This window comes from Pinus tabuliformis, chromosome 4_1 (assembly GCF_031772625.1).
Source record: "Pinus tabuliformis cultivar Carrire ecotype Pingquan chromosome 4_1, CPIR1, whole genome shotgun sequence".
In the NCBI taxonomy this organism is placed as follows: domain Eukaryota; kingdom Viridiplantae; phylum Streptophyta; class Pinopsida; order Pinales; family Pinaceae; genus Pinus; species Pinus tabuliformis.
In genome coordinates this window covers 992,611,738-992,755,916 of record NC_142303.1, presented here as the reverse complement: position 1 = coordinate 992,755,916, position 144,179 = coordinate 992,611,738, and the positions used below count along the sequence as shown (strand labels likewise).

Below are 144,179 nucleotides of genomic sequence, written 5' to 3'. Positions count from 1 at the left end.
CGAGATGGGGCTCCTACTCCAAACAGTGTGAGGTCTAATTGGGACTTCACATCGATGAGACCCCCTATATGTTGGCGGTTTCTAGAACCGTTAACATTTTGGCGCTAAAAGGAGGGAAAATGACAAGTTGTACCCTTTGAGTCTATGTTGAATCTCTTATCTTTAACGAATCTTTCCCAAATCATAATACCAGAGTATTTCTCTAACCTACCTCTTGGTAAACTTTCAATCTCCACGAAAATTATCCATATCTTGTCTAAATTCAAGTTTGATGGCAAGGGTGGTACCTTTTTGTCCAAACGCATAAATTATTTTCTTCGGTTTTGTAAATCTCTTGAAGTCGATGATGAAGATGTTTTGTGTATTCTATTCACCCTCACTCTTAAATGTCATGTTAATCAATGGTGTTATACCTTACCCTCTGCTTCCATTCATTATTTTCGCCAGTTTCTTAAGTAGCATCATCAAGCTTTTGATAGGTATAATTATTGAGATGTTATAAAAGAATTAATCAACTTAGAATGGATCCTAATGAATCAGTTGATGATTTTGCTAATACATTCCTTCACTTATGTTAGGAGTTTCCTTAAGATATGGATGGGATTTATTTAAGCAAAAGTTTGAACATTTGGTTCCGGTCTCTTTGAATTGGTGTGAATCTAATACACAAAATGTTAATGTTCTCCTAACTTTCAGAAATTGTGAGACACCCCCAATCTTAGAGGAAGAGCATATTGTTCCTTTTTTTCCTTGTCCTCCTCCTTTTCCAGTACCAATTTGGGTGCCTCCTTGTGATAATGTTGAAAATTTTAAATCTGCAAATCAAATTCCTAATCCATCTTCTCAACCATCATCCATTTCCCATGGTCCCGATCTTACTAAGGAAAATTTGGAATGGTTCATGAAGCCTGTGGTGAAGAGTAATCCCTCCATTCCACCATATGGCATTAACACTCATAACTTAGTCTTGAATCTGATTTTGATTCTTGTCCTGCTCTATCATATCTTTCTCATGATCCCTTTCCCCTTGATCCACTTGATCAACTCTTCCAATTCTAAGAATCAATAAGGAGCAAGGTAGTCACATTTCACAGGTAGAGGAGAAACAAGGTGTGGATTCTTTTTCTCTTTCTTCCCTTTTTCAGAATCCTCCATGTCAAGATAATGTTGTCTCTTATCTTGTGTCATGTAAATTTTCAATTCTAATTGTATTTGTTAGTCTTCTAGATAGCTAATACCAAGAATGTGCACAAATTGTTGAATAAATTGATGTGTATGTGAATAGGATACGAAAATTATGATGTTGTCTCTTATCTTGTTTTGTGTAATTCTCAATTCCTCACTATATTTATTAGTCTTTAAATGTGGCTAAAGCTAGCATAGAAGTAGTTGTGTGCTTTGTGGACAGAGATCAAGTTCATATAGTTGGTTGTGTACAATATTATAATATGGTCACCTTCATCAAGTGGTACCATAGCTAGTTTAAGCTCTTGATATTGGTCTCTTATTAGTGCTTTTGTGGTGCATGCTTATGGAAGGACTTGAGAGGTGATGTTTAGTGCAATTACCTCATGGAAGAGGCAATTGCATTGAACTAAGACTGAACAAGGCATGCGAATGTTAGTTAGGTTGAGGGTCTTTAGAAAACTCGTAGGAATTCCACCACATAGAGGAGAAACACAACAAGGTGTGAGGAATCAAGAATTAGAGGAATTGATAAAGAAAATATAAGCTTTGGAAAATAGGAGACTTGGGGATGTTCAATCAAACTCAAAGTTGGAAGATGAGATTTGGAAGCATCTTTGGCCTAAAGAGGGATTGTCACAAGAGGACCCCCCATAAAGCAAGTACCTTTGCACGTCTAATTGTGTCAATACCATTGTTCTAGGAACCATGGTTCCTCATATGGGAACCATGGGTTGGATTGTCACAGGAGGACCCCCCATAAAGCAAGTACCTTTGCACGTCTAATTGTGTCAATACCATTGTTCTAGGAAAAATTATAGATGTTTCCTGGTTGTAAGAATATAAGTGCCACTTTCCTAAATTGCGATCGATCTGCTGCGCGCGAGCCTGAGAACGAGACCTGAGAGCCTGCGGCCGCGCCTCAGCATGGATCCTCCGGATCCGCCCCGTGGGGATCCGGATCTGCAAAGAGCCTTCTCTAACCTGGTTAAATCTCTCCCCCCGCAGCGACCCCGACCAGCAGCATCAAAGTTTGTGAAGAAGCTCGATGTATTACAGGAAGTCCAACTACCACCTGTTACTCCACGCATGGCAGCCCTTTCACTAGCAGAGAAAGGATTGATCGGACAGTTCACAGGGCTTTGGCCGTCGCCCAGAACAGTTCAGAGATGGGTCGAAAGGAACTGGTCGGACAAGATTCAAGGCAAGATAGCTATCAGATTCTGTGGCAGAGGATACTTTACATTTCATTTTGAGACCAAGGAGGATAAAGATTTAATATTCAGGAACGGACCATATTTTATGGACTCCAGGGGCCTCTACCTCAATAAATGGACTCCGGATTTCGACCCAGAACTTGATATCCCGAACGCTGTTCCAGTATGGGTAAGGCTGCCTCATCTTCCTCTTCACTGCTGGGGGGACGAATCAGTCAAAGCTATAGGAAATGCGGTGGGAAAATACATAGATCGCAGCGAACCCAAAGACAACATGCAGGCATGTGCACGGATATGTGTTGAAGTCGACCTAGGTCGAGGACTGCCGGAGGCGATCAAGCTGAAAGTGGATGATTGGAGCCACATTCAGCAACTGGACTACGAGCAGATACCATTTAAATGCAAGGTATGTCACGAGTACGGACACTTTGCAAATAGATGCACAAAAATTGTGAATGTTGATAATGATGAGCAAGAAGGTCAATGGGAAACTGTAAAAAAGAAAAAAACATCTCCCTCCTCTAAACCTCCTTCGGATTCTGATGCCCCTGGAACCTCTAACCAGCAACCTCCTTCATCTCCCTCCCTGATACCCAATCCATCTCTTCCTCCCTCTTCCAATCCCTTCTCAATTCTTTCTGAGGCTGAATCGGGACCTGACATTCCCTCCATTGAGCCCCCGCCCCACCAATCGACCCCTTCCTCCATGCAGCCCCCTCCCCAGCAGTCGACTTCTCCCTCCATGCAGCCCCCTCCTGAACCTCCCATTTCGAGAATTACCAGGAGCTCTTCAAAGGACCATGGAGCGCCCAGTGATGTTCCAAAAAAGACAGGCCCCGGAAGAAAAACAGCAAAACAACAAAGGGATGAAAGTGCACAAAAAGATATAGCACTGGGTACTCAAACGCCAATAGAATCCTTTATACTTGGGCATCTGGAAAAAGAGAACAGTAGCAAAGGGCATGAGAGGCGAGCACCTCTCCACACATCAAGTATCTTATGATGAAAATACTATCTTGGAATAGCAGGGGATTAGGGCACCCCTCCAAGTTAGTTGCCCTCAAGGATCTGATGCACAGTGAGAAACCTGAAATCATTCTTATACAAGAAACAAAGCAAGAACAATGTGAAATGAACAGAGTCATTAGTCAGCAAAAACACTTTTGTGGAATCATAAGTGAGGCAAGAGGAGCCTCAGGTGGGATAGCAACTCTATGGGATAGCAACAAATGGTTGTGCAGCTCTTCTAATGTCCATCAAAATTGGATCCGAACCGCTCTGGACAGCAGAACCGGAGGTCAATCAGTGACAGTGTACAATGTGTATGCACCAAATCAGTATAGAGAAAAGGAGATATGCTGGGACACTCTGAAAGCAAACATAGATCTGGACCAGAATACCAATCTCATTGTAGCAGGAGACTTCAATCTAGTGCTGCATGCCAACGAAAAAAGAGGAGGTAACTTTACTCAGGACCCTTCCAGAAATCGGTTAGAGGCTATAATCCAGGATCATGATCTAGTTGATGTCAGACCCAAAAACCGTAAGTATACCTGGAGTAACAGAAGACTTGGAGCCAGCAACATCATGGAACGGCTGGATAGATTCCTTATTAGTATAACATTCCTCTCCTTTTTTTCAACAGGCTATTCAAATATTCTCAATGGATCGGCCTCTGACCACTATCCGATAACTCTAACTCTCCAAAGCCATTGCCCACTGGGGCCAATACCCTTCAAATATAGCTCAATATGGAATCGGATACCAGCTGCAAAAGAAGTGGTGCAGGCAACATGGCTCCATCATGTAGAGGGATCACCAAGTTATATCTGGGAGACAAAACTTAAACGAGTAAGGCAGGCTTTAAAGAGCTGGGCAAAGAACAGTTATCAAGAGCCCGAGTTAAATAAACAGAAAATCAAACAAGAGCTAGAGGAGATACAACAGAGCATCGAAAGGCAGGGGCTATCTCAGCAGAATAAAGATCAGGAAGGAAAACTATACTCACAGCTGAGCCAAATCCTAAGGGATGAAGAAATAAAGTGGAGATTGAAATCAAGGCAACTTTGGTTGCAGGAAGGGGATAAAAACACAGCTTATTTTCATAAGCAAGCCACTGTGCGAAAACTTAGGAACACAGTGAGCACAATAATGGACAATGAGGGAAACAGATATAGCACACAGGATTCAATAAAGGAAGCAGCCACCAGGCATTTTTGTCAACTCCTGACTGAAGAAAAAGGCTCAGAAGACTACTCAGACATGCTCCAGTACTTACCGAAAGGGGTCACTCAAGAAATGAACAATAAGCTTACAAAAGAAGTGGAAGAAGAGGAAATAAAAGCAGCTATTTGGAGTTTACATCCGGATAAGGCCCCAGGACCGGATGGATTCCCTATTTGCTTCTATAGGGAATACTGGTCAATTATCAAAAAAGACCTCTTAAAGATGATTCGATGGGTGATGAGAAAAGGTAAAATGGGGGGTTACACTAATTCCACTTACCTTGCCTTAATACCAAAAGAAAACCGCCCTTCATCATTCTCGAGATTCCGGCCAATCTCATTATGCAACTCAGCCTACAAAATAATTTCGAAAATCTTGGTAACCAGACTAAAACCTCTCCTTCCCTCTTTGATTTCTAAAAATCAAGGGGGCTTTCTCCCCAACAGGCACATAACAGATTCTATACTCCTTGTCCAAGAGGCCATCCACTCAAGTTTAACCAGGAAAGAAAAAGGTTTTGTACTAAAGCTAGATCTTGCAAATGCATTTGACAGGGTACGGCATTCCTATCTGTATGTTGTTCTTCATAAAATGGGGTTCGATTCTTCCTTCACCACTATGATTGCAACATGTATATCTGGACCTTGGATCTCCCCCTTAATAAATGGAAGGCCATCTGCGGCCTTCCAATCATCCCGTGGCCTCAGACAAGGCTGCCCGCTGTCTCCCTATTTGTTCATCCTTATGGCTGAGTCATTCAGCCAAGCCTTGGACTATAACAGGAGAGTAGGATTAATCACTGGCATCAAGATCGAACATGGAGCAAAGAATATAAATCATTCTCAATTTGCGGATGATACTCTGCTGATAGGAGGAGCATCCACAACAATAGCAAGGATATTTAAAAAGCTCTTGGACCAATTCATGGATTACTCAGGAGGAAAAGTCAACCAGACAAAAAGCTGCATTTACGGATGGAATACCGCAAATCACACCATCCACAGCATAGCAAGTATATTTGGTGTTACTTGCAATCTAAACTGGAATCACTTCTCCTACTTAGGGATGCCAGTGAGTTTGGGCCCTCTGAAAGCCGACACCTGGAATGAGATACTGGATAAAATAAAGAGGAAAGTACAGCAATGGGGCACAATGTGGCTAAACCCAGCAGGAAGGTTAATCCTTCTAAAATCAGGTATTGCTTCTCTCCCTATATATCGTTTCTCTTTATACCATGCTCCATCTGTTTTCCATCAGAAAATGGAAAAATTACTCAGGCACTTCCTTTGGCAAGGAGGGAAGACAGATAAAAGCAAATTTAATCTAGTCAGCTGGAAGAACATCATCCAATCTCAGGAGAAAGGAGGATTGGGCATCAGGTCCCCAAAGCTTCTCAATCTGGCCCTAGGAGCAAAAATTGTATGGAGACTGATCACAGGGCCTTCAGTGTGGTGGAAGAAGGTTTTGGAGGCTAAATATCTAAATTGTACAAGGCAGCAGCTGCTGGAGTCTAATATCCCTAATAGAGACTGTACAAAGATCTGGCATCTTTGCAAGAAGGCAATACCTTTCATGAATCAAAACATATCTAAGGTACCAGGTGGGGGAAATAGTATCAATTTCTCCTTAGACAAAATCCTTGGGCAGCAGCCTATTGGCGCAAACGCAGAGGCAATACCAATCATAGACTGGCTCAATGATAAAGGACTCCATCATCTGTCTCAAATATCATAATGGGATACCCAAACTCATGCCTGGATAGGCTGGAGCTTTCCGGATCCTCCCAATGTTTTGGATAACAATCTCATTGCCTTAAAAACGCTCCTCCACAGCAAAGCTCCGGTTCAAGAAGATGCACTGGATGGGTACAGATGGGACCCATCTAGAACACAATACACGGTTAAAGCAGGACATCAATATCTTTTTGTGACAGCACCTATCAACAAGAATCCTGGAACCACTGGAAAATAGTATGGAGAGCGGAGGCTCCCCCCAAGGTCAAATTCTTCTTTTGGCTTCTTCTTAAAGGGAAAACACTAACAGCGGAGAATCTAAGAAAGAGAGGCATAATGGGTCCATCCAGGTGCCCAAATTGCTGTAGATCAGAGGAAACAATGCAACACTTATTTATTGATTGCCCGGTTGCCGGAGAATGCTGGAAGGAAATGGCCTCAATTGGAGAATCACCATGGGAACCCCAGAACACAATTGCAGAAACAATCTACAAATGGAGGAAGAACTACCCTTGGAAGGAGAAAAGAAGCCAACTTGCTCAAAGAGTATGGAACACCATACCTCTCACTCTTCTATGGCGCATCTGGCTAGCGTGAAATGGCAAGGTCTTCCAAGAAAAAGGATTCAGCACCAGGAAAATTTGTCATAAGGCCAAAATGTTGGCTCTAGAATCAATAACAAACCACACCAATGGCAACGTTAATGCAACAAACTACAGCGCAGAGGAGAGAAATTTCCTCAACTACGTTCTGGAGAACATATCCAGTGCTCAGGGAACCAGAAGGAAGGGGACCAAGGGGAAGGAAGTAAACAGTGGATGGAAACTGCGATTGAAAGAAGAGGAACTCTCAAAGTGGATGAGCAACTGCAACAAATTCTGCCTATTCTTCGACGGCGCATCAAAGTCGAACCCAGGATTAGCAGGTGCAGGGGGCCTTATTTGTAATGCAAATGGGGACTGTATCTTTCATTATGAATGGGGGCTAGGGGAGAACTCCAACAATAGAGCCGAAGGACTTGCCCTGTACCAGGGGCTCACCCAATTAATCAAACTCGGGATAAAGAAGGCAGCGGTGTTCGGAGATTCCTCGATAATCATCAGACTTATGGCACACCGGCAGAGCACTCCAAACATACTCCTCCAGCAGATAAATCAGCGAAATCAACTCCTACATGAAACAATGGAAGAAGTAAGCTATTATCACATTCTTCGCAGTCTGAACAAGGAGGCGGATAAGTATGCCAACAGGGCATGTGAAAGGCCCGTTGGCAGTCTGTGCTGTAACTCCAGCGTGTCGCTCCAACCACTACCATGACCGTTTCAAAACAAGTCAACAGCACGCGGTTCCCAGCTGACAGAAATAGTGTGATCGATCAGGTAATCCGTGTCGGCGACAGAATCAGGCATGTGAGGAGGATTTTGCCCGGATATGTATACAGGAATCCGTCTAGAAATGCGAAATGGCACAGGCTCTCAAGAGAGGATCGTCCTTTCAGATCGAACCTCCATACCAAGCAAGATATGCAACTGATCACACAGCGGATCAGCAACAATCCCAAGACATCCAGGTCGACAGCTTCCCGCCTTCGAAGCAATCAGACCGATTCTATAAATGCAATAGAAGACAAAGCTCAACATTTCATTAAGCATAGTGGTTTGGGTGATTGGCAAAGTGCTCAATTCATCACTGCTCGAACCACAGTAGCAGCCTCGCTCAGCTACGTTTGTGCTTCAGAGCCTCGAATTTTAGTGGCTAGTATATCAAACAGGACGTTGCCGGAGATAAATATGAATCGAACAGAGGACTGTCTTCATTGCGCAGACCTCCAAGCGGAATTCGAGGAGCTGAGAGCGCAGCAGCGTATCATGGAAGATCAGGTCAAGAGTCTGGAAACAAGAATGGAGGACCAGTATAGAATACTGAATGAAAAATACAGAGCAGAAATCAATCTCTTTCTGCATAGAGTATCTTCTCTCTACGAACAGTTCAGAAATTTGGCAAATCGTTGTAGCCATGCAGAAGAGTCAATCTCAATCCTCCAGTACATGATGGATAAGAAGAACAAGGCTGCCCCCAGCTCCTCCAGTGAAAAACAGGCTGATCCAGACCCAAATCCAGAGGAGTCCATGGCCAGGCAGATCAGTCACATTGAAATAGACTAATTATGATGTGTAGTTGTAAGTTTTGGTCTCTGCAGTTTGTTAGGATTTATAGTAGTTTAAGAAATTTTAGAGGAAGAACTACTAGGACAAGGATCAAGGAAGGGAACCTTTTTGTAATTCCTCTGATCCATGATAACAAGAAAGTATTGTATTTATGGAGAACTGACTCCTTTTTTCAGTCCATAATATAGCATCCGAAATTTGTCTAAAAAAAAAAGAATATAAGTGCCACTTCCACACAGTCGATTGCATGTTTCCCCATCAAAAAAACTAATAAGGAATCTGTCCCAAATTTGTCTAAACTATAATTGACTATCAGTCCTCCTAACCTCCAATAGACTTATTTCACCATAAGAAGAAGAAATTTGTATGCAAGTCCTGTGAATATCCATTAGGGATGACTCAAATATACACTCGTTCCTACTATGCCAGATACCCAAAAAGATATAGAAACAAAGGGTTTGTCATCCCTTGTATTTCGTGAACCATTCTCAAAGGCATTCATCCACCAATGGAAAATTCCAATTGGCACATAATTATAAAATATCCAGTACACCCTTCCATATGGAAGTAGCAAAGGGACATTTTAAAAATAATTGATCCACGTCCTCATAGGTTGATGCACACATGGTGCATCTACTCGCTCCATAGAACCCCCCGCCTACACAAGTTGTTATCCCAAGTGAGTATCTGAATGTATCTAGTCAACCAAAAAAATACTTTTATTTTAAGTGGAATTTTCCCTTGCTAAATATGAGAAAACCACCTTGGAACCTCATTTACAGGTCGAAAAGAAGAGATATAGAAATATGCCTCCTTGACAGTGATTTGTGCATTACATGTTTTACCATCCCATAAGAAACCATCCTCTCTTTCATACAAAGAGATACCCGCCATAAATAATAGATGAAAATATCTATCCCATTGTATGGCCAATTCACCATATCATCTAAGGTCCACAGAGCTACATCAAGGCGAGCACAAAGTGTTTGGGATTGATCCATATGGATTTGATTTAAATAATAAATTCCTAGATTGTGTAAATTTCTAATGAGAATCTCCGATAATGTATGATACCCCACCACACTCTTGATCGAATCCAATCCTATCTCCACCATATTGCCCAAACCAACCTCCCAATTCAACTTTCCAATTGTCCAATGTTTTACTTTTAGTAGGCTATTCCATATGTAGGAAATCTAGTGAGGAATCATATCCCCCTCCTTTATCCATGGCCTCAAGGATTTTGATTTCATATGCTTATCTTTAATAATTGATTTCCAAATGCCTTTACCAATGAGTGAGCACCACAAACTCCTCATTAATAACGCCCAAGTGAAACGTTAAATAATCAATAAGCCTTGGCCCTCACCTTCTTGTATCAAAGTTACTACATCCAAATGAACCAGATGTATCTTGTGAGGCCCCCTAGATCCCTCCCATAAGAATATTGTATGAAAGTATTTATCATATTAATGATATATTTAGGAAGCATATAGAGATGCATCCAGTAGATAGTAATACTTTTCATAACTGACTGAACAAGAATCAACATACTCCCAACAACGAGCCATCTATGTGACCATGTGGATACTTTTCTCTCAGATTTATCCAACAACCAGCACCAATCATGAACACAATAACATTTGGGCTTCATAATGAATCCCAAATATTTGAAACCACCCTCTAGTGGTACCGATTCGATCCCCAAAATTCTAGCAATATCCACCACAGTAGACTCCTCAAGGGATGTCGGAATCAATAAGGTATTTGTTTTATTTAAGAAGAGCCTTGATGCATCCCTAAAGAAGTAGATAATTTGATGCATGCATTTTCATTCAGCAACCAAGATCACCCCTATTATAAGAAAATCATCCACAAAGATGAAATTTGTAACAGTAACATTACAAGTGATCTTAAAACCTATAAATAAACCACAATATTGTGTCAATGTAATTTTCCTACTTAAACCATCAATCACCAATAAGAATAAGAGAGGGAAAAGAGAACATTCTTGTCGAAGACCACGTGTTTTAGAAAAGTATCAAAAAGGGATACCATTGATGAGGACTGCATAATTGACTAATGTTATCCAAGTCATGATCCAATCGACATTTCCCACAGAGAGGCCTGTGTTATGAATGACCATATGCAAGAAAACCCATTCCATGCAATCGAAATCCTTTATCAAGTATCGTTTCATCCATATACCATTGGTAGCCTAAGAAAGGGCGTTTATTTTTGGGTGCGTGTTGTACAAGACAACTAATAAACCACCCATAACATTGGGAAAACATTGGGCTTAGTGGGATTCTAAGAGAACGTGTTGAAATTGCATTAATGAAGGAGAGTGCCTTCATGACTCCACCTTCAAATACTAAGTGAGAGACTTCCCTCGGCTTCATGATCTAGCTCGAGGGTGGTCAACTACAAAGGATAGACTAGACAATTGAGCCTATATTTGGGTGGAAAGTGGCTCACCTTTCATCAATTATAGGAAGTTATTGATCTTGATTAGATGAGTGTCATTGTTTAAAAAATGAAATTTAATTCATTTCATATAATTAAAAAACATGTTCATGATTATGCACATGCAATGTCTACTTATTGATTTTACATATAGGTTTATGTGATGCATGTTCATGGCATAAATTGGTGAATTTGGTTGTGATGACCATGTAATATTCATATGCTTTCTAGTTCATTTTTATTATGTTCTTATGATGTTATTTTCATGATTATTGGCATAGATGAAATGACTCACATGAGAATGGCATTGATAGACTCATAGTCTTGGTTATGTTTAATGTTAATGTTTGTAATAGGTTTTTTACAAAGAAAGATATTATGGTTGAGAAAATAGGGGATGTTAACCCCTTTTCCCCTTGGACAACCATGATGGTTGATTGCTTGTGGAAGACTCCTAGTGAATCAAAACTATGGGAGTCAGGTTTGCTCGAGCTACACAAGAGAAACCTTGAATCTTTTTTTTATGAGTAGGGTATCCTTTTGATGATGTGGATATACATGCAAGAGTAAAATCCTTTATTTCAGGATTCTTCACAGAAAATCTAAGGAAAAGTATTAAAGATTTCACTAATCAACTAGTGAATTGGTGGAAATATGATGAAAATATTTATTAAGCCATGATGAACTTTAGAATGACTATGAACGCTACGAAATATTGTTGGGATAGTTGTGTGATTAAATAATTGATATGTACCCCTGTTTTGGGATAAGAAGACTCAGAAGGATTGTGCTTCTTGTGTCTATGCCTTAGAAAGGATGTGCTCCTTGTGAAAGTGGGGCTTGATAACTATCCCCTTTAGCTAATTTTATAGCAAGAGGTTTCACTCATATGGTAAAACAGTGAACATTTGTCTCATTATGATTCCTTGGAGAAAAATCCTAGTTAGCGGTTGTAGACTAGGAGTTATAGATGCTTCTATCAATCTTGAATGTCCTTAAAGGGAGTTGTAGATGCTTCTACAATCCTGAATGCCCTTAAAGTGGTATGGGAAAACTAATTTCCCCTTTTCTAAATTGGATTGGTCAAGAGGAGGCATCATTTTTGTAACCTAGGAGGCTTACAAAACTATCAAAATTGTGGATTGGAGATTTATCCCTAGCCCCTAATCACATGAGCTAGCAAGGATCATGATTGAGGGCTAGTATAAAAAGTGGATAAAAGGGAATATGTCTAGAGGAGTTGGGATGTTTAAGATATCTGATTGTTTTGATATCTAGGCATCTAAAGTTCTTACGAGCATGGAGAACTAACGAAGACAAAATGCCTAAGATATTTGAATATTTAGATATATGAACCTCCAAAACTTTAAATAAATGGAGTTTGATTAAACTTATGGATGTTAGAGACTCACATAGGAAAAACCTCACACTAATGAAACTCGATGTTAGCGGAACCGTTATGATAGGGTTACATAGAGGTCAATCTAGGACTTTTAAAAATGTAGTGTTTGGCTAAAAAATATATGTCAGATCTAAATTATAGTAATGCAAGGACACATGGGGGACATGTCGATACCATGCTAGCCAACCCCAGACTGTATAAGGAACCACATGTGATATAGCGCATTGATGTGTCATATTAACATGGTAATGTGTGAAGTTAAGATGATGTGGCATGTTGATGTGTCATAATGGCCAAAGGTAATTCATGTGGTAGGTTGATGTGCTACAATGGCCAAAGGGAATTCATGTGGCAGTTAATGTGGTTGTCAATGTAATAAATAATGTAGAGGCTAGGATATCCAAGATTTGGAACTTTTGGAAAATGGACTTTTTAGGATTTTCCAGATATTGACATATGCTAACAAGGATGATGATGTAGCCGTGGAGGCATCTTGGCATTGACATGGAAGGTCGGGTGGCACCCATCATGCAAGCTGATGTGGACTCTCCAAAACTGGGTGGTCCGAAAATCAGGAGATTCAACATTTTACTAAAATTGTTTGGATTTTTCGAATGAGTGCATTTTAGATATCAAGATTCGACGCTTTTATTTAAAAGTATTTATCGATTCTTCTAAATAAGTAGATTTTGTATAACCATGGATTTGGATATCTAGATATTTCTCTTCTATTTAGGTGGATTAATGGGATCATTCAAATATCTAGAGGTTTAGATATCTGGAGATTTGACTCTTTTTATAAAAGGAGTTATTGAATTTACTTCGATCCAAATATGATTTGGTGAGCTGACATGTCTGCTTATAGATTTGGTTTTATGTAATGGCAACAGATGGATAGAGGTCAGCTGCGTGCTAGGTGACTAACATGACATAGTATATTGGTGACATGTGAACCAGGAATCCCACTTGTTAGCCATGTGTTAGTAGCATGGATGCTAACATGACAATAAGAGGGGTAAAATCTTATGAAAGTCAGAACTTTGAGTCCATAGCTCAAAATTTGATGAAATTTATATCATTGGAAAGCTCCTAATGAGTAGAATACAATGGTGACCTTGTAAAAGAGGTTTGATTTTATTAGAAGAAGATGAAAATTGGATACCCCACCTACATAAAGTGACCTTGGAGGTTAGGCATGTACACTCCATACCCCAAGAAAGGTTTCGTGGGGATTGGGTGTGTTACAATATAGTTGATATGGATTGGAACAATATATAATTTGTCATATATGTTGGTATGTTTTGGATGGAAAAAATGAAGTAAATGTTTTGCATGCTTTAGTTTGGTAATTTGGAGTCTGGAACGTTATTGAACCATTTTGAGGCATCAAACAACACTTTCTAGGTTTAAAACTTTGCAAGCATAGCTCCTATCCCTTAATGTTATTCTATCCAGTAATACCTTCCCAATCATGCAAAAATACCTCAATAGGAGCTTATATGCAGAAGTTATGCCTCTTTCAAGTTAACCTACCTTGTTGACCACCATGGTATGAATGGATGCCATGTTAGCCCACATTACTCACACATGTGAGACTAGCTACATGTGTACTTTCAAGGAGATTCTAGAAGGTCCAAAACATTATCACTAATTGAGGGTTGAGGATGCAAAAACCCTAACCTTAGATAACTATTTAGCTATGTGAAATAGTGGGTCTGAAGGAAAAGAAGGGTTTTCATTATTTAGCATTGTACTTATTTAATAATTGAGCTAAAGATACATGAGTGGGATTTCAGAGCATAATAGAGGAGCAAAATACTATGCAGTAGCCATTCAATCCAAAGGGAAATTACATATTGAGTGTCTTTGTATTTTGCATTTCCATAACTAAATAAAAGAGAGTAAAGCTTAAGCCTTTTAGCTAGGTTTTGTCTTGTATTGGGTTTTCCATAAATATCATGTGTTCATTTGTATGGATGGTGTGTTTGTTTGCTCATTTATTTCATTTTCAGTTTGAGTTTCATAAATTCAAGCAATAAGCTAGTAGTTGGTGATTTAGGAATTGAGGAAATAAATTGCATAATCTAATATTTATAAATTTTGTAATATTCACTATGGCGAAGCATTTCAATAGAATATCCATAATAATTTACAAATCAATAGTAAAAAAAGATGCAAATATTGAGGTATTTATGATGTTGTCCAAACATTATACGTTTTGGAGTTTTTGGTCAAAATCCTATCGTTTTTTTAGGGTCAAATCTTGACCTTTGTTGTTTAAAATTGGTTTTTGACTGCATATATGGATTCAACACCCCGAAAAACCCCTAGGGCGCTCAAATTGTGGAGATTTTACAACTCAAACTTGTGATTCCAATAAATCCCTGTCAGAATTTGGACAAATTAGACTGGAAAATATGTGAGAAAACCTTCCAAAATGTATAAAAGATAGACTAAGACTTAATGAATAAGAATACAACCATTTGTTTTTACTCTATGATAATATAGAATTAGTTGAATAAAAACATTTTAGATTAAATGAAGAATAATTAGAGATGTTTCATATGTATGAAAATTTATAATTGAATTACTTACTTATATTATGCCTTTTAAGGTGAGGGATATTAATGTGAAAGTATTCAATTTAAAAAACATGTATTTAGGTGGTTGGCGTGAGTAAATATTTAGTAACAACTTTGTTTTTTTTAGCTCTCTTAACTATACAATAATTCCATTCTCATGGATAACTCATTTTTAATTTCCATAACTGTGACATCTAGTGATGCGGAAGCATCTTTTGCCTAAAGCAATCCACATCAATCGATTTTTGTTAGTAGTTTAGAGGATCAAATAAGAGTGTCATGACTCTACTTTACTGTTACAATATTGCAACTCTATCTTGCTATGATAGTGTCGTGACTCTACCTTGGTGCAACAATGTTGTGAATTTTCTATTGATGTTACAGTGTTGCAACTCCACAATTATTGTTACAGTGCTAGAACGTTTCTACAACATTATGGATCATGCCTTGTTGTGATTCCACATGTCTTTTATAACTTCATGGTATACTAGTGGGCCACCCATGTGACAAAATAATGATTGGACTGGGAAACATATGAGGAAGTTGAACCTAGTGACTATTTGGTATGCAAGGGAATAATGATTGGATTGTGAAATGGATGAGGAAGTTGAATCACAATGACTCTTTAGTATGCAAGGGAATAATGATTTATTGGGAAATGGATGAGGAAGTTGAATCACAATGACTATTTATTATGGAAGGGAATAATGATTGGATTGGGAAACATATGAGGAAATTGAACCAAAGTGATTTTTTTATTTCTCAATTTTCATTTAAGAGCAAGGAGCAAATAGAGGAGGGGGGGCTAGAAAAGAAAGGGATAAGATCTTGTGGATCTATAAAAGAATGGAGGAATATAGGGAATATGAAAAAGTGAGTGCATCTGGTGGAGAAACAGATGGTGTGTATTTAGTCATAGGGTAGAGTAGGAATGTACATGGACTCTTGAATAAATTAACATGTATGTCAATAAAAAATAAAAATTATGATGTTGTCTCTTATCTTGTCTCTTGTCACTTTCAATTCTCATTGTATTTGTTAGTCTTCTACATAGGGAAGACCAAGATATTTGCACAAATTGTTGAATAAATTGATGTGTATGTGAATAAGATATGTAAATTATGATGTTGTCTCTTATTTTGTTTCATGTAATTCTCATTTCCTCACTATATTTATTAGTCTTTAAATTTGATTAATGCTAGCATAGAGGTAGTTGTGCGCTTTGTGGACAGAGATTGAGTTCATATAGTTGGTTGTGTACAATATTATAATATGGTCACCTGCATCAAGTGGTACCAGAGCTAGTTTAATCTCTTGATATTGGTCTCTTATTAGTGCTTTTGTGGTGCATGGTTGTGGAAGGACTTTAGAGGGGATGTTTAGTGAAATTACCTCATGGAAGAGGCAATTAAGTTGAACCAAGCCTGAACAAGGCAAGTGAATTTTAGTTAGGTTGAGGGTCTTTAGAAAACTCGTAGGAATTCCACCACATAGAGGAGAAACACAACGAGGTGTGAGGAATAAATAATTAGAGGAATTGAGAAATAAAATAGAAGCTTTGGAAAATAGGAGACTTAGGGATGTTGAAGCAAACAGAAGGTTGGAAGATGAGATTGAAGAAGACATAAATGTTGAGGAAGTGGACCTGAAACTATGTTTGATATCTTTTTTTCAAGGACATAAGTAGTGGAAAGGTGGAAGTTTCATGCTATGATGGCAATTTGAATGTTAATACTCTAATTTATTGGATAGGGGAACTCGAAAGGTACTTTGAGTATGGGAACTATGTAGCTATGATTTGTCCATGCATTCATCACCATTAGTTTATCACCTCAGACTTATGATCTATGAATAATATACCTCTAATTTGTTTATTGCATACAACCTATGAAGACAATATACCTCATATATGTTCATTCCATACAACCATTGAAAACAAAAAATTTCTTACTCAACAAGACATACTAGAATAATGCACTTCAGTAGGTTGTGTGTTCAAGACATTCGTTATAATGCACTTCCCAAAGAGGAGACGTGTGGTACTTCCTGTAAGAGCAGAAAAGAAAAACTTGGGGCTAAAACCCTGGTTTTTGCCCAAGGTAATGTTTCGAAAAGGTCCATTTAATCCTGTTAAAGTTTCCTTTCAAAAAATACATGAGATTTTCTCTTGGTATTGACAAGGGACAAAGGTTATAAAGGGATAAGAAGATTGAGCAACCAGTGTGTGAATTCATTTAGTTTCCTATGATTTGTCTCGTATTTGTATGCAATAGGGCGCTAGAAGGAGGTCTAGCATTGAGATATTTGAGGGTAAATAGATCCATGTCACTCTAATTTGTGTGATGCAGGTTTAATGGAGAGCAAATAGAACATATCTATAATATGTTATTCTTAGTATAGGATGCAGGAAGGAATGAATGATATGTGGTTCTAATAGTGTGCATTTTTCTCTAAATTATTTCACATCACATGTTTAGATCTGCCCTATATGTATCTTATTCATTGACTACATAAATCAATTTTCATTATATTATATTATACAGAGACTATGCAGTTGTTTCGCTGCGACCAACACCCTCCAAAAGTTTTCTCAAACTTTAATTTTGGAGCCTACTAAGGATCTTATGATATATCCCTCTACTGTTACTCCATGGATGTTTGGTTTTTTCAAAAGTGTTTAAGTCCTCTTCCTCGTTTCAAACTATCAAGTTACTTGCACACACATGCTCAATATACGATGGGTTCATGAACACACCTCCTTTATGCAAGCTTGGATAGGCATAGCACCATCGATCAGGATAGTGACTGTGTGAAGTTCATTTCATATTAATAGTCAGTGCATACTTTTATTGATAGTTCCCCTCACTCTGATGCATTTATACTTCTATTTTGGTGAGTTTTCTCAATTGTCATCGTTTGCGCATTTTCGCTTTCATAAATGTCGCTTTCACATTCTCGACTATCATTTTGACTCACTTTTACTTTAATAAGTGTCATTTTCATGTTATCTTCTCTCTGGCATGAGTATCTGTTAAGGTCGATTTTGTTGTTTTCACTCCTGCATGAGTCACACCCTTACGTATTATTGAAGTTAGTTTTGACGTAATCTTCTGCATCAAACAGTCTCACACATCATTAGAATATGTGCTAGACACATTCCTACATCTCAACGTGCCTTTTTGGTCACAACCATCACATTTTTCCTAGCTCGTGTTCTAAGTGTTGCAATGTGTTGTTTCAACTGTCGCACTTAGAAATAGGTGTCGCTTTGCTATTGTTTTAAGGTTTGACTATTATTCATGAGTCTTGTGCATTTCATTGGCTTGTATTGATGGAATTATGTCTATGACCTATGTTTTCGTCTTGTTAGTATGCATTTCCTTCTCCTACTCTATTGGTCCTACACTTAGCCATTGTGAGGGTACTTCTTGGTCCTTTAGCCCAAGGCAAGTTCTAAAGGAATAAATCCTCTTACTAGGTGATAAGCACAACTTATTCATGAGCCTCATTGATGTATCTTTCCTCCCTTACTTGTTCAATAATTCTTTTATAAGGTCTCCTCCCTGACACAGTGCATTATTACTTCCTAAGGATAAGTCACCTAGCCTTGTGCTGCCTCCCTTGGTGAAAAGTGAATTCCAGATGAACAAGTAGCTACTGTTGAGACAATTATGTCCTTCTAATCCTGAGAACACTTGAAAACAATGAAGTGCACTTTGAGACAATGAATCACACTTCAAAACAATAAAGCGCACTTCAAATGCTCAATGAAAAAGCGCACTTATGAAGAACAAGGACCTTCTCTCCACTAAAAAGCGCACTCTAGACAAACAAGGACCTTCTTTCCTTCAAAAGCACACTATGAGAGCCTGAGCACACTTCAAAACAATGAGCGCACTTCAGGACTATGAGCACACTCCTTCAGCTCAAAGAACTATTCCCTCCTTGAGTGCATGGCACACTCATGAAACATGAAACTTCATTCTTCTCTTAGAGCACATGGCGAACTCATGAAGCACGAATCCTTAGAGTGCATGGCGCAATCACGAAGCATGAAGCCTTAGAGTGCATGGCACACTCATGAAGCTTAATTCCTCTCTTAGAGAACATGGCACACTCATGAAGCCTGAAGCTTAATCGCACTCCTTTGGAACAAAGAAATGTGCCCTCTTTGAGTGCATGAACGCATCTTCAAGGCTTGAGTGTTTCTCCTTGATCTCTTCCGAGATCACCCTTGCGCCCTCTTATTCTCTTTGAGAGCATGAGAACACCTTGAAGGCCTAAAGCCTCATTCATTTATCTCTTCAGAGTGAGCCCTTGCGCCCTTGAGCTCTATCTCTCTCTCTCTCTTGCTTGAGCGCATAAGCTCACCTTGAAGGCCTCTTGTGAGACTTGATGAGTTTGACTATGCCCTACTAATCAAAGCTTCTTATTTTAATCCTATCATAGGCCTATCATGAGTTGATCATTCCACGAGATAAGTAATGATAGAATAGATGTTTTAATATTGATTTTTCCTTGCCATGAATAATCTTCATTTGCGGGAGTATTATCTCAGCATGACAAGGAGATGCTGGAGGAGATAGCAAAGAGAACGCCTAAAGAAATCCCCGCGGAGAAGAAGAAAAAAAGAATAATCATGAAGACATGAAGCAGATTATGGACCGAGAAATAAAGAAGACATTACATGATGACTCAGGAGGTTCCGATAGTGATCAAAGACCCTTTGGAGGGTGAAGATAATAAAGAAATCAAATCTTCCATGAAGATGAAGAATAAATGATATTTATCATCAAGAATGCAAGATGAAGTAGCAAGCAAGATAGCTTGGCATCGCCACCTCATCATGAAGTCCATGTCACTAATGTCAAGTTGTAATTTGTACAAGTGTCATCATAATGGTCAAAGTGTGTCCATGTGTCAAGCCACATCATCATGTGGATTGTAATGATTTATATTCAAAGAAAATGACAAAATGTAATGTGTGGAAGTCCAAGAGTCATATGTGGAATATGAAAATTCACTTAGCCATATGTGGAAAAAATATCATTCTGAGAAGTCCAAAATTCATATAGAGAAGTCCAAAGGTCATTTATAAGTCCAAGAGTTGTTCATAAGTCCAAAGGACATAATGGAATTACAAGATTCATGAGGATAGTACAAGAATCATGAGGATATGAAAGGTCATTCCTCTTATTATAAAAGGATCCTCGTATCTCAAGGAGGGGGATTTTGGAGGCTTAAGCTTTGAAGAGCTAGTCTTGGCTTCTCTACTTGGCATAGGAGAAAAAACTATTCTTTGGGGAAGCAAGAAGTGACTTAATGCTCCACTATTGGAACTATTGTCTCATCATTGTAATTGTGTACTTGAATCTTTCACCTTATAATTGAAGTTCAATGAGCTAGCACATTTTCATGCATGTATCGCAAATGTTTTAGGACTATTCTTGGGATGTTTACGGTACATGTTGTGTTCATATGTACTAGAGAAATTGAACTATTTTGGTGGATTTGGTACTTGCCGTGTTGAATATGTGTTGCATTCACTTACAATCGTTATGTGACCTATTTCGCTAACAAATTTTTTTATGCTCCCATGTGTCTCTCTTAGGTTAGTAATATTACTTCCTTCTAGAGACTGACTTTTTGTCTCCCTCTCGTGAAGGTATCCTTTTACACATTGCAATTGGTGTTTCACAATGTCAACTTGCTTATTCAAGGTTTATGTATATAATATCTTATGTTATTTGTTGAAACCAAGACGAACCTTTGTGTTATGGTGGTCGGGCAGATTGTCTAGATGGGGCTCCTACTCCAAATAGTGTGAGGTCTAATTGGGACTTCACATCGAGGAGACCCCCTGTATGTTGGCAGTTTCTAGAACCGTTAACACTTTGGTGCTAAAAGGAGGGCAAATGACAAGTTGTACCCTTTGATTCTATGTTGAATCTCTTATCTTTAACAGATCTTTCCCAAATCATAATACTAGAGTGTTTCTCTAACCTACCTCTTGGTAAGCTTTCAATCTCCATGAAAATTAGTCATATCTTGTCTAAATTCAAGTTTGATTGTGAGGGTGGTACCCTTTTGTCCAAACGCATGAATTATTTTCTTGGGTTTTGTAAATCTCTTGAAGTCGATGATGAAGATGTTTTGTGTATTCTATTCACCCTCACTCTTAAAGGTCATGTTAGTCAATGGTGTCATACCTTACCATTTGCTTCCATTCATTATTTTCCCCAGTTTCTTAAGGAGCATCATCAAGCTTTTGATAGGTATAATTATCGAGATGTTATAAAAGAATTAATTGACTTAGAATGGATCCTAACAAATCAATTGATGATTTTTCTAATACATTCCTTCACTTATGTGAGGAGTTTCCTTAAGAAGATATGGATTGGGATTTATTTAAGCAAAAGTTTGAACATTTGGTTCAGGTCTCTTTGAATCTGTGTGAATCTAATACACCAAACGTTCATGTTCTCCTAAAAGGGAGAGCAAGTGACCATGACAAATCAGTGCTTGTTAAATTTTCAAATTGGAAGCTTCAGTGAATACATCTTATGCGATGTAAAAAATATGGATGCATGCCACATACTAATTAGAATACCATGGTTATTTTATAAAAAAAAATTCCACAATTAATGGAAAAATACTTACGAATTCACCAAGGTCAGACAATGATAAAAGTTGGAACCAATGTTGGAAAATGCAAAGATAACAACAAGAAGCAGAACCAACCAAGATGTGCGCAATAGTAGCAGTCAAATTATGCCATGTTTTGCTAAGGAATTCTTAAGGGAACATAAGAAGGTTAATTTTAGTTTGGCCATAATGTTGAAATAAGTCCAATAAGGTGGGAAAATAAAGTCTATACCATCATTAAATGAACTGTTATACAGCAAAATGACCTCCTCATCAGCTCAGAGGGGAAAGACATGATGATTGAAGCAATGACCATGTTCACAAGCCTTGTTTCGAAGCTAACGTTGCCTATACACTGACAACCTGCTTTATAAAGCTTCTTTACAAGCCTAAGGGAGTATTAGTGACCCTAGTAACTCTACTTGTTACTTCATGGATAGTGTTAGTGAACCCCAATAAGGATCTAAAGGTCAAAGGAGTAAATTGACTCAGAAATATCTCTATATTCTCTCCTAAATCTACTCATAAAAGCAAGGAAACATCAAAGTTCAACCTATTTGTGGGATTTCTGATCCTAATGAAGGAGGCAAATGGGAAAGAGCTCAAAAGCATGGAAACATCATTGCTTTTACCTAAGGAAACTCATGGAGAAACTTGGAAACCCTAAACTTGAATGCTACATAAGCAGAGCTAGGGCTATTGTGATAGAGGTTAGATCACTTGAAAGGATAGCTTACTTCATTGTCGAGCATGGTCTCAAATCTAAGCATAAGAAGTTGGTAAGAAGGGAGAGAGAGAGAGAGAGGAGCTGCAGGGGTAAGGGAAGGCTGATGCAACCAATGATTGTAATCACTCTCTCGACATAAATATAGAACCGCAGTTGTACTGTCTACTCCGTGGTGTTGGTACTATCATTCATTTATTTGTTTGTCCAATACCTTTTAGCATGAGCAGCTTAGTTATGTGTAACTAGATGTATTTTATATATTCATGTATTAATTATCAAGGTTTTATACAGTGATTATGCTTGCCTCTTCTATGTGAAGGTCTTGATCTGGAGCCGGCTCAGGGGACTTCCACCTAGCTGCATTGTGCTCTCCAGCAAATCTACACGGAGGCTCGAGGTAATGAATCTATTTTGCTCTGATAGTTAGTTATTTAGTATGGACATGCAAGTAGCTTTGTGACAGCTGCAGATAATCTTACAGTCGGCCAAGGGTCCCGGGAAGACCCTTGAGGGTTTCTTCATTCTCCATACACTGCGCATTTAATCCTATAGCAGAATTGGAAACTCCACTGCGGACTGCACATTAGTTCCCGATTTACCCAGAAATTTCCTAGTTTCCTCATCCTTCTAGACCTTCTCGTACTTCTACATTCCTTTTCTAACCCATCAGGATCTTGCAGCACTCTTCTTTCATTTACTCGGCCCTGGATCTGATCCCTAAAGCCCTGTTTTGAAGTGTTTTCCCACACTAATGCAGGTTAGCAGTGTAAACAGAGCTTTATAAAGCTCTGTGTCTGCACAAATAGAGTGTTAGTGCCTCCAGTAACTCTTTGTGGCCTCTAGCACAGAGCGTTAGTCACCAAAATTTTGATATGCAGTTGTGTCTATGACCTCAAAGGGTTGGGAAACTTGCTTCTGGACTGATAAGGGATCTATAGCTATGTTTTGTTTGCAAGATCTGTGTCCTAAAAGAATTTTTTTTTAGAAAATAGCTTTTCTTCTTAAAAGTTTTTATTTTCATAAAAGAAAAAATCAAAATTTTTTTATACATTATTCTGCTTAGCTGGTTAAGTTCTACATTATTTGGTTTTAGTAGTTGTTAGAGAGCATTGAAATTTTTTGTCGGTTATGCTAGTGTTGTAATGAATAGGATGCATGGAACGAGTATTGATGTATGAAAGACTCTCCGTTTGTAGAATATAGCTTATTCATCGAAATTGAAAAGTTACAAGCATTGTCTTTTGCATGATTTTGAGTCAAAGTCCCACCAAATATCATACATCAACACCCCTACCAAAGACACTAACAAAGTACACTTAAAATCTACCTAAAATCAATCAGTAACTCTTTCTAGAGCAAACAAACATTACTTCAGGCTAGGATCTTGGGATAAGCAGTGTGAGTAAACTGCCCAAGATCAGAAACCAAAACTAGTGTCATTAAAAGAGAGAAATACCTCTGCACTCATACTACCAGGACCACTCCAGTAAAAGCGGATCTAAATATGAGACAACATCTAACTGTAAGTGAAGGTAGCCCGCCTTCGCTTGCAACTCCTTTGGTTATTCTTTGTATCAGGGATCCCTTCGGGGATGTCGGGGACTCAAGTATGCTGCCCACATAGCGTATTGTTTGCGACTATGTCCCCCCCGGTAGTGTCTGTGATCTGAGGTATCCTTAGTGGCCATACTTTTAGGGACTTACACAAGGTGACTGGGGCGGGCTGCCCTGGTACCTAACACAGACGGACCTACTCTGTCTTCAGTTTTTGGGAGGGTGCTCGTCTTCACAAGAGTAATTGGCCCCTCAATCTGAGGTTCGGGCGAAGTGCTAGACTAACTGTAATTGTACATTTGGCCAGCCCTCTCTATTATTCATTGTGATACTGGGTTTCATCTCTAGTGATCGGTGCTTATCAGACAGGGTCATTTCCCTCTATTTGCTGATTGATTCACTTAGTGTATTTTTTATTTTTTAGGTGCCAGAGTGTTATCATTGAGACTTTAATAAACATCACAATAAAATTTATTGATAAAAATTATCGGCCACCGTGGCTACATCCAGCCCTCGTCATCAATCTAGATGATTGTTAGGACTTCCCCCACTCATTGTGGAGGATCCACCGAGTTCCAGTGAACTGGATTCCTTGTCTTCGGGAAATCAGTCTTCGAGATCTCACACAGAATCAGTTTAGACGACCGACGATACAAGCTTACCGGAGGATTTCTATATTGCAGGATTTCTTCCTCCATACAATCCTCCGATCACGAATCAGTTAGGCCCACTCTTGGTTCCCATTGCATCTATACCCCCTTTGTCTTCAGTTGGAACACTTCCACCCATCCTGTCGACGACTGATGGGTCGTGGGACTTTTTGGACACTTTTGGTCCCCTACCACTTCCCCAGTCGACAGTCACTACCACACCTTTGATGGCGAACCTTGCTATCCCATTTGTCCCAGATACAACCCTTAACATGACACCCTCCATGAGTGGAACCCAAACTATGCAGGGTTCTACCCCTTTTGTTTCAAACTCTATACCTTCGACAAGTGCTACATACAACGCTCCTTATAACACTGAATATAGCATCGTTAGCACGGGTCCCTTCAACCAAAAATATGGTTGGAATCCATTGTATAGTTCTAACTCCCAGATTCAAGTATTTTGGGGCACTCCCAATATGCATATACCGGCCGAGAACATAACAGTTCCCCCCCCCCTCCCCGTTTTCAGGCATGCATGGTCAATCACTGATTGACATGAACACTCCTTATGCCAGTCAAGGACATATGGTTAGTTCTGTGGTGGGCGGGAATCCTTAAGGAGGTCCCAACCAATCCATGGGGGCACCTTACTCACAACCTCAAATGAGTCAGGGGGGCACTGCTTATCTCGGGGGTAATTCTATACTCTTGCCTAACAATCCCTATGGAAATCCACATTACAATTCCATACCCCACGGCAACTACTATACTACGCAACCTGTGTATAATATTGGGAATCAAACGATGGGAGGATCGCAAGGATCCTCAAGTCATATGTCATCGCCTTGGTTCGATTCGGGGCCATTACACACTCTGCCTTTCTTGGCAACGCTTGATATCCCAAACTTGTACAAACCTACAAATGACCCCATCTATCATAACTTACTCTGGCTGCCAATCCCGTATAAAATACTGACAGACATCCCTAAGTTCGAAGGGAAACAAGGGGAGGATCCGGGTACCCATATCACCACCTATCATATTTGGTGTGTTTCTAACTCCATGGTGGATGATAGTATCTAGTTACGTCTTTTTCCCTACACCCTTACTGGCAACACAGCCAAGTGGTACATCGAGTTACCACGTGCGTCAGTCAATACCTTTGATGCTCTAGCGATGGAATTCTTAAAGCACTTCCAGCTACCCATCTGCTATGAAACTGGGATGGAACTCCTCACTTCATTACATCAAGATACCGCCACCCACATCTCTAATCATATACATGAATGGAGACGTAGGCGGAGGTTAGTCAAAGCTCCCCTCCCAGACTATCTATTAGCGGATTGGTTTTGCAAGTCTCTACTCCCCCAAATTGCTAAGGATGTTGCCTTAGGTGGTGCGGTCACAAAAGACCAATCCATACGTCGTGCCTAGCACTTAGATATGATATATTTGCAGTCTGGCACTCTTTACGACGTAATCCCCAATGCCCCTCGCAACTCCAATGCTCCCGCTACTCAGCAACCTGGAGCGCACGCCGATGGGATTATCGGTGCAACCTCTAGGGCTGCTATAAAACAACTCAGCGGTCGCATTTCCCAGATGTCAGTGGACACCTCTAACAAATTGACTGCTCTTCCTAGCACCGTGATAAACTCTATGTAGTCTACGCAAAAACCCGGTGGTAAGAACAAGAAGAACAAGAAAAATATTGCTCCTTCTAAGGAGCAGTCAACAAAGTAGCGAAACCCAAAGCGGAAGGTTGTTGCGCCTCTTGATGATGGAAAGGATAAACCTACCAGATTCCCTTGCAAAATCTGTGTTGAATACCACATGACCTATCGTTGCCCGCGTCTTCAGGAATGCACAGATTTCATTGCTAAAAAGGATACTGGTAGGACCCCCACTGTCCTGAATAATACTTTCCCCGCTCAGCAACAGTAACAACTTATTGAAAACCAACCCCAACCCCGACAAGGAGGCAATGGTGGTTCACAACATCCTTCAGCTGGTGAAGGACCCTCTACCATTTACACCTTTGAAATGGTAGATCTACAAACCAGAGCCAAATATTATGGAGCTCCTGTCACTCATGCAGAGGAACCTTCCTCAAGTCAAAACCCATCACCGCCTAACGATCTTCATATCGAAGGGCCGGTTGTTGACCTTGTGATTCGCCCCCCTAAAGGGGCACTTCAACACACAACGCACAATACATCTACACGTGTCGCCCAAAACTACAGCATTATAGAAGACTTAGCGCAAGCATCGTCGACTATGTCGGCGCTCGAAGTATTACAAACATGTCCAGCAAAAATGAAAGCTTTTCTTTTGGCCATTGGTGGTATCGACCCACAGGATTCCATGCTTGCAATTTTCAACATGGAAAAGTGTAAACCTCCTCTTTCTCACTAGCATGCATTCCAGGTGAAAATCTTTTCGAAAGGTAACGGCATACATAGAATTGTCATCGATGAAGGTGCTTCTACCTGCGTCATGTCGGCTTCATGTCGGCTCACTTTGGGTTCTCCATCCCTATCCCCGCCGTCAAATTCCCTTAAAGCTTTCTACGACCACACTTTCATCCCAACAGGTTACCTAGTTAGCTACCCCATCACCTTGTATGAGAAAACAGTAACAATGGACATCGAAGTCGTAGATAAAAAGCTCGACTATAATCTCTTGCTAAGTCGTAGTTGGACTTATGCCATGACGGCCATTGTGTCTACTATCTTTCGCATCATCCTATTTCCATTGGATGGAAAGGTAGTCATAGTGGACCAGCTGTCCTTTTGCACCCATGATTATTCCATGTTACCAAGCGACTCTATACCCCTAGTAGGTGGTGTACCTTACTCTTATGTCAGTATCGGTATCGGTCTACTGAAGGCTTCTTCGCTGATGGGTTGTTTCCATCTTCAGCCACCAAAGTTTCCGCAAACGATCAATATGCTTTCATCCATTCCTCATGAACCGACTGATCCATGGATCCTACCGGCTCCTTCAGACATTGACACTTACGGAGAACAAATGTTGTTGTCACCAGCTGAATTAGCCTACCAAGCCATTCAATCTGCATCTAAATCTCCGGTCACTTTGGTTATGGCCAACAATACCACTGTCCCTTCCATAACTGCTCCTTCTTTCGATCCACTCAATCAATTCCTACCTACGGATGAATTTATTAGAGAAATCATGAGTTTAGAAGAGCGACCTTGGGAGGACTTGCACCATCATGTTTCGATATCTGATTCAGACATGATGCCTCTTCAAATCCTATCACCTGACATACCAGAAATCGTTTCCTCACCATATACAACTATCCAAACTTTGGACACGGAAGGAAACATGGGAAATATTTCAAAGACATTGCTCATTGATATTTCTGTCATGACAAGCATCGTGGAAAACATCCAAATTGGAGCAGATTGCAATCTTGAGGAAATTTCAAGCTTCACCTGCCTTTTTCAATAATTCCAAGATGTATTCGCTTGGTCTTACGAGGAAATGCTAGGCATATATCCGTATATTGTCGAGCATGAGATCAAGATTTACAATAATGCTAAACCTGTCTGCCAAAGGCTTCGACCGGTCCATCCCCGCAAAATGGTATCCATCAAAAACAAAGTGGAAAAGTTGTTACATGTTGGTTTCGTATATCGTGTTCCTTTAACAGAATGGGTCCCAATCTAGTTCCTATCGATAAGAAACAAGGAACCATCCGCGTATGTGTCGACTATCGAGACTTGAATTTCATGTGTCCCAAGGATAATTATCTGACACCGTTCATCAACCAGATCATCGACGACTGCACCGGTTGTGAATTATTTTCATTCATGTATGGATTCTCAAGTTACAACCAGATTGCTATAAAACCCAAAGACCAGCACAAAACCACCTTTGTTTGCCCATGGGGAATATTTGCCTATCGAAAACTCCCATTCAGTTTAAATAATGCTAGAGAAACTTTTCAAAGAACCATGGACTACGCATTTCACAATATCAGGCATATCATTCAATCTTACTTGAATGACCTTCCAGCCCATTCCAAGCAGCGAACACAACACCTAAACCATTTAAGATCCATCTTTCTTAGGTGTCGGTTTTATAACATATGTCTGAATCTGCATAAATGTGTTTTCTTTGTCGAGTCTGGCCACTTACTTGGATTCATTGTCTCCAAGTACGGGATTAGGGATGATCCCGATAAGGTAAAGGCATTTGTCAATTGCCCGAACAACAAACCGTTCTTCAGCTCCAACATTTGCAAGGGAAAGCAAAAATTTTACGACGGTTCATTGTAAACTATTTTGAGTTTACGAAAGGCTTTATGTGCCTTCTTAAGAAAGGAGTGTCGTATTTGTGGGATGATCAAGCTCAATGATCATTTGTTCCTTGAAAAATGCACTTATATCAGCCCCACTCCTTAGTGCTCCCAACTATAGCCGCGACTTTCTTCTATACCTGGCAGCCTCGCCATCCTCTCTCGGAATAGTCTTGGTTCAAACTCATGATGACTGGAGTGAACATGTGATCTATTATTGGCCAAAAGGCCTCGCTGGGCCCGAACTCAGATATTGACATGTGGAAAAGCTGTTATTGGCAGTCGTCTTTGTTGTCAACCAATTCCGATGCTACATACTTTTGCGACAGACTACTGTCATCGCCTTGGAGAATCCCATGAGACACATTTTGTCTCGTCAAGTAATTGGAGGAAAATATTCAAAATGGATCGTGATCCTCCAATAATTTGATTTGGTTTTCACTGTTGCCAAGGCGAAGAACTCCTTAGTCTTCACCGAACTTTTGTCAGATCTTCCCATTGTCGATCCTAACAAGATAGCCCATGATCCTCTTCCGGATGAAGCTGTCTATCTTATCGACACTACTGACCCTTGGTATGGTGACATTCTTGTCTACCTCCAAGCACAATGGTTCCGCCCCGAACTATCGTCAGGTGACCATCGTCGCATCCACCACCAAGCGCAACACTATCTAGTGATTAACGATACGTTATATCGTCGTGGTGCAGATACAGTTCTTCGGCATTGCCTCACTCATGAAGAGGCGGAACACATTTTAAATGACTGCCAAGCTAGGGCATGTGGCAGTCATCTTTCTGGCATATCTACTGCACAAAAAAATTTGCGTGCAAGCTATTACTAGCCAACCTTGTTCAAAGATTATGTCAAGGCCATCCGGCAATGCCATCCTTGTCAAGTGTTCACAAAGAAAATGCGTGCTCCTCCGGCCCTACTGCACCCGGTTATCTCCGTTGGCCCCTTTGCCAAATGGGGGATAGACTTCGTAACTTGCAATCTCGTTTCCTCTGCTGGACACAACTATATCATTGTAGCTGTGGACTATTTCATGAAATGGGTCAAAGCCCTTCCCACCTACCGAGCTGATGGGGAAACCGCAACGCTATTCCTGTTTAATCAGGTCATCTGTCACTTTGGTGTACCCCGCACAATCGTTATAGACCATGGGTCTCATTTTCAGAATCACATGATGTCTGACTTAACATCGCTGCTAGGTTTTCGCCAGGATCAATCATCCTCCTACTACCCCTAAGCTAATGGTCAAGTAGAGACTGTCAATGGCATCTTAAAGACCATGATCCATAGGTTAGTAGGGAATCATAAAACTCACTGACATCGAATGTTATATTCGGCACTATGGGCATACCGAACTTCAATTATGACTGCTACGGGCTTTACACCTTTTCAACTAGCTTACGACCTGGAAGCAGTTTTACCAATTTAGTGTGAGATTCCTTCCCTACAAATCGTCGTTGAACTCCTGCCTGGCACTACTGCCAAAGGAGAGCGCCTGCTATACCTCAATCAACTCGATGATACCCGTGAAGATGCCGAATTGGCACTCTAGGCCCACAAGCACCAATTAAAAGCCCAGTACGACAAAAAGGTCAAGCCTTGTTCTTACCAAGAGGGAGATCTTGTTTTGCTCTATGATAAAAAAACATGACCTCTTGGGGGCAGGTACACTTCAACCCTTATGGCTAGGTCCATATGTAGTCAAGAAAGCCCTCTCAAAAGGGGCAGATGCATTTTAGGACTAGGAAGGAGTCCTGCGCGATGAGCCCCGAAATGGGCTCTATCTGAAAAAGTATGCCTAGTATTGCACTGGGCATGTGCTTTGTAATTTTATGTATTTATTAGTTTTTCTTCCCTTTTTGATGTGATTGGATTGTTTTGGTATTTATTGGAGTATTTGTCTCATACATCTTTCTCGTAATGCAGATGTCTTCATTACCCTTAAAATACGTAGGATACGCGGATGGTGTCAGTCGTCACACGCGGCACATTGCATCAGCTGCTTGGGTCATCTACACACCTGAGTCAAAACTATTTTGTTCCGGTGGAGTCTTTCTTGGTACTACCACCAACAATATTGTTGAGTACATGTTTGTAATTTCACTTTTCACTGAAGCGTCATCAAGGGAGATCTCCAATCTGGTGGTCAGGTTAGACTCTCAACTTTTTGTTATGCAATTGACAAATCGTTATACCATTTGTAATCCAACCTTGTTATGTCATTATTTAAGGTTACGACTCTTGGAACGTCAATTTGAAGTTATCACATATGAAAAAATTCCTAGAGAATTTAATACAGTTGTTGATTCATTGGCAAACTGTGTGTTAGATTGGCATCTGTCTCATTCACTATAGAAGCATGCATTAAAAGTAAAAATTTACCGAGTTAAATTTTTTTACAAAAACACTTAAAAAACATTTACACCATACAAATACCAAAATGTCTGTATATATATATAGATAGAATCTAGTCATTTACATCAAAATATTCCAAAACTTGGATATTTTAAGTACAAAATGGCTACTAAGCCTAGCTATAAACACCCATTGGCTATGCCAAAGCACCTGCCAGAAAGAGCCTACTTCTCCTAAAATGCTAAAACTGCTCTAGCTATCCTCCAAAGAGGAAGCAGAAACCACTCAGGTACACCGATAGTGTGCCACTGCATATGAGCGGGGATCTTCCTCATAGGAAGGGGGGCACACCCATGCTCAAGCCCTCCAGGTTCCTCAGAACCTCACGAAGGTTGTCGACATCACCCCTCCCAACAGGTAGTTTGCCTCCTCATTTCATGTGGAGGGGTTTGCCTGCCGGTCGTAATGGCGCCACATCTGTGTTAAGCATAAAGCTTCATGTCAGTACTTGTTCACCCATAAAAACATCACATAAACATTCAAAAGCTAAAAAATACTTGAAGTACTCTCAAAAATCATTCTCACCTTGAGGACCCCAGTTGGTCCCGGGCAGCAGCATCAAGTCAGGGTCGTCGGTGAAGTCCATGCCCTCATAGGCATAGTCGTCAATCATCACGATCTGGCCACGAAGCCACTGGAAGAAATTTTCCTTAAAGAAATGTCGGATAGGTCCTCCTGCTATGCAAGGATCAAGTAATGACCATCACCCCTGTCTCGGCTCCCTCAGATAAAAGGGACCTAAGCTCATCCTTGGGTGCATAATAGGTACCCTCTCAAGAATGAATGAGACTATGAGAGTACCATACCCAAAACTTTGTTGGGTTCGAGTCTTGCATGCAGTTAATTATACCTTCAATTGGCAAAGCACTGCTTCACACCAATTGAACATTTGTGGCTGGACACAGTGAACTGCAAGCAACAGTTGGGCCTTTGTTGCAACGTGGGGACTCTTTGACCCCACCAAACACACAATCAACCATAAAATGGCCCTCATAGACCTGGACCTAATCCTCTCTATGGGGACTCTGTTGCTAACAAGTCCACTCTCAGGGATGCAGTAGGATTGCACCAGCTCTAGGGTGGATCGAGGATCAGGCCTACCCCCAGTGAGGTTTGCTTGTGCTCCACGGTACGACAAACCAGTTAAAAAGTAAATGTCATCACGGTCAATGGCCAACTCATGGTCTACAATCCTAAACACATGCTCATGTTCATCCCATCGCTGGATAATCCATCTCAATAAATCCTCCTGCCCTTTCATCAGCTCCAACTTTGCATACTTCAGCAAACCGCAGTGGCGCAAAGAAACTATGCATGCTAGATCATTTTTGTGGTCCTATTCAGACTCTTAAAAAATGAAAAGATCTATGAGTTTACCTGTTTGGACTCACCAAACTAATCAGACGGGGAAAATGGGCAATACAACTGTGTTTAATATTTGAAAGCATGGTTTGGCAGCAGTCGTTCCCTTGAACATGACACTCCCTCAAATAAACCTTCATTGTGACAGCCTCTCAATATGAATCTTACCATCCTATGAGTTTAGCCTAAATACCCTGATGTTATTGCATCTTTGTATCCTAACACTCTTTGGTGTTCATGAGTCTAGTGTTGCATGGTTAAAACCGTTGTCGTGCCTTCTATTATTCAAGGGCTAACCTTTGGTTTCCTCCATCAACCCATCAAGCATATTCTTTCATCATGCCCTCTATTGTTTTGACCCAATGCTCAAAGATTCCTCAAAAAACAAATCATTCTTGTATCGTTTCGTGTCGATTGATGTAGGACACATTATGGCCTACCTTTCGACAGGTCTCCTCCTATCCACTTCAACACTCTATCTAGGAATACAACCCAGAAACACATTCAGTGCCTTAGTACTTGCAAACATTATTTGCAGGTCACCTTGTGTTTGATCAAGGGTTCTCATTATTGGCTCTTGGTTAAGCAATTCTACGAGTGTTCGACGACAAAAACATTTTTCACACTCACTAGATTTTACTGTGCATCTTGGAGACCATCACCATTATTGGTGGCCTTCTTCACGTTTGTTAACGGTATCCATTATTGACTCGTAATTAGACGATTTCCTGCATGTTCGACATCAACGCATATATTCACATGCATCGATCTATGTTGTTCGGTGAAGCGGAAATCAAGACCTTGGGTGGAGGCTTGCATCACTCAGCCTTGTTTCCTTTCCCAAGTTGCGTATATTATTTTTTGGAGATATCTCATCAGAATGATCCTATTATGACACCAGTTCCGTATTGTGTTTATCAGCGGCCAACATCGTCATATCTCTTTTATGAGAAAATCACTCTGACATAGCTACTGAGCGTGGGAATTTCCAACTCAGGACATGATTTTAGTTGTTATATGTGTGTGTGTGTGTGTGTGTGTGTTGTATCAGGTTTCCCATACTGCCTAAAGCTCCGATCCTCTCTCTATTTTTGTCAAAGAAGAAACATAAAAGTTAAGTAAAGTATTTCGGCCATCGTCGCAGCCTCTTATCTCACACTTTAGGGGGCATCTGTTATACAACAAAATGACCTCCTCATCAGCTCAGAGGGGAAAGACATGATGGCTGAAGCAATGACCAAGTTCACACGCCTTGTTTCCAAGCTAACGTTGCCTATACACTGACAAGCTTCTTTATAAAGCTTCTATGCAAGCCTAAGGGAGCGTTATTGACCCTAGTAACTCTACTTTTTACTTCGGGGACAGCGTTAGTGAACCCCAATGAGGATCTAAAGGTCAAAGGAGCGAATTGACTCAAAAATATCTCCATATTCTCTCCTAAATCTACTCAGAAAAGCAAGGAAACATCAAAGTTCGACCTATTTGTGGGATTTCTAATCCTAATGAAGGAGGAAAATGGGAAAGTGCTCAAAAGCACAGAAACATCATTGCTTCTACCTAAGGAAACTCATGGAGAAACTTGGCAAGCCTAAACTTGAATGCTACATAAGCAGAGCTAGGGCTATTTTGATAGAGGTCAGATCATTTGAAAGGATAGCTTACTTGATTATCGAGCATAGTCTCAAATCTAAGCATAAGAAGTTGGTAAGAAGGGAGAGAGAGAGAGGAGCTGCAGGGGTAAGGGAAGGCTGATGCAACTTATGGTTGTAATCACTCTTTTGACATAAATATAGAACTGCAGTTGTACTATCTACTCCGTGGTGTTGGTACTATCATTCGTTTATTTGTTTGTCCAATACCTTTTAGCATGAGCAGCTTAGTTATGTATAACTAGATGTCTTTTATATATTCATGTATTAATTATCAAGGTTTTATGTTGTGATTATGCTTGCCTCTTCTATGTGCAGGACTTGATCTGGAGCCAGCTCAGGGGACTTCCATGTAGCTGCATTGTGCTCTCCAGCAAATCTACATGGAAGCTTGAGGTAATGAATATGTTTTTCTTTGATAGTTAGTTATTGAGTATGGACATGCATGTAGCTTTGTGACAGCTGCAGATAATCTTACAGTCTACCAAGGGTCCTGGGAAGACCCTTGAGGGTTTCTTCATTCTCCATACACCGCGCATTTAGTCCTATAGCATCAACTTTTTTTGAAATAATTTGAGGAGATTGTTGTGACTAATTTTCCAATAGGATTACCTCCCACGAAAAGTATATCAAGTTAGATTGAATTAATTTTAGGGTCAAGTATACCTAATAAATCTCCTTACTGGATGACTCCAGTAGAAAGTGAATAATTGAATACAAAAGTACAAGAGTTGCTTGACATAGGACTAATTAGAGAAATTTTAAGTCCCTGTGTTGTACCAGTTGTGTTGGCACCCAAGAAAGGAGGTGAATGAAAATGTGTACAACTTTGCAGGATATTAATAAGATCACTATCATATATAAATTCCCCTTAACAAGGATGGATGACCTTATGGATTGTTTGAGTGGAGCCAAGTATGTTTCAAAGATCAATTTAAAGAGTGGATATCACTAGATTCTAATAAAAGGAGGTGATGAATGGAAGACATAATTTAAGACAAAGGATGGATTGTTTGAATGACTAGTCACGATGTTTGGGTTAACCAATTATCATAGCGCATTCACGAGATTTATGAATGAAGTCTTGAAACCATTTCTGGGAAATTTTGTTGTCGTATACTTGGATGACGTTTTGATCTTTAGTATGACCAAGGAAGAACACCTAGAGCATGTCAGAAATGTGTTACAGTGGTTGAGGGAAGAGAAATTGTTGAAAATTTTGAAAAAATGTATGTTTTTTAACAATCAGTTAATGTAATTTGGATTTGCAATTTCCAAAGAGGTTTGAAGATGACTCTTGAAAAGGCATAAGCCATTTTGAATTGGCCAACACCTAAGTGTACCTTTAGTATGCGATTTTTCATTATTTAGAGATCTCCTCTTGGATATTTAGCCTAAATTTCTGTAAGATTTGTGCACCACTTATAAAATGTATGAAGAAAGGGATTTTCCAATGGAAAACAATAGCGATGAAAACAAAATTGGAAAAAAAAGAAGGTAATCAAACAATGAGTTTTGGCACTTATAGATTTTAATAAGGTGTTTCAAGTAGATTGTGTTGCTAGTGGTTCAATGATTGGAGAAATTTTGAGTCAAGAACAAAATCCAAATGCATTATTTAATGAGAAGTTGAATGATTCTAAGAAGAAGTACTGCCTATGATCAAGAGTTCTTTGCTATTATACAAGGTTTGAATAAATGTTAATATTACTTGCTACCAAAGTAGTTTCTCTTAATATTTACTAATCACAAGGCGCTGCAATGAATCAACAATCAAGATAAGCTTAATAAAAAATCAATTTTTTGCAAACTTACATGTTTGTTTTGAGGCATAGGTATGGAAAATTAAATAAGGCTATATATGCATTAATTTGGAGGATAACGTTGAATATTTTTTTAATTGAAGTTATGAGATTGAAATGTTTAAAGGAGTTATTTGAACACGACGTGATTTTGTGGAAGCTTAGAAGGCGTGCAAGGGACCTTGGAGTATTGATTGAACTCCATATTTGGATTTAAGCATCCAAGAGGAATTTTTGTTTAAGAACACGATTTTGCACATTCAATGGAGCTTAGTGTGGTTGAATTTTTTTAAAGGGTTACATGGTGGAGGTTTGGGTGGACATTTTGGTGTTGACAAGACCAAAAAATTAGTGAAGGAAAGATACTTTTAGCCCAACATAAACAATGATGTCAATAAATTTGGTGATTGTTGTTGGATTTTTTAGTTAGTAAAAGGAAGGAGTCAGAACATTGGGTTCTATACAACACTACCAATACCTTAGAGGCTTTGGGAAGATGTAAGGATGGAATTCATTTTGGGATTTCCTAGAACATAGAGCTTGATTGTTAGAAATAGAGGGTGGGGGGGGGGGTGAATCAATATTTCGTTCCAGATCGCACTTTACTTAACTGATGCTTTTACTTTCAAATTCTTCTTGAGTCATTAGCAACACATTATGTTTTAGATCTATTCATATTAGAAAAATTAACATCATTCAACATAAGAGTAGATAAAACATGCAAAGTAAAACACACCATCAACACATAGAGACAGCAGATTTTTAGGTGGAAACCCAAACTGGGAGAAAACCATTGCTTGTTTTTGTCTAATTTGTCTTCTTCTTATTAAATAAATTCTTTACATCTTACACTAGTGCAGGGTTTTTCCAATGTGTAGGTTCCCACCTTCAGTGAATTTTCCAGCCGCTACAAGAAGGAAGAAACCACTCCCTCTAATTTCTTGTGATCTGTGTTTCATAATTTTTCAGACTCGAAACACCTGTAGAAATATTCATTTGGTAGGTCACTGAACCCACAATACATCTAATAAATCTCTTCTCTCAAGCTTGTTCAAACATACTATTAAATTTCATCAAACTGAATCAATACATCATTACAGTGGTTCATGAATCACTTTTACTCGTCAATATGATGCATTCATATTTGAAAATATACATTGGCAAGCTTCAAAAACAATCGATAATTAAACTTATAAGAAAGACAGCAACAACATATCATGAAAAATACATAACTTTGGCAAACATAGGATTTGTCCCTACAACCATCACCATTAGTTTATCACCTCTGACTTCTTATATATGAAGAACATACCTCTAATTTGTTCACTGCATACAGCCTCTGAAGATAATATACCTCTAATATGTTCATTACATGCATCCTATTAAAAACAAAATATTTCTTACTCAACAAGACATACTAGAGTAATGCACTTCAATAGGTTGTGTGTTCAAGACATTTGTTATAATGCACTTCCCGAAGGGGAGACGTGTGTTACGACTTGTAAGCGCAGAAAAGGAAAAACGTGGGGCTTAAACCCTGGTTTTTTCACAATGTAATGTTCCAGAAAGGTCCATTTGATCCTATCAAAGTTTCCTTTCAACAAATCCATGGGATTTTCTCTTGGTATTGGCAAGGGATTGAGGTAAGGGAGAAGAAGATTGAACGACCAGTGTGTGCATTAATTGGGTTTCTTGTGATTTGTCTCATACTTGTGTGCACTAGGGCACTAAAAGGAGGTCTATAATTGAGAGACTTGAGGGTAAATAGATCCATAACACTCTAATTTATGTGATTCAGGTTTAATGGAGAGAAAATAGAATAGATCTATAATGTGTTATGCTTAGTATTCGATACAAGAAGGAATGAATGAGATGCGGTTCTAATAGTGTGAATTTGTCTCTAAATATCTCACATCACATGTTTAGATTTTCCTTGTATGTATCTTATTCATTAACTACAAATATCAATGTTCATTATATTACATTATACTAAGACTAGACATTTGTTTTAACTACAATCAACGCCCTCCAAAATTTTTCTCACATTTGAATTTTGGACCCTATTGAGGATCTTATGATCTATCGCTCTATGGTTACTCCATTGACACTTGATGTTTTGAAAAGTGTTTAAGTCTTCTTCCTTGTTCCAAACTATCAAGTCACTTGAACACACATGCTCAGTCTTCAATGGGTTCATGAAAGCACTTCCTTTATGCAAGCTTGGACAAGCATAGCACCATCCATCAAGATAGTGATTTTTGGATGTTCAACTCATATTGGTAGTCAATGCACACTTCTATTGATAGTTCCCCTCACTCTGATGTGTTTATACTTTTGCTTTGGTGAGTTTTCTCAATTGTTGTCTTTTGCGCATTTTCACTTTCACAAGTGTCACTTTCACCTTTGTGACTATCATTTTGAATAAATTTTAATTTAATAAGTGTCACTTTCATGATATCTTCACTCTGGAATGTGTCTCTTTTAACTTCGATCACATTTTGCAAGTGTCATCTTCATGTTTTCCTCCTTTTGTGGGTTTCAATTTTGTTGTTTTCACTCCTGCATGGCTCACACCCTTGCGTATTATCGAAGTTAGTTATGGTGCACTCTTATGATCAAATGGTCTCACACATCATTAGAATGTGTGCTAGACACATTCCTACAACTCAGTGCACCTTTTGGTCATATTCGTCACATTTGTCGTCTTTTTTGTTCTAAGTGTTTTAATGTGTTGTTTCAACTGTCGCACTTAGAAATAGGTGTCGCTTTGCTATTGTTTTAAGGTGTGATTATTGTTCATGAGTCCTGTGCATTTAATTGGCTTTCATTGATGGAATTTATGTGTGTGACCTATGATTGGGTCATGTTAGGATGCATTTCCTTCTCCTACTCTGCCAGTCCCACATTTAGCCATTGTGAGAGTACTTCTTGGTCCTTCATCCCAATGCAAGTTCTAAATGAATTAATCCTCAAACTAGGTGGTAAGTGCAACTTATTCATGAGCCTCATTGATGTATCTTTTCTTCCATACTTGTGCACTAATTATTTTCTAAGGTATCCTCCCTGTCTCAGTGCATTACTACTTCCTAAAGATAATTCACCTAGACTTGTTTTGCCTCCCTCAATGAAAAGTGCATTCCAGATGAAAAAATATCCACTATTGGAGAGAACTACGCCCTTCCAAGCTTGAGCACAATTCAAAACAATTAAGTGCACTTCTGGACAATGAATCACACTTCAAAACAATGAAGCGCACTTCGAGACAACGAAGCACACTTCAAAACAATGAAGCACACTTCAAACGCTCAATGAAAAAGTGCACTTGTGAAGAACAAGGACCTTCTCTCCCCTAAAAAGTGCACTCTAGCCAAACAAGGACCTTATTTCCTTCAAAACAACACTCTGAGAGATTGAGCGCACTTCAGGACTATGAGCGCACTCCTTTGGCTCGAAGAACTGTGCCCTCGTTTAGTGCATGTCGCACTCATGAAGCATGAAACATCAATCTTCTCTTAGAGCACATGGCACACTCATAAAGCACGAAGCTTCATTATTATCTTAGAGAACATGGTGCACTCACGAAGCCTAAAGCTTGAGCACACTCCTTTATCACACAGAACTGTACCCTCTTTGACCGCATGAGTGCATCCTGAAGGCTTGAATGTTTCTCCTTCATATCTACGAAGTGCACCCTTGCACCCTCTTGTTCTCTTGGAAAGAATGAGCGCACCTTGAAGGCTTGAAGCCTAACTCCTTTGACTCTTCAGAGTGAGCCCCTATGCCCTTGATCTCTCTCTCTCTCTCTCTCTTGCTTGAGCACACAAGCACAGCTTGAAGGCCTCTTGCGAGCCTTGATGAGTTTAACTGTGACCTCATAATCAATCATTCTTCTTTTAATCCTGACAATGGTTTATCATGAGTTGGTCGTTTCATGAGATATATAATGATAGAATATATGTTTTTAAGACTTATTTTTCCTTTCCATGAATTATCTTCATAAGTAGGATTACTATGTTAGCATGACAAGGAGATGCTCAAGCAGATAGCAAGAAGAAAGCCTAAAGAAACACCTACAGAGAAGAAGAAAAAAAAGAAAAATCATGAAGACATGAAGCAAATCATGGACCAAGATAGAAAGAAAACATTGCATGATGACTCAGGAGTTTTTGATAGTGATCAAAGACCCTTAGGAGGGAGAAGTAAGAAACAAAGCAGATCTTCCATGAAGATGAAGCATAGATCATATTTATCATCAAGAATGCAAGATGAAGCAGCAAGCAAGATATCTTGGCATCTCCACTTCATCATGAAGTCCATGTCACTAATGTCAAGTTGTTATTTGTACAAGTGTCATCATAATGGTCAAAGTGTGTCCATGTGTCAAGCCACATCATCATGTGGAATGTAATGATGTATATTCAAAGAAGAGGACAAAATGTAATGTGTGGAAGTCCAAGAGTCATATGTGGAATATGAAAAGTCTCCACAGAAATTATTCATGTCTTGTCTCAATTCAAGTTTGATGGCAAGGGTGGTACCCTTTTTTCCAAACACATAAATGAATTTCTTGGGTTTTGTATATCTCTTGAAGTCGGTGATGAAGATGTTATTTGTACAAGTGTCATCATAATGGTCAAAGTGTGTCCATGTGTCAAGCCACATCATCATGTGGAATGTAATGATGTATATTCAAAGAAGAGGACAAAATGTAATGTGTGGAAGTCCAAGAGTCATATGTGGAATATGAAAAGTCACTTAGTCATATGTGGAATATGGAAAGTCACTTAGTCATATGTGGAATATGAAAAGTCTCCACGGAAATTATTCATGTCTTGTCTCAATTCAAGTTTGATGGCAAGGGTGGTACCCTTTTTTCCAAACACATAAATGAATTTCTTGGGTTTTGTATATCTCTTGAAGTCGGTGATGAAGATGTTATGTGTATTATATTCACCCTCACTCTTGAAGGTCATGTTAATCAATGATGTCATACCTTACCATCTGCTTCCATTCATTCTTTTCGTCAATTTCTTATGGAGCTTCATCAAGATTTTGGTAGGTGTATTTACCAAGATATTTATAAAAGAACTAATCGACTTAGAATGGATCCTAATGAATCAGTTGATGATTTTTCTAATATATTTCTTCACTTATTTTATGAGTTTCCTTAAGAAGATATGGATTGGGATTTCTTTAAGGAAAATTTTGAATATTTGGTTCGGATCTCTTTGAATTAGTGTGAATCTAAAAACCCAAATGTTCCTGTTCTCTCAACTTTCAGAAATTGTCAGACACCCCGAATCTTAGAGGAGGAGCCTATTTTTCTTTTTGTTTCTTATCCTCCTCCTTTTCCAGTAACAATTTCGGTGCCTCCTTGTGATAATGTTGAAGTTGGGAAATCTGCAAATCAAATTCCTAATCCATCTTCTCAACCATCATCCATTTCACATGATCTCGGTCTAACTGAAAATAATTTGGAATGGTTCATGAAGCCTATGGTGAATATTAATCCCTCCATTCCACCATATGGTATTAACACTCATAGCTTTAGTATTGAATTTGATTTTGATTATTTTCTACCTCTGTCATCTCTTTCTCATGATCCCTTGCCCCTTGATTTGCTTGATCATTCTCTTCCAAATCTAAGCATCGATTAGGATCAAGGTAGTCATATTTCACAGGTATATGAGAAACAAGGTGTGGATCCTTTCGATCTTTCTTCTCTTTTTCAGAATCCTCCATGTCAATATAATGTTCTACCGTTCTTGATTGATTTTGAATCTAGCAAGCTCGGTGATCTATTAAAAGAAATTAATTTTCTTAAACAGTTTGAAGTCTTAAACAACCTTCATTCTCCTAATTTTGGCTCTGTTATTGTATATAATGTTAGTTGTCGAAAATCACCTTTTGATCCTTCACTTCCTTAGAGGAACTTTGTTTTGAAAGATTTAGACCTTGAATATGATTCGGTTAAAGAAGATGTTCTTATTAGAACTCCCCCTTCACCTCACTTTCCCTTGTGTTCCACCTTTTGTAAGGGATTAACTCGTGATGGAGATACTCCATCTAATGAATTGGATTTTGAATTGACACATGGTATTGATATCATTCATAATGAAGAGGAAAGTAAAGAAATCATTAAGTATCCTTTCCATCCTTTATCATTTTTAATTTTGCATGAACAAAATTTTGCTATTCAAGTTACTCATGATATTTGTTCAATCTATCCATATTTGGATATGCAACTGGAATAACCTTATGACTTGGGTAATCTATTTGTTGAAGATGTAGGTTTTGACCAAATCAGTGACGTAGATGGATTATATTTGGATAATAGTGATCGTGTTGAAACTACTAATGGTAGTTATCCATACACCGTGCATGATCTGATTTAATCTTGAGGATGCAATTCTATAATCCTTGAAAGTTCTAGGACTCATCAGGGAGTTGAGGAATTTCAACTTCCATTGATGGTTATGTCAGGTTCTCGTGAATTTGGTAAGGGCCCCAAACCAAATCAGATTTGGATATTCTCACAAAATTATTTTCCTTGCACATTTTCGCTGAATGTAAATTCCTTATTGAAAGATGTTTGGTACTTCAGACATAGTTTTTCTAACTCTAAAGATTTGGTCACCGATCATATTGAAGCTCTTATTTCATTTTATCTATCTTCCTGAAAATCTCTTATATCAAACTCAAGTTTGGAATGTACACCTTTGGTGGATGAGTGAAGTTGTGAAGTTTATCACTGTAAAAATTATCTTTGGTTGAAGGATTCATACCTGTCAAACTATTTTGAAAGTAATCAGCTCCTAATCCTTCTTGTGAATATTTCGATAATGATTATTTTATTCATTCCATCAGATATCTTCTTCAGTTTCAATAAATGCTGACGTTATTTGCTTAATGGAGTTCGAGCTGATTTATCTCCATCCTCCATTGACAGTTAATCTTCTACCTTAATTAATTTGTCTGATCATGACAATTGTCATTCAATTGATCATTTTCCCACTAATATATCATATGAAGGTTGTTGTACATTAGCTTATCTTTATGGTTTATCATCTCAAAATTTAGGCACTTGTCAAGTAGTTGAGGCACTTCAGCCTCCACTGATGGTTATGTCAGGTCCTCATTATCTTGGCAAGCTTTCTAAATATGATCATATTTATTTTCCCTCTCAAGATTCTCATCTTGATTCCACACCAATAATTGAAAAATATTTGTCTCAAGGATTTCAAGACCATCAAGAGTAATGTTTTGAATTTCATGATCCAATCTATCATCAATTGGAAACATCTTACTTAGCAAGCCAATTTTCTAAAGGCAAGTTCTAATCTCTCTTGATGATTGCTAAGCAAGACAATACAAGTGCAGGTATTTTCACAAGGAGCCATCAAGGTTTGTTTGCTTATGTTATTCATCGAAAAATTAAGGTGGAAAGTTGGGTAAATTGAGGTGATATGACACATATTTCTTCCTTTAAGAGAGACCTTCAATTTTTTGTGAAAAAAATTCAAACTTCTATCTTTATTATTGCACATTATTATATATCAGTTGTAATTGCTCTTATCTTTGTGTTTGCAGGTCGGGAACAACATTGTTCACTTCATTGGAAAGGTCATTACACTTAGCCCTGACCTTCTAGATGATTAGGTTAGGATTATGCTTAGTTGTATTTAGTTTCCCTTGCATTGCATCCACCCTATATCCTGATCTCCATCAAGTCTCTATGATTTATTTGTTTTCTTGTCGTATACTTTGCATGTTGTTTCATGTTCTGCCTCCATTTGCCTGGTTCTTTTGGTTTTATTTTGATGTTTTGTCATATATTTCCTTTGTTCAATAATAATTTGCATGAAAGGTGCTCCTGTTTGGCTCATAAGACAATGTGGAAAAACTTGAAAATGGAAATTGTGATGAAGAACAATGTTTGGCTAATATGTTACCTCCTCTCTACCTTGGGTTTGTACATCTTTAAAGTCAATGATTTATGAATGGAAAATATGATCCACTCGAACAAAAATCCTTTGTTCAAACTATAAAACTCGTATCTATCCTGGGATCTTCATGCCTCAACTTGGTATTGTAAGTAAATAATGTGTTTCTTGTCGATCTAATCAATTAGAGAAAGGATAAGGGGGGAATAAATTAGGAAGCAAACCAATATTAAAGGTCTGCAAACACATATCTAAAGGGGAAACCTCCTCTACTTTCAATAAGTTGAGATCCCTCTTCTGCCTGTTGAAAACAAGTGTCCAAGCACAGTCCTATTAAAGAAATAAATAAAGGGTGAAAGAATAGAAAGGCTTCCTACGTAGAGAGGCGAAGCAAGTGACTTCGTCGAGGTACTATCTATGCTTGTTGGCAACAAAGCAACACTTTTTTCTCTTGTAGTGACTCTATCGGGGTACATTCTAAGCTTGCTGACAACAAAGTAACACCAAAGATGAAACTAATACTCTAAATATCTTAAACTTGTCGTGCATATTACCCTTTCCTATATCGAAACAATTGTGATTTGACACACCTTGATATGTGTTTAACCAAGTAAGGGAATGAAGGGGACTATATCTCTAACTAGGTTAAGTATGGATGCCAAGGTAATCTACAAAATGAATCAATACATCCTGAAAGTCTGATACCTTACACTTAGAGAATTAAACTTAAATAGAGAAGTTCGAGTTCTACCAGTGTGTCGCCAATTGTTGTTGTTGCAATCAACACCCTCCAAAATTTTTCTCACACTTGAATTTTGGAACCAAATGAGGATTACTCTATGGTTACTCCATGGACATTTGATTTTTTGAAAAGTGTTTAAGTATTATTCCTCATTTCAAACTGTCATGTCCCTCGCAGACACATGTTATGTCCCTAATGGGTTCTTGACCACACTTCCTTTATGCAAGCTTGGACAGACATAACACTGTCCATCAATATAGTGCCTATGTGATGTTCAACCCATGTTGATGGTCAACACACACTTTCATTGACAGTTCCCCACACTTTGATGTGTTATTACATCTATTTTGGTGAGTTTTATCAAATGTTATTTTTTGCACATTTTCGCTTTCACATTCATGATTGCCCTTTTGACTCGTTTTTACTTTAATAAGTGTAGTTTTAATGTTATATTCCCTCTGGCATGTGTCTATTTTAAGCTCATTCGCATTTTGAAAGTGTTGTCTTCATGTTTTCCTCCTTTTGTAGGTGTTGATTTTGTTGTTTTCACCCTTGCATTATTCACACCCTTGCGTATTATTGAAGTTAATTTTGTGCACTATTCTACATTAAATGGCCTCACATATCATTAGAATATGTGCTAGACACATTCCTATAGCTCAACGCACCTTTTGGTCACAATCGTCACATCTATCGCATCTTGTGTTCTAAGTGTTGTAATGTGTCATTTCAACTGTCGCACTTAGAAATAGGTGTTGCTTTGTTGTTGTTTTAGGGTGTGACTATGTTGACAAGTCCTGTACATTTCATTACCTTGTATTGATGGAATTTATGTGTGTGACCTATGTTTGGGTTGTGTTAGGATGCATTTCTTTCTCCTACTATTTTGGTACCACACTTAGCCATTATGAGAGCTCTTCTTAGTCCTTCAACCCAACGCAAGTTTCGAAGGCATTAATCGTCTTACTAGGTGATAAGTGCAACTTATTCAGGAGCCTCATTGACGTATCCTTCCTCCCATGCTTGTGCACTAAGTCTTTTCTAAGGTATCCTCCCTCTGATAGTGCATTAATACTTCCTAAGGATAATTCACCTAGCCTTGTGTTGCCTCCCTTAATGAAAAGTGCATTCTAGATAAACAAGTATCCATTGTTGGAGAGAACTACGCCCTTCCAAATCTGAACGCGTTTCAAAGCAATGAAGCGCACTTCGAGGCAATGACAAAACAACGAAGTGCACTTTAAACACTCTATGAAAAAGTGCACTTATGAAGAACAAGGATCTTCTCTCCCCTAAAAACTGCATTCTGGACAAAAGGGAACCTTCTTGCCTTCAAAAGAGCACTCTGAGAGCCTAAGCACACTCCAAAACAATGATCAGAATTTAGTACTATGAGCACACTCCTTCGACTTGAAGAAGTGTGCCCTCATTGAGCACATGGCACGCTCATGAAGCATGAAGCTTCATTCTTCTCTTAGAGCACATTGCACACTCATGAAGCACGAAGCCTTAGAGTGCATGGTGAAATCACAAAGCATGAAGCCTTAGATCCCATGGCGCAATCATGAAGCACGAAACCTTAGAATGGGCATGGTGCACTCATGAAGCATGAAGCTTCATTCTTCTCTTAGAGCGCATGGTGCATTCATGAAGCCTGGAGCTTGAGCACACTCCTTTGGAACTCAAAAGTTATGCATTTCTCATGATATGTTGTTTTTGTCTTACTTATACGTATAACTGTTGATGTTTTTTCAACTTTCCAATGTATATTTTCAGATTTGAATGCATCATATTGATGAGTTAAAGTGATTTATGAGTTACCGTAATGATGTATTGATTTAGTTTGAAGGCAGATATTTCTTGGATGTATAGTGGGTCTAGTGACCTACTAGAACAATGTTTCTACAGGTGGTCCCAGTTTGAAACATTGTGAAACATGGATCACAAGAAGTTAAGGGAAGTGGTTGGTTCCTTCTAGTAGCAGCTGTAAAATTCATTGAAGGTAGGAGCATGCGCACTGACTACTGCAAGATGTAAAGAATTTATTTAATAATAAGAAGATAAAGCAGACAATAGCAATGGTGGTTTTCTCCCATTTTGGGTTTCCGCCTAAAAATCTGGTGTCTTTGTGTGTTGATGGTATGTTGTACTTTTTATGGTTTATCTTCTCTTATGTTAAATGATGCTCATGTTTTCTAATATGCATAGATCTACAACATAATGTGTTGTTAATTATTCAACAAGACTTTGAAAATAAAAGCATAAGTTAAGTAAAGCTTGATTGGGAATGAAATACTAATTCACACCCCACTCCTCTCAGTATTTCTAACAATGATTATGTGATGGTTGTAGTAGATAGGTTTTAGAAGATTATAGATGGCACATTTCATACTATACAAGAAAAGTGATGATGATACTATAGTGGATGCTTCGATCTTCCGAGAAATTATGAGATTACATGGACTACCAAGGACTATCACTTCTTATAGAGATACCATATTCCTTGGAAATTTTTGGAAGAAAATGGACTTCAAGTTGTTGTACAATTCTAAGTGACATCCACAAATTTATAGACAAGTCAAAGTGGTTAACCAGAGACTTAGGAATTTGTTAAGGAGTTTTAGAAGAAAAAAACCATGACATCGGGATTTGGTTTTGGCTCGAGTTGAATTTAATTACAATTATTCAATTAATAGGTCTATTCAAAAGAGTTCGTTTCAATTTTTTATGGAAATTCACCAAGGGAAGTTGTGGATGCATTAAGTTTCCAAATTTGGAGGATAGAAGGAGTGTTGATGTAAGTGATTTTGAAGAGGAGATGCAAGAAATGCATGGGAAGCTCAAACTAAGGCTACAATAAAGTAGTGTTAGATATAATTAAGGGGAAGATTTGTGAAGAAGACAAAAGGATTTTAAAGAAGGAGACCTAGTGATGGCACATTTAAAGAAAGAAAGATTTCAAAGAGGTACATATACTAAACTCAAGTATAAGAAAATCAAGCCATTTTGAATCCTAAACAATATCTATAATAATACATATAAGTTGGAGTTACCAAAGAATTTTAGCATTTCCTTGATATTCAATGTTGCTAACTTGTACATGTTTCATGAAGGAGAAGGGGGCGATGAATAAGGTACCTTGGATGAGTGGTAGAAACAATTTCTCATCAAACCAACTGAAGAATTAGAATAAGTCTTAATGAAGAGAGTTAGCAAAAGGACTTAGAATAATGAGTATTATGGATATTTGGTTGAGTGGAAAAACATAGGTTCTAAGGATGCAATGTGAGTTTCTGAAGAAGAATTGGAATACCTATGAGGGCCTTATCCTCAAAAACATCTACAGTTCACCCACATGAGTTGGAAGCTCATGTTTTTTCTTTCTGTTAACCCCCTAAATTTACCCCTTTGAAAATTTCGAGGGTTGGATTGGCACATTTCATTGGGTTGGAGGTTCAAAGACATATATAAATATAGGTTGAGGGTTGGTTCCTAGGGAGAGTTGTACGATTCATGAAGTGATGATTTAGACGATTTTTTCATAGATCGAAGAGAGTTGTTATTTTTAACAAATTCCCTACTTTGTAGCAGACAAAGCTATAAGGATTGTACAACAATGTGGATCACATAATCAAATTCCTAATGAACTTAGGATTCTAGTGAGGCTTCTTTGGATGACATGCATGGAACTTACTATTTTTAGTAGGTTTTACAACATGCATGGCACTTACTACTTTTAGTAGGTTTTGCATGTCAAATATAATGGTATATTTAAAATCTGTGCGAGATTTTGAGTTTGATGAGTTATTTAAAAGTGATTGTTGGGTGTGGAGCTTGATTATATTCTTGATTCAAAGGTCTTCTTTCAGCCATGTTTGGATCCCAGTCCTTAACGGGGGTGTGGTTGGGCTCCCCCCTCCCCCCTAACTATTGCTGCCAAGGGGGTGGGGGTTTGAGGGCAAGGCTCCGAAAGAAAAATTTAGAGAAAAATTGCCTTGTAAAATATTATAATTTCATAGTAAATTTCGACCACTTATTAGGTAGAATGTATGAAGGTAGAAGTTATGTTAATTTAGTATTTTTTACCCTAGAAGGCAACCTTCAATTTATATGAGGGAATTGTATTGCGGCTGTACATTATTCAATGTGAAAAAAAGAGAGGAGACTATGTTATGATATTTCGACACATAGGAAATAGTTAAGTATAACTTGGTCTAGTGTAGAGTTAGGTAAAGTGTGTTTCTTTACTATGTACTTTTGTAACTTACAATCTGATGGTCACGATATGTTCTAGACATGAAGTGATCCGACAATTCATTCTCTCCTCAGTATTACCGACACTTGATCCATGGCTTAACACCCGAGTTGTCCATGATCTCTATTTAAAGAGCATGGAGGGTCATTTGAAGGGTAACCATTCATGATATTATGTAAATTTTCATTCTTTTATTAATAAATTGCTTGAAGTGGCCGCGTTGGCTCAAGTCGTGGACTGTTCCCCTCTTTGAAGGTTTTAACCACATCAAGAATATTGGTGTATTGATCTATGATCTGTTTGTGAGTGGTTTCCTTTGGTGTTCTGTCTGAGGAACTTACCCTGTAAATTCCTACATGGTATCAGAGCAATTTGAGGGCCGCATCTATTGGTGATCCAAATCTGAAGCTAGTATAACTGCATCTAACTTTAGTTTCCTAGATATACTATTTATGACTGCTTTCAGGCTGAGAGGACTGCTCTATTATGTTAGGATCATCTGTTGCAATGAGGAACCCCTTTCGTTTCATGAGAAAAGGTTTCTGGTAGCCCTAGCTACGTCATTTTTATGATCTGGAGGTATACAGCCTTTATTTGCAGTTCTAGCTATTCATCTCTCTGTTTATTTCAGTTTATTTAGTTCTCTATTTTTTATTACCGGATCTATACCTTTCATTTCTACGTATGCTCTTTCTCCTATGAATTTGTGTGATCTAGGCAAATCAGATACAGAAAGGAAGGATTTTTCTCATGCGTATGCTCTTTTCTGCCACGCCTCTCATAGAGGTCTCAAGTTCAAGTCTTTCTTTTTGTTGAGTTACTTTTTCAAAAAACACATGTATCTTATATTTTAAAGTTACTTTATGTAAAAGTGTTCTCACCCATTATAAAAAGTGAGTCACTTATAATTCTAAAGTCTCTTTATCTTTTGTTTAAGTTACAATTTAGTGGGTAGCTCATAAAGTACCATTGTAAAAGTGACTTACTTGTTTATAAAAGTGAGTCACCTAATTTTATTTTAAAGTGAGCTAATTAGATTAAGTTTGGAAAGGGGGTGGATATTTTTTTAAATATAACATTATCATTCATTTCCGCACATTCACCCATTTCTTCGGCATCTTCACCAACTTTTCTGCAAAAAGCCATAACTTCTTCATCCGGAAGTCGTTTTCAGAGCCGTTTTTTTTAATCAGCCTAATTTTTCGAGATCTTTCCATTGGAACACTTAGTTTAAGTATCTACAACTTCAGTTTCTGTTAAAATGGAAAGTTCATACCAATTTATACTTGACAACACCAACTACTTCCAATGGTGGTCCTACATTGTGCATTTACTTAAAAGTAAAGGTCTTTACATAATAGCCTCAGGCCAAGAAACCAAACCTCAACATGAAGATAAGGCAATCAAATGGGAAAATAGGCAAGATCAAGCACGTGGGTTGATAGGGATGTCTATTTCTCCAGACCTTAGATTCCATATCGCAGAACTTAATACTCCTAATGAAGCAATGAAACAACTCACTAAAGTTTTTGGAATTAAAAATGAAATTAGAGCCCATCAACTCAAAAAATGAGTTGCTTATATTGGACCCCAATAATTTTTCTTCCATTGAAGTTTTTTTGTCCAAGTTCAAGACCCTTAGACTTCTCTCGGAAGATGTTAAGGTTAAGAAAGAAGATGGTAGCCTTATCTATTCCATTCTTACTAAGTTGGGACCAGCCTACTTTACGTTTGTTTCCACCTTCCATTCTACTGGAGAAGCCTTTACTTCTCAAGGACAAGACTAAAAGTCCCCCTCTTTTGATGCCTTTTGTAATTCTTTAATAAGAGAACAAGAAAAGCTCTTATGTCTTGGTCTTCTTAATCTTGGAAACTCTTCTAAGAAAGCCTTAGCCGCCGAGCTGCAACTAAATTTAAAAAATCCTAAGAAGCAGTATCCTAAAAAGAATGTTCCTAAACCAAACAAGTGTCCTAAGCAATTTCAATCTCAAAATGAAAAATCATTTCAACAAAATAATAAGGCAAATAAAAACAAAGGGAAGAAGACTGAAAGACATTTCCATTTTTGTAATCGAGATGGCCACTTAGAATCCAAATGCTTTAAGAAGATGGAAGCCTTGGAAGCAGCAATGAAGAAGCATAACATCCATTTGGAGCACTCTTCAACTTCAACTTCATCTTCAGGAATATCACTTTCTGCAAGTGGTTGTCAAGCATCTTGGTCTGGTTATGCACTAAATGTATCTTCTTCTTCTCATTCTCATGAGTGGCTCATTGATTCTAGAGCTTCTTATCACATGGCCAAAAACAAAGCCACGTTTTCTTCTTTAAATGATTGTAACACCAAAAATATATATGTTGGTGATGATAGATCTCTTAGTGTTGTAGGGACTGGAACTGTTCATCTAGACAATGGTAAATTTAATGATGTATTATGTGTTCCAACCTTATCCTGCAACCTTCTATCTGTATATCAGATAACTCATTCAGGTGAAGGTAAAATCGTTGAATTTTCACCTCACGATGTTGTAATTAAGGACCTAAGAGATCCTAGACAGATTTTAGATACTGGCATTGTTGATGATTCTACAAGGTTGTATAAGTTTAACAAATTTGGGTTATCAAATCTTCCCTCGGTATTTGTTGCTCATAATGATGAAGTGAGCAAACTTTGGCATGAGCGATTTGGTCACTTAAACTATCACTCCCTTCAAAATCTATGCAAAGAAAATATGGTGACAGGTCTTCCAATGGTATCTTGTAGAGATGGTGTTTGTTCCGGATGTGTACTCAGAAAACATCATTGGGGTAGTTTTTAAAAACATGCCTCTTGGCATGCCTCAGCCCCTTTACAGCTTGTGCATAGTGATTTATGTGGTCCACTTCCAATTGTTTCATTCTCTGGCTACAAGTATTTCTTAACTTTCATTGATGATTTCTCTAGACGCACTTGGGTATACTTCTTAAAACTCAAGAGTGAAGTATTTAACCTGTTCTTGGCCTTTAAGGCCTTTGTTGAAAAACAATCTGGACATCAAATTCTTAAGCTAAGATTTGATAATGGCGGAGAATATGTTAACAACAAATTCATCAAATTTTGCACTGAGAATGGAATTCAAATGCAACATACTGTTCCATATACTCCACAACAAAATGGTGTAGCTGAAAGGAAGAATCGCACCTTAAAGGAAATGGCTAATTGTATGCTTCAATCTAAAGGACTTAGTCTTAATTTTTGGGCAAAAGCAATTAACTGTGCAAATTACATAATAAATCGCACTCCTACTAAGGTTTTAAAGAATATCACTCCAGAAGAAGCATGGAGCTCAATTAAACCAGATGTAAATCACTTTCGTGTTTTTGGAAGTGAAGCATGGGCCCATATTCCAGATGAGAAACATAAAGCTTTAGAACCTAAGGGTGAAAAATGTATTTTTGTTGGATATTCTGAAGATGTCAAAGGATATAGACTTATTGCACTTAAGTCCAAAAATGTTATCATTAGAAGGGATGTCAAGTTTGTTGAAAATATATCGGCCTAAAAGCCTAGTTCGGCAGATGTGCCACCTCTATCTATCCTTTTTACTTCTGAAAATATTTCTTCTTCAGATGATGACAGCAAGGATGAAAATCCTCCCCCACCTTCTCAGGATCCTCCTTCAGCTCCTTAGCTTCCAAAATGGGCCTGTGCTACTCGGGATGTAGTAGGTGCTCTTGCTAGTGATCCTACAGATCAACGACGTACACGTTCTCAGTTCGATAGAGCCTCTTCTTTATTGGCTCAAGCTTCAGCAAGTTATGATCATGACACCTTTGCAGAAGCTTCAGGCCATCCAGATTGGGATGTAGCTACGAATGAATAATATCGTTCATTAATGGCAAATGATACATGGGATCTTGTTCCTCTTCCAAAGGGACAAAAACTTGTATATGCAAATGGGTTTACAAAACTAAGTATGGACCAAATGGAAAAGTTGATAAACATAAATCTCGTCTTGTTGCTAAGGGTTTTTCACAAGTTGAAGGCATTGACTATACTGAAACCTTCTCCCCTGTTGCCAAAATGAACTCTATCTGCCTTGTTCTTTCCCTTGTTGCCTCTTTCAAATGGGAAGTCCATAAAATGAATGTTAAATCTGCCTTCTTGCATGAAGAAATATATATGGAACAACCTACTGGATTTATACAAACAGACTCTAGCCTTGTATGTCAGCTTAAGAAATCCCTCTATGGTCTCAAGTAAGCCCCTCAAGCTTGGTATGCCAAAATGCATAACTTTCTTATAGAAATTGGCTTTTATAGGTGTCATTCTGACAATATTGTCTACACCAAGAAAGTGGGCAAGTCTCTTATCATTCTTGTTCTTTATGTTGATGATATTATCCTTACTGGTAATGATCCCAACCTTATAAACCATGTGAAGTCCAGCCTTAAACAGAAGTTTGAAATGATAGACTTAGGACACTTGCATTATTTTCTTGGTCTTCAAGTCTTGCAATCCAAGGAAGGTATTTCCCTTTCCCAGTCCAAGTATGCATGTGATCTTATACACCATTTTCATATGGAAGACTGTAAGCCAGCCCCTTCTCCCTTTCAGTTTGGAGCCAAACTTTCAGTCACTTGTATTTCCCCTAAATTTGATGCTACCTTATACCGCCAACTTGTAGGAATACTTTTGTATCTGACCCATACTCGTCCTGACCTTTCCTTTGTTGTTGGCCTTATTGCTCGGTTTATGCAAAACCCAGATGAAATTCATTGGAAAGCAACTAAAAGAATACTTTGTTATGTTCGAGGTACAGTTCAGTTTGGGATTCATTACAGTGCAGAAGCATCTCCTCTATTGGTTGGTTTCACTTGATTCTGATTAGGCTTGTGACCCTGATGATCGGAAGTCTACTGCAGGTTATGTGTTCACTCTTGGTTCAGGACATATTACATGGGCTTGCAAGAAACAAAGTGCCATTGCTCTTTCTTCAACAAAAGCAGAGTATCGTGGTGCCGTAGAAGCTAGTAAGGAAGCCTTGTGGCTTCGTCAGATCCTGTCAGATTTTGGCTTTCAGCAGCAGCATCCGACTACACTTTGGTGTGATAATCAAAGTGTCATTCAATTATGCAAAGATCCAGGCCAACATCAACGTAGAAAACACATTGAACTGCACATGCACTTCATCAGAAAGCTCATTCATGACCATGTTCATGAAGTGCAATATTGTTCAACAGATGATCAAGTTGCAGACATCTTTAAAAAGGCTCTCACAGAGGTGAAGTTTACTAAACTTCGATTTATGGTTGGAGTTCATGAAGTTGGCACTAAGGGGGGATAGGCTCTAATGCCTCCTTCCTTCTCCTATTGTGTCATATTTGTACATCCTTCAATCCTATCCCAAGTTGTTCTTAAGGGGGGATGTTAGGATATTTCGACACATAGGAAATAGTTAAGTATAACTTGGTCTAGTGTAGATTTAGGTAAAGTGTGTTTCTTTACTATGTACTTTTGTAACTTACAATCCGATGGTCATGATATGTTCTAGACATGAAGTGATCCGATGGTTCATTCTCTCCTCGGTATTATTGACACTTGTTCCGTGGCTTAACACCCGATTGGTCCATGATCTTTATTTAAAGAGCATGGAGGGCCATTTGTAGGGTAACTGTTCATGAGAGAAGCTTATGTAAATTTTCATTCTTTTATTAATAAATTTCCTGAAGTGGCCGCGTTGGCTCAGGCCGTGGACTATTTCCCTCTTTGAGGGTTTTAACCACGTCAAGAATACTGGTGTATTGATCTGTGATTTGTTTGTGAGCAGTGTCCTTTGGTGTTATGTCTAAGGAACTTACCCTGTAAATTCTTATAGACTATGTGAGAGCGAAGAGGAAGTTACAATGGATTTGGTTTTATCCATTCAGTTTGATGGATAATATAAAACGAAGGACTGGTTGTTTCTTCGTGGATGTAGCACAAATTGGGTGAACCATGTATATCTGTGTCTCTCTTATTTTATGATTTTCTGTGTTTGTGTTTCCACAATATTTTATGTGTTTCATTGCTCTATTATTTAATTTCTAACATGTGGCATGTGAGAACTTTCTATTTTTAGTAGTAATTGGATGAGTTGAAAAACATAAGTTCTAAGGATGCATCACAAAATTCTAAAGAAGAATTGGTGCACTGATGAGGGAATTCTCCTCTAAAACATTTACAGTTCACCCACATGGGTTGGAATCTCATGATTTTCTTTAAGTTAACCCCTAAATTTGCCACTTGTAAATTTGGAGTGTTTAGGATTGGCACCTTTCATTATTTTGGAGGTTCATAGACATATATGGATACAGGATGAGGGTTGGTTCCTAGGGAGACTATTTGTAGGATTGATGAAGTGATGATCATACACTTGTTTTGCACAAATTAAAGAAATTTTGTATTTTTAACAAGTCCCCTAATTTGTAGGAGACAAATTTCCAGGGATTGTACATTAGTGTGGATCATGTATTCGAAGTCCTAATGAACTTAGGTTTCCAGTGAGGCTTCTTTGGGTGACATGCATAGCACTTATTGTTTTTAGTAGGTTTTGCGACATGCATGGAACTTACTATTTTCAGTATGTTTTTCTTTGGGACTTGTATGTCAGAGATAATGGTATATTTAAAATACTTATGATATTTTGAGTTCGATGACCTACTTACAGGTGACATGTGAGAACCTTCTATTTTTGGTAGTACTTGCATGTCAATTCAAATTGAAAATTTGGATAACTTATTGAAATATGAATCTGTTGACAGTGATGGACCTGCCAACATCAGGGGATCTCCCTGATATGAAGTCCCAATTAGACCTCACACCGTTTGGTGTAGGAGTCCCATCTGAAATACGACCTGGTTGTCGATGCAGTGGGTTTGAATGATGTGCCTTGGCTGCAATAATGTATAGAGTGATGTATGGTGACTTTGGTGGGAACAAGTGTGTGACTCTCCATAAATTCAAGTGCCATGCATGAAGTTTCTAACACATGAAGGGAAAATGAGTGAGTCCCTTAGAAGTCTATAATGGTATGCAACTTGAAAGGAACACATGAACATAATGACCTCACAAGCTAATTTGTAAAATAATTCACAAGTAAACAATGATGGAATTAAACAACAACACACATTCAACAAGATTCGTACCAATGTAAACGAAATAGTTCATAAGCATAAGTGCAAGTTAAATAACATACATTGCAAACATAACAAGAATAGTCCTACTATATTTACAACATATGAATGAAAATGGGTCGGCTCTAAGATTTTATTAAGTGAAAGATCCAATCATACATATTCGTTGATAGACCACTAGCCCCAATAGTGGAATGTGAAGTCAACACCTATTCCTCCGAAGAAAGATACTCCCTTTATGCTACGGAGAAGCGAAGGCTCTCACAAACTCCCAAGCTCCTGATTCTAAGCCTAAGCCTAGCCAAAAGCTTGGCTCCCCAAAATCCCTTTACATGAGTTATGAGGGTATATTTATAACAAGAGGGGGTGACTGTTCAACTCCCCTTTGTGACTCTTAGAATTCCCGGTTGACTCTTCAACTTCTTTACAGAATGACTCTTCAGTTACATTACATCATTGTGACTCTTCACATTCCAATATTGACACTTGGAATTCCACTTATAAATTAATTACAAAAGAATATCATAATACAATTGTACCCATATAAGACAAAATAGTTTAGATCCAACTAAACAACCTAATTAGACAAAACGGTTAAGCTTGAGTTTGGGGAAACTCTAGCTCAACAACTTCCACTTGATGTTTCTCGGTTAGATAGCGGTGCCAAAATTTGTATTGCGCGATGACATCCCCAAACTATGCAATGGTGTCAGGATGGAGGCAGACTCTAGCCTCCATTACATCCGGGTACAATGACTTGGAACCAGTTTGTGTTTCCTTCCCAAACAGGAGCAACATTGTGTTGATTTGGATTGGGCCACCAATGTACTTGTGCATATTCTATCTTTTTACTTCAAGATATTCCTTAATGATTACCAATCTCAACTATTCCAAGTACTCTTCAATCTCCTACCTGAACTGATTCCTACACTAGATCTTCACGAGTGAAACGACTGATAGGATCCCATATGATTTCACCAAGAAGTCTAGGTTGTTGTACAAATGTGCATATGAGGCCCAAGTATTGGAAATGAACAAGCCAAGTTGTTTGTTCTTCTGGCTGAGCATCTGAACCTTTGCATTCTCTAACTCTGCCTCTTCGCTTGTTTTCTTTCCCAATTCAAGTGGTGCCCCTTGGTATTGCATTGACCATTCATGCACAACAATGATGGCAGCTTGTACATTCCTTAGAGTTTTGACAAAATCTTTACACTTCTGCTACAAGCCATTTAAGTGGATAATTGCATTATGCATAGTGACAAGCTCCTCATAAAGACTGCATGGTCTCTTCGAGTGTTGATACTTCACCGAGTATTGCTACCTTCAGTTCTTCCATATGGACCTATGCGGAAGATGTGTTTTGTACCTCTGCTCAGAATTTTTCAACCTCTTTAATAGCAGCATGCAAGTTCTTTGCCAGTTGTTTGTTCTCAACCATCAAATACTCCATATTTGACTTTGAAACACCTGCAAAGGCCAAGTTGGTTGCGGAAATGGAAACTAGATTTCTTCTGGTGTTTGTCATGATCACCCTTTCTCTGGTGAATGTAGGATATGTGAGGTCATACAGAGAATGTTTCTTCCTTGCTTGTACAATATTTTTTTGAAGCCCATCATAAGTTAGATTTTATGTGTCCATAATCAGACCATCATCGAGAGAAACAATTTCCTCTTCCTCACTCAGAGCTTGCTCTGCTGGATGATAGGGAGACTGATTGGTGACATGTTGTGTACTAGGCATCAAGTCGACATCTTGATTTTGTGGCTATGGTTCCTCCTCCATGTCTTTAATTTCAATCAACTCCTCAATATCTTGAGCAAACTCTTTATCTTGCATCTATTTTCTCTCCTCCTCTAGTTGTTGGTTCTGTTCTTATTCTTCATCTTGTCTCTACGTTGTTACTTCTGTTATTACTTTTTTCCTTTCCTCTTCTTCCTAATGCTTCCTTTCTTCATCCAATCTCTTATGCTCTCATTCCTCCCTCTATTTTCATTCTGCTTCCTGAACCCTCTATTTCCTCTTCTTCTCCACTATTATAACCGCTCTCATAATGATTGGATCTACTTTAATCTTGCAGCTTCACTCTCCCCCTAGACTGTGCACAAACTTAATATTTCCCTTCTCGTGCACTGGGTTGCACTCTTTTGTTGGTGTTTCCTCTGGAGTAGTCTGTGATGTTCCTACAAAACTGATCAACTCACTAGATTTGGAGGCATTGTAACAATTCTTCCATGGTTCCTCCTCCGACTAGTGAAAGGTATTGCTTAGCCACTGATAATGAATCCTCACATAGTGGTCTCTACAAACATTCAGGGGACCATACGGATTTAAATCCAAAGTACCGAATGGAAATTTCTCTATTACCTTCCCTTTGGTATCTGTAACTTTCAAGTTCTTGACCTCTTACAAAACGATTTACATAGGAAGAGCAAACCAAGGTGATTCTTCTTCCTCTGCAAAGCTACTGACAACCTTGTGGAGAGATGATACACAAATTCTTGCATGACTAGCTTATCAATGGCATACTTCGGTAAAATATGCAGACAATTCTGTCCATCAAACATTCTAAGGAAAGTGCCATCTGGTGAGGCAAACCAATCTGCAATCTTTGATACTGCTTCCATTTCCCCACACAACATGCAAGGTGGCTCTTCCTCAAAGATCATCTTATACCATGGAATGAGGAAGTGATCAGTTAGTTTCTCCATTACTCCTTTGTGGCTACACTTTGAAAGCAACTTACAATAAACATACACAGTAGGCCCCCATGGTGTCCAAGTCCATTTCATGCCAAGGAATGCATTATGTGTGCAGATTGCATCAAGTAGATATGAATACATGTAAAATATATATTTCCCTCCTTTGAGAGGACTAAGGGCATTAGATACATGGACCTGCAATTTTTGAGCCAACAAATATGACCTGTTGAATGCTTTACCTTCGTTCACAACTTGGTCCAGTAAGAAAGCCAACCCTTTAGGAAAGGTTGCGGTGCTTTGCTGACCATAGATTCTGCAACATAGGATTATCAACAACTGATAGGCCCTCCTAAGAGATCTTGTATTGTAGGTGATGGTGGTTGTCTGATGAAACTTTTTTTTCTCTTTCGCCCAACCCTTAACGATCTCCTTGGTGCTCAAGTAGTTGGTTTTCACATAGAAGTATGAATCCATGAGTGATTCTGGCTCAGGTAAATGGTACATGAGATGATAGTCTACTACCAGAAAAGAAGCAAGCCTTCGTCCGTTGGTACTACTAAGGGTCATAGTCTTTGGATCCATGTAAAAAAATATCCAGCTAATAACATCTGCACATGGGAATGTTGGGTACCTGCATGAAACCCTGTGTAACCTCGACTTCTGGACATTGGCATACACAAGTCGGTCTTCCATATATGCTCTGAAGATTCTTGCTGAGAAAATTTCATTCACCTTCTACCATGTGATATTTGACTCCTTTTCTATAAACAATTGAGTGTTTGAGTATACTGGAATGTAAACTCACGTACTCTCAACTGCCTCCTCAGTGCTACTCTCTGTGGTATACTTTGAAGCAGTTCTCTTGGATGCCATGATAACAGTGACTGATGAAGAGAAGTGCCTCGTGGGAGGAAAAAGAACTCATGGCAGGCATAAGTTAGCTTCAACAAATCAACTTTCAAAGCAAGATCAAGCAACAAACTAGTGAACTGATGAGGAGGATTGTGTAATTCCTAAGGTCAAGGAAGAGATATTGGTTAAGGGAACTGTGCATTACGCAGTCTCAAAAGAAATTGATGCAGCCTGAGGTGTAACAACCCTGGTTAAAAATCTATGTAAAATTAATAAAGGTAAAATAATACCTTTGTCATGGGACACATATTCCAAGCTAAATGTTGGGGAAAAACATAATGATGGCGATCACTTGTGGTTAATTAATGGCTAAGGAAATTGACAAAGGTAATGGAAAAGGCTTTGGAAAGGCATGAGGCATTTATTGGCATTTTATTTATGAAAATAATGGAAATTAGGAGAAAAGGGAGGTGAAAGGTCACATGTTACATGTGAGGAGGAAAATGAAGGAAAATAATGGAAAATTGAAGAAAACAAAGGCCTCATTAATAAAAAGGCTTATTAGGATCAGTTCATGGCTTTTGTCAGTTCAGTTTTGGAGTTCTCTCTCTCTATTCTCTCTCATACTCTTGGACGCAGAGTTTTCTTGGAGCACTCTTGGAGGAGAGTGTCATACTTGGAGTTTTGGAGCAAGAAGGCAAAGGAAGAGTAGGAAATCATAAGAGGACATCAGGATCAACAACTACAACGGGTTTTTCTTGCAGGTATCGAGTTGCGTATATGTTTCCTCACTAGTTTGGCATGCATGGCTTATGCATGTGGTTATGATATGTCATTCCCATGGAGGATTGCCTAGATTGACAGTGGATTTGCCTAGCCTTGCCATTTCCTCGATAGCCATGGTGTTCTATGTTTTACTTTTGTTTTCTGGTTCATTTTATTGTGCCTTTGATTGTGGGTTGAGTTATTAGTTCCTAGAAGCCTTAGTTGGACAAACACTCTCGAAGCCTTGTAACAACTTGGGTTGAGTTACTAGTCCCCGAAGCCTTGGTTGGAAAAACACTCTAGAAGCCCTGTAACAACTTGGGTTGAGTTACTAGTCCTGGAAGCCTTGGTTGGAAAAACACTCTAGAAGCCCTTGGTGGGTTGAGTTACTAGTCCTGGAATCCCTAGTTGGAAAAACACTTTGGAATTGCAACAACATATGTGGGTTGAGTTACTAGTCCTGGAAGCCTTGGTTGGAAAAAATGCTCTGGAGCCCTGGACAACTTGGGTAGAGACCAATCTAGTGATGTTTAATGGTGTCCAACTATGAGGTGGAATCACTGGTTGAGGGTTGAGGTGGTTTGGCCTCTTGAATCCCTGGATGGTTTTGATTGATTTGTTTTATGAGATCCCACATTCATGCTTGGAATATGGTGCGTGGGTGACTGGTTGAAAGAAAGATTTGGTTCAGCCTAGTCTATGGTCGAGTGGTTCATGGAAGTCCCATACTTGGTCCGCTTAAGTAATCATCAATAAGAGCTCTCTTTCTCCTTGGTATTTTATGGGTAAATACACTTGTTTATATATGGCTTATATGGTTGTTATATCCTTGATATTCTATTAGTTATATGTTGGTTATGAATGAGTTTTATGACAGCAAAAATGTATGACTCTCATCATGTCTTGGTTAATCATTGAATGTAAAATGAATATATGGCTTAATATAAGGTAATGCAGTTATTGTGATGAGGCATTAATTCTCCTTAGTGATTCTCAGATAAGTATGAGACCCTTATGCTCATATTTGTTGTTTAAACTTGTAGAATGCATATTTGTGACATGTTTGACGAAATGTTTGTCATGGCTAGTAGGGGTCTAGTCAAGTCCTTGTTCAAGTAATTACATTTGTATCATTATTCCGTTGTTATCTTTAATTTTATGGAAGTGTCATGTGGTTATGGGCAGTGAGTTGAGCCCTGGGCCTGAGAAAGTGGCATAAAATTCAGATTCGCAGGCACAAAACTACTTGGGAAAGTCCCCAATCGCAAGCATACCCATGCTATGGGAGCGAATGGAGGGTCCCAGTTGTACTCATGCCCATGTCATGGGAGTGACTAGGGGATTAATCCAATAAAAACTTAGTTTGTCTCAGGGGCTAGTCACATGGAAGGTTTGGATGGCTCCTGGGGGTTTTGCAATAGGTCTAGAAGGTTTTTGTTTTTGTGTTTCGTCGGTTCCACTTCCTTAACTAACACATAGAGAGTTGAATCATATCATAGTAACTCTTTGTCACATGTTTACCCCGGTTGGTTGGTTACTTGGGTAGATGTGGGAGTAGGGTGTTACATGAGGCTAGATATTGCGCAATGCGCAGATATGCCTAGGCAAACTAGGATGGAGACTGCGCATTGTGTAGTCTCAGTGGCCAAGGGTGAGGGCTTGAGCCCTGGAACTACACAATGCATAGTTGGGTCAGCCTGGCACTCTGCATTGCACAATCTCAGAGGCTAAGCTGAGAGCTTGAGCCTCAAACTTGCGCAATGCCCAACTAGACAAAGTGATGCATGACCAAGGGATGAGCAAATCTGCCTAGTAAGAGTGTGGGAAACAAGCAGATATGAGTGATAGTGCATGTTAAAGTGTAGTCCTGACTAAGTATTGATAGATCGGTGCAAAACATGTGTGGAAGATCAACATGCAAAAGGAAAAACAAACATTCAATAAGAGTCGTAGCAATGATGACCACTAATGGGCGAAAACAAGAAAACTAATGTGAAACTTGTGAAAGGTGAAAAACGGATTGAAGAAACACTTGTACAAGCTAATATACATTAAAACACGAACAACCATGAAAAGAAACAAGCAAAAAAACACTCACATAAGCCAAACGACAAAAATCGGTAGAAAAAGCAACAAAAGATGACAAATCTCACCTGGAAAAGCGCCACAAACTCCACCGAAGGTTCCTTGATCTCCTTGGGAATGATAGATCTCATAGACTGAATGTACAAATAAGCTATAGGGACATTCATTCTATAGATCTAGGGTTTATGACGTGCATGCCTAAAATCAAGGAAAAAGCGACACTTAGCGAAAAGTTCCAAAAAAGTAAGTGTGCCACCTTCGGGAAACTAATTAATGAATCCCTATTTTCTAGGGATGTTTTTTGCTTTTTTTTCTTTCTTTTTTGGGAAACTTGAATGCACATTGCCAAAAAACGATTGTGCAATTACCGAGGACTAGTCAACTTCTTGCCTCAGTGCATTGCGCAGTTTCTGAGCTCAAGGATGCTTTGCGCAATTTCCATCATCAAGGTTGGGTTGCCATCCATAATTGCACAGTTTCTGGAGGCAAGGCTAGCTTGCCTTCCAAGATTTTGTTGTTTATGGAGGCAAGCCCAACAATGCTACAAGGTCAAGTCAGAAGTTAACTTGTGTTTGAAAGATGTCAAGCCGAGATTAGTACATCACAAGCAAAGCATGAAAAGATGAGTATTTATCATAGCATGAATACTTGACGAGAGTGAAAGATAAGCTCATGTGGATAGAAGCAAGGCTCCAAAATCAAATCATGGGAAAAATTTTGGAGTGTGGTTGTAGCAGCTACAACAAAATCCAATGAACATAATTTCATGAGCTTCAAAGAACTTGTTATTTTTAGCATTGGTCACGTATCAGGCCTAATTACATATTTGGACTCCCCACTGATTTATGAGTTTGATAGTGGAAGTTACGCTTGATGCTGAGGATTTCCTAATTTTAGTAGCCTTGGCATGGCAATGCCAAAAATGTATTTGGGTTCATCATTAGATTCCAATACTAATGAGCATAATATTGTGGGTGTGTAGTGAGATTTCCATTTTTAGGCATGTCATGCATAACAAGCCCCCCCATTTATTTCATCCATTTGATACTTGTTCCTTTCCTTAGGGGGATTGCTTATTTTGGCATGTCTATTTATAGCAAGGTGATGTGGAAACCTATGGCATGTTTATTTATAATATGATGACGTGGTGCCAATTGCGAGTGGACAAGTGGTAAGAGTTTGGATGAGTCATCAATGAGGTGGTGGAGGATCAGTTGACACGTCAAGTAAAACTAGGCAAATTGAATTACTAAAAGCCTTGGGATTATTTTCATGAGAAAAGTTGCCAATAATAAGGAGAAATAACTCAAGTTGAATTAGCATGTTTATGCTCGTAGATATTTTTATTACATGACAACTTGGAGATATAAGTGATTAATATGATGACGTGGTGCCAATTGCGAGTGGACAAGTGGTAAGAGGTTGGATGAGTCATCAATGAGGTGGTGGAGGATCAGTTGACACGTCAAGTAAAACTAGGCAAATTGAATTACTAAAAGCCTTGGGATTATTTTCATGAGAAAAGTTACCAATAATAAGGAGAAATAACTCAAGTTCAATTAGCATGTTTATGCTCGTAGATATTTTTATTACATGACAACTTGGAGATATAAGTGATCAGAGGCTTCCACAGTTATTCATCTTGATGGAGATTTCCAGAAGAGAACTATGTAATTGATTTAGTTTGTCCAACGTTTTGGATGGTTACTCCATCCATCATCAGGGACCAAAGAGCTAGTGAGTGAATGAGTGTTGAAGATCCATTTGAATCGGACCATGTTTATTCTCTAATGAATACTTGGTTTTATATCTCATATAAAAAGTTTCTTCAACACTCATTCACTCATTGACTCTTTGGTCCATGATGATGGATGGAGTAACCATCCGAAATCTTGGACGAACTAAATAAATTACACAATTCTCTTCCGAAAATCTCCATCAACTTGGAGATACTTTAGTCTAACTAAATCAAAGGCCACTTAGTTTCTTTTACACTCAAAGTTAAATTCTACCAACTATGTGGATCGATGAACAACAATAGGTAATTCAACCTCCTCCTCATCTTAGTATGAAATGAAGGGGGAAATTACAATAAATTTAGGGAAAGACTAACCCTCTAATTTGATTTATATTGAGCAAAGAAAGTAGCCTATTATCTTCTCTCTCTCTCTCCCTCTCTTATTATTTTGTGTTGGGATATCAATATCTTCAAGTTTTATGATAGTCATCTTGGTGTAGCTAACCTATTGGCTGTTGTGAAATAAAATAAGCTTTGATCCACTAACTTTGGTTTGTTTAATTCAATGGTATTTTGTGCAATTAATTTAGATTTATTTCAACTATTTATTTGGGAAACTAGCCACTTAAATATGTTTTCTTCTTGCTCTATTTTTCCATACAAAAGGTTGATTTGCAAAGGACTATTCCACACACTGAATTTATGAATTTATATATATTTGTTTGGCCATTAACTTGTTGGTCAAACAACCACTCCCTTGATGTCTTTTGCATGTTATATTTCAGATCTACATGTTAGAACATTGGGACCAAATACTATGGACAACCCCCTAAGGTTGGCAAGCACCAAGCCAAACATAGAGGGAGATTTGCTAGTGACACTTAAGGCATACTTTCCTATATGTTTGTTGATTTCCACTATTGATTTTTAAAGTTTACATCAATTTACAAGGTGTATAAATCAATGCTAACACTTACCAAAGATGTTTGATGGAGGGGCAACTTTGACCTAAATCAATCCACATAAATCAATTTTAGTTAGTAGTTTTGGGCACAAAATAATAGTTTTATGACTTTGATTTACTCTTACAATGTTGTACTTTTGCCTTATTTTGACAATGCTGTGACTTCAACATTGTTGCGATAATTTTGGGACTCCACCTTATTACCATAATGTCGTGAAACTTCCATTGTTGTTATAATTCTACAACTCCGCCATCGCTATTACAATGTTGCAACTTTGTTACAAAACTATGAATCCTGCCTTGTTATGATTCCATGTGTCTTTCTGTAACAACCTTGGTGAAAATTCCAAGTAATAAAAGTTAATAAAGGCAAAAATAATAACCATGGTTGATGGGACAGTTATTCCAAGTTGAATGTTGGGAAAAACATCCTAGTGTGGGTGTTCATCGGTTTAGTATGCCTAAAGGAAATTGTCAAAGACAATGGCTAAGGCTTTGGAAAGGCAAAATGGCCTTTTTGGATCATTTATTTATGAAAATAATGGAAATTAGGAGAAAAGGAAGGTGAAAGGTCACAAGTTGCATGTGAGGAGGAAAATGAAGGAAAATAATGGAAAATGAAGAAAATAGAGGCCTAATTGATAAAAAGGCTTCTAAGGATCAATTTGTAACCTTTTGTCAATTCAGTTTTGGTCCTCTCTCATTATTCTCTCTATTTCTCTCACTCTTGGACACTTAGAGCCTTCTTGGAGCATTTTGGCATTGGATCAAGAAAGGCAAAGAAGGCAAGAGGAAACAAAGATCAAGTAAGGAAGAGTAGGATCAAGCAACTACAACAATATTCTTTGTAGGTATCAATTTGCATGTGTATTTTCCTTGTTAGATTTCCCACACATGGTATTGTGTGTGGTTATTTTGCTGTTATGGCATGGGTTTTTCTAGGTGTGACTGTGTTTTTAGCCTAGCCTTACCAATTCTGAATAGCCATGGTGTGATGGGGTTCTCATGTTTTGGTTGAACTAGATTTCCAGATGGATTTGAAGTTGAGTGAGGTGGATCTGTGAATGATAGAGCACATGGCCTAGTGGTCACTAAACGAGACTGTGGATCACGGTAAAGCAGCTAGCCTAGTAACCCCTGAGCCAGATTGTGAGTTGGGGTAAAGCCAGGATTGTGTTGCCTCGGCGGGCCTAGGAATCCTTTCCGGTGAATGTCAGGATATACGGTAAAGCCAAAAGGTGGATTGCTTTCCATTGGGCCTAGTAATCCCGAGTTGGGATATGCGGTAAAGCCTGGAGAGTGGGTCTCAGTTTAGAGCCTAATGATCCGGTGTGGATTGCGAGAAAGCTTGAGAGACTAGGAGATAGGAAAATTCCTCATGGTGTAGGTGGAGAAATCCGGTGGAATCCATGCTTGTTTGGCCTAGTGATCGGGTGGAGATCATGGTAAATCCTATTATTACATGTTCATTGTGTTGGCCTAGTAATCAAGGATGGATTAAGGTAAATCATGGTTTTTATTGATGAGGGTGAGCTGGTTTAGCCTCGGGATGCCCTGGTTGGTTCTTTTCATTTGAGTCCCACATTCATGCTTGGAATATGGCACGAGGGTGAATGATTGAAGAGATATGTGGCTCAGCCATTCTATGGTGAGGTGGAACGTGGTAGTCCCATCCCAGGTTTGGATTTTGCATCATCAATATGAGGCCATTTCTCCTTGTATTTCTATGAGTATTATACCTGTTTATATGTGGATCATTTGGCTGTGATTTCCTTGGTATTGCGGTTGTTATTATGTTGGTTATGTATGTGTTTTATGGCAGTGGCTATGTATGGCTATCATAATGTTTTTACTTGTAAATGAATGAACAATATATCTATGACCTAATAGATGATAATGCAACAAATGATATAAGGCAACAATGCTTCATAGCGATTCTTAGATAAGTATGAGACCCCTATGCTTAAATCTATTATTTACACATGTAGATTACATATTCGTGATATGTTTGACAAAATGTTTATCATGGCTAGTAGGGGTCCGGTTAAGGGCTTGTTGAAGTATTTACATTTGCGTCATTGTTTCCTTGTTATCTCTTTGTTCTAAAGGTGTCACTTAATTCTAGGCAGTGACTTGGGCTTTGGGCTTGAAAAAGTGGCTTAAATCCTAGGGACGCTAGCACAGCACTGGGAAAAATAGTTCCTGGACGTTGTCAGGTCTTTATCATGGGAGCGTACGGGGGTCAAGTGGTCTAAAACCTCAGTGGAACGCAAGGGCTAGCTACCTGAGTGGTTGGGATGGTTCCTGGGAGTCCTGTAGTTGATGCGGAAGGTTTGTATGTTGTGTTTCTGTCAATTCCACTCCCTTAAGGCCGCATAGGAGGTTGAATCTAATCATAGTAGCCTCTCGCCACATGTTTACCCCGGTTGTTCGGTTACTTGGGTAGATGTGGGAGGAGGGTGTTTCAGAGTGGTATCAGAGCATGGTTCATGCCTCGTACTGGATGGGCTGTGTGTTGGTCATGCATTCATGTCGTTTGCACATGTGTTAATCATTCTTGTGGTATATGTGTTTGTTGCATATGCATGGTGTCAATCATGGTTGTAGTGATGTCATCATGTGAAAGAGGATGTTGTTATGAAGTATGTTTTCATGAGTGTATGATTGGTTACATGTTGTTTATGCTTGTGTATTGTCGGTATACGTTGGTATGGTTGTTGTTTTCATGCATAATGTCATGGTATGTGTAGTTGATATGGTCATGCATTGATGCCTGGACTCTAGCTAGACTAATGGTTACATGGTTATATGCCTATGTATTATATGTTTATACGTTGTTATGGTTATGTTATGCATGTATCACACTGATTCGATGATCTTGCAGATGAGATATCCTCCCTGAATTATGCTAAGGTACGTTGGTTTTTTTAATTTGGTTTAGATGACATAGTATGCCTTGTGGGAAAGAGATCAAAATGACTAATAAGATGGTAGACTATAAAGACTCTCCCTATGAATTAGATGAGTAGCGTGGTGTTGGGCACTCTTTTGATTTGGCAGACACATTGAGAAGCTTGAAGGAAGAAATAAGGAGTTGTTGTGAAAGTTTGGATGCCCAAATTCCTATTGCAGCAACTAATTACGTTTCTCCTATTTGTTAATTACTGATCCAAATTATTTATTGTTTCCTACAGTAAACACTGAAACAAATACACTACAACCTTCACCATTTAATTAAAATATGGAAACAAGAAACTGAACAAGAAAGAAAATACAACATAGTGACACCATTATTTTTGGACAAATGTCCCCGGAAAAACCCAATGTGGGAAAACCGGTGCAATAGTTCTGAGGGTTTTATTATTATGCAATAGTAATTTATGAATAAAATCTATAGATGCCTTCCCGAAAATCCAGTTACAAATAATATCACTAATAGGGAGATAAGTGAGGTTACCTCACACTATCACTGGAAATCCCTGCTGATCTAGCCATTGAATGAACTACCCCTGGCTACTTCTGCGCTGCCTCTACGCAATCACTGCATCAACCCAGCGTCACATCCTCTGGGGACTACATCACTCCTCCTAACTGATCGATTTTCCTCTGATATTCTAACTTCTGCTCTCTCTGTCTCACACCCTAGCTTCCAGCTATAGAAATCGATATCCTCAACAAATTTTTGTATTTCCTCAAGGCTCTGCACTACCTCTATGTGGCTTTGCGTCAACCTCTCTGGCTTTCCGATGCCTCTGTTGGATATCTCTCTCTTCTCTGCTGAGTATTCTCTGACCGGGAATGATTTCCCTTCGAATACTATTGTTGCCCCTCACTGTAAAATATCACTATTGAAAATATCTCTGATAGCTGCTTTGCTTCAGAAAATCAAACCTCTGATCTCCCCTCTATGTGTTCTCCAAGTGCCCCTTAAGCCTCTTCTTATATCTTTCTATTGGACAACCAACGGCCCAGATTAACTTCTAATAAATGACTTAGATCATTTTGGCTTGATCCTCGTCTTCTTATAGAAGTTACACCCAAATTTTAGACTAATACCCATTAATTATTTTAATTTCCTAAGTTTAGACTTAGGCTTCCTTTAAAAATAATTAATTATTTTGATAAAATTGTCTCTGGGTGGAATTTCCCAAAAATATTTCTAGGTATTGGAGAATGCATGTGTCTAAGCCTCCCTGCAAATTTTGAGACTTAGAGCACATCCGATGCTATAAGAAATCAACACTCCCTCTTAGCGAGGAATGTGCTTTAGCAATGCAACCTGCTTAAGCATCACTATGTTCTGTAACATCTCCTTCTGCGCTGCTGATGTCTGACATGTTGTCCACCAACTAATGTGCAAATGTTGCATTTGTACTACTTCTAACCCTGCCACTGTCAACACTACATTTGTACTACAACTCCCTCTCAATTCTGCATCCATGTTGTTGCTGGCACTGCCAGTGCCAACTGCATCTGCTCTACAACCTTCTCCAACTATTGCTGCTATTGCATCAACAACAAAAAGGCATCCCAAATTACTGAAATGGTGTTCAATATGATGCATCTCGTCACTGAAGTTCTGACTGTTGTTAGTCTCTACGCTGACCCTCTTAAGCCTTTGCATTGTTGCTGACCTCTACTTTGTGCCAACTGCATTGTTGTCAACTCTGCTTTATGCTGCTCAGTATTTGGTGCTCCTAGCCACTACAACTGTCAGTCTAGCACTACTCTGCACCAACTAACATTGGTCCATCCTACTACTTCTGATCTAGGATCCCATAGCAAGGAATTGATCTGAGAGGTTGGCTCCTCAAGGATCCTGCCCATCTACAGTCCTTTCGAACTACAACTCTAAATCACCCCGCCTCCCTCCTGGAGTTGCCTAGGCTGTCATGGAAAACTCATCCTCCTCGATCTTCATGGCTACAACTTTCGGATCATGCTTCTCATATTTCTCCTTCTTCCTAAGAGGACACTGTGTTGCGCAATGACTGAATTCACCACACCTGAAGCATTTGATCTTCAAAACATCTTTCCTCTTCTCCTATTTCTCCTATTGCCCCTTGGATGTGAGGGCTGCATTCTTTTCCTCCTCCTTGGGCTTCGACCCACTGTTTCCGTTTCTGTCAAGTTTACACTTGACTAAGTCTCTCCTCAATTCATCTTGCTTAAGTGCTACCCACATTTCATCCCAGTTTGGCAAAGTTGCCCTGCCCAGGAAGCTATGGAAAAAGACTTGCCACTCCTCAGATACTGAATTTAGGGCCAATACTACCATCTTGGAACCTTGAGGTGTTGACCCCATAACATTCAAATCATCTCGGGTCTCTTGAAGCTTTGCAATGAATGAATCAATGTGTTCCCCCTTCTACATCTGCATAGACCTCATCTTTTGCTCCAAGTACATCTTCCGTTGCTCGGAAGATTCTCGATATAACGTCGACAATGCATCCCACATCTCCTTGGTAGTGTTTCTTCCAACAATGTGACAGACTATATGATCCTTCACTCCGTCGAGGATCATTCTCTTTATCTTCTCCATTTCTCCCTTGTACTTGTTGAGCGGATTTGGATCTGTGGGCTCAGCTACCACATTGTCGATGTAGACTTTGATAAAATGCTTATCCAGAAGGAATGACATCCTTACCTTCCAGATCACATAGTTGGATGCACCATCCAAACTATCCCGATATATCAGTCCACTCGCTTCCATATCTACCAATCAAAAAAGTCAAATGACCTCCTCTCTCCTGTTGTTTTTCAGCAAATGAGAATTTGAATTCCCTAGCTAGGAATTCTCTAAGGAAGAAATTCCATCAAGTGTCTCTCTTCTTCCTTTTGACGTTTTTCTACCCAGCAAATGCCTGTAGAAAACTGCATCCCACTAGAAACCCCTCTTCATTGAGGATTTTGCTGTGCTTCTCCCTCTATCGCTGACATATTTTGATCTAGAAATCCTACCTCTCTATCGACTCACTCAGAGAGAGATTTACCACAAAAATATAGTCTTCCTAACCTGAACTACACAATCCCTTTGGGGATTTGAATTGCTGCCTCTGTAGAAATTTTGAACTCCCTCCCTCCTTCAGCGTTGGCCTCTTCTGACATTGTTCTCTCGTTTCACCCGCAACATTGATACCATGTGAAAATTTGGATGCCCAAATTCCTACTGCAACAACTAATTACGTTTCTCCCATTTGTTAATTATTGATCCAAATTATTTATTGTTTCCTACAATAAACACTGAAATGAATACAATGCAACCTTCACCATTGAATTAAAAAACGAAAACAAGAAATAAAATACAACACAATGACACTGTTATTTTTGGACAAATATCCCCGGAAAAACCTAATGCGGGAAAATTGGTGCAACAATTATGAGGGTTTTATTTTATGCAGTAGTATTTTTTTAATATAATCTCTGTATGCCTTCTTGGCAATCCATTTACATAGAATATCATTGACAGAGAGATAAGTGAGGTTACCTCACACTATCACTGGAAATCTTGGTTGATCCATCCACTGAATGAACTGCCCCTGGCTGCCTTTGCGCAATCACTACGTCAACCCAGCGTCACACCCTCTGGGGACTGCGTCACTCCTCCCGGCTGATCGATTTTCCTTTGAGATTCTGACTTCTACTCTCCCTGTCTCACACCCTAGCTTCCAACTACATAAATCGATCTCCTCAACAAATTTTCAGACTTCCTCAAGGCTCTGCGATGCCTCTGCATGGATCTCGGTCAGCCTCTCTGGCTCTGCGTTGCCTCTGTTGGATCTCTCTCTCTCTCTTGTCTGTTGAGTATTCTCCAACAGGGAGAGATTTCCCTTTGGATACTATCTTATCCCCTCACTGCAAAAGATCAGTATCGAAAATCTCTCCAACAGTTGCTCTGCTTCAAAAATTGAACTTCTGATCTCCCATCTATGTGTTCTCCAAGTGCCCCTCAAGCCTCTTCTTATATCTTTCTATTGGACAACCAACGGCCCAGATTAACTTCTAATCAATGGATTATATAATTTTGGCTTTCTCCTCATCTTCTTTTAGAAGTTACACCCACGATTTAGATTAATACCCATGAATTATTTTAATTTCCTAAGTTTAGACTTAGGGTCGCATTAAAAATAATTAATTATTTTAATAAAACTGTCTCCGGGTGGAATTTCCCAAAATATTTATGGGTATTGGAGAATGCATGTGTCTAAGCCTCCTTGCAAATTTTGAGACTTAGAGCACATCCGATACTACCAGAAATCAACTGTTGTGAGGCAAACAATGACAAAATCATACAGACACAAGAGAAACAAGCAGAGGTTAATGCTATACTTCTTCAAAGTTTGTCAGAATTGCAGCGACAAGGGCCACTTTAGATCAACTATGGACATGAGGACAAAACTAATGGGGCATATGGAAATAGGTCTCATGGTGGTTACAGGTCGGATAGAGATGACACGGTTAGAGATGGCAGATTGTTAGATACTCCAGATAGGAGAGGTGATGGATACAAGTATTATTCTAGTTCTGGTTCTGATAGGCATCATGATCGTCATCGTTATCATGCTACAGGAGGAGTGATAGAGGATACATTCTAAATGAGTTTAAGCAATAAAAGCCACATACTTTTGATGGAGATGTGAAGAAGTTGGAAGATGTAGAGGCTTGGATACTTGGGATGAAGAAATTCTTTGAGTTGCATGAGTACACAGATAATATGAAGGCCAAAATAACTATCTTCAGCCTGAGAGGTAAAGCAGACATCTGGTGGGAAGATGTGAAGTGGGTTAGAGACATCAGGACAGATGACTTGACTTGGCACGAGTTCCAGAGGCTTTTCAGGAAGAAGTACTTGTCAGAAAGGTACTACGATAGTAAGGCCAAAGAATTATATGAGCTAAAGATGGGATCAATGACAGATGAAGAGTACACGACTAAGTTCATGGATCTATTGAGGCATGTAACATATCTTAAAGATGAGAAGGCTAAATTTCAACGATTTTTTAGTGGATTTCCATTAACATTTAGAGATCGGATTGAGTTTGATGAGCCTCGGTCACTTGAGGAAATTATTGGGAAATTGAAGCATTGTTATGAATAGTCAAAGCATAAGAATAAATCCCAGAGAGGATGGAAAGGAAAAGACAAAGGCAAAGGTAAATGCTAGCCAAAAAGAGCAAGGCCTCATAATGCATATGAGAAAGAGAATGTGGCACCACAAAAGAGGTTCAATACAACTAGATAGGGACATGGGTCACAACAAGAACGTAGAGGTGATAGTACTGGTCGGTTGGAGTGTTGGACATGCGAAAAGGAGCACCTTAAGAGAGATTTTCCATAGAATCAAGGTGGTAGGACTCAAATATATAGTGCATAGGAGGCATAGACTATTGGGTATGTTGGTTAGAGTGTTCCTCGTATTTATGCAGCGTTGGATAAAAAACATGCAGACCATCAAGCATATATAATTGAGATGGACGGTAAGCTTTGTGATCAAGTTATTTCTCTTTTGATCGACCTTGGATCTAATTATAGCTATGTTAGTCTTGACTTGGTGGATAAGTATGGTTTGAGTAAGGAATTTCATGCAGAATATTGATTAATGAAGTTGGCTACAGGTACAAAGAAGCGAGTTCATCATTGGGTAAAAGCTTGTGCATTTGATTTGAATGGTATGCCTACCTCAACACATTTGAATGTATTACCGTTGGGATCATAAAATATGTTGTTGGGAATGGATTGGTTGTATCTTCATAAACCAAGGTGGATTGTTATGACAAAGCAATTGAGTGTGTGGATGACAATGGATAACCAAGAGTCTTGCAGGGAAAGAAGAAAGCCACATTAGTTAAGATGGCGACAACTATGCAGGAAAAGCGCAGTCACAGGAAAGGGTGTGTTTTATTTGCCGTACATATTTCTAGTGACAAAGGTAAGGAAGTTGAGGATGTAGATGTTTTGAGCAGGTACCCAATTCTACATCAATTTCAGGATGTGTTTCCCGATGAGATTTTAGAGTTGCCACCTCACAAGGAAGTAGACTTTTCTATTAAGTTAGTGCTAGGGACAACTCCAACATCAAAAGCACATTACGGGATGAGCACACTTGAGTTGGTAGAGTTGAAGTTACAGTTGAAGGAAATGTTGGACAAGGGATACATTAGGCCAAGTGTATCACCTTGGGGTGCACCAATATTGTTTGTGAAGAAGAAATATGGTACTCTCAGATTGTGCATTGATTATAGGCAGTTGAATAACGTGACCATCAAGAACAGGTACCCGTTATCGAGGATTGATGATTTTTTTGATCAGCTGAAGGGAGAAGTAGTGTTCTCTAAGATCGGCTTGAGATCCAGATACCATCAGGTACACATCAAAGAAGAGGACATCTACAAGACCACATTTAGAACTAGGTATGGGCATTATGAGTTTGTCATAGTTCCATTTGGTTTGACTATTGCTCCAGCTACATTTATGTGCTTGATGAATGGTGTGTTACATCCGTATTTGGATAAGTTTGTTGTTGTGTTCATTGATGACATATTGGTATATTATAAAAATGAGGAAGAGCATGCCGAGAATTTAGCAGCAGTGTTGAGGTTGTTGAGAGAGAATCAGTTGTATGCTAAGTTCAACAAGTGCAGTTTCTTTCAGATTGAGGTACATTACTTGGGACATGTTGACTCTAAGGAGGGCATTACAGTAGGTCCAGAAAAGATAAAGGCCATCATGGAGTGGGTAGCTCCTAGAAATATGGATGAAGTGAGATCGTTCATGGGGTTGGAACGCTATTACAGGAGGTTCATCAGGAACTTCTCGTAGATTTCTTGTCCTATTACATCATTGCAGAGGAAAGGTGAGAAGTTTGACTAGACCAAGGAGTGTGAGGCTAGTTTTGAGCAGCTTAAGCAGTTGTTGACACATGCTCCAATGTTAAGGATTGTAGATCCGAATAAGGAGTTTTTAGTATGTACAAATGCTTGCAAGAGAGGACTTGGTGGAGTCCTTATACAGGATGGACAGGTGGTATTCTATGAGTCACGGAAACGAAATGAGCATGAGAACTACCCAACACATGATCTTGAGTTAGCAGTGATCATACATGCATTGAAGATGTGGAGGCACTATCTTCTTGGCAGGAGGTTTGTGATGATGAATGATCACATTGGGTTAAGGAATTTGTTTGACCAACAAAATCTGAACGCCCAACAGGCTAGATGGTTGGCCACAATCAGTGAGTTTGACTTCTAGATCATGTACATCAAAGGAAAGGAGAACATGCTAGCAAATGCTCTTAGAAGTCGGGTACAAGTAAATCACTTAGTAGCTATGAGCTCCTATGGGACAGACTTAGAGGATATGATCTTACAGGCAGGTTAGAAGGATGTAAAGTATATGGAGATTATGCATAGGTTGTAGTAGAGTACAGGTACATTTACATGTATAGGTACAAGTAGTAGTACATGTAGTGGTACAGGTGTAGGTGCACAGGATGTGGACTATTGTCTTATAACAGACAAATTGGTTAGATTCAGAGATAGGATATATGTGCCAAATAGTAGTGAGCTCAAGAAGGTGATCTTGAGGGAGTTTCATGTGAAACCATATTCAAGTCACCCAGGCTACCAGAAGACGTTGATTGCAGTGAAGAAATTTTATTACTGGCCGAATCTGAAGAAGGACGTAGAAAAGTTTGTGGCTAGGTGTATTGATTGTCAGCGTGTGAAGGTAGAGTGTAAGAATCCAACCGATTACAACTCCAGAGTGGAAATGGGAGGTAATTCCCATGGACTTTATCACAGGTTTGCCGAGGACAGTGAGACAACATGATTCCATCATGGTTGTTGTGGACAAGTTGACAAAGGTTTCACACTTCGTTCTAGTGAAATCTACATTCTCAGTAGCGATGTAGAATAGGTATTCATCAGAGATGTGGTCAGATTGAATGGTTTCCAAAGAAGATTGTGTTAGACAGGGATGCAAAGTTCACTTCTAAGTTTTGGAAGGAGTTGTTTGTAGGTTTGGGCACAAAGTTGCCCTTCAGTACAACTTATCATCCGCAAACAGATGGACAGACTGAGAGGGTCAACAGGATATTGGAGGACATGTTTGAGGATGTCCGTGATGCATTGAGAGCGAAAGTGAGAAGAGTATCTTCCACTAGTAGATTTCACTTACAACAATGGGTATCGAGAATCTTTGAGGATGAGTCCATTTGAGGCATTGTATGGGCAGAGTTGCAATACTCCCATCAATTTGAGCGATCAAGTTAACAGGGTGTTGACTGGACCGGACATGTTGGCGGACATGAAACAAAAAATGCAGATTATAAAGAAGAATATAGAGGCAACACAAGATAGGCAGAAGAGCTATGCAGATCAGAAAAAAATGTTCAAGGAGTTACAGGTTGGGGAACATGTGTACTTGTGCATTAAACCAAAGAAGAGCTCCTTATGGATTGGATCATGTGCCAATATGGCACCACTGTTTTGTGGACCCTTTAGTATTGTTGAGAGGATTGGCCCAGTAGCCTATCAACTTGCACTGCCTCCAACAGTGAAAGTCCATGATGTTTTTCATGTCATTGGTTAAGAAGTATGTTAAATATGTTGATCATGTGATTGATTGGTTTGTATTGCATGTGGAACCAAATAGAAAATTCCAGCTGGAGCCTCAGTGTATATTGTAGAAAAAGGTGTTCATGCTCTAGAACCGAGCAATCGAATAGGTTAAAGTGCAGTGGAAGCACTTTGGGCCCGATGAAGCTACATGGAATATGGTGGATCAGATGCAGGCTATGTATCCTTCATTGTTTGTCTGTTGAGGAAAAGTAGTTTTGGTATGGTGTTTTGGTATCTGTTTGGTGATGCTTTGGTATATGTACATATGTATATGGATGTAAATACCGCAATGAGCTAGGTTATAAAGATCTAATAAGCAGTATGGGTGTCATGTCATTATGATGTTATGCTTGTTATGTTGTCATGTTGGTTTGCTTCTCAATAGGGTGATCATTATAAACACTGCATCGAGCTACGTTATAAAGCTCCATGGGCAATATGTTTGTTTTCTAGCGGTTTTACTAAGGTATGGATGTGGTTGAACACCGAGGACAGTGTACTCCAAGGGGGAGGGTTCTATAACAACCCTGGTGAAAATTCCATATAATAAAAGTTAATAAAGGAAAAAATAATAACCACAGTTGATGGGACACTTATTCCAAGCTGAATGTTGGACAAAACATCCTAGTGTGGGTGTTCATCGGTTTAGTATGGCTAAAGGAAATTGGTAATGGCTAAGGCTTTAGAAAGGTAAAATGGAATTTTTGGCACATTTATTTATGGAAATAATAGAAATTAGGAGAAAAGGAAGGCGAAAGGTCACAGGTTGCATGTGAGGAGGAAAATGAAGGAAAATAATTGAAAATGAAGAAAATAGAGGCCTAATTGATAAAAAGGCTTATGAGGATTAGTCTCTAACCTTTTGTCAGTTCAGTTTTGGAGCTCTCTCATTATTCTCTCTCTTTCTCTCACTCTTGGTCACTTAGAATTTTCTTGGAGCATTTTGGCATTGGATCAAGAAAGGCAAAGAATGGAAGAGGAAGAAGAGATCAGGCAAGGAAGAGCAGGATCAAGCAACTACAACAATATTCTTTGCAGGTATCAATTTGCATGTGTATTTTCCTTTCTAGATTTGACATGCATGGTATTGCATGTGGTTATTTTGCTGTTATGGCATGGGTTTTCCCAGGTGTGATAATGTTTTCAGCCTAGCCTTTCCATTTCCGGATAGCCATGGTGTGATGGGGTTCTCATGTTTTGGTTGAGCTGGATTGCCAAATGGATTTGAAGCTGAGTGAGGTGGATCTGAGAACAATAGATCACATGGCCTAGTGGTCCTTGAACCGGGCTGTGGATCACAGTAAAGCCATTGGCTTAGTAACCCCTGAGCTCGATTGTGGGTTGCGATAAAGCCAAGATTGTGTTGCCTCGGTGGGCCTAGGAATCCTTGCCGATGAATGGCAGGATATACGGTAAGGCCAAGAGGTGGATTGCTCTTTGTTGGGCCTAGTAATCCTGGGTTTGGATATGCAGTAGAGCTTGGAGAGTGGGTCTCGGTTTGGGGCCTAGTGATCTGGTGTGGATTGCGGTAAAACCTGAGAGACTAGGAGACAAGAAAATTCCTCACGGTGTAGGTGGATAAATCCGATGGCATCCATGCTTGTTTGGCTTAGTGATCGGGCGTAGATCATGGTAAAGCCTGTTATTACATGTTCATTGTGTTGGCCTAGTGATCCGAGATGGATTACGGTAAAGCCTGGTTTCTATTAATGAGGGTGAGGTGGTTTAGCCTCGGGATGCCATGGTTGGTTATTTTGGTTTGAGTCCCACATTCATGCTTATAATATGGAACGGGGGTGAATAGATGAAGAGAGGTTTGGCTCAACCATTCTATGGTCGGGTGGAAGGTGGTAGTCCCATCCCAGGTTTGGATTTTGCATCATCAATATGAGGTCATTTCTCCTTGTATTTCTATGAGTATTATACTGGTTTATATGTGGATCATATGGTTGTGATTTCCTTGGTATTTCTGTTGCTATTATGCTGGTTATGTATGCGTTTTATGACAATGGCTATGTATGGCTATCATCACGTTTTTACTTGTAAATGAATGAACAATGTATCTATGACCTAATAGACGATATTGCAACAAATGATATAAGGGAACAATGTTTCATAGCGATTCTCAGATAAGTATGAGACCCCTATGCTTAAATCTATTTTTTACACCTATAGATTACATATTCGTGATATGTTTGATGAAATGCCTGTCATGGCTAGTAGGGGTCCGGTTAAGGGCTTGTTCAAGTATTTAAATTTGCATCATTGTTTCCTTGTTATCTCTTTGTTTTGAAGGTGTCATTCAATTTTGGGCAGTGACTTGGGCTTTGGGCCTGAAAAAGTGGCTCAAATCCTAGGGACATTGACACAACACTAGGCAAAATAGTCCCTGAACACTGGCATGCCTTGGCATGAGAGCGTTCAAAGCCTCCTGGATGTTGTCAGGTCCTTATCATGGGAGCGTCCAAGGGTCAAGTTGTCTAAAACGTCAGTGGGACCCAAGGGCTAGCTTCCTGAGTGGTTGGGATGGTTCCTGGGGGTCCTGTAGCTGATGTGGAAGGTTTGTATCTTGTGTTTCTGTCGATTCCACTTCCTTAAGGTCACATAGGAGGTTGAATCGAATCATAGTAGCCTCTCGTCACATGTTTACCTCGGTTGGTCGGTTACTTGGGTAGATGTGGGAGGACGGTGTTACACTTTCACAATTTCATGGTAAATTGGTGGCTCACCTATGTGAGGAAATAATGACTAGAATGGGAAACAAATCAAGAAGTTGAACTATGGTGACTTTTTCAGTAAGGAAATAATGACTATATTGACAAACATATGAGGGAGTTGAATCATTGTCACTGTTCAATTTCCCAACCATTGTTTAACAAAAAGGAATAGATAAAGGAAGGGGGAGTTGGAATAGAAAGGGAGAAGATCTCATGAAGTTGAAAAGGAATGAAGGAATAGAGGGAAGATGGATAGTTGGGTGCGTCTAGTGGTGAAACAAACGAAACATATGCAAAATCATCGTGCAAAGTAGGAATTTACACATATTGTTGAATAAATTGTTGTGTATGTGAATAAGAAATGAAAATTATGATGATTTCATTTATCTTGTTTTTTTGTAATTTCTTAATTTCTCACCGTATTTGTTAATATTTAAATTATTTAACACTAATGTCTAAGTAGTTTTGCATTTTATGGGCAGAGTTCGAGTTCCTATAATTGATTGTGTACATGATTGTAATATAGCTATCCACTTAATATGATTGTAATATTATTTTTTCTTAGAAGAATAATAATTATATTACTTTCAACAATCAAGGCTCAAGTTACACCCATAGGCTAACAATTACAAAGTCAAAGTTATTGTGATGCTTTACCAATTGTATCTTCTTCAAGTATTGGACACTTAATTTTTTTTTTGTTTTTTTTTTGTTTTTTTTTTTTTTCCAGTTAGCGATACTAATATTTAAATGGAAACTTTGTACAAAATCATAATTATTATTATTATTTTTAATTGGAACAAGAACTTCTGGAGAATTGGTAATTCAAAAGATTGGCTGTCACAATTACACCATATATAACTATTTCATAAAGCCACAAGCAAGCTAGTTACAACATGTTTCTAGAGACTTGAGCCCACACAATTGAGGAAATGAATTATTCACCAAACCACTTGAGCTAAGATCTTTTAACTACAAAATCAAAATTATTACAATGCTTTATAAATTGTATTTTCTTCAAATCTTAAACCTTTTAAATAAATATTTATATTAATTATATTTCACAATTATAAATTTTCATATTAACATTATTACAATTTGAATTTTTATATTAGTTAATATTGAATAAATAATTGATAAATGAAAAGTAAAATTGAATTTTAACAGTTTTAGGCTATAAACTAGCTAAATTGCTTGATTATTAAAATAATGGACATTGCTTGATTATTGAAATAATGGACATGGTGGTTGGAAATTTTTTTTATTGTTTTTGTCGAATTTCTCTTCTTTATTATTAGTTTGTAATTCTCTCAACAGTTGAAGAAATAATCTTAATATTCTTTATCTTCAATGCCGCGGGTCTTTCATCAAGGTGCTCATTCTTTCTTCTATCTCCTTGATTTAATTTGTTGTACTTTTTGAGCATCTTTAAGATTATTTCGACCATGTACTTTACAAAAACCCTTTCCTTTCCATTGACCTCCTGTTCAAAGTGAGTGATTTTCTTCTACTTGTTTATAAGGCTCTCCACATTGATGAGTGTTTTAAGTTTGGTAGGAATATTTTTTAGTTAGATTTTTTTGTTTTTGTTTTTGTTTTTGTTTGTTTGTTTTTTATTATATGAATTTGGAAGTATGCTTAAATTTTTTAATGAGAATTTTCTTTTTTGGTTTAAAGTCATGATATAAACTTCGTATTTTCAAAATCATTTTTTAAAGTGGAAAAATGTTAGGATTGCCATAGCGATTGAGATGATTATGAGTTTTATCACTCATTATGTTTATGATTATATAATGAAGTTCTCCATTCCTAAAAATATAAATACTTTAAACAATTATTTGATTTCATGGAAACACTCACTCAAATGTGAGATCCCTTATGCATAAAATAATTTTAACCATTACATCAAACTACTTTTATGAAAGCATAAACACCGAAAAGAATGAACTTTTGAAATAATGTAGTAACTTTGTTGTGATGGTAAAGTTAGGGTGGAGTGAAATTGTATCATCATAAGAGTAGAGGTAAGAGGTGAAGTTTTATAATTTACTTTGTGAGGTGAGATGAGAAGTAATCTTAGAATTTGATTCACTTTCATATATTAAACAAAAAATTTACTATGGCCAGTTTTTTTCACTACCATTTGATTTACATTTATGCAAATTTATAATAAGTCGTTTTTTCTTCAAGAGACTAATGTCTTGGTGGGTGTACTATTCTTATGTGCGTCTTCGTGAGGGAAGGTATTTGACCTCTTGATGATGGTTTTCCTCCATTGTCAAAGAGACCTAACACATGTCCAACAATGTAAATTAGTTCTAATTGTATGTTGACATGATATTTTATCATTTTAAAGTAACATATTGAAGTGACTTTACCATAGAAAGATAATAAACTTTCACAAAAATAAATAAATCATATTATTATAATGATGTTCTATGCAAAAATGAGGAGCATAAAATAATGCAATACATAACTATGTTAAAGGGACTTATACATGTTTTAAAGTCCAAGGTACAAACCTTATTGTTTTATGACATGCACAATGACTACAATGTGGAATCAGGTGTATGAAAAAATTCACCTAGATTCCACAAGGGACACCATGTCCTCTTACATGTGATGCACTCAAGATGATGATACCCATGCATATATGATGTGCAATAGATGATTACCCTCTAGGCATATCCGATTATACAAATAAGAATGTTGATCCTTATTTATACAAAAATATTACATAGTTACACAAAAAGTATCACATAATTGCATAACTTGTATGAAATTCTATTGCCAAATTATATATTATTTCCTTTTTAGACGCATATATACATTACAATCACAACACAACACAAAGATGTTTTAGGGCATAAACTACAAATCAAGCATGGTTGAAATCCTAAGTAACCCTTATGTACCTACCCAATATTATATCCACTACTATGAAGTTCCATTACCTTCAGTCTCCTACTCTATCCTCATTGAAGATCATACAATGATGTTCTTAATCTTGACATTTTTGGGTTTGAAATGACTAATATTGGTCACAACCATTGACATTATGCCATTATGCCGTTATGTAAACTAGTTGTGATTGCATCCATATGCACAATCTTAGATAACTTGAATGGACTCCAAAATTTGCTACTAGAACACTCCAATGTGTGCCATTTATTTCTCTCTTTATCTTCCTCCTGATGTTACTTAAAGACAATTCTTATAATCTTGTTGTCATCCACATCGTTCTTGATCTTCTCTTTCATCCTTATTCCACATAAAACAATCATTCAAATTAGTACCACAACCACCTTGAAAAAAGGCAAAGAAGACAACTCAATGAGATTTTTCCACAAGTAGCCACCTACTTGATACATTAATGATGAAGAAATAAACATTAAAGACTTTTTTTTTCTAATTAATTTGGATCAACCTATATCCATTTTAAATCCAAATCTACTAAGTGTCGAAAGGGTTTACTAAGTGTCGAAAGGGTTTAAGTTCGAAGTTAATATGGATCTAAGCTGATACTCTTGCATTCCATAATGGATTTTCTTAAGTCTTTAAATAAGCTTCATCACAACAAATACCATGGACCATGTAATACCAAGGCTTGTAAACCACCATGGTAAACCCATCAAATGACTAACTCAAAGCGATCTTAACTAGTCTATGTCCTAATTTACTTTAATTTAATTTTTCTTTAATTTTATTTTAAATAATTCGAGTGAGTCAACATAACATTACATTACATTACGTTACGTTTTACAATATTTATATTATACTGGGTTGTAGAACGCCTCCTGGTGCAATGATGACCTTTATGTTTTTGAGAATAAAGAAAGTGAAAATTTGGTTCATATCTTTCTAAAATAAATTGAAAATTTGATTCCAAATTTCTTTTTAAAATAAATTAAATCATTTATTAGATAGAGTAAACCTATCATTTTTCTTTCCTATTGGAATAAGAACAAATTTGATTTTTCATTATGGAAAATAAATAAATAAATAAACACATATGTTTATATAAAAGCTCTTCCAACTAGTTCAGACCATACATATATTCATTTTGGAATGTGATGCTTTCACAGATATCATAGACAGTTATGACATAGACAGTTATGACAGTATGTTAGGTTCAATTCCTTAGCATTGTCTGATGCTTTTAGCTTCAATTCCTTAGCATTGTCTGATGCTTTTAGAGACATCATAGACAATTATGACAATATGCTAGTTTCAGTTCTTTGACATTGTCTTTTCAGTAAGAGAACTGTTAAATTGAATTGCAAAAAAAAAAAAAAAGAAAAAAAAAGATTGATAATTTCATGGACTATTTTTAATCCCGTAAATATTAAAATATCATTTTAAGTATGGGAGACCCATTACAAATTAAGCCAACTCGGAGAAACGAGGGAGCCGATATGTGGTTGTATTACTTGGACTGTGAAATCTAGTGAAACGCTGCAATCAATTGGCAAGGAATCGACTTTGGCTTAGAATCCACGGATTCTATTTATTATATATATTGTTATCAATCAACAGCAAAGGAGAAACTTAAAATTGATCTCACAAAATATAATTTTGCTGAAACAAATCTTGAGAAAAGAAAATTTTATAGGACACGATGGCGGAGCCTCCACCATTTCAAGAGGCTGCGCGCTGTGATGTATGCAAGTGTAGTTTCAACGCATTCAGGCGTCGGGTATAGCTCTTTTCCCTTTTTTTTTCGTATTGGAGAATTGGCATTTTTAATGTTCTTTTCCAAGGTTTTTGATGAATGGTTGCTTAATCTTTTGGATATAGGCTTATTGAGTGTTTTTTAATTATCAAATTGGGTACTTGTTATGTAAATGGGCTTCAGAACGGCGCTGCTTCCATTGGTGGACAGTGCTTCAGGGACCGGCTTCAAAAGTTTAATTTTTTGGGTATTTGTCTTGGGGTTGTTCTCAGCACTGGGTTTGTCTTGAATTTCGTGAGGAAATCATTGTAGACCATGGATTTGGTTCTGAAGTAATATCCAGTAATCCCAAAATGGCGATTTGTTGCCATATTTGTATACATGCCAAGTAAGTTGGGAACAGATCTGTTTTGACATGACTTGATTTCTGAAGTTACCCACATGTCTAGTTACATTACGCAACATTACCTTGGCCGGTGCTCATTAATCTTTAGAATGATGCAGAGATGGATGGTCATTGGCATCCATGCAATCAATTATCGGAGCCTTTGTCAAGACTGTGGCGGTAGAGTGGGCCTCAATACTTGTGTTTTAGGTGCTTGATCTGATACGATACATGCTTTATTTTGAATTGGTAAAGGTCCGGGATCAAACTTAGCTCCATGCTTAGTAGGTATAAGCACGTTCTCAATGCTGCTTGTGAACATTCAATCATTATGAGTTTGCTTTACTCCTCTGGATGATCTGGCACACTCCCTTCCAGAGATTATAGTGGTCTGGGTGACTAAGTCGCTCGAAAGATGGAGGGTTGAATGGTAAAAGCACGATAGTGTGCGTCTGTTTGCCCTGAAGACACTAGAGGCCCTATCCATATGGTACACTATTAATAACATTTTCGTTATTAGATTATTATGTAGAACCAATATTTTTCCAATTGTAACACTGACTCCACAAAAATGTTTCAAGAAGGTATGACATCATGAACAATAAAATTGTTTCATTTCTTTTCCTGTGGTTTCTCCTCTCTCAGTGTCTGATCCTGAATGACTTTCTTAAGTTAAGGGAAGCTGACATAGAGCCAGCGTTTGTTGTATTCAACAATTGCGAAGTTACCAAACTTGCAAAAGCATCAGCCTGCATGTAAAATTGAACAGTTGATCTAGACAATACATTAATTTTTGCCAATGCTGCAGCATTGTCTACTTGAACCCTTCACAAAAAGATACAAGCCATAGGCAACTGAAAGATATATATTTTAAACTGCTTAGGAATTGGGATCATCTCTAGTGAGATTTGCGAAGGCAGTGCATTCATTCTCTCCGTGATATATGACAGCATATTGGGTATATTTGGTACTAGTCAAATATATGTCTAATTTTGCTGCTTGTAGCACTAATGACAAATGATTTCCCTTCTTTGATGAGGTGGTACTGGTTGGCTCTCCAGAGGAAGAGTGCATGTGTAAATGAGATAACAAACAGTTTTCCTAGTCTCTTCCCCACCGAAAAAGTATGGCATCTGCCTCCAACGAGTACTCACTCTACATACTTTTGACCTAAAAAAATTGAAAATACTAGATCGATTAACATGGTTCTACAACTGTCTGCAATACCTTAATTGAAATTTTATAGAATAGCAGATTTTTTTTGTTGTTTCCTTTTTAAACTGTCATAGTGTTATCCTTCTAGAGATGAGCGTTTAGAGCCAATATTAAATTAATATTACTATGCAAAAAATCATCATTATTGAATTACAATGGAATCGTCTATCTGTAGTATCCCGGACTATTTTATTGTAAAGGAAGCCTCGATCTTTTCAATATGGGTAAACAAGCAGTTGGGTTCCTCGCGAATGGAGCCAGGGGTCTCATGGTTTTTAAGTTATAACCAACATGCTATCTCTATTTTAGATCCTCCTATTATCAATTTATTGCAAATAAAAAGTGGAAGAATGTGGAAGCATGTTGAAAGTTTGAGTGAGTTTGACAATCCCTGACATAGTTTGTATTTCAGGTGCAATGAATGTCTAATAAAAATTTTCTGAAGCTTTGACAATGTTTGGATAATGGTTGGTTATGGACAGTTTTCTTACATTTGGCACTCGTCTCTCCTTGTTGGAGTGGATCACACAGCCTACTTGTAGATTTTCCTTTTCTACTATATGTGTGTTAGAAATTCCAGGCTAGATAATATCTTGACTGTGAAATTACTACCACATTCAATAAGTTATTCTTCTTGTTATTAATTAGCAGAGTATTCTATTACAGTCACTGAATTGGGAATATTGAAGTTAGGGAACTGCCATCGACCCCATGATATGAAAGAACGGGAAATTAAATCTGGTGATCAGGGATGACTAATCTGCTTGAGCAAGTATTTTTCTGTAAAGATCATGTTTCATGTTTGAAATTTGAATGCAAATGGACAGACCTCACAGATGTTGATTTCTGGTAGCATCGGATGTGCTCTAAGCCTCAAAATTTGCAGGGAGAGTAGGACACATGTATTCCAGAATACTGAGAAATTGTTTTGGAAAATTCCACCCGGAGAAGGTTTTATTAGAATAATTAATTATTTTTAATGGAGGCCTAAGTCTAAACTTAGGAAATTAAAATAATTAAAGGGTATTAATCAAACTGGGGTGAATCTTCTAGAAGAAGACGAGGATCAAACCAAAATGATCTAAGCCATTGATTAGAATCTAATCTGGGCCGTTGGTTCTCAATGAGAAGATTATAAGAGGAGGCTTGATGGACATTTGGAAAATATATCGGAGAGAGATTGAGAGATCGAATTTCTCAGAGAGGGCAGTGCAACAGTTGTTAGAGAAGATATTGAAGTGATTTCTTGCAGTGAGGGGCAGGGATAGTTTCCGGAGGAAGAATCCCTGATCCGGGAATACATCGCAGAGGAGACAGAGAGACATCCAGAAGAGGTAATGCAGAGGCCACATTGGGCAGCGTAGGGCCACGCTGAGGCAGCGCAGAGCCTGAGAGGAGATCCGAATTTGCTGGAGAAGTCGAGTTTCACAGCCAGAAGTTGGGGTGTGAGACCGGGAGGGCCGAAAATCGAAGTTCTAGAGGCAAATCGATCAGCTGAAGGAAAGATGTAGTTCCCAGAAGCTGTGACGCAGTGATTGCGCAGAGGTAGCTAAAGGCTAGTCATTCAGTGGCTGGATCAGTACTGGATCGCTAGTGATAGTGTGAGGTATATCTCACTCATCTATCTATCAGTCAGATTCTCTGTATTGGATAGCCAACAAGGCATCCAAAGATTGTATTCAGAAATTACTGCTTAATAATACAAACCCTCAGCTACTGCACCGATTTTCCCACATTGGTTTTTCCCTGGACATTTGTCCAAAAACAACGGTGTCATTTGTGTTGTGTATTTCTTTCTTGCTCAGTTCTTGTTTCCGCATATAATTTTAATTGGTGAAGACTGCAGAGTATTAGTGTCGGTATTTGCTGTAGGATGCAGTAAATAATTTGTTCAATAATTCGACAAATAAAAGAAAGTTAATCAGTTGCTGCAGTGGTGATTTGGGGTTTCTCGAATTTTCACAACAGAAGTGTAAACGCCTCAATATGGGACTGTATCAATTATTGATCACTATGTTAATTGCAGTAGGAATATTTATTGATTCCTTTAACCGCGTAGATGTTTTCTACACAGCCGTGAATGAACGTAATATATTAAATTATGGATATCATTATGGTAACATAACTCTGGCAATTTCATCATGTATTTTACATCTGGACCTTCTACTAGAACTTATTTATAAGTGAACAAAAGCTAAAAAGGAAAAAAATTATAACCGAAGACAAGTATTTGTGGACATTTGTAAATAGCACTTAGTAGGATTTTTGAAACCTAGAGCTGTGAATGTATATTAAATATTAAAGAGCATGATTTTTATCCAAAAAGAATACTGGGTTGTTAACTTGAAACTCTTCTCCAAGTATTTATAATAAGATTTTTTTTTTTGGAATGTAATCTATCTTTAAAGTTTAACTGTATATGTGTGAAATTGTGAATCAAAAGGAATTTGGAAAATAGACGGGCAAGATTCCCTCACAGAAACATTTTGTCTGTCAGAGAATGAAGAATGGAATATACAAAATCTGTTAGAGAGTTTCTCTCAGATATTTTATGTAGTTGTTGTGTTTCTGCTAATTCGTAGCAGAATATGAATTTACAGTATAGAAGAGGTTTTGAAACTTAGAGGTTGAATATAACAAAGTAGTATATTGTGTAGGTTAGGCTCTGTTTATACTTGAGTTTCTGATAGTTCTTCTGGTAAGAAAATTCCTTATTAAACATTTATCTGGATTATAATCTCATCCTCATGCTATAGTATATTTTCTGAAGGTATATGCAAATTGAATATAATAATATAGTACTGAATGTGCATTTTTTCTGGGCTCGGGAAGATGAATCACTGATAAGAAGTTGACTCTTGTTGATGCAGCACCATTGTCGTTGCTGTGGTAGGACTTTATGCTTTGAGCATTCATCAAAGCAAATTGTAAGTTAGTCTTTTAGCCTCTATATCTTTGTTATATACTGTTTCATTTGATCGCTTTACTTTTAATATTAAACTTGTATTTGTGCTGAGCTGTGCAGCCGTTGCCACAGTTTGGAATACAGTCTGCTGTTAGAGTATGCCATGACTGCTTCAACAATTCTACACAGTGAGTCTTTTCTTGTCCCTTTCTAGGACAGTATTGACTTTGAAGTTTGAACACAAAAAATAGGTGGTCATTCGCGTTGTTTTAGGTGTTTTGTTCTTAAAGGAACAGTGTAAAAGTTATTCTTTTGATCTTCCTTTATTTTTCAACATCTCATTTTTCGGTATCATTTTTCTTTGCTCCACTTTGTATAATGTTGCACTATTTGTTATCCTATGGTTCTATCAAATTTTCCGTGTATCCAAGCACCTTTAGTTGCATGTTGGTCTCCCACAAACTCTTAAGTTAAAACCTTGTCGAAGATGTACAATAGGGTCAAGTGGATACATGTTTATGACGATATGTCCCTAATTTTCATGCACATTGCCAATTGCATATAAAATGAGGCTTTTGTCTTGTTTTGACAAGGTTGTCACATTCAAAATACATAAGCTGAATTCTCATTGATAAGGTCAATCATTGATGTGGAAAACTTTTAGGGAAAGTAGTGGTTCAGCTATTGGATCGTTCAGTTTTCAGTCCATATTCTTTGGTAATTGTATAATAGTATGTAAGCCCTCAAGCTTGAATCATTCTTGATTTTCTGATGAAGGAAATAATCAACAGATTTGCTCAATGATATGCTTGAAATTGGTTTGTAAAATCTTGAAGTATACTCTGTACAGTGTAATCTAGATTCTGAAAAATTTAATTAAACCTGCTGCCTTCCTCTATGCTTTTGACTAACGTCAGTAATTTGGTTCTTATAAGACTAGTCTCTCTAATAGATTAACCATTTGTAAATGAATGATTCCAAGAGATCTTGTAGATGATGTTCAGTAAAAGATTAAAGGTGGGATCATCAGAGTGAATGATCTTCTCAGGGAGTTTGGTACATCAAGCTTTGCTTCCCACTTTAGTTTTCTTTGGTCCGTAAGTGATTAGGATTTGGTTGGTTAGAAGGGTTTCTCTGTCTTCACTTATTTTATTGAGTTTGGTTAGATTTTGGTATATAGTATATACCCATTGCTCAGTAGGCATTCTCCTTCAGGATGAGCAGATCCATTTCCAGCACATAATTCCTATGCAGCAGTGATTGCTGTGGATGAGGGAGGGCAACTTGTGTGACTCAAGGTTTTAGAAGTTGGAATTGGCTGAGGTTCAGACCGGACTCACGTTGAAATCAGCCATGACTCAATTTATGGATTGGTTTACTAAAAAATACATGAAAGGGATATATTCTTGTACGGCAATGTAAATCCAAATCATTAAAGATCATTTATGTTTAGCCTGCTCATGTATGTAGTCTATATAAGATATATACTTATTACCATGTAAAGGTGTATATAGCATGTTACACCTTATTTTGTATAAGGTACCACTTTGTGAATTCATGACATTGGTGGGATTTGTTGCTGGTACCTTTTGAGCATTGGACCTACTTGGGGAGATACATTTTCGTGGGACTCTTTCTCTTCATGGCATTGGACCATTTGATGGAGGTCTTTGGTATGGGGGGAATCTCATCTCTCCTTAGTTGGATGATTGTGCTTTCTGGTTTGGTGGTGTTCTCACATGTGCTTGCCTTGTTGGCCACCCCTTGGTTTCTTATTTGATTGTTAAAGAGCATGCTATCTCATTATGGCGTGGTTTCGATATACTTGTTTCTTTTGGATATGCTACATTTTGTTCATGGATGATGGGTCTAGCCCCCTCAAGGGGTTAGATGATGACGATGTTGCGAGTTAGATGTTTCATGATATTGTTGGAGTTTCCTAGTGCCTTTTGCATGTTGATGTTGTATTATTGGTGTCATTAGGTGGTGGTGTTTGATGCAGATCTCTTGTGTTGATATGTGGTGGGGACATACTTGATGTTTGGATGGGTTAAGACATCTATTGTCCCCTTCTATTATGACGTCAATGTGGTTATATGATGCGTGTTGTGCTAGTACACTTTGCCTTGGTGGAATTTCCCTAGGTGATATGATGTGATATTGTAACATTTGTTCGATATTACCTCGGTGGAATTTGTTGATGATGTTAGTATCCTCGTGGATGTACTTTTTCCTAAGTTTGAGTTAGATGAAGGGGTGGGGGTAATTACATACATCTTTGGTGATCAAGCCTTCTCATAAGGTTTGACGAGGTTTTATCATGTTATAGTCCTTTGGTGATGCACCTTTGGTTCAAACATATGTTGAGCTTCTATTTTATCATTATATTGTCATTTGTTGAGAAACCAAGTGTAATGAAGTTTCACACCTAATTTCTCTTCTTGATAATTACTTGTGGATATTAGATATCTTCTTATCACTTCTTATGTATTCTTCATCAAGCAATTATACAAATGTTCAAATTTTCAGGAAAATGTAGAGATCACAAAGATACAAGAGACACCAAAATTAGGCTTGTAGCCATGACAAAACCCAACAATCCTTCTCTTATAGAATCAGATCAAAATGAGAGAAATCCAAGACCAAGATCAAACTTCCACCAAGATACCAAGTCCAACCCTCCTCCAAGTCACCTCCAAAGTCAAAGTCAATGCTGGTCAAACTGCTCCAAATCTGGTCAAATTTCTGAAATTCGGACCTACAACAAGGGGCTGAAATTTGGCTTGTAACTACCTCGGAATTTTCGGTCTCTACCACAGAAAATTTGTCCTTCCACACGTGCGAGCTGGTACTTAGTCAAAGATTCGGTCAAAAGGGAATATTCTTCTTTGTTTTGACTTCATCTTCTCTCTCCTTTGACTCAACTTTCTCTTCTTCTTTGTTTGGTTCATATGTGCTTCTTGTTGTGTTGTGAATGTGTGCTCCAAGTAGGTCGAACTGCCTCTTATATAATACTATCCATGGGGTTCAAATAGGTGTGACTCTGTTGGGCCAGACCGACTTGGTCATCTTGTGGACTAATGACTCAATCTAAAATTCAAATATCTTTTTCTTACAAATGTCCAAATGAGACATGACTCAAACACATTTTCTTTTGACTCATAATAAATTCTTTTTGACTCTTTTTGACTCTCTAAGCATGAAGAACATGATTTGATAAAAATATAATAAATATAATAAATACATCAACGATACATTTACATTATGAAGATCGAACCTAGTTACAACTTCAACATCATCATGGTGGGATTATTGCTATGAGATACAACTTATTTCCACGGTACAACACTTTTTGGAATTCAGCCCCCCTTATTAGCACACATGTTCATGTTGATTTAATCAACTAGTGACAGTTGGGAGGTTGGACTATGGTTTTATTTAAGCATTAACCTTTGGGCACACATGTTGAGGTTCATTTAACCATTTACTGGTTTATTTAATCCATTTTATTACCTTGGAGGTTAATTGCTTGAGCACCCTACTTCGCTTCACAACTGTTCACACTTGTATGGATTTATTTGGGGGATATTTAGGGATTCAATGGAGCATTTGTCTCTTGGCACAATTTCCAAGGCATGCATGAATTTTTTTATTATTGGTGATGTTCTCTATGGCGTGCTTTTTCTTGTGGACATGGTTTGGTGGGGAAATCAGTTGATGGTATTAAGAAACATGTGGTTTGGGCAACGGATATACCATTCACACTTGGAGGGGTTTATTTAGAGGAGATTTAGGGATTTAGTGGAGTGTTTCTCTATTGGGCACAATTTCTAAGGCATTCATGGTTATTTTATCATTGATGGGGTTCGGGGAGGTTGGCACACTTATCTAGGGTGTACTTTCTCTTGTGCACATGGTTTGGTAGGGAAATTAGTTGATGGTATTAGGAAACAACACATGGTTTTGGCATGGATATTGATGAGTTCGAACCACCTTTGCACTTCTTCATTATGCGTAGTTCACATGGAGATATTTTATGATTTATTGGGTGGTTGAAACTTGATGTAGTGACACGGTACAATTTTCTAGAGCGCATCTCTCTTAGGTGTGCTCTCATCTTTATTGCATGGATATTTCAGCTATAGTTGTCATCTTTTGGTCTTCATTATGGAGGGACCTCACTTTTTTTTTTAATAAATAGATATGAGAGTTTTATTAAAAAAGAAAGCTGGGATCTAGCAAAAAACTGTAACATTTCTTCTGAGTTGCCGATATCCCTTGTGGGTTTGAGATTGGGCACGATGACTCAATCCAAACCCTCAAGCGAGAACTCCATAATACAAAAAAAATATTCTCTTTCCCACCAAAGATTTTCCACAATACTCCCAAGATCCAATACATTTGTTGTCCATTTCTTACTAGTTATCGATTTGACTTTGATCGGCTTCTCGTTTTCCTTGGCGAGATGTTTTTGCCCTTTTTCCCAACTTGAATCCAACCCATATTTTTTTGGTGGATCCAGAGAGTTGCTCTTCTGAGAATGGTCTTTGCTTTCTTCATCACTTTTCCCATATGCCCTATCAACCCAAGAAATTACGTTTCCAACTTTGTTTCTTGAAATCTCAATGCGGGATCCAGAGTTCACAAGGATTTGCTGGGCTTGATCCTCTTCTGTTTCTGAATTTCGTGGATCCTCTTTGACATGCATTTCTTCCTGACTGTCTTTTGCTTCCATCGGGTGGTCCTCTTTGACATGCATTTCTTCCTGACTTTCTTTTGCTTTCTCCTTGTCTCGAGTCTCTTCTTCCTTGTATACAGAGTAATGTTTTATCTTAGCACCTTCCCACCACTTGGGCCTTTGGTTATTTTTCCAGGTTCTATTATTTTGCAATTGCTTAGGGCAATTCTTGATGTCAAGCCCTGTTTCATAACACGCTTGGCATCAGAATGAGACATTTTCATAGTTAAGCTTCTAAACCCATACATAATATGGAGCTGTTAGATTTATCTCGATAGGAAAACCTTTATTAAAATCCATCTCCATTCATATTTGATCATAAGTCTTGAGGAAGTGCTCAATTTTTGAACTACAGGAATAAAATTTCCCTAAAGCGTTTTCAATAGAAGTCAATGTAGGGGATTCTGAATATGCAGGGGAAGGTTCAAAATTCTTACCCAAACTAGAGTCGAGGAGATTGATGTCGTAACATGTTTGGGTAAGAATTTTGGTAAACACTTCGGACCAAATACTGCGGACCAATACCAAAATACCATGGACCAAATACCATGGACCAAAACTTAGTTTTCCAACATGTACGCGCCTTTCCTAGAAGGACCAAATACCACGGACCAAAACTTAGTTTTCCAACATGTACGCGCCTTTGGAAAACTAAGTTTTGGTCCGTGGTATTTTGTTATTGGTCCGTGGTATTTGGTCCGAAGTGTTGATCCCAGGTATTGGGTCCAAGGTATTGTTTCTACATGGTTTTGGACCATGGTATTGAGAGAAGCCTAAACCTATATAAGGAGAAGATCATTAGGCCAAGGGTGGAGGTGCAAGTAATGTATGCCTGATGAAGGGTGAAGATCTAGTGTGCTGGTTATGGGTCTGTGATGCTTGGATCGATCTGAATCAAGTTGGAAATGGCAGCGAAGATATAAGTAATTATCTTTAGATCTGTACGCGGGTTCTTTCTGGTGAAAGCACGTGTACACGTTTTTGACACAGTCAAGTGGCGTATCCATTATGAGGTTTGATGTTTCAGGTTGCTGTTGGTTCTAGTGGTCGTTGCAGAGTTTTGAGCTCTGGTTTGTGTTCAGGTAACTGTATTTTGATGACAGGATTTCAGTAATTCAGTATTGGGTGATTCAGAGATTGATGATGCAGGTTTAAGTTGATGATTGTATTGCAGTGGTGATTATTTTGTATTTATGGATCCAGTTTGAAAATTTTTGAAACGTGGTCCCTGGAAGTAAAGAGAAGGTTGTAGCCTTCTGTAGGCCAGCACCTACGCACTAGTACTTCAGCTAGTACAAGAGCTAAGGGGGTTGTAGCTCCCTTCCAGGAGAGTCTGGAGAACGAGAGAAGGTTGTAGCCTTCTGCAGGTAGCAGCCTGCGTACTGGTATAAGACTGCACCAATACGGAATCATTGTAAAAAGAAGTTTCTAATCAAAAGAAGATAGAGACGAATTGCAGCGGGTGGTTTTCACCCACATTGGGTTTTCACCTTATATCATGGTGTTCATGTGTGCTTCTTATGTGTGATGATTTGTTCTGTTTTACTGCACCCGTTTACTGTTAATATGGTTAATAATGTTCTGATGCACTCATTGAAGATCAACTAATTGAATCATAAATTTACTGGATATACGCTAGTTGCAATTAACACAGTTGCATATATACGTGATTATCATTAATTGAAGTAGTGTATATGAATCTGAGTATGGAAATGAAAAAGTGTTTGATTTGATAATACTGATTCACCCCCCCCCCCCACCCCACCACCCTTCTCAATATTATTTCCAACAAATTTCAGCTAGCTAAGGCTGAATTGTGGCATGCATAACAACCCTTATTTTACTACGTCATGCACTCACCTTCTTTGATATATGTTTCCTTGATTTCATTTGCCCAAGGTGTGATTCGACACTTGGTCTTGGGGTTTCTATCTTCATCTTTCCTTCTCACACCACTCATTCTTCCATTATACTACTACCGCCTATTTTACCTAGGCCAACTCTTCAATAAATCATCTTGTGCCTCCACTCTATAGCGTTAGAGTTAAGTTTAGGTATGTTCTATGCTTAGAGCAATTTATTTCAATTTTCACAATTAGCTCAATATCTTTTCCAGATTAGCAATCACATTAGCATAATAGTAAATTGCAGATAGAACTTAAACATAAATCGCAGAAGACAAGGCAAGATAAGAGGACACAAGATGTGGCACTAGCCAAGGACAAACCCCAATTTGGGGAAACCCTTGATCAATTCTTTTTATATGTTCTTCAATAGTTCAGTAGAGAGAGAGCGAGATAGTACATATACAATAGAAGTCAACACTTTGACTTATCTAAATAGGAGCATAGATCATCTCTATGAAGATGATACATGGGGTAGCTAAACTCAGTTGAAGACATGCTACTTCAACTGATTCTCCAAGGTGATTCCATCACCATGCTGCACCTATCATTGTGCTGCACCTCATCATCATGCTGCACCTCACTGTGCTGCACCATGTTGCACCCATCATCACTATGCTACATTTCATCATGCTTTACTAATCATGATTGTACCCATCACTGTACTGCATCTCCTCATGCTGCACTATGCTGAGCTCTTCATTGCACTATGCTGCATCCAAATGCATGTTGCAATACCTCATCATCCTGGTGATGCAATACATTCTTGCTGCTGCTATATGTCCATCATTACCATGTTGTCCCATTGCTGCACCAATGTCCAGCAACACTGATCTACACCATGCTGCACTATCACTACTACTGTGTGCACTATGCTGCACTATCACTACTACTGTGTGCACTATGCTGCACTGTGCATCATGATATGCATTGCTGCTTCTATGTGCACTATGCTGCACTGTACAACATGTACTCATTGCTGCTCCTATGTGCACTATGCTGCACTGTAAGAGTACAACTGCTGTTATGACTATGTTCTGGTTAGGGCATCACTGTGGCCCACGTTAGTCCTAAAACATACCCACACAGTGCCTTAAACAACTGCGGCTTCCTCCACAAGTATCCTCTGCCTCCACGCTGTTGATCTGAGCACTTTAATACCCTCAAACAATCCTATGCATGCCTTGATTTGGAGTGTTAAGGCCCGCGGCTTACCACAGTGACTTGTTGTCACCTACAGCCAACCAAAACAAAGTTTCCTTGCTTCCTATTGCTGCCCAACAAACATGTGTCTAGCCCTCTCTCACTGGGCCTCCATGCAAGAGTATTTTGCCCTTCAACCAATGCCTAGAAGGCTCCAAGCTGCCTCCTCTTCCAAGCTGAAGTTTCCCTAGTCCTGCGACCCAAAACAAAATGCCCTTGCTCCCTAGACCGAGTTTCTATAATCCTCCAAGGAGCTCTTGCGTTGCACTATAGGATTAGGGCTGTCTTCTTCACAATATGACAACGTCCTCCTTGACAACGTATAGGATTAGGGCTGACTGCGTCTTCCTTGATTTAGGTCATGCGTAGAGCTGCTAGGGCTTCATCTAGGACTGCGTTTAGAGCATCCTCTAGGACAACGTTTATCCCTTAGAGATTCTTCTTTCCACTAAAACCCAAAACAAGTGGAGAAGAAGAAATCTCAAGAGAGTTGTGTGTACAAATGACTTGCAAGGCACTTGTATTTATACCAAAACGTGGAGCACAAGTGGGGGCAGTTTAGTTGTTGGCCGACCTTGACGAATTGTCCCATAACACAAATAAATTCATATCTCCATGAATACTTATCGGAATCAGATGATCTTTAGATCAAACCTACACCTCTTGATGAGAGGAGTCCAAGAAAAATATAAGCTACCATAAATAAGATGACCCACATGGAGTTTGGCCCTAGTTGCCAATTTTAACAGTTAGCAATCCTGCTCTAGGGAAGCACTCCTCGAGTTAAATCTCTAATCAATGGCTAATATTAGATTTGGCTTGATCTATGACTTTTGGAACCTTCTAACCCAGTTTTATATTAATACCCATTAATATTTAATTTTTCCTAAGTTTAGACTTAGGAAATCCATTAAAAATATTAAGTATTTTAATATCTCTTGAACTGGGTACAATCTGTCCAAACCATTTTTGGGTCTTGGACATCTCATGTGCTTTAGCCTCTCCACCAATTTTCATGGCTAGAACACATCCAATGATACCCCAAATCAACACTCCCTCTTAGCGAGGACTATGCTCTAGTAATACTCCACACTGAGCATCACTCTGATTATCTGGCATCGGTACCTGTTTTGATGCTAGGCCTCCCTGCCCAACATCCTGTGCTGCTGTCCATGGCACTGCCACTACCACTGCTGCATCCGTACGACAACTCCCTCTGCATCCGTGCTGCCGCTAGTCCATACTCCCAACACTGCATCTGCACTGCATCCGCCTCTCATTATGCTGCATCGTGCCACTGCTACTGCAATGCAACTCAATTACTGAGAAGTAAGTAACTGATCCACCCAACTTCTGACATCTCTGTCAGGCTAGAAACACTCCTGATGCTGAAGCTCCCTCTGCCGCTAACCAGTGCTCCCTCTACTGACCTCTGCGTTGTTGCAACAACTCCCTACATCTCGCACCATTGCACACCTCTCTATGCCATCCTGAACTGGTGCAACACTCCCGTGCCTCTCGCACTGTTGCAACTTGCTAGCCTCGCGCTGCCTGGGGACTCCTGCACTGTAGCACTCTTTGCTGGTTCATCCGCGTCCGTTTCTACCCGAATCCGCCAGTCCTGCTACTCTCTCTTCGGGGCTCTCGTAGCAAGGTATAATCCAAGAGGTTGGGTACCCCAAGGACCCTGCCCCTCATCGCCTGTAGTCCTCCTGACTACAACTCGATGTCTCCCAACTTCTTCTCTAGTGGGACACGAGCACTCATGGCACAATTGTCATCCTCCTTGACTTCTTTCTCCACCTTCGCTGGCATTGCCTTCGAGTCAGAAGTCTCTCCCTTACTCTTCTTCCTTGGACACTGGTTCGCATAGTGACCTAGTTCCCCACATTGGAAGCACTTTACCTTGGAGAGGTCCTTCTTCTTCCTCTTCTCCTGCTTTCCCGTAGATGCCAGAGCTGCATTCTCTTCCTCTTCCTTCTTGATCTAGACTCCTTTGCTGCTACCTCCCGTCTTGGTTAGTCGTCTGATCTCCTCTTGGTGAAGAGTTGCCCACAGTTCTTCCCAATCTGGAAGACTCGCCCTGCCTAGTATGCTCTAGACAAATATCTCCCACTACTTGGAGACTGCGTTAAGTGCCTTCCTTATCATCAACTCCTGATCTGGCGTGGCCCCTATGGAAGTCAGTTGGTCTCGGATCTCCTGCAACTTGCTGAGGAAGTGATCTATCTGCTCTCCCTTCTACATTTGGTATGACCTTAGTTGATTCTGAAGGAGCATCTTCCTCTGCACGAAAGTATGCTGGTACAACGTCTTCAAGGTGTCCCACATCTCCTTTATCGTTTCCTTCTCGGCAATATGTTGGACCACATGATCCTTGATCCCATTAAGGATGATGCATTTTGCCTTGGCCATTGCCTCCTCGTACCTCTCATTAGCTACCGGGTCAACTGGGATAGCCATTACTCTCAAGGCGAAGCCCTTTATGCGATGTCTGTCTAGAATGGACAGGATCTTGGCCTTCTAGACCACAAAGTTGGATGCTCTGTCCAGCTTATCTTGATCCCTCAGCACATTCACGACCATCTCTCTGCTCTTGTCTGTCGACTCCTTCGAGTCTCTCTACTTCCTGCCTGGAAGTTCTCGGTTCGACTCCTGCTGAGTCTCTCTACTTCCCGTCTGGAAGTTCTCGGTTCGACTCCTCCAAGTCTCTCTACTTCCCGTCTGGAAGTTCTCTTTTGGACTCCCTCTGAGTCCCGATTTCCCTCTTGGAAATTATTCTGCCAACCGTCAAGTTGCCCCTCTCCGATCGTCTGTGCAACTTCAACACTGATTTGGATTCCTTGGCTAGAAATCTGCCTCGGCAGCAACTTCTACCTTGTTCTTGTCCTGTTAGGTACTGTTCTGACCACAGTACCCCACCAGCGTCGCTCCCCCAAACTGCCTATAGCTTCCTTCACCCTAGCAACTGAAGGACTGAGCCTCTAGGCTCTGGGCAACCTCGACTACAGAAAAAACAACTCCCTCATCCACTGTGTCAACCCTCCTAGTCTTTGCGTAGCTCTGTGTGAGCCTCTCTTTGCCCTCCTCACCCTCTGCGCTGGCCTTGCTCTGGCCCAGACTGATGACGTAGCCCCTTTGCATCAATCCTTCCTCTGTCGCTTCTACAAGGATCAACTACTGTCACTCGGGATAGCTGATTCTGCTGCAAGTGCTCTGCTTAGCTGATGCCTTTAGCTTTCCTGTGATCTGCAACCACGCTCTGATACCATGTTGAATTTTCTAAGTCTATTCGTTAGAAAATTAATTTGTATTCTGTTGGTTTATTTCTTCTACTTGTAAATCCTGAACAAGTTATTTCAAACATTTAAATACCGAAATAAACACAATACAGTCACAACATCTCCAGATCATCAGCTAAAAGAAAACAAACACACAAGTGACACCGTTATTTTTGGACAAATGTCTCCGGGAAAACCCAATGCGGGAAAACCGGTGCAACTATTCTGAGGGTCTATTATTATGCATTATTTCCTTGAGTACAACTGGGTGCCTAACCGGCTCACTCGACAGAGAAAAAAATACATGACAGCGATACCTCTCTATTCAGAAACAGGTATTCAAAAAACCTGTCCCACGAAACCCTCTCCGGCGACTCTGAAGCTTAGCGCTGGCCCTTCTGGCCTCTGCGTCAGCCTCCCGCTGACCTGCGTCAGCCTTCTGAGGCACTGCGTAGCCTCTGGGACCCTTTGTGTCACTCCAGCAGCCTCTGCATGGATGACGCAGTCCCTCTGGCCTCTGCACTCTCTGCTTGGCTCTGCGTGGCCTGAACTAGCTGCTGCTCTCGCTCTCTCTGCGTCTGCGCTGGTCTCTTAGTACTGTCTCTGCCTCTTTGTCTCGTACTCACTGCCCCTCGCTGTTGATCACTGATTCAACTTTGCTTAGTAACCCTGCTCTAACAAATTGAATGACTGATCACTCTGGTGTGTTCTCCAACTGACCTTCAAGCCTCTTCTTATACTTTTCTCGTTGGTCCTTCAACGACCGAGATTAAATCTCTAATCAACGGCCAAGATTAGGTTTGGCTTGATCCATGACTTCTGGAACCTTCTAACCCAATTTTATATCAATATCCATTAATATTCTATTTTTCCTAAGTTTAGACTTAGGAACTCCATTAAAAATATTAATTATTTTAATATCTCCCAAATTGGGTACAATCTGCCCAAACCATTTCCGGGTCTTGGAGATCTCATGTGCTTTAGCCTCTCCACCAATTTTCATCGCTAGAGCACATCCGATGCTATCCCAAATCAACACAAGTGGAGTCACCACCCAAACAGGAAACCAAGCTAAATGTCCAAGTGCTAAAGGTGCGGGTGAACAAGATGAGAGGATTAGTGAGAGAACAAAGGATAAGGTGATGAAAAGATAAGAATGATGAAAGAAAGGTGCCAGAAAACGCTGTGACATTGACAGACTAATGAATGAATTAGAAGATTATAGAGATTATAAAGATTGTCGTTAACGCCGACAACAAGAAACTTGTCCTTGACAACAACACCAAAAATGTTGTCGCTTAGATTGTACAGGCAACGCGACAATGACTCAGGGCGAGGGCTGTCACTCTGATCCTCGCCCACTCCGTTTTAGCTGTATCCCAACAGGCTATGGGGGGTAATCCCTATGGAAATGAGATGATGAAAGACAAGTTGGGAATCAACTTGTCCAGGAGACATAATTGAGTGGCCTAGCTACTTGGTTAAATTTAGCATGATTTAAGGATTGGATTAGATTTAGAAATGAGACCAGTGCCTTATGGAATCAAAATTATTGCTTATTATAAATTAAGACCAAGTAATCAGATGGACAACCGCTGCTTAAATGATTGACTAACCTATATGCTATGCAAGTCCTAAGATACAGGTGTAATGCAAGGATCTTGGTTACTTTTAAATTATATGCCTAGTCTAAATGGAACTTTCCTCCTAACTGTTTTGAGACCAGTCTTTAGAGTAGGTTGTGGGATGAAAGCCAATGGGAAACAAGCAGAGGTTTGATTAATGATACCTCCCTCTGTGTTCGAACCACCCAGTGCCTTTGGCACTGCAGAGACTGTGGCTTTGACGACTGCAAGGTCATTGTGTTAACCACTAGAAAGGTGTTGAATCCCTCAAGCTAGGTGATAAAAGGTGGTCCTATGAGTCTATCAACCAAACTTATGCTTGGAGGTTAATTATTAGTGCAAGCTAAGCTTAGAATGTTTATGCAATGATTATGAGTGAGTTACTTAGTGAAGATTTGCTTAAGTACTTTAAGTTATGATGAATATTTAAAGACAAGAGTACTTATAAATTATATGCAATCTTGCAACCAAGAAAGTATCAATGACTTAGTGCCAATGTTAACCAATACACAGGATGCTCAACTAAGGATGATAATCCACTTAATTAACCAAAGATCATCAACACAAGATACAAGATATTTCAATGATGATTATCAACAATCTTATGCCAAGATTTTGTTCCTTAGATAACGCCACTTATTGAGAGATGTTTGATTGAGCCTTAGATGCCAATATAATCAAATAGATTCCTTAATGCCTTAGATCACAATGTTACTTGTTAACCAATTAGGCAATATGACTTAGAACACAAGATATCAAGATGCCCAAAAATTAAGATCAAGTGCTTTAGAGAGTGCTTATTAGATGTGAACTTATAGATCAACTCAACAAAGAACATGTTAGTCAAATTACTGCAAAAAGATGAAATAAGAGCAACTATTATCTATAGAGCATGAACAAAACCAGTTCTTATGCTTCTTGAGTTCCAATGAGCAATTATTTAAATTTTAGGACAGCAGTAGATATGTCACTTCACACCATGAAATTATCATGCATATAAATCTAAAAATGACCAATAATTACCCTAACGACTTGCCAATGTAAAGTTGTGAATTTTAGCCCACTTAAGATGCAATATTCAGTGCATATATTAGATCTGAAATCACTTATTACAGCAGTGAGAAAATTATGCAAATAGTGAACTATTAGTGTAGTAACTTATTATGCCAAAATATACCCAAAAATTTCTAAATGCTGAAACAAATTTACCAATGTGCAATTATGAGTTTTTAGGCCTTCTTAATATGTGTTATTTAGAAAAATATCAAATCTGATCTATTCAGTTATGCAGTGATTTTCCAGCAAGTAAACAAGTAGATCTAGGCTAGATATTCAATGCCCAAGTAGCCAAAACACTAGCAAAATTTTATCATGAAATTATTAGGGTGTTTAGACCACTTAGATATGATTTTAGGGCTTTTAGTTTACTATTGTAAAATAAATATGACAGCTGAAGCAAAACAGTGACAAAGTGAGGGTTTAGAGAGCAAACCCTAGGCCCAAGACCTTGTAGCACACCTGCTAAAATGCCAAGATTTCTCCAATGATTCTGCCACTTGAAAATTTTGAGCCAATTTTCTTTACAAAACACACCAAACTTCAGTACCAAAATCAATCCTACCCACAGAGATGGAAGAGAGGGCAACGCTAGGCCCAGTAGGGCTAGTGTTGGGGAGATAGAGGGCTAGAAGAGTCTGCGCTAGAGGGATGAGGCCTTGGAAGGCCTAACGACTTATTGAATGAGCCCTAAAAGGGTTGCCGTGGGCCCTGTTGAAGGAAGTGTAACTAGGTTCGGTCTTAATAAATGTAATTTTGATATTTGTACTTATTTAAGAAAGGAAATATTATTTTTATAATATATGTCAATGAGTTTCTTGCTCATTGAAGTAGGTTATTAAAGTCAAAGGGAAAACCTCCAAGCAAAGTCAAATCTACTTCTATGCAATAGCACCTTCAAGCATGCTACACCACCATGGAAACTATTCGAAGTCTGCTCAACAAATCAGCCACCAAACTGCCCTCAAAGTCGGCCTAAAATTAAGAGGACTATTCGGCCTAAATGGAGGGCCAGTCCTCTATTTATAGAGGCTGTCCACTCCAAATGAAATGCATTAACTCAACGCTGAAATCTGTGAAGGGAAAGGCAAGAAAGAAGGAAGTAAGAAGGTCTCCAAAAGCAGTGAAGAGAAAGGGTACACCACCGAAGTCTAGAAGTCTGTTCCAAGGGATGCTACAGTCGCACGTACGGGAAAACTGAGGGCTATCCCTGCGGCTAGGACAGTAGTAATCTATAGACACTCACCTACCTTTGTTTGGGCTAAAAAGAGGCCTACAAGGCCTCCTCCTCCAGCGTGGAAGAAAGATACTCAAGCGAAGGAGAAAAGGGTATATAATACTTAGTAATACTCTCCACACGTGCAAGAAACTAGGGCAGCAGAACAACAGAACAATCATACACTCAAGAAGGATCTCAGTTGAAGTTGAAGTATACTTGAACTAGGGATAGAAGAGAAACATCTCATATAGAAGACTCAATCAAGAAGGTCTATCTCTAGACAAGATTCATAGTAAGAGAACGAAGTGTCGGAAGAAGGAGGACGAAGTGTCGGAGAACAAAGTGCCGAAAGAAGTGCTAGGGAATAGGGTGCAGAAAGAAGGGAGGACTTGACTTGTGCTTGGAGGATACTCTTGTCAGGGGTCTAAGGTTTGGCATTGATCAATAGAAGCTTCAATAAGAGGAATTCACTAAAGGGTTTTCCTCTCAAGAGAAGAAAGGTTTTGGCCCTGACAGAGAACCAACATCTTGTGTTCTTGTTTTTATGTTTTGGTAGCAGTTTGATGAAATACACACATATGCACTAATAAGAAGAAGAATAAGCTAATAAGGAAAAATAAAAATACTCCACAAATTGTTATCAAGTAACGAAGAATCACACTACACTACTTTGCCCTAGATTCTTCCACATGGTATTAGAGGTAAGGTGGCACATCAAGGAAAGGGCAACTCAAGAACACTCATCAAGGGGAAGCATCTACTAAGTTGAAGCATCAAGCCTAGAATTCTCAATCACTTCAAGAACAAGAAGCGTCTACAATCCATCATTCATCAAAGAGGTCTACAAAGCTAGAAGAAGAGCCTTACATCTACAAAGAAGAGCAGATTGAAGTAGGACTTACATCGAGCTCCAAGTCATCAAGCAAGTCCACTTGAAGAAGGCAACTTGAAGAACATCAAGATCCAGGGAAGACAAGCCATCAAGCCTTCAAGGAGGAAGCAAATCCATTACATCTCAAAATCTATCAAGTAAGTACATGTCCCCTTCTGAATATATATCAATGTCTTTTTGCAAGGAAAGCAATAAATTGGTAGGTACCAATAACTTTCTTGCATGGAAGAAGAGGACTGATCTACTACTCAAAGAGAATGAACTCCTAGAGCATGTCAAAGGGAATATCACTATCCCTGCTAAGGAATAGACTCAAGCCTTAGCCAAGTACAATAAGGATGAGACAAGAGCTCAAAGGATTCTGATAGAATCAATCAAAGACTCTCTCATTCCTTATGTCTCCAAGTTTGAGACATCAAAAGAAATTTATGATAATCTAGTAGAGTTATTCTTGGTATCCACAATCGGAGAAGTAATATCTCTGAGGAATGAATTGTACAAGATGAAGATAACAAAATAAGGAGTAACTCCCTATTTCATGAAAATCTCTGAAATGAGAGATCAACTTCAAGAGCTTGGGGAAGTCATGTCTGACAGAGAGATGACAACTATAGTACTCAATGCTCTACCTGAGGAGTGGGGAAACTTCACATCAAGCATATATGCCAAGAAGGAAGCAACCACTCTCAGTGAAATGTGGTCTCTATGCAGAACAAAGGAAACCAGGCTTAAGGCAAAAGAAGATGTGGGATCAAGGAGCAAGCATTTGCTACCATGTCCAAGAGAAAGGGTAAATTTGGCAAGTTTGGTCCACGAAGAACAAACAAGAAAGACATGTCCAAAATGCAATGTTTTGGATGCCAAGAATATGGACACTACAAAAGGAATTGTCCTAAGCTTAAGAAGGACAACAACAACAAAAGAAAGAGGGAAGAAGCTCACATAACTCGAGAGATGAAAGAAGGAAAGAAGCAAAAGAAGGAAGACCCTCCGGATATCTACTATGACTAGGTCAAACTCTTTACTTCTAGAATTCTTTCAAAGTTTTGAGTAGAATAGGAGCATGTGGGAATAAATTAAAATTGCATGGCTAGAAACATCCCTTAGAATCTAGCAACATGATGTACATAGAGTTGTAGATACTCATGAAGATGTAGCATTTATAATAAGAACAAAATGCATGGGTAATATCTTCTAGAATATAGGAACATGATAATGATAGCTCAAAATATTCATGTAGAAGAAGCATACCTAGTATAGAACCTCATCCATGATAAAAGAAAAATTTGATCATGATTAAGAATCTAGAAGACCTCCATCATCAAAAAGAAGAGAACCATTTGTAAGGCAAGGATCTTTAAGATCCTATGATAGAATCTTCAAAAGAAGGTTCATGGAACAAAGTAGATGTCTCATTAGAATCCCATTCATGGGATTCAAGAAAAGGATGATATGCAGACAAGCTAAGATGGAGCAAGAAGGGCCACACCAAAGGATGATCAAAGGAGAATCAAGAAGAGGTATGTATGCATCAAAGTTTAGTCATGTTATCATTTGTATATTATTGAGTCATGGGAATAGTTCTATAACATGATCAAGTACGAAATAATCTCTTTCACCAGGGACATGCTTGAAGGCATGTACTACAATGCTATGAAGGTCAACAAAAGAATATGCTTACATAAGGAGTGTAAGATCGCTGACTAAGAAGCAAGAAGAAATGCTGACTAGTCCAGAAAGCAAACAATGAAGGAATGCTCTCACAAGAAGCATTAGATGGTTGACATATCTATCTGATAAGAAGCAAATGAAGAAAGAGATCAAGCATGTGGAAGAACACTATGATCACCGATAATCACTGTCTGACAAGATACTTTGAAGATATCTCACGAAAGAAGGCAGGACAAATTGATAAAGAAAGAAAGGACGATTGATACCTATGAAGGCCTTGGAGATATAAAAGGTGCATTCTACTCTACAAAGATGTTGTGATGAAGAAACCATCCAACAAAAAATCAATGTTGAAGCAATATCAGGATGAAGTCATGATGGGCTACTAGGTCAAAGCTTGTAAACAAGCAAGTACAACGAAGCATCCATGAGAAGAATATTCCGAAGCATGGACAAGATGACAAAAGAGTAGCCAGGATGACAAGAAAATCTGATGAATGACAAGAAAGTCACTTTCCTTGAAGGAAGCAATGACATGACAAACAAGGGAGGAAAGTGATTGATGTATGGTGCCCTACCTAGAAGAAGTTCGAACAAAGACTTCATGACATCAAGAAAGGAAGCAGATCAAGCAGCTGAAGGACCCACGAAGAAGAAGTTGCTGATGAAGGAAAGAGTCCCCAGTTAAGAGGGAGCTTTGACAGGTCCCTGATCAAGAGGGAGTTTTGGATCACCCCTGAATACAAAGGAGTGACAATTGTGTTTTCCATTTCATGGGTCATGCACTAGACCAGGACTAACAACCGAAAGTCTAGATGAAGGCCATGAATGGAAATGTAGACACAAGATAGACACTACATTCTTGTCTTCACTTGGGAAGAAAGAATGGGAGGATTGGGTAATCATCTGGCATCCAATATTCTTTGAGGATGTGTAGGGCATCCAAGACAAGAGTAGGCAAGAGGACCAATATTCTTTGAGGGCTGGGAACACAAAATAAGAATAGTCCTAGAAGGTCATACTTGGAGAACACTCGGGTGGGTATGTACCTTGAGTGACAATGATGAAGGTGTTTATAAATCATTGGTCTCACCAACATTGTAGCTCGTGGTCTCGTAAAGAGATGGAGCTGTTAGTCAAGGCCTTGCATTATGACAACATTGATGGATATGATGCTAGAACAGATGGATTGCTAATCCGATTTCTCTTATGTGAATTCTTCAAGATTGGTAATAGCCAAACACCTTGTAATGTTGTATGAATACCTCCCTAGTTAAGAGGGAGTGTTGAAGGAAGTGTAACTAGGTTCGGTCTTCATAAATGTACTTTTGATATTTGTACTTATTTAAGAAAATAAATATTATTTTTATAATATATGTTCTTGCTCATTGGAGTAGGTCTAGCACATGTCAAAGTGCTATAGGTGAGTCAAATAGTCAAGAGAAAATATTGAAGGCCTTAAGGGCATGTTACACTATGTATAAATATATATTAAAGTCAAAGGGAAAACCTCCAAGCAAAGTCAAGTCTACTCCTATGCAATGGCACCTTCAAGAAGCTCCTTCAAGCATGCTACACCACCATGGAAACTATCCAAAGTCTGCTCAACAAATCAGCCACCAAACTGCCCTCAAAGTCGGCCTACAATTAAGAGGCCTAGTTGGCCTAAATGGAGGGATAATCCTCTATTTATAGAGGCTGTCCACTCCAAATGAAACACATCAACTCAGCGCTGAAATCTGCGAAGGGAAAGGCAAGAAAGAAGGAAGTAAGAAGGTCTCCAAAGGTAGCGAAGAGAAAGGGTACACCACCGAAGTCTAGAAGTTTGTTCCAAGGGCGGCTAGAGTGACACGTGCGGGAAAACTGAGGGCTGTCCCTGCGGCTAGGACATCAGTAATCTATAAACACTCACCTACCTTCGTTTGGTCTAAAACGAGGCCTATAAGGCCTCCTCCTCTAGAGTGGAAGAAAGATACTCAAGCGAAGGAGAGAAGGGTATATAATACTTAGCAATACTCTCCACATGTGCAAGAAACTAGGACAACAGAACAACATAACAATCATACACTCAAGAAGGATATTGGTTGAAGTTGAAGTATACTTGAACTAGGGATAGAAGAGGAACATCTCATCTAGAATACTCAATCAAGAAGGTCTATCTCTAGACAAGTTTCACAGTAAGAGAACGAAGTGCCGGAAGAAGGAGGACGGAGTGCCGGAGAACAAAGTGTCGGAAGAAGTGTCGGGGAATAGGGTGCAAAAAGAAGGAAGGACTTGACTTGTGTTTGGAGGATACTCTTGTCAGGGGTCTAGGGTTTGGCATTGATCAATAGAAGCTTCAATAAGAGAAATTCACTAAAGGGTTTTCCTCTCAAGAGAAGAGAGGTTCTGGCCCTGATAGAGAGCCAACATCTTGTGTTCTTGTCTTTATGTTTTGGTAGCAGTTTGATGAAGTACACACATATGCACTAATAATAATAAGAAGAAGAATAAGCTAATAAGGAAAAGTAAAAATACTCCATAAATCGTTATCAAGTAACGAAGAATCACACTACACTACTTTACCCTAGATTCTTCAATAGGCCCCACAAGGGCCATTGCCTAGGCAAAGAGGAGACCAAGGGCTTGGGTAAGGCCCTAAAGCCTACGATCTAAGGCTTAGAGGCCGAAAAGGGGAGCCGCAAGCCCTTGGAGCGCTACAAATTGGAAGAAAAGGGAGAAAGGAGGCAGGAGAAGGGAGGAAAAGGGAGGACGAAGGAAGCCGAGGGGGAGAGGAGGCCAGCGGAGGAGAAGGAGAGGGAAGGAGGGCCGAGGCCCTTAAGGCTTACGACTAGCCTTAGGGAGGTCGAAAATGGATAATGCAGGCCCTCAAAGGCTGACGCAGGAGGGTTTGAGGCTGACGCTGGCCTTGGAGGAGGCAGCTCCGAGGCTGGGGGCCCTAAAACTTGGAAACCCTTGCTCCAAAAAATTTAATTTGCTTCAGATCTGCAATCTGCTTCAAATTTTCCTCAGTAGCTGGCTTTGCAAAAAATTTGGAGACTGGATGTTACCCTCAAGGGCTTAGATCTAGCTCTAATCCAGTTCTTCTCACTTGATTTCACCTGCATAAATAAATTTACAAATACCCAAAACCCCAAAATATACAAAAAATCTCAAAACCCCAAAACCGCAATTAGAAAAAATAATTTACAAAATATTATTATACAAGTTTACTTACAAATGTACAAATTTACAATGCTTTTAAAAGGAATTTTGAGAAATAAATTTCTGAGATATTTTTTGATAAATGGCTAAGTATAATTTGGAAAATAAATTCAAGCTACAGCCTTAACGAAGTTGGATAAACCATAGAAATATTTGAAGTCCAAACAAGGTCATCATACGTCCACAATTTGTGAACTTGGAGTCCAAGGACTGGGGAACCTGCGAACTCTATATATTTTCTTCAAGAAAACTTGTTAGACACATGGTGAATCAGATCACCTAAGATAGACCCAAAATCTACCAATAGAATGTTCTTATCACCATCTAATGAATAAACAAACTTTAAAATTTTTAAGTACAATATAGGAATGCCCATACCCAACATGTACCACAAATTAGTAGACAATAAATACCATGAACTACACCCCAAAGTCTTTATTATGTTTCAAAAAACATTCCCAGCAGGACAATAGCATTACATCTGCTTTTCTGCAAAATTTTCTTAGCCAAACCTCAGATGGCTTGAGACTCAAATGACTCCTATTTTATAAATAAATCCTCCAAGTGGAAAAATAATGGTTAGTTGGCTTGATCCTTGTCAAAATAATTCCGGCCGTAAAAAAATATTTGATCAGCTTTTAATCTCCATCGTTGAAAATATTTATTTTTGAAGGATTTTCGAATTTCTCATTTAACCCATTTTTTACTAGCTCAAAATTAATTATTTTGAGCTAATTTCTTGAAAAAATTGGCTTTGCTTTAACCACCAAGGTCCAAGGGGTTCAATTTTTCTTGAAATTTCCAATATTCTATTGGCGGGGGACCTCTAAAAATTAATGTCTTTGATACCCACGAGTTTTTCCACTTGGAGAATTTAATTTCTCTAAGACTTTAATTTTGACTCTAATTAATTAAATTTTCTGGCTTAAGATTAATTTTATTTTTGCCAAAAAAATTAATTAATTAACACTTAAGAGGATTAATTATTTTTTCCACCCTCTAATACTTTAGCCATGGTGTCTAAGTATGAGGGACCATGCACTAAAATATTTTCTACATAAGATAATTACAATTCAACCCTCAAAGGGGGCACACTCGTTCGGTATAGACCCTCAAATAATTTACCCAATTCTGCGACACAATGTGATTTAGTGAACTAAGTGATTTGTAATAAATAATTTAACCAATTAGCTTAAATTATTCCCAAACCACTTTTACGTAAGACTCTACTAAAACACTAGGACTCACATAAGACTTTGACGAAGAATTCCACCCTAGCTTTGAGGTGAGATTGGAGGGAAAAACTTTGCCGGCCATTCATGTTTATAAACATAGATGAGCCAATGAGACGAAAAACCTCTTAGGATGAACTCTTGCCATAATAATAGGATTACCCAGGTTGTTACATACATACACAACCTTACTAGCATCATTTACATCATAAATTTGCAGAATGGGTTTAGAATGATTTAATAGACTGATCACTGATGAACTAATCCTTTGAATTTTTTTTTGGCATATCTTCTTCCTTGGAATTTTGACAAAAAGTGTGCAACACACCCCATCTATGAAACAAAAGAAATGGCTGCGTTAATAGATGCATATCTAGCGACACGTGTGAATGTCTCCTCGAAGTCCATTCCCTCCTTCTGGGGGAACCCTCTCGCCATGAAACTCGTCGTATACATCTTGACATTTCCATCAACTGCATGCTTGATCTTATAGGTCCATTCATAAGTGATCATTGAGTTCCATTGAAAACATGTAACTAGTGTCAGTCTTCATAATGTAATAAAATGTATTTTTTATCATTGACATATTTATTATATTCATTATTATTAATTTATTTTTGGTCAAAACATGTTCTCCATGCTTATAGAGTCAATTGAGTCAAAAATAATTTATTATGAGCCAAAAGAAATGTATTTGAGTCAAGTCCCATTTGGATTTTTTGTAAAGAAAATATTTTTTATTTTATTTTGAGTCAAAGAGTCAACACAAGACCAAGTCGACCCTCCTTGGACAAGTCGGCCTATGTGGCAGCCATTTGACCCTCCTGGACAACTATAAATACAAGACAACTCGATCTCTTGGATCATCATTCATTCACTTACACATGAAATCGATTTCTGTGCCAAATGGGAAGAAAAAGATAGCCGAAGTCAAAGGAGAGAGAAGTTAAAGGAGAGAGAGATGAGTTTTCTACCCTAGTCTGCTCACAAGTGCGAATTTTCTTAGGCATTTTCTATGCTACTGCAAGCTCAAAATTTCAAGGGTTGACTAGTGTTGACTTTGACTTTGATTGGAGGAGACTTGGAGGAGGGTTGACTTGGGATCTTTGTGGCTATTTTGGTCTTGGTCTTGGGTCTTTGATGTCTCATTTTGATTTGATTCTATAAGAGAAGGATTGTTGTTGGGTTTTCCCCCTTGTGGGGTTTTGCTTGGCTTGGAGCCTAATATTTGGTGTCTTTTGTCTCTTGTGCATTATGTTCTTTATATTTTGCTAATGTATAATTGCTTGATGACATGACTAAACAAATAAATACTAAGAAAATAATGCTTAAAAGTCACAAGTAATTACCATGATAAGAAATTGTTAAGTTTAGGTATGTTCTATGCTAAAGCAATTTATTTAAATTTTCACAGTTAGCAATCACATCAGTATTAAGATAAACTGCAGATAGAAGAAGACATGCCAAGACAAGAGGACACAAGATGTGGCGCTAGCCAAAGACAAACCCCACACTGTGCGGGGAAACCCTTTGATCAAATTTTCTTTTATCTTCAAAGTTCAGCAGAGAGAGAGAGAGAGAGAGAGAGAGAGAGTACATTTACAACAGAAGTCAACACTTTGACTTGTCTAGATCTAAGCATAGATGATCTCCTATAACGATGAGATCAGTTGAAGACATTCTGCTTCAACTGATACCTATCATCGTGCTGCATCTGGTCCTCTAGTTGCACCACTGCATACTGCACCATGCTGCACTAAACATGATAACCATCATGCTGCCCATGTCCATGATCTTATCATGCTGCTCTTCATGTTCATGATCTCATTATGCTGCCCATGCTAATATGCATCATCATCATATTGTTGTCCTTATAGATGTGTATCTAGAGAGTAGGCCGAGACAAGGAGTGTCCCTTCAAGACTCTTGTCTTCACAAGTATACCTGAGACAACATATCTCCATGATTGTGCATAAGCTATCTACATGACAGTGTATAGATGTATCCATGACCTGCATATAAATGTTGCCATGACCTGCATATAAATGATTTCATGTCCTGTATATAATTTCCATGGCCTTTATATAAATTCCATGGCTGCGTATATGTATCCCAATGCCTTGCGTATAAGTCTTCTCCTTTACGGTGTTAAGGGCATCACGTCGCTGTAGTTTAGGGTTACATAATGATGTCATCTTCACACTGAGATTGGCAGTTACAGGTCTCTCATGACTGCGACTTCCTTCTATGACTACGTTGATATGTCTCCCATGACAGCGTGAAGATGCCACTGTCTTCATTTGCCTGCGGATCTTTATGTCCTGCGTATGTGTCTCCATTGCATGCGGAGACTGCATTTATTCCTTCCTTACTGCGGCATGATGGCATATATATTCCTGCGGTTAGGCTCCACTACAGTATATAAGCTAGGGCTGCGTATATGTACATCATGAGCATTGACTGCGGACAACGTATTAGAGTTTCTATGACCAGCGTATAACAGGTATCCTTTGCATGAACAGGATTGCATGTATCCTTTGCATGAACAGGACTGTGTGTATCCTTTGCATGAATAGGACTGTAGCTTCACGCCTTAACTGCGGCTTCACCTCCTCGTGGCTGCGATTATGACTGCGGATCATCCATATGACTTAGGGCATCACATTGACTATCTCTGCCCTGCGTATAGTTCAAGAACAACGTATTAATTGAATAGCGTAAATGTCACCATGAACATCATATAAGTGTATGAGTTCATTGCTGTGCGTAGTTGCTCCATTGCCAACGTTCATTGCTGTACGTAGTTGCTCCATATCTGTGTGAGAGATAGGGCATCATGAAAGCTTTGTGTATATATCTCTATTGACTACGTATATATACATATCCTCATTGTTTGCATATGTGTCTCTATTAACAGCGTAATAGTCTCCAACATGAACAACGTGTAATTCCTCATCATGAACAGCGTAATAATGTCTTCCTTGATCTGCGGCTAAGTGTCTCTATTTCCAGCGTTGAATTAGGGCAATATCTTAGGGCATCCTTCATTAGTGTCTCTCCTTCTCCAAAAACCCAAGACGTGGAGAGGAGATCACATGAAGAATCTATGTCCCTAATGACTCCAAATCCTCTCTTATTTATACTAAAAACGTAGAGGTTGAATAGACACGTCGGTTGGGCTTCTGAGCCTACATAAGAGCTGGTCAGCTTGATAATAGTTAAATAATCAAAATAAATTCATATCTCCATAAATACTTATCGAAATCGGATGATCTTTAGATCAATCCTACACCTCTTGACGAGAGGGATCCAATAAAAATATCAGCTACCCTAAATAAGCTGACCCACATGGAGTTTGGTCCTAGTTGCCAATTTAACACTCCCTCTCAACTAGGGAGAACTCCATTCACTGATCCATAAGTCCGACTGTACTGCCTTTGCCATCAGTGCCTTGCACTGCTCTGCCCAGCTTTGCTTGCTCTTCTTTGCTCTGCTCAGCTCTGCTGGCTTTGCTAGCTCTGTTATGCTCTGCTCAGCTCAGCTCTGCTGGCTCTGTTCTGCTCTGCTAAGCTCTGCTGGCTCTGCTCAGCTCTGTTGGCTCTGCTAAGCTCTACTGGCTCTGCTCAGCGCTGCTGGCTCTGTTCTGCTTTGCTCTGCTGGCTCTGTTCTGCTCTGCTCAACTTAGCTCTGCTGAACTATGAAGAAGAAGAATTGATCGAGAATGTCTCATGCCATTCTCTACTGACCCAAAGTCAGTCTCAGAGTGTGTACCACTCCTACCACTGGTCCCAGACCAGTATCGCAGTCTCAGAGAGTGTACCACTGGTCGCAGACCAGTCTCAACCGACCCGAAGTCAGCGTCATAGTATGTACCACTCTCATTGGTCCCAGACCAGTATTGCACTGACACGAAGTCAGTCTCAGAGTATGTACCATTGGTCCCAAACCAGTCTCAACCGACCTGAAGTGAGCGTCATAGTATGGTACAACTCCTACCACTGGTCCTAGACCAGTATCATTGATCCCAGATCAATGGAGGTCATCCTAGCGTAGGGAGTATGGTAGATACAACAATGCATCCATCGGTACTACTATGGTCCCTAACTTCATTTCCCTGCTCATTGATTAGATGAGAGGTACTTCCCATGAGTCCCAGACTGCATGGGTAGGATGCCTCGACAGGAGAACTTAATCAATCCCGTCCTCACAAGAGAACACATCAATCCTGCTACAATTGCCATGGAGAACACATCATTCCAGGCCTCACAGGAGAACACATCAATCTTTCTACAATCGCCATGGAGAACACATCAATCTAGGCCTCACAGGAGAACACATCAATCCTGCTACAATCGCCATGGAGAACACATCAATCCAGGCCTCACAAGAGAACTAATCATCCTGCTACATAGGAGAGCGAATCATCTTGTCCCAGTGCACACCACCAGGGGAGGGTGAGTCACCCTGTGGTCGTACGTTGCTCCAGTAAGAACTGCAAGCCCCCAGAGCTCCCAGAACTCAATGTATGCAATATACTGGACCCTTGTACAAGGGTCTCTTGACGACTCCAAGTCGTTCGGGAAAATCATAGATTTGATCTTTCCCCCATGTCTTTAGCGACCTGTACATCATCTCAGTGCGATGGAGCCTCCTTGCTCATCGACTTACCATATACTAGATAAGGTAGTATCTGATGTCTATCTGCTGGAGCAATCGTCGAATACGGGATTCCTCAATAATCGAATCCCACCTCTGGTTGTTACAGAGAATCTCAGTGGTATTCATCATGTGTACAAACAGCTCACTGAAGAGCTTCCCCAACCAGGCAGCTTCATACGAGATCATACTCGTAGATATGTATCCGATCTCGGCGGTGCTTATAAGCCGACTTCTGCTTCCTGCTTAGAAGCAGAATCCAAAGAGGAACAACACTAAGAAGTGCTCCAGTGATCCTCCACATTCCCTGCCCAATCAACATTCGAGTAATCATGCAGTTTCATATTTCCGACATTATATCTCAATCCATGAGAGATTGTGCCCTTAAGACATCTCAGAAGATTCTTGGCACCAATCCAGTGAGGCTCAACCAAATATGAGCTCCCCGTGCTAACTGCAAAACATATGTCTGGAGTTCAACTCCCTCTTACTTTTGCAAATAAGAGGGTTTGCAACTATCAAAAATAGTTCGTCTGCATAAGGTGCCGGTATGAGAGGTCTATCATCCAAAACCTTCGGATAATGGTTTGGATTGGTTTCACTCCTTAGTGAATCTTAGCTTCATCAAACAGCTATCGGTCCTCTCATACTACGCCCGGGGTGTTTTGCTTCAAGCCATAGAGGGCTTTCTTCCACCTGTATACATGAGATTCCCATTTATGAATCTCAAGCTCCACGGGTTGTTTCAAACCCGTGGACTAATTACATGAGGGGAATGGTCCCCTCATGGTACATCTCAGACATGTACTTTCATGCTCTTTTTGAATTCAAGCTTCCTTGTCACCATCTGACCCACAGACCTCCGGTGCTATGTGTTAATGGACATGGTCCCTAGTGGACTTCCTGTAACTTAATACAACCCTGAACTCAAAAGCATCTTTGAAAATTCTATTTTCAAACACGTACCTTTCCATCGACGAATGGCACCTTAAAACCTTCGACTTCCATTCCTGGGGTTCCTTGCTTCAATGAAGGGTCGGCTGTGTCCCTGATGACCTGCATCTCTGCCATTTGGACACTCCTTCGCATAAGGGCCGAACTTATAACCAAGACATCTGCCTTTCCTTCCCAATGAAGTGATCTTTAGGTAGGCCAACAGAAGTTCCATTGCGCCATTCTGATAATGTGCTATGCTTCGACTTCACCCTATGTGAATTATGAGGAACCCATTGATCCTTCCATCTTGTCCCAACTGTCTTAGGTGATTGCTATTTCACTCTTGCTTGGTCATTGTCTTCACCTCAGCTCTGATACCATGTTAAGTTTAGGTATGTTCTATGCTAAAGCAATTTATTTAAATTTTCACAGTTAGCAATCACATCAGTATTAAGATAAACTGCAGATAGAACATAATATAAATCGTAGAAGACATTCCAAGACAAGAGGACACAAGATGTGGCGCTAGCCAGGGACAAACCCCACAATGTGTGGGGAACCCTTTGATCAAATCTTCTTTTATCTTCAAAGTTCAGCAGAGAAAGAGAGAGAGAGTACATTTACAATAAAAGTCAACACTTTGACTTGTCTAGCCCTAAGCATAGATTATCTCCTATAACGATGATATCAGTTGAAGACATTTTGCTTCAATTGATACCTATCATCGTGCTGCATCTGGTCCTCTAGTTGCACCACTGCATACTGCACCATGCTGCACTAAACATGATAATCATCATGCTGCCCATGTCCATGATCTTATCATGCTACCCTTCATGTTCATGATCTTATTATGCTGCCCATACTAATATGCATCATCATCATGCTGCTGTCCTTACAGATGTGTATCTAGAGAGTAGGCCGAGACAAGGAGTGTCCCTTCAAGACTCTTGTCTTCACAAGTATACCTGAGACAACGTATCTCCATGACTGTGCATAAGGTGTCTACATGACAGTGTATAGATGTATCCATGACCTGCATATAAATGTTGCCATGGCCTGCATATAAATGATTCCATGTCCTGTATATAATTTCCATGGCCTATATATAAATTCCATGGCTGCGTATATGTATCTCAATGCCCTGCGTATAAGTCTTCTCCTTTACAGTGTTAAGGGCATCACGTGGCTGTAGTTTAGGGTTACGTAATGATGTCATCTTCACACTGAGATTGGCAGTTACAGGTCTCTCATGACTGCGACTTCCTTCTATGACTACGTTGATATGTCTCCCATGACAACGTGAAGATGCCACTGTCTTCATTTGCCTGCGGATCTTTATGTCCTGCGTATGTGTCTCCATTGCATGCGGAGACTGCATTTATTCCTTCCTTACTGTGACATGATGGCATATATATTCCTGCGGTTAGGCTCCACTACAGTATATAAGCTAGGGCTGCGTATATGTAGATCGTGAGCATTGACTGCGGACAAAGTATTAGAGTTTCTATGACCAACGTATAACAGGTATCCTTTGCGTGAACTAGATTGCGTGTATCCTTTGCATGAACAGGACTGCGTGTATCCTTTGCATGAACAGGACTTTAGCTTCACGCCTTAACTGCGGCTTGACCTCCTCGTGGTTGTGGTTATGACTGCGGATCATCCATATGACTTAGGGCATCACGTTGACTATCTCTGCCCTGCGTATAGTTCAAGAACAGCGTATTAAGTGTACAACGTAAATGTCACCATGAACATCATATAAGCGTATGAGTTCATTGCTGTGCGTAGTTGCTCCATTGCCAACGTTCATTGTTGTACGTAGTTGCTCCATATCTGTGTGAGAGCTAGGGCATCATGAAAGCTGTGCGTATATATCTCTATTGACTACGTATATATACATATCCTCATTATTTGCATATGTGTCTCTATTAACAGCATAATAGTCTCCAGCATGAACAGCATGCAGTTCCTCATCATGAACAATGTAATAATGTCTTCCTTGATCTGCGGCTAAGTGTCTCTATTTCCAGCGTTGAATTAGGGCAATATCTTAGGGCATCCTTCATTAGTGTCTCTCCTTCTCCAAAAACCCAAGACGTGGAGAGGAGATCACATGAAGAATCTATGTCCCTAATGACTCCAAATCCTCTCTTATTTATACTAAAAACGTAGAGGTTGAGTAGACACGTCGGTTGGGCTTTTGAGCCTACATAAGGGCTGGTCGGCTTGATAATAATTACATAATCAAAATAAATTCATATCTCCATAAATACTTATCGAAATCGGTGATCTTTAGATCAATCCTACACCTCTTGACAAGAGGGATCCATTAAAAATATCAGCTGCACTAAATAAGCTGACCCACATGGAGTTTGGCCCTAGTTGCCAATTTAACATAAATTCTATCATCTATTTGAATTTCAACGACTTCCCCTCAGGCCTCGGTACTATGTCCCAAACATTGTTCCTCACGATGAAATTATACTCTTCCACCATGGCATCCCTCCAGACTTGCTGATCTGTTGCCTCCTTAAAAGTAGGAGGCTTAGACTCACTGATGCTAATCATCAAGGCCAAATAACTAGAAAATGTGGTTGGTGGTCTACTCTCCCTAAAAGTGCTGCTAGGGGCCTCCATATGTTCCTCAACATCTCTTAATGTCTTCTTAGCCCATCTCGGCCTCCCCCTGACAAAGCTCAAAGGACCATCTTACTCCTCTTGATCTAAAGGCTGTGTCCTTGTTGCTTGTGCTTTTGGTCCCTACTCAACTTTCGGAACCTCTCACTCCCCGATCCTCCCACTACTAGATCTATTCTTCTTGGCCATATTGGTGAAGATATCATGAGTTCCTGTCATGTGATGAGATGCGCCATTGTCCACAAACCCCACCCCTCTTGTAATGGTGCCAAAAAGACAGGATAGTAGAGCAAATTCCGTTTTGAATTTATCATCCAACTCATCCATCTGTGTAGATGCGACTGTTGCTGTCTTCCATTTGGCTTTCTTCTTGTTTGGACATTGTCCGGCATAATGACCGAACTTGTGACATGCAAAGCATTTAACTTTGCTCATATTTTTCTTCCCTTGTGAATGTACTCCTCCACTTTGGTTTTGCTTGGATTTACGCTTGCCCTTCTTTGCTTGCCTTGCAAGAGCAAGGTTCTCCTCATCTCCACCCTTGCATTGTCCACTAGTTAGAGATTCCTCCCAAATATCCATTTGGGTGAAATCATCCCATAATTTGGCCCAATTAGGTAGTTTATCTCTAGCTAGGATACCTGTCCCAAATGTAGCTCACTACTTGGTACACCCTTTTAGTGCTACTTTGACAAGATCCACCTCAACTACCTCTTCCCCAACAATTGAAAGTTCATTACAAACTTGTTGAATCCTTGTGAAATATGAGGCCACAGTCTCAGATTTGTTCATCTTGATGCTATTCAACTTCTCCCTTAGTGCCATCTTTCTATTCAGGTTGTCACTTTGGTACAACTTAGTCAAGGCCGACCACATTTGATAAGCTGAATCTTTCTTCGTTATGTGAGGGATTATGCGATTCTTTGCACCTACGAAAATGATGCTTTTGGCTCCTATGTCTTTCAACATATGTTCCACTGCTTGGGTAGCAACCTGAGGAACTTGAATCGCTTGGCTTGTAATTTCCTACAAACCATTTTCCATTAAGACAAGAGTGATTCGCGCCTTCCATGGATTGAAGTTTACAACCCCCTCCAATTTGTATTCATATCCTAGACTGGATGATGCCATATTACCAGATCGACTTTAACTACAAAACCCTCGCTGCAAAATAAAAATTATTGAGTTGAGGCTTCTGTGATCCATATCAATGTTGAGCTACCGTAAAATAATTCGTTGTCGTAAAACCCTTGTGATCTCTTATCTCTCCCACACAGTTTCTATGGCTCTGATACCATGTTAATTTTTCATACTAGACTTGATTTATTTCGCTTCAACAATTTATTAAGACCCTAGAAAATATTTATCTCGTTTCTCAAATATTTATGAATTTGCTAAAAGTTAAATACACTGGTATATTAACTCAAAAATGTAGTAGAATCAAAATGAAGAGATCAATCACACCACAAAACGAATTTACACCCAACACAATCTTCCTTCATTAAATTTCTCATGCAAATTTTGGGTTAGACCCACAGAGAATACAAAAAAATACAGTAGTTGGGCACTTGGTAATTCAACCCCACTAGGAAAATCGGCCTTTGGAAATCAAACCACTTGAAGCAAATCGACCCTAGAGAATTAACCTGTCTCACCAACAAATCGACCTCCCTTTCTCCCTGTTTGATACGACCCTTTCGCACTAGAGAAATCAACCTCCCTGGATAATTCAACCTCCTCCACAATTCGGCCCTTTTCTTCAACAACTCGGCCCCTTTCTTTCTTGAACTTGGCCTCCTTGAATTTCACCCGAAATTTGTTGCTGCCACTTCTCCTCACTTCTTTTCAGTGTAGTTGAGCCTCTCATTCTAGAGAAAATCGCTCCCTCCACAATTGTGTGTGTGCGTCTTCACCCTTTTTTTAGGTTTATTTTATAATTTCAGTAAGCCAAAATCCCTAACCCTAATCTCCTAAGTGATCAATGGCTAGGATTAAATCCTAAGCTTCACTGGAGATCAATGGTTGAGATTATATTTAAGTCACTTAAATACTTTTATTACTATCCTTAGAACTTTGGCCTAATAGTCCATAGTAATTAATTAGGTTTTTTTGTAATTTTCCTAAGTTACCCTTAGGAGAGAAGTCGTAATATCACTTATTCCACAAAGCAAGCACCTAAGAAGGAAATCGAATATCTTAAACATGCTAAGACACCAAGCCTATGTAGAAGACCCTCGGAAGCTACAAAAACTTCAACATGTGTTGAGGGAGTGGACATGTAGGTGGGTGGAATCAAGGTGGCACATTGTCTTGGAGATGCATTAGAGCTTTGGAGCACTTGGAGGAGGAGCATTGGACCTTGATGGAGGAGGATCACCCTTGCCTTTGAGCCTTTCTTGTGGATCCCCATCACCTTAGAGATTGACTTTTGTCACTTGTAGGAGTGCTTCACATGTGTGGGCCTACTTACAATTTGTAGGTTGCTTGTAGTGGACTAGGTCCACTTGATATTGTACATTCTGATACCTCCCTTCACTTCTTGTAAATGGAAGAAGGAGTGAATCATTCTCATCATTCATGCTTGGACAAATATTTCTTGGGTTTAGAGATGTAGGAGGAGGATCACTAGTCTCTCTCTCTTGATCATTCTTTCTTGTACTTTCTCTCATCTTCGAGTGCTATGGTTTCTTGAGCATTCTTGGAGTCTACAGTTAGGGTTTCATCCCTAAGGAAACATTGGAGTTAGGTTTTGTGGATAAAACCCTAAGTTGTACTGGTTGAGGAGAAGGAAAAGAGGAGATGCCTTGCATGAGGCCAAGGTTGACTTGCTAGTGCGACTAGCTTTTTGGAGTATCTTTGGTTGAGCTAGAGTTTTTCTTGTTTTTTCGTACTAGGGTTTGGGAGAGCTTGTAGGGTTGTACCATCTTATCTTGCATTCAGAGTATGCACTTGAACTTCATCTCTTATATTTAAATGTATTTTTCAGCTGTCCAAAATTGAGTTATTGCAGATTTGACTTTCAACTATTACTGTCTTCATGGTTTGTTCAGGAAACCTGTAGAAAAGAGGTTGAATTTTTGAAATTGCATTAGTTTCCCTAGAACCAGAAATTTTTATATTTGCACAGGTCTGTAATCTACAATTCATTGACATCACTTCATATTTGGTTTGCTCTCCATTTATCTGTTGTGGAGGAGAGGAGATATCCTCACACATGCCTCTCACAGCCTTGGGAACATGAGGGGTTTCGATACCATGTAAACCAAATAGGAGGGAGAGGATGTCCCAATAATATTTGTATTGCATGAAGCAAATTTCACTTGATATTATAAGTATTTATAATTTAAGATGACTTTCATAAACAATAATGTTGGGCCTATCTTCACAACTACCAGCCCACATGTAAACCCATTGGGCATCATATCTTAGACCACTATTTTGGCCTTTTGCTTACATCATCATGCCGTTAGCTCTCTAGTCTCTCCCTATAAAATAGACACGACATTCACCTTGTGACTTTGCCACTTTATGACATTCACTCACATATTACCTCCGACCTGTAACCTGTTGGATGGCTTACTCATTCTCACAAGTTTTACATTATTTACTCAATCTTGCATTAATGCTTCACTAACCCATTACGACATGAAATATGAGGTGCTGAATTATGCCATCATAAATAAACATGTGCCGGATTAAAGATCTGAAATGTGTCATATACATGCCGCTTACATTGTAGACAAAATGCATGTGAAAAGCTTGGCTACATGTAAGGTGTAGGAAAGTACTTGATAATCTTGGTTTTTTTCGTAAACTGACTGAGATATCTGTCTGATGATTCTGAATCACATTCTACATGTCAAAGCCTGCATATCTCTGTCCAAGTGTGCAAATGTACTCCAACAAGGAAAAACGTAGATGCAAGAGATATCAAAACGATGTCACATGTTAGGGCATTTCTGTGTCTCAGGATATGGCCTTAGCTTCTTTTGGAATCTATCCTGATTCCAATTAAAATAAAACACTTCTCAAACAGGCCAAGCAATTGAGTTTCACATATGTTAGATTCCTTTTATCATTCCTCTGTTTGAATGTTACACCATGTTTTAGTTATATATATCTCATGCTCTGGCTAGTACACTTGTTGTTTATGCACATTGTTTCTGGATCTGTAAAATTATAATTAAATGAAAGAATTTACTAACTCATCCAATTCTTTCATGATTCTCATGTTAAAGATTATTGTTTTACTTGTTTTTATGTTTGAGGAGAGTATGCGATTGAGCTGATGACTATATTGTGCTTCATTGTGTTATTTTCTCTGGGTTAGATTATAGGGAAGAAATATCATTGTTGAATTCCATGTTGAGTATTACTGTTTTCTACCTTGATGGCTGCTATCTTTATAGCATCAAATTCACGTCTCTTCTATTTTCTCATGGTCATTTTGGAAAGAATTGCCTTAGCTGGTGCTTTATCAGAATAAGGGTATAATTGAAATGAACCCAGATTTTGTTTACGTCATTGAACTGCCATTCATAATTTTAGACAGTCAGTTGCATGATTCTGTACTGAATGGTGATCCCTTATATGCATGTAGGTCATCTTCAGCAAATACACAAACCAACTCCTATGGCATTGATAAAATGGCCTCAGATGACGTTGACGCAACAGTTTCTGATGGCATTGATGCATCCACTGATAAATTATCCAGAGTTGATTTGAATGAAGTCATTTCACTATCAAAATCAGAAAAAAGCTCTTATGTGGGAGGAAACTTGAGTATTTCTCAGACAGTTGAATGCAAATGTGGAATGCCGTTATGCATATGTGAAGCTCCGGCTCCTCCTCAGGTATTGTAACCTGGCATTTGGTTTCAAATTAGTCTGCTAAAGCTTCTTGATTGTAATCTGATATTTTTTAATTTGTCCCAAAATTTTTATTTGAATAAATTGAATTTTTTTGTTTTTCCTGTAAAAACAAACTTGATTTCGTAATAGTGATCTGAATATTATCATGAATCATGATTGAATGAATTTCAGGTCCTGCCTGAAATGTCAACATCTCAGTATTATCAGCGATCAAAAAAGGTTGTCCCTGCCCAACATACTCCATCTGATACGATCTCGAAGTCAACTGCAGGCTCATCTGGAAGTATTAGGCAAAGGTTGTTTGTCACCCTGCCAAAAGCAGTGCCTTTTTTCAGGAAATTGTTGAAGTAGTGTAGGCTATGCATATGCTTGTTTTAATTTTGGTCATTGACAGCATAATAAGTAATAGAAAAAAGTTAAAACAAAACTTGTTCACCAGGAATGTGGAGAGAAATCCTCATATGCATGCATCCATCTAGCATAAAAGAACTTAGTAATCATGTATTTATATAATCTATTATGACTTCTAAACATCAACATTTTATTTAGCACTTGGAAAAATATAGACATTCCTATCCACCACACTGACCTATTTATAATTATAGCCCAACTAATGTTTGTAGAGATAGTCACTACCAAATGAGATGAAAGCTGTAGGTTATTATTGTTCAGTTATGGCCAAAAGAATGGCAATGGAACTCTAATGAAAGGCCATTTATAAAGCAATAAGAATGGCTAATGCAAGTTTAAAAGTAGTAACGAGTAGTGAAACAGAAGATGTAAAGTTTTCGAAGGTCAAAGAACCAGAGAACAATCCTCAGACAAGATGGCAGAGGAAAAACCTTAACCACATGAGTTGCTTAATGTGAGAGCAGATAGCTTTTAATGCTCCATATTGGCTGTTGAAGCAGAAAAGCAATTGGTGAATATCTCATAAAAATATAATACATAGTAAGTGGTTATGTACAAATGCCAGTAAGTATCAAGAAATTCCTGTATAGTTGCCGGCAATAATGAGCCTTCCTCTATGATGAGTATGGTACCTAGTACATGTTTGTAATTAAGGATTGTTACTAGTTGCTGCAACATAAGGAATGAGCTTACCGAAACCCTAAATCCTGTAGATAGACTGTTAATTTTAGATAACAATGGTATGTTCTATGCTTTAGCACAATTTACTTCAATGTTCCTTATCAGCCTAATGACAATTTCCAATGATATCCAGTAACAATCACATTAACTTAAACACATTGATACTAAATGCAGAGAGAACATAAAAACATGTGCAGAAGACAAGCCAAGACAAGAGGACACAAGATATGGTGGATGCTAGGGACAAACCCCAATGTGAGGAAACCCTTTGATCAAATTTTCTTATTATTCTTCAATAGTTCAGCAGAGAGAGAGTGTACAAAGATCAGAATTACATGCCCAAAACAGTCCTGCCAAATCAGCAGTCAACAGCAGTCAATGCAGCCCTAACCAGAAAGTCAACAATGGTCAAAGCTGCCCCAAAATGTCCTCCAAGCAGCTCGGTCAACAGCAGAAGAATGCGGCCTGCCAAGGGAGTCAAAGTCAACCCAAAAACAGCTCGGTCAACCCAGTCAAAGTCTGCTGTAATTTCTGCGGTCAAACCAGAAAGCCAATGCTGAAGCCAGCGCGGTCAAACAGTCCCCAAACATCTCGAAAATTGTGCCAATCAATGCGGCCTCCAGAAATCAAAATTCTGCCCACAAAACCAAAGTCAACGCATGGTCAAATGGTCCAAGTCAACGCTGGTCAACGCTGTCCTAATCTCTGAAATTTTTGGCCTCCAAAACTAGTCTAGAAATTCATCCTCTTCCACACGTGCAAACCAATCAAGAGAGGAGAGAGAAGATGATGTGATGAGTTGAGATGATGTCCAAATGAGAGAGGTCATTCATATTTATATTATTAAGCACATGATCCAAAAAACATTACGACAAGAAGTAGAAGAGGAACACCACCATGAATAAACCCCAAAGACTTTTGCTTTATATTCCAGAAAAAAGTAGTACTACTAGCAAAGCTTGACTTAGAGCTCGATCACAATTTTTTTCGATATCAAATGAGGAGCATATAACTTATATAAAAAATGAGAGCATCAAACCTCTCCAAGTGGAAATAAGGCTAGTTTCCTTGATCCATGGCTTGATCCTTGTCAAATTAATTTGATCACTTGATAACTGCTGCACAGATCCCTAGAAAAAATCAAACTCCTTGTTTGCTGGTTGGATGGACCAAGAATTGACTTCTGGGTGGTTTTGGAGCACTAGAGAATCTTCAAAAAATAGAATTATTGTAATTCTCGCATTCAAACAGCCACTTTGAGCCAAAAATTTGTTTTTCTTGAGAAAATATTCTTTTTGGGCCCAACGAATTTTTGGATTGGGACTTCTTGCCTTGGAAATGAGTCCTTTCTAATTTTTTGACTTTGGAAAAGAACCTCATAATTTTTTTCCACTTGGAGAGAATTTAATTTTCTCTCATTTTATTTTTTGATTAATTTCTGGCTTAATAATTTTGTCATTTTTTGCTAGAAAATAAATTAAGATGACTCTAGAGGGGATTAGACATATTTTCACCCTCAAAGTGGGTCTAAAAGATATTTAGGTGATGATGTCTATCTATGATTAATCATCCAGCTAAAATATTCCTAGACATTACTTTTTACATGAACATCCCATTAGAAGGGGAATTTTTACAATTAAAACATGAGCTCTAGACTTAACTAAATTCTGCAACACAAGACATATGATCTAGTATGATAAAAATACATAGACTCGATAACACTAGGATTCACCTAAGACCCTACCATCGAGCCCCACTCTAACTTTGGGGTATGTGCGGGAGAAAAACTCTACCAATTATTTGGGTTCAGAAACGCGAATAATTGGCGAAGGATAAAAAACTCCCTAGAGTGAAACTCTTTAGCAAGAAATCTTAGTCTACCGATGTTTTTACATGGCTTCATAGTCATGACTCATACTAGAATAAGTTTTACAATAAAGGCCCACATGTTTGCAAAATTTGGATTGCAATGATAATCAAGAAGCTGCATGATGAAGATGATCTTGAAATATTTTTATCTGCTGACATCTACTTTGGTTCTTGGGGGTGTTGACACAAGTGTGGTCAACAACACTGAAAAGTTTATATCTAAGACAGAGACCGAGACATTTAAAGTGGTGATTTAAAATTTATTCTAAAGTAGAGCTAGCCCTTTGGAGTTGTTAGCTGATTGAGTTTTCAGAAGAATACAGTTAGTTGCTTCAGATCCAAGTCTAGAACTGAAGTGCGAAGCCCTGTAACGAAGTTTTCTGAGGAAATGTGAGGGTCATGTTCTTTATATAGATTTGAAGTCTAGTGCAAAGCCCTGCAACGAAATTTTCTGAAGAAGTGCGAGGGTCCTGTTTTGAAACAGGTCTGAACTATTGCATTGATTTAGACAGAACAGTGAGGCACGCGTCTGAGGAAAGCTAGGGTATTCAAACTTTGTTTTATCAAATTGTTAATCTGTTTACAAATCAGATTTCTGATGTATTGTTGAATTCACTAGGCTCTGTTTGGACTACATTAATTGCACTAGTTGATGGAACTATTGGGTTATACTGTTGGAATCTTATCCGTATTGAAAGTTAGTGTTGTTTATTGAGAATTCCATTGTTTGTGTTGAATTTGACTGTTTGTATAAAAAGAATCTCTGAAACCCTATTTACTTGAAGGAAAATAAAAACTAGGGCATACATTTCCCTATAATATTACATCCTTAACCTTGTAATGTGGTAGAAAAAGCTTAGCATGCCTAACCAATTATTTTCCTTTGAGTGAAGGGTACATTTTTGTTAAGGCCATGGTAGAGGAGTTCAATAATCAATACCACCAACATCAATGAAGTTCAACAATCTATGCCAGCAACATCAAGGTACTTAAAGGGTTTCATGCTCTTGATCAAATGGCAATCTCATACCCTCACGCATGACAAAATCAAATGGAAACATTGCAATCCCCCAAATCTTGAAATCTTGAAAACTATTAAGTTTGCTAGATTTCGAGTGAAATCTAAAATTCTAGTTTCTCCATATGAAATCCAATGAGGTCGAGACCACTCTCAAACATTCTAAGTCATTTCATGGTAATGTTAAAATTTTAAGTAAAAGGATGAAAATGAAAGATAAATGATGAAAATAAAGATAAGAATTTAACATTACCATTGATTGCCAATGTTGCTAGGGTTGAGATGTGTGAGGCAAATGGGAGGGGAGACATGCTTTTAAAGGCTTGGAGGGACCATTTTTGGAGGGAAACAACCCCAAGTTTCCCTCATAACCATTCAAGTATGCCCAAACCTGTATCCCGTGGGGTCCGCGACCGAGTTGGTAATGAACCGATTGGTTTATGACGGAACCAATTGGTTTATGGAAAAAATGATCGGTTATGGCTGGTTTGAATGGAACCCTAGGCCTTCGAGACTACTAACCATGTTTAATGACCAGTTTGACCATGGTAGCTAATGAGACGGCCGATTTGATTGGTTATTGACAATGTTCCACCAAGACTCTGGTGCGGGGAGACGCACATGGGGGACGTGTGGGAGTACCCTCAAATTTTAGGGAAATTTCAGGGGTGCGGGGGGACGTCAAGGTATATATATAATTCAAGTTCATATTCATTGTTCAATAATGAAAGCATAAATATTAAATAGACTAATAGTAATATGGATACCAATACATTGAAATTTGATCCACACATAAAATTTAAATTCATAATTGAATTAAATAATGACATACATTGATCCATCCTCATCATTCATTTTGATACATACATCATTCATATGACATACTCATTATTCATCCATACCATGAGATTCAATAAAAAAAATTCAATAATGAAATATTCAAATACATTGATCCATATCATTCATCATTCATCATTCTACAATCAACATTGATTTTAAAATTAAATTCATCATTCATCGTTCTAGAATCTAAATTGAAAGCAAAACATACTAGTATATTACTAGACACTGAAGCTTTGAGGGGAGATGCCTAGACGCACCCCTTTTGGGGAGTCTTGTCCCCCACATTGGGGAAACGCACCCCCTTGCGTCTCCCCAAGACTCCCCAAAAAGGGTGCGTGGGGAACACACCCCGAGTAGACTCCCTGTCTCGGGTGTGTGTGATGCGAGGGGTGCGTGCACCCGACCCTAGGGGACACGTCCCCATGGAACATTGGTTATTGGTTTGACCTGACCGCTTTTGAATACTATGATACAAAGGAACAATGAACTTGTCCTAATAATTGATGAAGCAAAGTCAACACCTACCCGGTTAGGTGTTTGGGATCAATTGTGTGGGTGGGTTGCAAAAGATCTTATTCTTGGCACAAATAGAGGGAATAAATGGATGGGAAGGGAAGGAAATCCCTTAGGGAGTGGGAATATTCGTTGATGATTGGAAATTGGATAAGAGAAGTTCGCTTTTCATCTTATTTCCAAGGGAATGAGCAAGAGTTGGTACTTTTTTTGTTCCAACTTTCAAGTATGACTAGGCGTGGAGATGTGGCCCTTACTTGCATCACATGGTTGGCTTGATCTTCTTGCTAGACACTTGCCCTTGATCCTCATTTTAATCACACTGAAACCATATGAACAGAAATCTCATAATAGGTAGGCACAATTGAAAAGATTTTGGGGTTAGGGGTGTAGTAATTCAGTCGGTAAATAGGTAATAAGGCCATATTTTTGAGAAGATACCCTAAGAAGTTGGTAATGGAGTGATTTTATAGACTAAGTGTTGCAATTTTCATAGTTTGGATGGAAAGTGGGTTTAGATGCATGAATATAGAGGTCAAGCAAGAGGGGAGACATTGTTTAAGCAGGGCGAGTTCTAATTGCTAAGTTGTAGATTGCTGAGTTTTAAAAAATCTAACTCTGACTCCCACCATTGAGTCTTGTTACCACTCGAACTCTTTTAAAAGGAAAAGTCTTAGCCCCAAGAGAAGGATCTAAGGGCGATTACTAGGCAAGCTACCCACTGTCAACTCTGTGGCTTTGCCCCACTCTTTAGACTAAGGAAAGTGAAGTCCTTGTCAAGGCGGCAATCCATATTAATCGAGCTAAATCATTATAAGAAGAGAGGGAGCTTAACTAGCTTAGATTGATTATGTGATCTAGTGATTAATAATCCAATTTCTTTAGCATGAAGGATTAAATGAGAATTATGTTTATCAAACCACTTAGATTTAGGCAAACATTCAGATGATATGTAAATTATAAAGTGTTCTTGTATTATGCTGAAAAAGGATTTGAATAAGTGTGGCTAAGAGTAAATCCAATTTTGTTTAAGTTCACATCAACCATATAACATCAAAAGTAACCGACAGCTCAATGTGAAATGATAACATCATTAACCCAGAGATGCTTATGTTTGCATATAACAAATGTAGATTTTAGATTTAGACTTCAAATCTGAAGGATGTAAACTGTAAAGTGATGAAGCAGGAGTCTCATCGTATCATTCAACCATCAGAGTTTATTGTAAGTTTCTGGAAACAACTAAGAGATACCACCAGATTTGAAGAAATTTATTCAATCATGAAATATCACTTGTTCAATGAAAATCACGTGCATCCATTAGTGAGTTTAAGATGAATATTATCACTGTTATGACAGCAGAACTACAACAGTGATGGCAGCTTTCATCCAGAGCAGGTCTTATCAATAATTGCAGAGAAATGTAGACCAAATTAAGTGGCATTTAAACTTGTGAAATCATCAAGTTCTGGGCCCACCAATTATAAATGAATTTCAGTTTTATCCAAGCATATTTGAACAATCATAGAGTGTTGTTGCATGTGTAATATGAAATCTGTGCACTGTCATATTTCAGCGAGACATCCAGATTGCAAATCTGTCTCAAGTGAGTGTTTAGACATGCATCCATAGGGCAGATCTATTATGCAAATACCCAGTCATATGTACGTCAACTCTACTACATCTCCAGTAGTATGACTTGACCCAAGACTTGATGACACTTATCTAATGACAACAATGTCCCCCATGGTATGATGAGGCAAAAGGTAGAATCATTAGTGTTATGAAGTATTATTAGATCATACTTTGGGGTTTATCACATTCACAACCAGATTAAAATTTATAACACCATGTCTAAATATCAAACCCAAACAATGAGAGCATGACCATGTATAATGAAAGTATAGTGTATCTATCATTTGAGATGCAAGGCTGAATAGAGTCAATATACCATGGCTGAAGCATCTGAGAGTGATGTGAGGTGGAATCATCATGTAATTGAATGAGAATAAGGAACGGCATGAGCAAGAGATCTCATGTGAATTGGAACACACTGCACTGGTTGATTAGGTGGCTCTGGGACTGCTACCCCTGAAGGCGCAACACGTCTCATCAAGGTCCTTGAATATCTATAGCAAAAACATTAGCATGTCTAAGTCAAGTTTTCTGATGTCTGAGTCTTTTGCAGATGCAAATTTTACAATTTAACATATAAGGTCTTACACTATTTAAATGTATTGAACAGGGTATATCTGTGCATTGATAGGCATTCTGATGGAGGTAATGTTTTTGCAGTTTATTCTTTACCAGTGGGCAAACAAGTAATGTATCCACGGACAAAAGTTCTAGTAGTTATGAGACTAGTGGAGAGGTGAATGCTTTTAACCTTTATTATAATTAAATGCTTTTTTCTGCTGTCAAGAGGATTTAATGAGTTCTTTCTTGATAATTATATTTAAGTCCTATCATTTAATATACCTGGGTTCCTGCAGCTTGGGTTGCGTATACAGTATACAGCAGTTTTCATCATACAATTTGAGTTTTATAAAGTTTGTTCTTTGTATTTTCCAGGGGTTAAGGGAAGCCATCAAGAACAATGATATATCTGCCGTCAAAGATCTTCTAATGCAGGTAAGGGATTGGGTGGATTAACCAAATCTCCATTTAAGAATAAAAAACTGTATGAGAAGTTATGACTGGTTTAGTATGGCTGACACATTGGAAACCTTCTTTTTGGACAGAAATCTGCATTATTATATTATGTTTTGAACATAAGGTATGCATGAATTTGACAGAAGCATGCTATTCTGTGACAGGGAGTAGATGCCAACTATTGTGACAAACAAGGAATGTCTTTGTTGCATTTGGTAAATTACTAAATACTCTTTCCTTTTTCTTCCTGTGCCTTGCAAAACATTTCTGGTTTCAGTGTTGAAAATAAATAATCGGAACTTGCAGGCTACAGTTTTTAATCACACAGAAATTGCATTTATTCTGATGGATGCTGGAGCTAGCGTGGATGCAAAAAATGCACAAGGTTGTATAGGCCAATCTGCAGCTAGTGAAACTTTCATCCATATGTTATCATGCAATTATTTAAATTGTATTTATATTTACGATATGGATTTGTGCTGTAATTTTCAGGGGAAACGCCACTGGATTGCGCACCAACTATGTTACAGTACAAAATGCATCAGAAAATACAGGCTTCTAGCATGTAGCAGTTAATTGACGGTTTTATTACTTAGCAATTTTACAGTTTTCATAACATTGTTAGGAACAGCAGTTATGCTGTTCAGTAGTTGTGTACTCTAGGATCTGTATTCATTATTAATGCGCCTTGTGATTGCGTGGTTCTGACAAAATCAAGAAAATTTGTCACCTATTATATTCCCTTAGTAATACTGGTTCTTTTTCTTTCATGGCCTTTTCTATTGTGAAAGGTATGAAAGTCTTGGGATATTTTACGCATAAATGTAGCAGAAAGAGAATTATTTTTCTACGAGCAGACTGATGACTGCTCCACTGTTGAAGCTGTATTGCTTGAACTTTGAGTGGCGATGATATAGTTAGGTTCTCAACCAGAATTTGTGATGGGGTGTCCATATAACTGGGGACAAGCTGCAACATTCGGAATTGAAGTTTGGGGACTGAAAAGTTTAGCCCACTCTGAATTCAGTTTGTCATTAGCATGCACATATAGTTAGAGTGAATGATAAACACTTTGGAGTGTGGTTGCCCGGTTACGTGGCTATGGGGATTCTGGATACACCAGATACAGGCACGGAGTACATGGATATAACCCCAAATATTGGATATATTGATACAAAGATACTACTAATATGATGCCCACTGGCACATATATCCATGTACTGCAGAAAACTACTCGAATTTCAGATTCAACTTTCAAGCTTAAACCTTAAAATTAGAAATTCAATAATTAAAAGAGTTCCCTCAGTGTTCATTTCACAATTTAACATATAGTTCAAAATAAAAGTATTTCCAGTTGTCTACTTTATCGTGAGCCAGGGCCCAAGGGCCATAACAGAAGAAATTGAAGTGTATTCTCAGTAATATTATTGAATGTTCAAGCTTTACAAAATCAAAAGTATAATGATAAGTGGAATAGAAAATCTGGGAGTAGGCTATTTTTCTGGATCTTTTATAAAGTTGAGGTTCTCATCAACATCATCATTGATTATTAGCTCTCGAAAAGATTGCTCACTTTAAAGCTGTGTGGCATCTGGGGTTGTTTTATCATCGTATCCAGTGAACTCAGAGGTCCATCTCTGCTGGGCTTGTCTAAAACGATTCATTCAGACTTCATATCCATTCATTAAAAGGCCCCTCTTTTTAGCTGGGATCTACGTGGAACATTAGCTGAAGATTATTGTGAATGAAGACCAGGTTCTCAATGCCCTTTGACATCAGACCATCTCTCTTCACATTATAAATAATGAATACTTGCTTCAAAACCTATTAGGAGCAGAGGAACTTGCCACCCAAGAATCATATTCATATGAGAAACCGCTATAACTTGGGGGTATCTTTTCTTTTCACAGTAACAAATATAATTTATATTAGAAAATGCTGCAGCTGAACTGGACAACTGGGAATACAAAAATATATAGTTTAAACATCACTGTGGCCAGATGTCCAAAAAGAACAGGCTTGCCTATCTATTTTCTTATAGGTTTGACAGGTATAGTTTTAGAAACCAATTAAACATAAATACATGTAAAAACAATAAACTAGAGCAGAAAATATTTTTTTGACCAATGCAGGTGTCAACCTTCATATCCTTCAGTGACCCTGTTGCAAGATCAGCATTACACTAATATTTTCTTGAAGTGGAAACTAGGGAAAATCTCACCTATGCTATCTACCATGTCATGCCTCGAGTGTGTAGCTGTCCCCCAAAGTCCCTTGCAGCTGCAGATTGGCTACAGAGGAATCAGTGGAACTAGAGTTTTTTGGAGGAGGAGATGATACAATAACTTCTCGGGGTAAGTGAAGGTGAATAACTATTCTCTCAAGGAGCTGCTTAAGATAGCTTACCTTCTCTGTAAGTTCCAAGTTTTCATTGATGGATGTACATAAATGCTTCTAGCTTTTTTTCTAAATCGTAGAGCTCCATAATGTGTCTTGCAGAGTCAACTGCACAAGTGTCTCTAGCCTTGTTCTTCACCTTTATCTTACTGGAAAACTCATCCTTCCATCAGTTTAATCAAATTTTCCAATTTAGGGTACTACACTAAGCTTTTGTTGTTTCCTTCTCATTGCACTTTACACCACACTTAATCTCATTCAACTCTAGAGGATACGGCATACAGACGTACAATGACAGAGGGCCATCGGGGTCAACCCTCTTGTCAGATGTCCAACTAGATACACTCCAAACCACCTTGCTATCCTCATCAGCTCACTGATGAAGTCACAACTTGGTTCCTTAGGTTCATCTGCAGATTTGACCATACTCCACCAGTCAACATTGTGCATTGAAACCCACGATCTGGAACACCATCAATTGGTGTTGGAGTGGGGATGACATTTTTATTACCCAACTCCACACACCCACCATACTTAGGGGTGTCCATAGGCTCAGGTGCCAACAAAGAATTCTTCATCAGAGATGAAAGCACGAGGTCGAGGGCCAAATTCTAGCACAATACCTTTGCACCAACTCATTTTAATTCTAAAACACATTATAATAATCTACATGCATCTCTGCCAACCATCATTGTATAATGCGTTACCACCCATTGCATAATTATGGACATACAGGAGTGGAGGAGATGGTGGTGCATTAACCCATTTTCCTCTCTGCATTGCATATTTGCAATTTGTTTAATTGAGGTTTGAGCTCCATTAATGCTAACCAAATCATGGGTGTGGCAAGGTGCCATACCCCTCCTTCGGTTATATCACACACTTCCGCTAGTCTAGCCCCCTTATTTGCTTGTGCATCAACTAGCATATATCGGTTTTGTATAATATTTAAAAACTATCTACTCTTCATGTCTTTGATTTTATGGAGAATTCTTTGAACTAGTATATTCAAATGAAGGGGCTTAGGTGGCTTTTGATAATGGAGTGATATGATAAGTAATGCTGAATTCCCTACCACCATTGCTCATCGAAACCCTTTGCCTTTTAGACATACAAGGCCTTGATATAAGGCTAGAGACTATGCCTTGTTATTGGTTGAAGTCCATATCAACCACACAAATGTAGTTTTTTTTGTTCCTTTGGAGTCATAAATGACCACCCTCCCCCTCTATACTTGCTGCCCCTGGATTTCCTTTCGAGGCACTATCAAAATAGAGAATGTGTTGCTTTCATTTTTCTTTCTAGGCTTGGAACTGCTTGGTACCCATCCATGTGCGTGCGCGACCACAAGGGAAATTTTTTTTCCTATGTGCAAATTTTCAGCCAGCAGCCGCACATACTATTCACTTCTCCAAATTGCATATGATTGATGATGCTTCCAATGCCCATTTCAACTCATTTAGATCAGATTTTTGTGGTGCTACATACTTAATTACTTACAGTTACATTATTTCTATTCTCTATAATGAGTGCTATTTTCATACATAGGGGTCATGTTAGTGATCATTGGGAGATTTGTTGGGTGGATCAAGATACTCTTTATTTGTGCTTTTTACCTTATTTTTAGTCTAGTTGGAGGTCATCGCCCTCTTCTAGCAAAATGTGGCATTTCTTGGGGTTGGTTGTAATATTAGGAGGGTGCTTGAAAAGGGGTATCATGTCCATATCCCTGCCATACACAATATCTTCCATATTCCCTTCATATTCCCTTTCATGGCTGAGTAGTATATGTCCCCCATCATAGGTCCACCTTTTAGTAGTCCCATGAGAAGAAGGGGCTAATGAGCCCAAGGTTGATGCTTATAAAAAGAAAGTTAACGTTAATTATGAAAGATTACAATTCAAAAGAATAATAAGAGGGGTCATAAATCCACAAGAGCCAAGGCAAATTAAGCAATGCTCCCTCATATAAGGCCATCAACCCTAGTCTTATGCATTGAATGCATCTACCAATTAAAAAGGAGTAATGCAGTATCCTGCGATCCCACGCAATGAATTGCATATGAACAATGGACCCAATTAAATGAATTATAAATGTATATACAATCATTATGAAATAAGAAGTAGGATGCCCCAAACCAAATATTGAGGAATGGCGAAGAAAGTTACAAGGCAAAGGGGTGGAAAAACATAATGTTAAGGAAAGGGTAACTCAAAGCATTTGGAAATCCTCTACAAAGGCACTCATGGGATGGGTATTCATTGACCTTACTTGACTGTGCAAGATAACTAATGAGCAACTTGTTTTCCCCTTTACCATACTCATCTTACACCTCACATATCCCTTAATGGGATTTTTGGGACCTATTTGCTTCCTTGGGTTTTATGCATGTGATCGGGGTACATAATGGCTTTACCATACATAGACTTTGTAAATTGTATTAAATATTGAGCTATTGTGAAATTCGATGAGGATTCTTGGTGTGATCCAACTTAATGACCCTTGTATTATAATGACCCACTTATTATGTTGTTTTGGAAGTATGTGCCCTGGATGTATGATAACGTGAGACCATAGAGATGATACACCATGATGGAGAGGACCTTACCATGATGATAATGACCAAACTCTCCTTCCATGATTCTTGAGGATGTTCTCCCATTTTGATGATGATTTGGATATTCTTGAGGCCCTAATGATGGCATTCTACCTTTTTTATGTACGTTGAGCACTATCTTGATGATGATGGGTGTGATGATGATAGAACAACCCTTTGGAGGGGTCATGGCACCCACCCTTGATGACATCATGCCTTAGCTAATGGACGTTGCATTAATGATGTGTCATTTCCCTTGATGATGACATATGACTATTTTGGAGTCGACATAGCATGATGATGAGACACTTGACACCTTTTTGATGATGAGACATGACCTTTGATGAGATGTTACACCTTTTCATGGAGAGACATGACTTTTGGAGTATTATACACCAATATGGAGGATGATGCCATGCCCATTTCACTCATTCACTCACACATGTGACTTTTGGAGGGATTTTATGACGTATGTATAACATTTATGGCGTCTTTTACTCATTGATGAGGCATCTTTTGGGGGTTGACCTTGACCTATCCACCTTGTATCATAGACTTACTGTGTTTTCAGGTCATTTATTTCATTTTAGCTGTTGTAGAGGTGGAGCTTCTGATTTTATCGTATATATAAAGGGAGGACTCCCCTCATTTGGATTATTGCACATTGTGGAGACTTTTCTTCTGGAGTTCTATCTTTTGTCTCATGCGCTATGGATTTCTAAGTACAATGACCTCTTAAGGAAGAGCTATGATGTGGACAATTCTCTTTTCTTGGATGATTATTGATGAACTTTGATGGATGCATGCTAAATTAAGTTATTCTTCATTATCTTGTTCATGTTGATGGATAATGGTTATTAAGTATTCATGAAAGTGTTGTTTGTATTTTTATTTCATTATCTTCCTTGGACAAGATTTTTCATCAAATTCTTTCAGGTGACCTAAGTGAAGCCCCCCCCATTATTTATCATTAAAGTTTGTAGGACACATAGGTCAAGCTTCTATGGGGAGGGAATTAGTGGTTCCCCCTTAGTCTTTGAACTTACATTCAACTAATTTTCTTTCTTAAGTTGTTTGTCCTTGACTACATATGCCCTAGCTAGAGAAAGGAACTATTCTTCTCCCTTATGTCAATCATCACTTCATTTAAGAAATATTTTTTGTTATGTTTTAGGGCAATTTAGTGTTAAATTACAACAAAATGTTATATTTTTAGCATTAAATAGCTTGGATGTTTTAGTCCTAGGGTTAGAAAGTGTTTGAAATTTGTTATAAATTAAAAGTGTTCTCTTTAATACATTTTCAACAACTTTGTAGGGTTGATGTCAGGGTTTTAGTGTTGTAGTCAAGGATTTTGAGGAATTTTGTCTCTATTTAGCCATGTGATAACCCTTCATTTTTCACCTTAGTATTGTTGAGAAATCTAGGGCATAACAATTAGGTGATTTCTCTTCTAGTGATAATTGCTTGTGAGTGCTTTTTACTTCTTTAGATTAGGATATTCTCTTTACTTAGATTATTATAGTGTTCTTCTTCTTCATCGAACAACTACCAATGCAAAAACAATAAAGAGACAAGAAACACAAAATGTAGGCGATCAACCAGGGCCAAAACCTCTCCAACTTGAGAGGAAAACCCAAACGAACTCTTCTTCTTATGGAGACTTTAATTGAAAAATACCAAGACCATGACCAAGACCCTTGACCTATCGACCTCTCTAAGGCCGAGTCATAAGGCTTCCTTGTTTAACTTCCTCTTCCTTAAGTCAATGATAGTCAAACCTCTCCCTTCTCCCACTACTTTGGCTAACCTTCAGATTTCGGTCCTTGGCTCAGATCTGTACTTTTCGGCCCTTCTTTAGAAGCCCTAGATTCAGTTCTTGAGAGACTTTGACCTTCAACCTTCTTCGCTTGAGATGGAGACTATCCTTCCTCAACTCGGCTTGAGGATTCACTTGATTCCTTCCCAAATATGCCTTCTTAAGATGACTGTAGTATCTTGGCCCTTTCTACAGTAGACAACACTGTAATCTCGCACGTTTGGAAGAGTTTAGCCCTAAAACAACTCAGAAAATGGCTCGGTTGACTTCCCTTCTTTGCTTGGTGATGAGGCTTCTCTCTTAACGTTTTTGCACTTCTTCTTATTCAGATTTGCTTGACCGAAAGTTATTGTCTCAAATGAATGCTGAGTTGCCTATATATAGTAGTCTGTCCATCAAATAGGATGAATTGTGTCATAGGTAAACCGAATTTCCATCAAGGAGCATCCTTTTCTTCTTTTGAAGGCCAACATGTGGGGGAGCTTGTGACAAGGTCTTGTAGGGTTTGTAGCATAATTAATTTTTCTTTTTACAATGTGTTATATGCCCGAAAGGGTTTTCAAACTTTGACATTGACTCTATAGACTTTATGACATGATGACCAAACCTAATAGCTCTCAATGGGAGCTTCTACCAAAAATAAAATTCCTTGAGCATGAAACCCATGACTCAAGCATTATACAAATAATTTTATTTTCTTCTTTACAACAATCACATAAAATCATGATTACATGTGTCATTATGAAGACCAAACCTAGTTACACTTTTCAACACTCCCTCTTAACTAGTGAGATATTCATAATCTATACAAGGTACTTGGACATTCTCGATCTGAAGAATTCTCATAAGAAGAGTCAGATTGGTAACCCATCTTTATAGCATCATATCATCCAACATTGTCACATAGCAAGGCCTTGACTAACCGCTTTATCTTTCCACAAGATCAGAGCACAATGCTGGCAAGAGCAATGATGTATAGACACCCTCATCATTTTCTCTCTTGAAACATACTCCACTCGGGTTCTCGCAGAGTATGTTCCACTAGGACTATTCTTATATTGGATTCCCAGTCCTCAAAGAATATCAGTCCTCTACGACTACTCTTATCTTGGATGCCCTAACTCATCTTCAAAGAGTATCAAATGCTAGATGTTGACCCAATCCTTCATTCTGTCTTCCTAAGTGAAGACAAGAATGATGTGTCTATATATCCCTCTCAACTTAGGGAGGACATACCCATTCCACTGAAGGAATGTACCCATTCCTATAAAATGAATGTATCCAAGCTCCCTCTTGACCAAGGACTTGGTTACAACAACTCTTCAGGTAGAGATCATGGGATAATCAACTGCTTGTAAAAGCTCGTTTTAAAAATCGGTCGGCTTGAACGGAAAACTGGTCAAACTAGTCGGTTCATTGGGCGACCAGGTCAAATTGGACAAAAAATTGGGTTTAATGGCCTATTTCTCCCAAAATTCACAAAAACCGGCCCAAACCAGTCGGTTTAGGACGTCGGCCCAAACCAGTGGGTTTAGGACGTAACCGACCAGTTTATTGTCAAACTGACCGGTTCATTGCCAAGGATGCGACACACCCACATGATGTAGTTTAGGAAGCTTCCTAGGTGTTTTGGAGGGAAAGTAAGGGTTGTTTCCCTCTAAAAACACCCTCTCCAAGCTTTTAAAAGGGACTCACCCCCCTCATTTGCCTCACACATCTCATTTGGAGTTTTTGTGAGTTTGACTGGGAGTTTGGAGAGTGTTGAGTTTTTGTTGGAGTAGCCATCTTGGAGGCTTGAAGTTGGAGTTGGAGCTATTTTGGAGTTGTTTGTCGAGTTGGCATCTTCAAGAGGAGGCTGAGGAAGCTAGTTTGTATATCCAGGTAAAGATTTTCACTGTTGTCCATGTATTAATTTTTTTATGTGTTCTATGTTATCAAATATCTAGTTATATGCTATCAAATTTTGTAGGCTACATATGCATTTTTTTTCCTAAATTTATGTAAGGTTTTCCATTTTTTTAGTTGTATTTTTTTTAAATGGCAGATTTCTTTCCAAATTTTAATTATTTCAAGCCCACAATGCTCCAATAGCCAAGGACACAGTATGGGCTCATTGTGATGTGATTGATGGAAAAATGATATGTAAAATTTTCAATAAACCTATTGGACATGGGGGTATTCTTAGATTGAAACAACACTTGATTGGGATAAGAGGCCAAGTAAAGCCATGTGAAGCACCAAATGAAGTGTTAGGTCTTGTTAGGGCAGAATACCTTTCCAAGTTTGAAAACTTTGAGGAGAATAAAGCTAGGGAGAAGGCCATCCATGATGAAATTTCAAGCAAGAGGGAATTATTAGAAGCCATGAAAGAGAGTGGCTATGATGATTATGAGATTCAAGACTCCTCTTCTATCCTTTCCACCAATGACCCCTTTCACTATGTTCCTCCTGCTCTTGGCTAACAATCTAAAGGAACAAAGAGAACAACCATCCAGAGTTATTTCTCATCCTCTGCCACCACTGCCTCTACGAATCCCACTTCCTCCCAACCAAATCGTCAACGCACTTTGGATCAACATTGGAAAAAAAAATGCAAAAAACTTCTTAACAATACATTGCTAGATGGTGGTATGATGCAGATATCCCATTTAATGCTGCTTGCTCACCTTATTACCACGCTATGTGGGGCTCTGTTATAGATATCGGAAAGGGCTTCAAAGGCCCTACTATGCATGACTTGAAGGGAGGTCTTTTGCAAAAAGAGATTTCTTCCATTGATGAGTATTTGAGTGAGTATAGAGAGTCATGGCTCAAAACAGGTTGTTCCATTATGTCAGATGGATGGACTGATGGAAATAACCGCACTATCATTAATTTCCTTGATTCTTTCCCTCAAAGAACCATGTTTTTGAGATCAGTTGATGCATCTAATAAGGTGAAGGATGCAACTCTTCTATTTGAGCTTTTGGATGAGATTATTCAATAAGTGGGGGAGCAAAATGTTGTGCAGGTCATCACAAATAATGCCTCAAACTACGTTCTTGCTAGAAATATGCTTGAGTCCAAATATAAGACCACATTTTGGACTCCATGTGCTGCACATTGCATAGACCTCATACTTGAGGACATAGGAAAAATGGAGTGGGTAAAAAACACTATAGAGCATGCCACGTGCATTACAAAATACATTTACAACCACTCATGGGTATTGAGCCTAATGATGAAAAACATTGGGGGCAAAGAGCTTGTTAGGCCTGCAATTACGAGATTTGCAACTCACTTTCTTATGTTGCAATGTCTCAATTCTCAACAAAAAAACCCGCAAAAAATGTTTTCTTATGATGATTGGATTGAATCTCGGTGGGCTTGTAGGTAAGATGGAAAAGGCACCAAAAAGAAAGTTTTTGACAATTATTTTTTGAAAAGGTTTGCAGAGCTTGTGAAAATTACTGAGCCCCTTGTTAAGGTGCTAAGGATGGTGGATGGGGAAAAATTGGCCATGGGCTACATTTATGAGGCGATGGATAAGGGTAAGGAGCACATACAAGAAACTTACAAGGATAGTGAGCTAAATATGGTTGTATATGGGAGATCATTGATAACAGATGGAACAATAAACTCCATTATCCTATACATGCAACTGGGTATATTTTGAACCCAAAGCGTCATTAGAAAACTCAGCTAGGAGATCTGCAGGATGGGGAGATCAGAGATGGATTGATTGATCGCTTGGAGCGCATGGTCCTTGTTACCACTTAGACTAGCAGGGGTCCTAAAAGGGGACCCTTGTAGGGCTACTACTAGGTCAAGGGCAACAATGGAGCAATAACCCACTGTCACCTTAGCTAAGGCTCCCTACTTTTTACGAACTTTCACCGATGGGAGGAGACCCGTTATAATAAGGATCACGAAATGAATGGATCAATGATAGGATGAGAGGTGATCCTAGAAGCCTATTCACAAGAAAGGCTCAGATGTATGGCTTGCTTGCTTTGAAAGCAAAATGACAGGATCTCTAGGAAAGACTTAGGGGAATTATAAGAGTTAGGGTTTGAGTATATGACCTGCCTAGAAGACTCTTAGCTCCTAAAATCCTTGTGGAAAATTGAATTCCAAGTGGTCTTTGTGGAATTGGCTTCAATAAGTTGTGGGATCACACGAGATCAAGTGGACCCAGAATCAGGTAAAGGTGATGGAATTAACAACAAAGGGTGTGCTTAACCTAATTGAGGGGGAGAAAGGGATTAAAGGAGAAATTTTATTTGAATTTGATGCAATAATCCCAATGTGGTCATTAGCCAAAGGAAACCTAGGGCAAGAAAAGATCCTCGTGCTAGGGCTTGCAGTATCTTGAGATCCCACCGTCAAATTTGCCTTAAATTTGGAGGGCCTCTAGAGCAAACTCCAACGCAGTTGTGGACCAAAAATCGAAGTATTTGGATGGCCATATTGTGAGATTAGTGATGCCCTAGGTGACTTATGTAGGTTAGGCCTAGAAAGAAAGAGAGAAGGTGAAGAAAATATTCTAAAAAGTGATCACCAGTGGAAGAACAATGCCTTACTATTTGGGAGAGATGGAGTCATTGATAAATTAGGGCTTGGCTCGATTTCAACTTATCAAGGAGGCCTAAAAGACACTTCGCTAGGCTTAAGGCTAGTTTGAAGCAACTTCGTTTAACATAATTCGATGACTTATCAGGAGAAATAGTTATCCCTAGGAACATTCATTCATTCATTGCATGGCTCAATCATGGTACAACACCATTTAGAAACTTAATTTCCACAACTTCACATAAATTGATGCAGTAAATAAGCCCTAGAACAGAAAAATTCCCAACATCATGATGCAACAAAATTACATAGAAAAAATACATTTAAAAGGTACTTACATGCAAGAAGAATATATCCAATCATTAAATTTTCCAATAAGAGAAGCTCCAAGACAAAGATGATTTAACCAAACATCAAAATTCATCCATTCATCCAAAAAATCTTTTCCTCCAAAGAATGTGAAATTCTCACAAGAGCTAATGATCAATCCAAGTGATGATGCTAAAATGAAATCACATTCACTTGTATTTATACATGTCCAAATGCATTCAATTTTCCTAATTAAGCCTAATTGAGCCCCTAAAATTAAATAATGTACAAGATAATTAACTTCTGTTTACAAGCCCACCAAATTGGCTCATAATCAAAAGAATAAGCCTATAAAGAGGTCCAATGATCAACAACACATGTCATTGGGCCTTACATGAGGCACTAATGAAGTCCATAGGTGCCATAGTGTGAAATAGGACTTCCAAAAGCAATGGACAAAGGTTGGACCCTTTCTCTCTCCAAATAATGAACCTATGATGCTCCCAAATGGGCGTGGGGGAACACGTGTCTTAAACAGATCGAAGATGCCTATAGAC

General features: G+C 38.8%; 1 protein-coding gene and 1 long non-coding RNA gene across 2 annotated transcripts; both read left to right on the top strand.

Moving 5' to 3' along the window:
• Positions 1-84,040: 84,040 nt before the first annotated feature.
• On the top strand, positions 84,041-132,822 carry LOC149179481 (Ankyrin repeat family protein). Its single transcript, XM_089420681.1, has 10 exons — positions 84,041-84,353; positions 88,800-88,856; positions 88,955-89,022; positions 123,692-123,944; positions 124,134-124,258; positions 131,593-131,668; positions 131,869-131,928; positions 132,114-132,164; positions 132,256-132,334; positions 132,442-132,822. The coding sequence occupies exons 1-10, from the start codon at positions 84,276-84,278 to the stop codon at positions 132,516-132,518; spliced, it is 924 nt and encodes a 307-aa protein (XP_089276807.1). The 5' UTR covers positions 84,041-84,275; the 3' UTR covers positions 132,519-132,822.
• On the top strand, positions 84,383-85,189 carry LOC149179482 (uncharacterized). Its single transcript, XR_016258288.1, has 2 exons — positions 84,383-84,717; positions 84,834-85,189. It is a non-coding gene; the product is annotated as an uncharacterized LOC149179482 (long non-coding RNA).
• Positions 132,823-144,179: the final 11,357 nt, after the last annotated feature.

Coding starts and splice junctions, on each gene's coding strand:
- LOC149179481 (XM_089420681.1), top strand. CDS start 84,276: ATGGCGGAGCCTCCACCATTTCAAGAGGCTGCGCGCTGTGATGTATGC. Junction 84,354..88,799: donor TCAACGCATTCAGGCGTCGG/GTATAGCTCTTT, acceptor TTGTTGATGCAG/CACCATTGTCGTTGCTGTGG. Junction 132,335..132,441: donor GGATGCAAAAAATGCACAAG/GTTGTATAGGCC, acceptor TGTAATTTTCAG/GGGAAACGCCACTGGATTGC.